This window comes from Carettochelys insculpta, chromosome 6 (genome assembly GCF_033958435.1).
Source record: "Carettochelys insculpta isolate YL-2023 chromosome 6, ASM3395843v1, whole genome shotgun sequence".
In the NCBI taxonomy this organism is placed as follows: domain Eukaryota; kingdom Metazoa; phylum Chordata; order Testudines; family Carettochelyidae; genus Carettochelys; species Carettochelys insculpta.
In genome coordinates this window covers 14100839-14224864 of record NC_134142.1, presented here as the reverse complement: position 1 = coordinate 14224864, position 124026 = coordinate 14100839, and the positions used below count along the sequence as shown (strand labels likewise).

Below are 124026 nucleotides of genomic sequence, written 5' to 3'. Positions count from 1 at the left end.
TTCTACTCCCAACATGGCTTCTTTAAACTGTCTAAAGAAACCCTGAATGTTTGTTTTTGCTGCTTCTTGTTCACTTTAGGAAGATCAAGTCGTCTTCCCTGTAGAACTCCTTGGAGAACTGAAAATGAAGCTTGATCATCACTCGGAACATGTGTTGGTGCTATTTTGAGAATGGGCATAGCTATTCCAAGGAAAAAGCCCAAAGGTAGCAACCAGTCACCAACAGAAGAGGTCATTGGCTTACAACAGTAGCTTGCTCAAAGCCTTCCTCATAAAAGCTTATCTGACTTCACAAGAAAGACTCCTGGCCTATGTTCCAGCCCCTAAGCAGAGCACACACTTTCTTCCAAGAAACCAAATCCTATGTCCAGACACCATAACCAAAAGCGCATTTTGTTTTGGGGATGTTCTTCCAATCGCTCCTCCCTATGGGCTATTGGTGATGAACAAATGGGTAACCCCCCCCAAAATTGTTGGAAAAGATAGATGCTCAGATTTCACTTCCACCATCATATTTCATAAGCAGTCCAGCCACTCAGAAAAGCAAGAGCCAGTGGACAGGGTTCAATGCTTCTGAGCACGTTGCCAGATCAGAGAACTGCAGGGTCCTTTCTTAATTGGAGATAACCTGTTTAATTACTCAGCATTTTTGCAGATCAACAGAAAAATTACTCTAATCCTGGGATGGAATGAGCAATTACTACTTTTGTTTTTATTTAGTGAATAGTATTTTACCAAATATTAAATCCTTCTAGGCCTCAGGGTTTGTTTACCCAACAAAGTTATTTTGAACTAATTTTGCTAGCATCTACCTGGTGCAACGGCTGGTTCAGAATAATTTCCCATTTGGTTTTGGGAAGAAGGGGCTTTGGAAATCAGTGGGTCATTTCGAAAGGCCCTGGTCTACACGGGCGGTGTGCGTTTTGAAAGCTGTGTTTTAGAGGGGCGCACTGCTGCCATTATGTTAATGCTAATATTCATGGCAGCCCTTCATTAGCGTCTGTTGAAGTGCCATATTACCATGCCCCCTTTAGTGTGGCCACAGCCGAGGAATAGCGCCTATTTCGAAGAGCTATTTCCAAACCAGGGCTGAGTAGACAGGGAATAGAGCCTATTTTGAAATAAGCCATAGCGCATCCAATAGCATTGTTTCGAAATAGGCTCTCTTGTGTGTAGCTGCTCTGTTTCGAAACAGATGAGCACTAATTCTAAATGCATTTTGTGTGTAGCAGCATTATTTTGAAATAAGCTGTTCTGGAATATCTCTGGGGGTAGATATAACCCCAATGTATTCTGAACAGTTCCTGGGATTGTTCGCAGGGTGAAAAGTTAAGTATGTGTGTAAATCTTTGCTGGAGAGGGTTTTAGACTGCAGGTTACTTGGGGGCAAGTGCTGTGCTCTTGTGTGTTGTAAAGTGTCTAGTACAATGGGAATGGGGACCTAGCAAGTAGTAGATTAAATATATCCATGTGACACTGACATTAACATCAAGTCCAGACAAGCTCAAGGTTTCTTCCTTAGGAATATTGTGTCCAAGTGACTTTGGTAGGGCCTGCTATTAATTTCTATAATTTTGTTTACATTTATATACAAGCTGTTCAGTTAGACCAGTATAAAGAAAAATGTTAAAAAAAAAACCACAAAAAACTAGAATCAGACAGCGCAGCTCCAGAATATTTGCCAGCAAAAAACTCTTAGGATGTTTAAAGAGGTAGAGAGATGGAGTGAGACATTCCTGCTCAACAGTATCTTTTAAAATTAAAAGCATGGCATTCACCTGTCATTTGTGTGAAGACAGTTCTTCCGTTGACCTTTCAGTGCTGGCTGATATAATGAAATAATCACACTTTGTTATTTCGGTCTCTTTCTGGACACTTGCTAAGACTCTCTCCTCTGCTGTGAGGTCTACAGAAAGCCATGACAACGGTTAGGCTACTGGTGTGCTGAGATCAATACCTACCAGGCTGACCAATATTATCTTATTGTTACCTTGTATTCCCCAGCACTGTCTGCCTCCAGCTTTTGGCTCTTGTCTTATATTGATAGAAGAAGTTTTCTGGAACATGAATCATCTTGTCTGGTGTTCGTACAGCACCTAGCGCAGTGGAGTCCTGGGACCTTACTGGGGCTTCCAGGCACTATGATAATAGGAATCATTGTTGAAAAGTGTACAGGCCACATCCTCAACTGGTGGTGTAAATCACTGTAGCTCCATGGATTTCAACAACCTGATAGGGTAGCAATAGTCATTGAAGTCAGCGGAGCTGCACCTTTTACACCAGATGAAGAGCTGCCCATATATTTCAAAGCAGCTGCTTTTTTATCCTCCTCTAATCCCAGTGCTTGAGAATATGCTCACAGTGTGCAGAGAGACACAAACCATAGCCCTGTGAGAGACCACCTTTATCCTTCCATTACCTCAGAGAGGGGAAACACGCCTCCCTGTATCTCTAACAATGCTCTTTGATGGGTGAGTGCTGACCCACTTTTCATTTAAGACAGGTGTTGACATTTCCGAATGCAGAGGCGTTTCCATGAGGCTAAGGGAAGTTACCTTACAGCCTGGCTATGGGGTCTCTTGGGCTGAGCAGCTGAATTTCAGGGGAAAATACAGTGTGTGGTTACATGAAGAGGCTTTAAAAAGGTAAAGACAAGAAGAGCACTAGGCATTTTTAAATGCCATTGCATCGATCTGGAAGAAGGAAAATGCAGCTGTACTTTCTTAGAAAAAGTCACAAACTCTTTTCAGTTGAAAGCCAATCAGAGTCACCTGCGGCCTGTTCATCAGCTCATATTCTTCTGGTGTTTCAGTGTCATGTCAGAAATCCCATTGTAACAGGCTTTCCCGCTTCTCAGGTGGTGACACAATCTAGAGTCATGGAACAGGACTGGGAGTAAGACGCTGTTCTGGATCATTTCCTCACCAGATATTAATCCAATGAGCATCTTTGGTTGGCCGGATGCCAATCGCAATCACCTTGGAGTTCGAATTCTAAATCTGAGCGTGCCCTGCTTGGTGGATCAGTTTCCCCATTTGCAGAAGAGGGATATTCCTGACTGCACAGGAGGATCTGAGGATTATTGGCACTTTCCCAGGGCTGTACAAATCTCAGTAACATTGACACAACATGGTAACTGCAGAGAGAGCTTCATTTTAGAACCCTTAAATCCCACGGCCAGATCCACTGCTGGTGTGAATCAGCTTAGCTCCATTGACTCTAGTAGAACTATTGACAGTTTCATGGATTCCAGGGCCAGGAGGGCCAACTGTGATCTTCTAGTTTGCCTGCAAATCAAACCCAAGCCGTAGAACTTCCCCCGGCATAATTCCTAGAGCAGGTCTTCTAGCAGAAGAACATCCAATCTGGATTTTAAATTAGCCACTGGTGCAGAATCCACCACAACCCTTTGTCAGTTGTTCCAAAGGTTCATCGCTCACAGTGTCAAATATGTGCCTCTGAACTCCTGTCTGAATTTGTCTGGCTTCAGCTTCCAGCCATTGGATCCTGTCTGACCCATTCCTAGAGGAGGTCATTATCAAATGCTTGCTTCCTATGAAGAATGGGTGATGACTTGTATGGACCTGTCATCCCCAGGCACCAGGAATAGTCCTAGCCAGGGGCCTGGCTCCACCAAAGTTCAAGGTTGGGTCTCTTCCCTGTACTACGTACTGCCTCTGTGAGCTCTCTGGTGCATCTCTCAGTCCACCTGCTGGACCCAGACAAGCCCTCACCACTAGCACAGCAGGGCTTGAGTGGCTACAGGTCACTTGCTCTACATGGCTTCCAGTATGTGCATCCACACAGCCCATAGGAGGGGGTATCTCCATATGCTGCCCCTGCCCTGAGTGTCTGAGGCCAAATGGGCACTTCAGAGGCAGTGCCTGAGGGCAGCAGTGTGTGGAGATTCCCACCCCCTACCTAGGAGCTGCTGCTGGAGTGGGAGTGGGGGACCCCAGGTAAGCTCTACACCCCGCCCCCTCCTGAAATCCTGCCTCCTCCCAGAACATGCACCCCCTCTTTCTCCCTCACCCATCCCCCAAACTCCTTCCTGCATCCTCTCCAGCCCCAAAACTCCCTCCCAGAATCTGCCCCCTCACCCCCTCCCGCACCTAAGCTGTCTGCCAGAGCCTGCATCTCATAGTCCATCCCAATCCCCTGCTTGAACCCAGCCACCACCCAAACTATCTCTCAGAGCCAGTGCCCCTTTCCCCTCCACATTCCCTCTCCCAGCCTTAGCCAGATGGAGCGGGGAGTTTCAGTGAGGGGGTGGAAATGCTGGCTCTGGGCATTCTGGGTACCACCAATATTTCTGCAAAGCAACTGCTGCTGGCATGAAGGTACTTACAGGGTTAGGGGTGTGTAAAGTCAGATTTAGGGGTATGTAAAGTCGGGGGCGGTACAGTACTTGTACAAAACAGACTGAAAAACACTGTTTCTTTTATCATGTTTACACTGCAAAATATTTGTAAAATATTATATAAAGTGAGCAATATGCACTATATGTGCAGTAATTGAAATCAATATATTTGAAAATGTAGAAAAACATCCAAAATATTTAATAAATGTCAACAGGTATTCTGTTGTTTAACAGTGTGATTAAAACTGGGCTCAACTGTGATTCAATTTTCAGTTAATTGTGTAAGATATGTGTGATTAATCAACTGCTCTAATTCATAGTAAAATTGCATATAGGCTTATTTAGTAAAGCACCCACATTCATATAAAATCATACATTTCTGCATTATTATGGATAAATCTACCATGGTCCAATACCTTTGCCAGCAATTTACTTGTATTAGGAACAAAAAGAATCCTCCTTTTTATCCTTAACTCTGCTAGCCATTAATTTTAACTTGTGTTCCTTTGCTTCCCTTATCAATTTTCTACAACTTCTAGCTTCTGATTTATAGTTACTAACCCTGACCAATGACTAGCACCTGAAGCTTCACAGGAAAGTGCTATAAACTAAATAACCTGCTACGACAGGAGGTGTGGGTCCTTTGGAAGCTCCTACAGGGGAGCTTGATGCTGCAGGTGGTTCCAGTAGTTGCCCCTTGGAGAGAGAGATGAGTAAGGCCAGGGCCTAGAGTTTGAGGGGTCAGTTCCTGTCCAGGGTTCAGATGCTACTCAGGGAGATGCTCCCAGCTGGGAGCTAACTGGGGTTAGCTGACATTGTTTAGGGTTAACAATGTTAAAGATCGCTGATTTCAGAAGAAGCAAGCTGTGTTGAACTCTGCCATGAATCCTCTATGAGGTCCATGCCACTCCCAAGCCTGGATGAAGGAGGAGGGCTGGTCAGATGCATGTCAATGCGCTGACCGTCAAACAACAATACAAATTACATCTAATGCCAGTACAACTAAATGATAAAAGATGCCGGCTCGGATGTCGCCCAGATAAACAATGTCTGTAATACCAATTGAGCGATCGGGGTTGGGTCGATAAGCTGGCTACCAAAAGAAAATTACAACTAACACATATGCTATCCATTGGAACTTGGAACGTCTGAACACTGTGGGCAGCTGGAAAATTAGAGCTACTTCGGAAGGAGTTGGAGAGATACCAATGTGATATACCTGGACTATCAGAGATGCGTTGGATGGGATCAGAAGACATATGTGGTTGTGAAGTTATTTGGTCAGGAAACGAAAGAATGCATGAAGCAGCAGTTGGTTCCACCTTAGCAAAACAGCTAGAAGAACATTATTAGGATACAAAATGGTGAGTGCAAGAATGATGGCAGTGAGATTTGAAGCAAAACTGTTCAACATCTCAGTCATGCAGGTGTATGCACCTACGGTGGACAGTACGGTGGAAGAGATTGGGCTATTCTATAAAGACTTGACAAAGACGGTGGAGGAGATACCGAAGAATGATGTGTTGATCATTGGAGGAGATTGGAATGTGAAGGTTGGAACAGATAACGAAGGTTGGGAGAGAGTCATGGGAAGGTTTGGATATGGAGAAAGAAATGAACGAGGTGAGAAACTCCTAGAGTTTGCTACAGAGCATGAGATGGTGGTTTGCAACACGAGATTCCAACAAAAGGACTGTAGAAAGTGGACATGGCAATCAAATGATGGGAAGTCCAAGAACACGATAGATATGATTTTGATAAGAAGAAGATGGATAACATCCATACAGCAGTCCCGAACTTTCCAAGGAGCGGATATAGACTCAGACCACAGTCTAGTGATCGCAAACATCAAGATAAAACTCAAAAGAATATGTAAGACACAGTTTAAGAAAAGAAGAGATGTGGCGAGACTATGTGAGGAAGAAACAGGGAATGCATACAGAGCAGCACTCGAAGAGAAGATTAAGAATATCGCCACAGAGAAAGACCTAGATAAGAGAGTCGCAGGGATAGCCATCGCTATAGAATAGGCAACTGAGCAGACTGTTTCAGAAGAAGAAAAGATCAATAAGAAGTGGATTACCCAGGAGACACTGAAGTTGGTTCAAGAGAAAAGAGCGTTGAAGATCAGAAGAGATGTTTCTGAGATGGCAGAACAGCAATATAGGGTGAAATGCAATGAGGCAAGGAAAGCAGCCAGAAAGGATAAGGAGAAATGGTTAGAGGAGCAATATGAATATATAGAGAGGTATTACAATGAAAGTAATACCAGGGAGGTGTATAAAACAATTAGGAATATTAATAGGAAATGGCAATCGAAGCAGATGGTGATTGAAGATGAGACCGAAGAAGTGCTCATGAACAGGGAGAAGATTGTGCAGCCATGGACAAGATATTGCACCAACCTATACAAAGCATGGTTGGACCCAAGTGTCTCAGAGAGACTGATTGAAGAACTGAAAGAGATATCTCCCCCGAGCAGTGAGATTGAGACTGATATTTCGAAGGAGGAAGTAGAAAAAGCAGTGAAACGACTAAAGAACAACAAGAGCCCTGGAAATGATAAGATCACGGGAGAGATGATCAAATAAGGTGGAGAAAGCATGATTCAGGAACTACACCGAGTACGTAATATAGCATGGAAAGAAGGGAAGGTGGCTAAGGCATGGACAAGATCTGTGCTAGTGACAATACCCAAGAAAGGAAGTACAGTGGAGTGCAAGAACTATAGAACGATTGCCCTAACGAGTCATCTAGGCAAGATGCTGCTGATGATACTGACTGAGAGACTAAGATCGCAGACAGAAGAACATATAGCAGACGAGCAAGCAGGGTTCAGAAAAGACAGGAGTACCATACAGCAGATATTGGCACTAAGACTGATAGCGGAAAAAGCTCGACGAAAGAACAAGAACGTATGTACTTGTTTCGCTGATTTTCAAAAGGCATTTGACAGTATAGATCAGAATGTGACTTGGGCGGTGTTGGACGGAGTGAATAGCAGACTGATACGGCTGTTGAAAGATATCAGTGATAATGTGGAGGCAGGGGTGAGAACATGGGAGTTGGGGAGTTGGTTTAAAAGAAGTAGAGGTCCGAGACAAGGAGATCCAATATTGCCAAGTATCTTCATCGCACATCTGGAGAGAGCAATGGACAATATCAAGGAAGAGGTAGAAGGGATATCTGTGCACGGGAAAAGAATTAACAACTTGAGCTTCGTGGATGATATAGTTACGAGTGAGGAAGATGAGGAGCAGCTAGCAAAAACAGTGTGGGTGTTAAATGAAGAAGGGAAGCGGTACAGACTGATTATGAACATCGATAAAACAAAAACAATGGCATTTGGAGATAAGGAAATAGGAAGGAAGATCAGTGTCGATGGTATTGAACTAGAAAATGTAGAGAAGTTCACATATCTGGGGAGCAACATAATGTATGGTCTAGACTGTAAGAAGGAAATAGCGACTAGAAAAGTGAAAGCGAGAGCGAGTTTGAAGGCGATGGATAAGATCTGGAAAAGCAAAGCAATTAGCTTAAGAACGAAGCTGAGCATCTTGAAAATGTGTGTATTCAGCAGCATGTTGTACTATATGAGACATGGGTGATAATGAAAGATCAAAAAGAAGAATATTGGCATTCGAGAGGAGTTGTTATAGAAAGATCCTGAGAATAGGATAGATGCAGAAGGTCACCAATGAGGAATTATATAGGAAAGATACAGCCGAAAGAGAACTTGCTGCAGAAGGTTATAAAATGGAAGCTACAATTATTTGGGCGTATTTGCAGAATGAACGACGAATGAAGAATCAAGACCCTGGTATGTGGCATAATGGATGGTTTGAATAGGAGAGGCAGACCCCACAGAGAATAGATAGATGATGTAGTAGATTGGTGCCGAGCTAGTCTACAGAAACTAAGCCACTCCACACTGGACAGGGAAAGATGGAAGGAAATTGTGAGAGAGGCATCAGACACCAACGGGCGCTGAGCCCACGGTTATTGATGATGAGGAGGAGGAGGATGATGAGCTGATCAGGTGTCCCTATAGGGTCATGCTCTCTGGTTTTGCTTGTGTAATTTCACAGTGGTTACAAAAGCAGAACCAAAGCCGAGGCACTCCTGGCATCTGGAAGTGAGATTCCCAGTCCGGCTCACATTGCCACCCTAAACATAGCTGTGTAGACCGGGCAGCTTGGCTCTCATGTCAGAGCCAGACCTGCACAGCTGGCATGAGCCCCACAAGCACAAATCTGTGGGCCTCGGCTGGGAGGCTCATTGCCACGCACAGTGAGACACCCTCTGGGGCGAGGGTTGAGCAAATGCCATTTGGCAGGATTCTCTTCAGCAACAGGGCCTGGCCTCACCAGGCTGCTGTCCCTGCCTCCAGAAGCCACGTGCTCATTGGGCTGAAGTGCTGTGTCTGCTAGCACCCCCACCACTGGGGGCAGTCAGGCTCCTGAGGGAAATATGCTGCTTATTGGACTGAAAAGAAATAGCACTGAAACACCTTTACGAAAGGATGAAGAAACAGTGAGCAAGAGAGAGTGTGGCCTTAATGACAAACAACGAGCAGCAACAGTTCCATGACTTGCTCTGGGTCCTGCGATTCCACACTAGCTGGTCCTGAGTTTGTTCAGCTTCTGAACAGCCCAGGATGAACCCTGTTACTAGCCACTGAAGGAGCAAAGGCCTGAGAATCGAACCCCCTGGTAAGAAAGATCAGCTCTGCTACTAACAGGCTCTACCTTCCAGCCCATAACTACCCCCCACTGCCCTACAAGACTGACAACTCCAGGGCAGCCTCAGAAATATGTGTTTAATTCTTCCTGTGGTTACATTAGTTTACACCAGTCAAGCTTCATTCACTTTCCTGGAGCTTCTCCTAATTTATACTAGTGTAACTGACAGGACAATCAGCCCCCTGGTGTTTTGTATCAGGTGGAACACCCTGGTAAGACAGGTAAACATCATCTCTGCAATCAACGTATAGCAATGGCGAATACACTGCATGCTTGTGAATGTAGGCATGTGGTGTCCCTGTGACCACTAACCCAGAGGTATTATACCTATACCAATATCTGTCCTGTTTCTTCCTACAGACCACTTCATAAGAGAGCTCATCTCATTCTCCTGGTTCCCACTTGCTACATACAATCCCAGATCTTTCATTTTGCTGACCATCAGGAATAGCTCCATGCAACACTGCAGCTCCAAAGGTATGAAGCGGAGAACTACTTTCTGGCTATGTACAGCCTGCTTAGGAAGGACAGACAGGGAAAGAAGGGAGGAGGTGTAGCCTTGTATATTAAAAATGTACACACCTGGACAGAGGTGGAGATGGATGTAGGAGATGGACGGGTTGCAAGTCTCTGGGTTAGACTCAGAGGAGTTAAAAACAAGGATGAGGTCCTACTAGGCGTCTACTACAGGCCCCCTAGCCAGGTGGAAGAGGTGGATGAGGCTTTCTTTAAACAGCTAACAAAATCATCCAGGGCCCAGAATTTGGTGGTGATGGGGGACTTCAACTATCCAGATATATGTTGGGAAACTAATACAGCAGGGGACAGGCTGTCCAATAAATTCTTGGATTGCATTGCAGACAACTTTTTATTCCAAAAGGTTGAAAAAGCTACCAGGGGAAGCTGTTCTAGATTTAATTTTAACAAATAGGGAGGAAATTATTGAGAATTTGAAAGTGGAAGGATGCTTGGGTGAAAGTGATCATGAAATCATAGAGTTCACAATTCTAAGGAAGGGTAGAAGGGAAAACAGTACAATAGAGATAATGGATTTCAGGAAGGCAGATTTTGGTAAACTCAGACAGCTGGTAGGTAAGGTCCCATGGGAAGCTAAACTGAGGGGAAAAATGGCTGAGGAGAGTTGGCAGTTTTTCAAAGGGACATTATTAAAGGCCCAAAAGCAATCTTATCCCACTGCGTAGGAAAGATAGAAAACATGGCAAAAGACTGCCTTGGCTTAACCAGGAGATCTTGCATGATCTCAAACTAAAAAAGAAATCGTATAAGAAATGGAAACTAGGACAAATTACAAAGGATGAATATAGGCAAACAACACGAGGATGCAGCAGCAAGATTAGAAAGGCTAAGGCACAAAATGAGCTCAAGCTAGCTACAAGCACAAAGGGAAACAAGATGGCTTCTTACAAATACATTGGTAACAAGAGGAAGACCAAGGAGAGGGTAGGGCCATTGGTCAGTGACAAGGGAGAAACAGTAACAGGAAATTTAGAAATGGCAGAGATGTTTAATGATTTCTTTGTTTTGGTCTTCACTGAGAAATCAGAAGGAACACCTGACACAGAGAATGCTAGTGAAAAAGGGGTAGGTTTAGAAGTTGAAATACAAAAAGAACAAATTAAAATTTACTTAGAAAAATTAGATGTCTGGAAATCACCAGGGGCTGATGAAACGCATCCTAGAATCCTCAAGGAGCTGATAGAAGAGGTATCTGAGCCTTTAGCAATCATTTTTGGAAAATCATGGGAGATGGAAGAGATTCCAGAAGACTGGAAAAGGGCAAATATAGTACCCATTTATAAAAAGGGGAACAAGAATAACCCGGGAAACTACAGGCCAGTCAGCTTAACTTCTGTGCCAGGAAAGATAATGGAGCAGGTCATTAAAGAAATCATCTGCAAGCAATTGGAAGGTGGTAAGGTGATAGGGAACAGCCAGCATGGTTTTGTTAGAAACAGATCATGTCAAACCAATCTAATAGCTTTCTTTGATAGAATAACGAGCCTTGTGGATAAGGGAGAAGCGGTGGATGTGATATACCTAGACTTCAGTAAAGCATTTGACATGGTCTCACGTAATATACTTATCAATAAACTACTCAAATACAACTTAGATGGGGCTACTATAAGGTGGGTGAACAACTGGCTGGATAACCGTACCCAGAGAGTAGTTATTAATGGTTTTCAATCCTGCTGGAAAAGTATAACTAGTGGGGTTCCACAGGGGTCTGTTTTAGGACAGGCTCTGTTCAATATCTTCATTAACGATTTAGATATTGACATAGAAAGTACACTTATTAAGTTTGCAGATATTACCAAGCTGGGAGGGGTTGCAAACGCTTTGGAGGATAGGGTCATAATTCAAAAGGATCTGGATAAACTGGAGAAATGGGCTGAGGTAAACAGGATGAAGTTTAATAAGGACAAATGCAAAGTGCTCCACTTAGGAAGGAACAATCAGTGTCACACATACAGAATGGGAAAGGACTGCCTAGGAATGAGTACAGCAGAAAGGGATCTAGGGGTTATAGTGGACCACAAGCTAAATATGAGTCAACAGTGTGATGCTGTTGCAAAAAAAGCAAACATGATTCTAGGATGCATTAACAGGTGTGATGTGAACAAAACACGAGAAGTCATTCTTCCGCTCTACTCTGCACTGGTTAGACCTCAGCTGGTTAGACCTCAGATCCTTCCACTGCTTGCTGTTGTCACCTTCTGAAGCCCACCTGTTTGGTTTTCTTTCCCCTGAGCTTCCCTACTTTTCCTTCTTTCCTTCTGAAATACAGCTGTTTGCGTTCAACGGGAGAGGAATGAAGGCAGTGCACTCTGGGAAGATGACAGTGGGTGCTCTCAGGACACATTTCGTTAAAGAATCCATCATGTGGACAACTCGAACAATTTCTCTCATTGGGGAAAGAGACTTCTGAAAATGGCTGTTTGTTTTCAATGGGAGGGGAATGAGGACAATGCAGTCTGGGAAGATAACATCACATGCCCGCAACCACTTGCAGGGCATTTTTCCCCATAACACACCAGCAAAAACCCCAGAATGCCACAGGGCTGGGGGAACTCTGGGATAGGTTCCCACAATGCACTGCTGCAACAGTCAAACTTTAGCAATTTAGTGGTGATGCAGTAGGTCGACTTTGTGAGCATGTGCAGAAACTCAACTTGGACTTTATAAAACCCAGTGTTACCAAGTCGACTTTAATAAATTTGACTTTATTTCATAGTGCAGACGTAGTCCAAATTCTCCTGGAAATCCCAATGGCTCAGGTTCTCTGAAACATTTGTTCATATACAAAGAACGGTAAATATCAATGTCTACACATGGTGGAGCTATTGCTCTCTTTCTGTAAGAATCCGAGTTCACCACACGGGATGCATTAGACTGTAAAGCCATTAAAGGGTCTTGAGAGAACCATTCAGTAAAGAGACATCATTGTCTCTTAAATCTTTGGTTTCAGAAGAGTAGAACTTTATTTTTGTTTTCGTCTGGGTGTTAGGAACTGGCAGATTTCTAATCAAACATGCAAATAAAAGAACTTTTGCTACTGTATTTGGTGCGTTGATGCAAAATACAGGCAGCCAGGAGTTCTAGATTCGATTCAAGCTCTGTCATTCTAAAATGGTGTTACTGTTTGCAATCCAGATCCAAATTTCCCAAAGATCAGGGTGGTGAATTTACTTTCTCCACTTAGTCTCATTGCACAGACAAATTAAAGCTGCAAACCTGAGTGCAAACCCATGCCAAAAACTTTGGTTCAGGCTCAGCCACCTCCGGCAGAAAGAGGAGAATACACTTGGTTGCCTTAAACTGCAGGCTGACATTTTTCAAAATGAATTTGGTGCTTCAGTTTTTGGGTACCCACTTGAGACACTCTATAGCAGCCTGATTTACAGAAAGCGTTGAGCACCCATTCTCTGCAAACCAGGCCCCTTTTGCAGTGTCAGGTTGGGGCACCCAAATCACTAGTCACTTTGGATAATCTTGAGCTACTTAGTTATATGAATATTTGGTTCTGCAGCACTGTATAGGCATAGAAACAAAGGACTTGTTGCTAGTGAGCTCCTACACTGATTCTTTGTGTGATCTGGAGGAATGGCTTTTAACTTTGCTGTACTTCAGCTCCTCCATTTGTAAACCGAGAATAATAGTATTTATATAACTAATTAATTCTTGAAAACACCACCAATTATTATTATGTTGTGAGGTGCTGCATTGGTAAGCAAATGCTGCTTAGTGCTCTGAACACACTGAACAGCTATGAGTGATTATACTCTATTTGTTATTGGCACTGCAGAGAGCGAAGTGAAAAATCAGAATTTCAGGCCAGCTGGAAATGTTGCTATTTCAGCATTTGCTTTCACTGTGAAGTGTGACAAAGATTTAGGGACAAACAGTTACACTACAGCGCTCTGTGGACAGAACTCACTGTCGGAAGAGATTTCCCAACAAAACTTCTGTGGACAGAGTGTGGCCGCACGCAAAAGCCAATTGGAAGAGCGCTTGGCTCTGTTGCCAGACTGCCTGGCTGCTCCCTTGCCAAAAATGCACCTGGAAGCACAGCGGTTAGGGCTGCCCACTGTTCTGGATGCCCTGTCTGTCAAGAGAAAGCACCTCAGAGCGCCCATGCAGATTTTTTGGCCACAGTACCTACTGACAGCAGCGTTATGCCTCTTGGCTGAGAGGCAGAACACTGCTGGCAAAAATGCTGAGTTTTGTCGACAAACAGCTTTTTGTGTGTGGACATTCCACCAGTTTTGTTGACCATACCAGGGTTTTGTCAGCACAACTCACTAGGGTAACCGTAGCCATAATGTTTAGGGAATGAAACATTCCGAAACACAGCAAACAATTCAGGTTTCGAACCGCAAGGCTGAAGCTGGGCCCTCGTATCAGCTTTAAGCACCAGCTCAAAAGCCGGCCGAAGTCAGGAGCAAGACGCCTGTTGATTTCAATAAGCTTGGGGCCAGCACCTAAGGGCAGGCTGATACTCCAAGGGCAGGGAGATTTCAGTGGATGGTGGTTCAAAGGCCTGGAGCTCAGTGAGGAGCTGTAGGGGAAAGCGAAATAAAAAAATACATTTAGCAGGAATTCTGGATTGGATTGAAGCTCTGTCATTCTAAAGTGGTGTTACTGTTTGCAATCCAGATCCAAACTTCCCAAAGACCATGGCGGTGAATTTAACTGCTCACCTTTGGCTCATTGCACAGACAGATTAAAGTCGCAAATCTGAGTTTTGGTTCAAACTCATCTACCTCTAGCAGCAAGAGAAAAAGACACCAGGTTGCCTTAAATGTAAGGCTGACATTTTTCAAAGTGAATTCGGTGCTGATATAAAGAGAAAGAAAATTAAGGCCAAAAGAAAAAGAAAAATACACCAGGTTGCCTTAATTTTAAGTCCGGGGGTTGTTTGGTTACGGGCTTGTCTGTGATGCTCATCACTGTTCATATCAGCTCCTCACATATGGGAGAGTCAGGGTGTTTTTCCTCACACACCCCTGTGAATGAGGAAAGCAGCATACTCTCAGTTTTTACAGGTGGGAAACTGAGTCACAGAGAAATCAAGAAGAGGTCTGTACTAAACAGAACACTCATGCATTGCTCACAGTTAAAACAACCAAACCCACCCGCCATAGATGCTGTTATGTTTGTATGGAAGTGCTTGTACTGGCATCATTTTATGCAGCTTGGGAAGCAGAAAAGCTCTAGTGATATAAAACACAATTGCATTGGTATAACTCAGTCTGTGCTAGGGCTTTTGTTGGCATAGCTAGGTCAGCAAAATAAACAAACCAATAAATCAATCCCTCTCCTAATGAACAGAGTTATGCCAACACAGCTTTCAGTGCAGACCAGGCTCCAGAAGTCTCTCCAGGTGTGAGCCTCCTAACCCAGGTAGGCAGACTTGCTGGTGGGGCTCAAGGTAGCTTGAGAAAAATCGCAGCGTATGTTGTAATTCAGGGAGGAGCTTGGGCTCACAAGTCCACCTGACTCCCTGCACTTGAGAGCCCGCGTTCTAGCTCCAGCCTCCACGCTGCTAGTTTTAGTGCACTAGCATGAGTGTGTCTGCCTGATCTGGTAGACTTGCTGGGAGCTGTAGTGCAGACAGACCCTTCAATGTCACACATGAAATCCAGGCAGAGCCGAGAATAGACACCAAGGACCTGGAATCCTTGTTCAGAGCTTTACTCACAATATGATCCTTCTTTAAGCCTCCACCTACTACTGTCGCAGTCTGAAGTCTCCCAGCCTTCACTCCCATCTGCCAAGGGAACCAACATTTCCCACCCCGCCGCTAACCAATCTCATTCCATATCTCTCCTTTCTTTGTGCAACAAGTCACCCTCCCTCTGGCTGTGGACTTGGCAACATGTCTGGCCTCTGTTCTATCCAGTGTTGGATATGCCTCATGCACCCAGCCAAGACAAACCAGGAAATAGGGCATTCTTCCTCTCTCTGGGTTTTTGAAACTGCCTTAGGAATGTCACCCTAAGTTTCCTTAACTTTCCTGCTTTTCATCAGGCCCATTAATATTTCAATCCTTGAAAAATATTCTGCCTGTATGGTGGTTTTTCCTGCACGAGAAAGGTTTAAGTGTTCTACATTCTTTGCCATTGTATCAAACCCTCTCACAAAATACTGCATAAAAATAAATCATTTGGTGCTAACAACGATAGAGCCACAAGGAAGCAGATTTTCAATTTAACGGAAATGCAACAGTTTCAAGTTTTTCTTGTCACTCTGAAATGGACTGAATTTGCCAATTTGACATTTCCTGCTAAATGAAATTCTTAAAATAGTTTTGCTTCATTCCAGGAAAATCGAAACATTTTGTTTTGATTTCAGCTTTCTAAATCATTTTAAAGTGACTGAAAAATACAACCCCCCTCAAAGAATGTTATTACAAGAAGTCATTTCAAAATGAAGTTCCATTTTATATGACTTTATCAAAATGCTTTTGATCAGGTGTTTCCCCCTAAATAAATATTGGCTGAAAGCAACATATTTTCTCTTAATGTTTCATGTGACATTGCACCCCATATTCTTTAGGGAAATATGCTTATAAATATGAATAACTGGAAGATGCTATATGCAAAATATACCTTGTATCACCTCATTAGAAAAAGTTATAATCTGCTAAATGTATATATTCCATTTGTGTGCATGTATTATCCCTGTATTTGAAGTTACAAATATGAAATATAAACCTGTTTACTAATCTAGACATGCCAAGTGAGGGCCATTGGTAGTACTCAAGGGGCTTAATAGCCCACTAGTCATGACAACAATTTCTGAATAGTCTTGGTCTCCTTTAAGCCTGGACGATGGTTGGTCCTGCCAAGACATGTGACCAGAACACCTGATGCCGCAACCCATTTTGTATGTTGCACTTTCTCACTGTAAGTATGAAAAGTTAAAACTGAACACAAAGGATTCCTGGGGTATAAAGATGGGAAACCAAACAACAGAGGTGTCTCCCTGACACTAGGAAACCCCAGCTTGCCAACAAGATGACTACTGGAAACACCTAAGACTAACCGGGGGAAAGATCAGCACACATGGATTTTGTGGATTCTAGAGTAATAGCAAATTGTCCCACAAGCCTTGATTCAGCAAAGCACATATGCACATGCTTAAGTATCATAGGTTTCCCATAACTTACACCTCATCAAAGTCATCAGGGTGTAGGCTTGTGTTTAAATGCTTTCTTTGCTGAACTGGGACCATAAGTGAGATCCTCAATGGAAATTAGGTGCCTGGAAACCTCTGAGGATCTGGGCCATAGTCGTCACTGATCTTGACATCTCTGAAGTAGTAAAGCCAAAACTAGCTGCAACCCACTCCCTGGTGCAGCCAATGAGATAACAAGTGTTTTATTCATCACAAAGAAATGACAATGGACCATCAGACATCAGTTGTGCCATATTAGCCCACACGGTGATTGAACAAATTATTCTGTATCACTAATAATGGACAGCAACTGAGATCGTACGTTAATAGAAAAAGGACCCAACCACTTTAAAACTTTGGACCTGGATATAAATAATGCAGACTATCCAAAAACAGATACCACCTAAAGAATGACCCAAACACTTCAGCTTATAGAGTAAGATTTCAGGTCTCAAAGCTCTGCGTTAGATGGAATGCCTGGAGCCTGAAAGCTTGTGGTTGAACAAACTGATGAACAAGAGCTTTCTTAATATTTTGAACCCAATCAGGCAGCAGTTTCCTAAAAAGTTACATGTGAGAACATCCCACAAAGAGCAGATGTGAAGAGCAGCTCAAAGTAAACCTGTTGCTGGGCACAAGAAGTGGTGTTGGTCCTACAAAACCCAGAAATGACGTAGCAGTCTTGACAATCATCTGCGGCTTAGCTTTCAGCTCTCTGTTTACATGTATACGCAGATCTCTGTTTTCTTCTGGAACTCAGAAACCCACAGGTGAGTTCTCAGCATCAGGAAGGAGAAACCTGTGCTCTGTTTAATGTAAGCCTTTTCAAATGTGTCTGTTTTAAAAGCGTTACGTATTAATAATGCTGAAAGGAACATTTTCTGGCTAAGCTTTTACAAAAATCACCATTCCCACTGAAATGTCTTGAACCAGATCTAATTTCTATTTCTCTTTAAAAGGCCAAGAATTACCTGCAAATAGAGTGATGGAAAAAGGTACATGCTCTAATAAAAGTATAATCTCAAAAGAATCTAAACTCACTGCCTTTGCAGTTGGCTATATCAGATAAAAGTCACATAGCTCAGTCCAACTCCCATTGAAATAAATGGAAAGATGGCCACAATGTTAGTTACCATCCAGAGAAGTTAGTGGTACCAGGCCTGATTCTGATGTAAAATTATACCACTGCAAAGGAATCACTTGGCTGAAATCCAAGGAGTTATGTCAGTATAACACTATCATGAGAGGAGAGACGTGTCCATTATTTTGCCACCATAGGGCACATTGATGATCCTGCTAATGCAAAAGAAATATAATAGGGAGAACTGAACATAAGAGAGAATTATTTACAGTTCAGCATAAATGTGCTCTGTCATTCATATCAAGATCTGCCTGAATGTAAAAAAAACAAAAACAAAAACAAAAACAGAACAAAAAATATGCATTTTTGCATGCCAGCCTTGCTGCCTATTCAAAAACAAAGAGTGATGGTGATTAGCAGTTTGAAAAAATCAATGTGACAATGAGAAACATTATTAGCATTGTGAAGAACAAGGACATTTCCACATTTTGTCTGTCAGTTCTGCCTAACCTGAGCATCTAAAAAAAACTCATTATTGGGGTACAGATGTGTCCTTATCTCAGTCCCAGATTCAGATCTGGGCTTTGATCCAGGTGGGCCAACCTCAGACTTTGGATGTTCCATTTAGTGGGTCTAGTTAAGACCTGTCAAAATGACTGCAGATCACTCTGAAGTCAACCCCCTGCTGTACCACCCAATGGCTACATCTACACGTGAAGCCTACATCGAAGTAGCCTATTTCGATGTGGCAACATCGAAATAGGCTATTTCGATGAATAACGTCTACACGTCCTCCAGGGCTGGCAACGTCAATGTTCAACATCGACGTTGCGCAGCACCACATCGAAATAGGCGCAGCGAGGGAACGTCTACACGCCACAGTAGCACACATCGAAATAAGGGTGCCAGGCACAGCTGCAGACAGGGTCACAGGGCGGACTCAACAGCAAGCCGCTCCCTTAAAGGGCCCCTCCCAGACACACTTGCACTAAACAGCACAAGATCCACAGAGCCGACAACGAATTGCAGACCCTCTGCATGCAGCATGGATCCCCCGCTGCAGCAGCAGCAGCCAGAAGCCCTGGGCTAAAGGCTGCTGCACACGGTGACCATAGAGCCCTGCAGGGGCTGGAGAGACAGCGTCTCTCAACCCCCCAGCTGATGGCTGCCATGGAGGACCCCACAATTTCGACGTTGTGGGACGCGGATCGTCTACACGGTCCCTACTTCGACATTGAACGTCGAAGTAGGGCACTATTCCGATCCCCTCATGAGGTTAGCGACTTCGACGTCTCACCGCCTAAAGTCGAAGTTAACTTCGAAATAGCGCCCGATGCGTGGAGCCGCGACGGGCGCTATTTCGAAGTTAGTGCCGCTACTTCGAAGTAGCGTGCACGTGTAGACACAGCCAATGAGAAGAGTGAGGGAAAATGACAGCAGTTTCTCCCATTGACCTCCCCCACAGTGTAAACCCTGCAGAAACTCCTGCTATATTATTCACACCTTCCTGTGGTAGTGTAGACATAGACTCAGACTTCTTTAGACCCAGCAAACCCTCCCACACTGGGCAACATCTAGGCTCTATTGAAATCAGTGGCAGTCTTGCAATTGACTTCAATGGGCCACGATTTCAATTCCGGGGTCAAACACACCACTTCTGTATCACCAGAGAAGTCTGGGAGTCACTCTTGATTCCCAAACTTGACGCTGTGCCTGTAATTTAAAGGGTTTGGACTCCTAATGTTTAGAGCTGAATTTGGACAAAGAAAAAGGCCTGAAAGTGGACAAGTTTACCTGGCTTGACAGAGTTAATTTGTTGGGGGATGAGAATGGTAACAGGTACGGAGATGGACTATATCGTTTCCCCTGTGCAGTTTGATATCAGCTGTGTCTTATATTTTGTAAGAGTCTAGACTTCTGTGGGACAAACCAGTTACACCCTGGGAGGGGTCAGAATAGGAAGCGTGGAGCAGACCCCATACACAATTGTTCAGTCTTTTCCAGAGGTTTAGGAACTCAGGACTTAAGGGCTGTGACATGACGACGTTGCTCAGGAGAGTGTAAATAATCCATCCCTCCTGAACAATAAAGTTATGCTAACTGAAGTGCTGATGTAGACAGCAGTACGATGGCAGGAGAGCTTCTCTCATTGACATAGCTACTGCTCCATTCAGAGATGGCTTTATTAAGCCCCTGGGATCACACTCCCATTGGCTTAGAGCATCCTCACCAGAAGCACTACAGTGATGCAGCTGCAGTGGTACAGTGAGTTTAGACTGTGGCCCTGCTCTAAGTCAGCAAAGCTCTGAACTCCTCCTATGAGCTACTGAGTGCCCTTTCCTAGCCCTGGCCAGACTGGGAGTTTGGATGCTCATGACTTTGCAAAGGAATCTCTCAAACATAGTTGTTCAGGTCTCCACCAATTCAATGCTCACTGTTTTGCTTGCTGAACAGCAAGAAGTCTTGTGGCACTTTATAGACTAACAGATATTTTGGAGCATAAGCTTTCGTGGGCAAAGACCCGCTTCATCAGATGCATGAGTGGGTGGGTGGTTTCAGAGGGGTATTTAAAGAGTGGGGTCCCAGTAAGAGGGAGGGCCAGAGCTGACAAGGTCTATTCAGCAAGGTGGAAATGGCGCTGTGTCAACAGCACTTATCAAAAGAGTAAAAAACAAGTCAGATCAGACAGGGGGACATGAGCCTTTGTCAGAGTCTCATGGGGAGATATTAGCACCCAGAGCAGAGAAACTGTCCTTGTAAGCGGCGAGCCACTCCCAGTCTCTGTTTAATCCATCGTTAATGGAGTCAAATTTGCAAATAAATTACAGCTCAGAGATTTCTCTCTGCATTTGATTTTTAAAATTTTTTTGTTTCAGAACTGTCACCCTTAAGTCTGCCACTGAGTGTCCAGGGAGACTGAAGTGTCCCCCCACAGGCTTCTGTACATTACCATTCCTGATGTCTGATTTATGTCCATTTATTCTTTTACAGAGAGACTGTCCAGTTTGGCCAAGGTAAATTGCAGTGCTGTCATGTGAAGAAGGAGAAAACTTCACCCGACACAGCACATCAGAGGTGTCACAAGCAATCCCTCTGTTTGCTACTTATCTCACTGTGCATGTTTCTTTACCCTCCTCTCTGTTATTGGGCCTAACTGACCCTTGGTTCCATGGGCGTAGCAGAGGGCAGGCCTTGGATCTCAGTAGTTTGTTATGAAGAATGATTTGTCTGTCTGGCCAGAGACAGAGAGTGAATCATCGAAGGAGCAGTTCTTCTCACCAGAGCTTTCAGTGTTTACAGCTGTTTTCCTGTTGGTATTTCAGGTGCTCCCATTGCTGCCACCACTCAGAGAATATTCACACATGTTTGGAAGTGGGAGTGAAAATAAATTTTCTGTGGCCTTTTCATATGTTTTTGTCTTTTTAAGCAGAACCCTTCAGGAAAACCTTGTCCAACACCAATGCTGTGCAAGGCTATGGGCCAGCTTCTCAGGGCCTCCGTTTCCAGGATTGGCAGGTAAGCAAAGACGGCTTTCAGACACTTCTACCCTCCTTATTCTGGGATTGCTCAGGGACCTGCCCAGTCATCTAGGCAGCTCTTATTCTGTGTTCTAAACCTGCTAACTGAGACCCCAAACTGAGTCACGACCCATTGTAATGGGAACACCAAGACTGGCTTAGATTTGTTGGAGCCAGGGCAAACGCCAAAGCCCAAGCCCCACCACCTGGGATCAAAGTGCTTAGTCCAAAGCCAAAGATCAGCTTACAAGCCTCTCACCTGGGGCAGAACCCTGCGACTTCTGCTGTGGCCCCACCAGGCTTTGGAATTTCCCCTCATCCTTGCAGGGGGCAGAGGGGTTCATTTGGCCTTAGGCATCAGTCCCCGCTGCTAGAATCATAGAATCCCAGGGCTGGAAGGGACCTCAGGAGGTCACAGAGTCCAGCCCCCTGCCCAAAGCAGGATCAACCCCAACTAAGTCATCCCAGTCTGGGCTTTGCAAGCCAGGACTTAAAAACCTCTTGGGGTGGAGATTCCACTACCTCTCTAGGCAACGCATTCCAGTGCTTCACCCTCCTGGTGAAATAATTTTTCCAAATATCCAGCCTACATCTCCCACTTTGTCACTTGAGACCATTGCTCCTGAGTCTGCCATCTGTCCCCACTGAGACCAGTTTCTCTCTATCCTTTTTAGAGCTCCCCTTTGGGAAGTTAAAGGCTGCTATCAAATTGCCCCTCACTCTTCTCTTCTGCAAACTAAATAATCCCAAATTTTTCAGCCTCTCCTCATAGGTCATGTGCTCCAGTCCCCTAATCATTTTCTCTGCCCTCTGATAGAACCTCTCGAATGTGTCCACATCCTTTCTGTATTGGGGGCCCCAGAACTTGATAGAATACTTCAGATGTGGCTCACCAGTGCTGAATAGAGGGGAATAATAACTTCTCTAGATCTGCTGGAAATAACCCCTAATGCACCCCAATGTGATGTTAGCCTTCTTGGCTACAAGAGCACACTCTTGACTTATATCCAACTTCTTATCCACTGTCATCCCCAGGTCTTTTTCTGCTGCACTGCTACTTAGCTCTCGCTCCCCCAACCTGTAACAATGCTTGGAATTCTTCTGTCCCATGTGTAGGACACTGCACTTGTCCAGATTACTTTTGGTCCAGTCCTCCAGTTTATCTAGGTCAATCTACCCTCCAATGTATCTCTGTGACCCCTCTAGCTTAGTGTCATCTGCATATTTGCTGAGGGTGCAATCTATCCCCTCATCCAGGTCACTAATAAAGATGTTGAACAGTACTGGTCCTAGAACCGATCCCTGGGGAATTCCACTTGAAACCGGCTGCCAACCAGACATTGAGCCATTGATCACTGCCCCTTGGGCCCATCTGTCAAGCCCGCTTTCTATCCACCTTACAGTCCATGTATCCAATCCACACTTCCTTAACTTAGGGGAAAGAATATTATGGGGGACTGTATCAAAAGCTTTGCTAAAGTCAAGGTATATCACATCCATTGACTTCCCCATGTCCACAAAGCCAGTTACCTCATGATAGAAGCTAATCAGATTGGTCAGCTGAAACTTGCCCTTGGTGAATCCAATGTTAACTGCTTTTGATCACTTTCCCTTCTTCCAAGTGTTCCCAAGTGGATTCCTTGAGGATCCTCTTCATGATTTTTCTAGGGACCAAGGTAAGGCTCCTGGGCTCACATAACAATTTTTGTTGTCAGCAGGAGCAATGAAAACAGAGAACCACTGCTCCAATTCATCCTGCTTTCGTATGGGTCCTGGGAGAGTATGAATAGTAGCAGTGCAGGGCACTTAGACCACACCCATGCTACCCCCCATGCTCAAGATCACAACCACAGCTCTACACTGGCCAGAGAAACCCACTGCATAGGGGATATTTCCAGGAGGCTGTTTGTATCTGGCTGCTTTCTGCTGCCTGAGTGACACAAGGGAGCCTTAGTGAAACAGAATTGTAGTCTGGTTCTTTGCTCTTTATAAACTATGTTGGCATCTGCTGTACCCTAAGCCCTAGGAGACTCTTCCCCCAGCTCTCCTGCCGCCTGCAGTGGAAGGTGGGAGAAGTCTCTCCCTTTCAGGGGATGGAGAAGGGCTTCCCTCTCCACACCCAGCCTGGTGCCATTGCAGGTCTCGCTACGGGGTTTTACACAGCAGCTCTCCTCTGACTTTGCTGCTATTTGGATGCTAATTCTTTTTGTCTCAGAAGCCACCTTTGGGTCCGGGCAGTAATCTGGAAGCATCCACTCCAAATCATCCTGGATTACAGGAATTAAAGGCCCTAATTAGAGGTCTGGGGTCCTGGAAGAATAAATCTATTTAACAATAATCCACTGGGGGAAAGGGGTTCTTTTACCTTTCCAAAGGGCACAGGGGTCATCTCATAGATCATAGAACACTAGGACTTGAAGGAACCTTGAGTTTCCCCACACTGTTGCCTTCTGCTCCAGCACTATTTCCTCTTCTCTCTTCCAATGATTCACACACTCCACAGGCTGGGTAATACAACTGAAATACACAAGCTATTGGGGTTTTGTGGCTGGGACTCATACCAGCTCTCTGGACATGGGTGGTCTGAGTCTACCTTAAGCCCTATGAAATGGCTGTCAATAGAAACAGAATGAGGAAAGGGAGGGCCAGTGAAACTATCACAGGCCTAAACTCCACAAAGGAAAAGACACAGGATGACTAAAGGAGAAGGGGACAGGACTAAAACGATTGACACTTCATTAACGCCCTCATTAACCAGAGAGTTACAACATGATTTAAGACCTGGAACAGCCTGGGTGTCTAAACCTACACTGAAGAAGCCCTATAAACAGGTATTGGACTGAGGCCCATCATGACATGGGATGGGTTGCAGTGGGGCGGTCAGGCTGGGAGGAATGACATGGAGGTCAGAGGAGAGGTTACATGACCCCGCACGTACCAGATACATGAGAGTGTCTTTACTTCCCTTTGATCTGGCCATCATCCCAATTTCCCTCTCATAGCACTCTGGCTAAACCAAATACTCGTAAATCGCCACTCCTGCTGGGTATCAACCTTCAACACAGTGGTCCTCCAAACTAGACTGGTCAGAGTACTCCCAGCTCTGCCTTCCTGGAGACTTTTGGGAGGCCCCTCCCTGCCACCTCTGGGAAGAATCTGAAGCTGAACGTTACCACCCAAGTCTGCCCTGGTGCGCCCAGCTCCCTGCTAGAGGACAGTGTCACAGTCCCTGTCCTAAGGTGCATCATTCACCACTTGTCTGGCATCTCCTCCTGTTCCAGCTGGAGATTAGCTCTCATGGCTGATACCCCTCCCTGTAGTCTCCTGACATCACACCCACTCTCTCTCTCATGTCTGCAACTCCTTGTTCAGCCCAGGACTTGCAGCGTTCTTTTTGTGACTCAGCCCTTCCAACCAGATCGCTTGGCGTCCCTCCTTCCATGGTACAGTCCTTCAATTCTTTGTTGCTCCTGGAGCGACCCAGGGAGCCTTCCTGTTCAAAGGGCTGCAGGTTTATGTCATACCCCATGTGGCTGTTAGGGAATCAAGGCCCATCCACTACTTTGGGTTTAGTGCTTTGTGAATTTTGTGCTGTAGGGAGCGTGCGACAATAGGTTGGCAGAGTTCCTCAGGTAGGGTTACCATATATGAGCTTTCAAGGGAGGACACCCCTGAGAGGGAGTGTATCGGTATCGGTATTTGCCAACTCACAATATGTTATAGTGTATATATAGTATATTACTACAACAACACGAGTTGGCAGAAACCGATACTGATACACTCCCTCTCAAGAGTGTCCTAGTTTTTGAAAGTTCAGATGGGGTAACCATAGCTCAGCACGTTGTTATTGTTTATTATTTGCATTACAATAGTGCATAGGGACTGAAGAAGAACAGGCCCTGTTTTGCTAGGCCACAAACACAGTGTAAGAGACAATCCCTGTTCCAAATGGGAACAGGGGTCACACACAAGCCGGGGGTCATGGGCAAACAGCTTGTTAGTTCAGTGATTTTGGGGAGTGAGGGGCTTGCTGCCAGAGGCCTCGCTAAACAGAACATCAAAGGAAGGGCCAGGGCACAGTGAGGAGAGTGGAATGAGAGGATGGGGCTGGGGGCAGTGGGAGGTGAGGAAGGAGGGGAACAAGAAGGGAAGCTGTGGAGCAGGGCTGAAGTCAAGCGACTATGAGGGAGGAGGTTGGAGGAAAACGCCAGTCCGCACAGGGAGAAAACGTGCAGTGTCAGACGAGCAGGAATCTTGTCAATTCTCTTGTCAGTGTCCATTGCTGGCTACTGGGGCTGCTTCTGTGCCTCCTCCTGGTGGGCTTTCATTTCTTTGGCTGTGGGACTTGATTCTCCAGGGAATTTTCTTCCCCGGCCCACATGGTTTGGGGGTCAGGGACACCGCTTGGATCCTAGTGCCTCGGGAGGGGAAGGGGCAACATCTCATGTTTAGGAGTCCACAGGAATACAGGCTGGGAGAGATGGTACTATATACATCTAGCTCATCTGAGCAGTCCAGTCTTGTTGGTCGACAGGCCATAGGATTTGTAAGGGCTCTCTCACAGTGCAAATATATTGGATAAAGTCACAGCAGGGAAATATAGCATCTCTGTGACTTTATACTGTTTCCTGGTTCTTATCTTACCCCTGCTGCCTGCATCAGGGAATGTCGCCTCTGAGAACACTGGTGATTGGAAGCACTACCTACTATCCAGCCATTTTCGGGTCTTAAAATTCTGGTCCTGGATGTACCTGCAGCTTCAAGGACTAAATATGTAGCTTCATTCTCAGCTCTGAAAAAACGCTTTACTTTTCCCATAAACCCAACAAAATATGCGAATGGGTCCATAATACCTCCAAGCAGCTCTTCGGTTTCTTCTCTACTGAAGGAACTTCTCTTAAAACACACCCAGCATTGAGATGACCCAATCTCTCCATGTGGGCTAGGAGCCAGGCAGTCTCTTTCTGCTTGTCTAGCCTGTAAGGCAGAAGTGCTGTCCCAGGAGACAACATCTCAACTAGCTTTCATGTGTGGAGTTTAAACTTTTGTTCAGAGTCTTTTTAATAACCTTTAATTAGACTCTTTAAACTGTCCCTTAGTGTTAATATTCCACGGCACTAACAAGTGTCTGCAGCCCCATTATAGCCAAGTCTAATGTTTCACACAGCCACAGATAGCCCTGGCAGAAGAGTTTCCAGAAGGTAGGGTGATGTTTCCATTTCTCCTGACATCACAGGAGGTGTAGTTAAGGTTTTGTGCTTCTCTTGTGCGGGAAGTGCTTGCAGCTTTCTGGGTTTTTCAGTTTGGTTATGTAAACGCTCACATCCAGGAAGGGCACAAGGCACAGCTGGCTTCAGGAACATGACTATAATGTATTGAAAGGCGCCGCAGAAAAGTTTAAACTACGTACATGAAACTTGAAAGACGAGCCTGTTTGGTACCTTAGTCCGAGAGCTAGTTTGCATGTCTACTCCTGGAAAAGGAGTTCTGCCTTAGGGACAAGACAAGCAGAGGAACTGCAAGGCTCCTTCCTGAGATGGAGAGACATCTCGGTGCCAGGGGTTTTATAGGTGTTTGTTCAAAAGAGGACATGAGGAGATGCTCAGAGGTATTATGAGCTGCAGAACGATATCTGTTAGATATTGACCTCCAGATTCCCAGATTTTCAATATGTCGTTTCTGCCCCAGTGAGAAGGTACTGTGCTTTCTGAATTTACTCTAGATCTGGGGATTCTCTAAGCTTTGCAAAGCTGCAACCAACCTGGCTGCAGTTCCAGTCTAGTTTCTATGCAGTTTGTGTGGTGCTTGAAAAAAGATGATATGTGAATACCAGATGAGAGAGTAGATCCAATGCAGCAATTGTTACTCCACAAATGATCCCTACTTAGGAGAGTAAACACATTGGTGTCAATGGATGAATTAGGACTATGCCTATCCATGGTGCTCTTCCATTACAGCCACAACTGTGCGCTTATTAAATAATGATCTTGCTCCTGAAGACAAGCAGCCCTGTAGCACCTTAAAGAGGAACAATTTTTGTTCGTCTATAAGGTGCTACAGGACTGTTTGTTTGTTTGTTTGTGAAACTACAGACTAACACGGCTACCCCTCTGAGAATATTTGCTCCTGAAGCTGTGTATAGTTCATACCCCTCCAGACAGGTCATCTATTTCACTGGCATGTATACATATTCCATTTGGATAAAAAAATTTTTTGCCAATTAATATCCCTTTACCTCATTGTATCTGGAAGTCTGTTGATTTCTGTATACTTTTTTTTATCAAGATTCTATATAAAAATCATGGCACACTTCACTGAAGTTCATTACAGTGGGATACACTCTATATTTGCTTGAGACATTCCAGCATAAGTTCTTGTGAAATTATGATAACATTGTGATCATGAGCTAAATTTGGGTCTCAGTAGATTCCCCCGTCCCCTATGCTGTTGGTGATCTTGTCCTGCAAAGTAAAAACAGATAATTAAAAATTTATAGCTGAAGTTTCATCACTACATAATACAATAAGGCCCTGACCCAAATGCCATTGACATCAATAGGAATCTTTCTACTGACTTCAATAGGCTTTGGATCAGAGTCTCGCTGAGGTTTAACAGTGAATTACACACACAAAAGCAGTGCATAGTAAAGTCTGGACAAAGTAAGGCTGATTTACTGAACAACTCATACTTGCCTTCCCCTATCAGTTCTGCAGTGTTTCCAAGAAGTTGCTGCTTGTACCTTCTGCTTTGCAGAGATCCCACATTGAATCACATCTTTTCTGAGCCATGCCTCTGCAAATCTACATGCTTCATTGATACAAAAGAAACACAATCATTAGTAACTGGGCTGCAGTGGCTGCAATCTTTACAATGACTGCTGTGGGCTTTGGAGCAGGCCCTTCATGCATTGAAACCTCATTTTACATTGAAAACTTAAAACAAAAATCATGTATGTGAGCTTTCTAACTGAAAAGATCTTTATCTGCTTAGGAATTTATACTGTACCTATCACTCTAACAGCTGAGTGTGTCTAATAATTACTCAACAGCAAACTTGAGAAGGGTTATGTAGTGTGGGTGCAAAAGAACTGGACAGTATTTGGGTGCCAAATAATCAGCTAGATTCTAACTCCTGAAAGGAATTCAACAGCAGGAAACAACGTCAGAATCTAAATTTGCTTTGTCCTGCTTGACTTTCTACAAAAGACTGCCAAGTATTATAGCAAGTAAAATTCTATTGATAAGTGTCATGTCGGTGTGTGAACTTTGGAACATGCATTTTTTTCCTGCACTACCTTGTCACTCAACATAAGGCCTGTTCCTACACACCTTTATCTGTGCTTGTAATCCCCACTGCCCTGAATAGTCCCATCGACTTCAGTGGGAATAAGGACTACCCACAGGAGTAAGGCATTGCAGATCAGTGACCTGGTGGATGTGTGCAATTAAAAAAACAAAACAACCAAAACCACACTTTGTGTCAGTGTCATGTCTGCCCTTCAGAAGGCTAGAAAAAAACCCAGTGATTTTTACTGGCTTTTATAGAAGAAGCTGAAAGAACAGAGTCCTCTTCAGTCGATGTTCTATGACAGCTTTATACTGTATCTCTAGGAAACAGGCTGCTCCATTTGCTGTTGTTAGCAACTGAGATACTGTCCAAGTTGCTCCATTTATCAGTGTGTGAACTCTGACAGCACTTCATCAGGGCCAGCTCCATGCTTTGCAGCTCCAAGAGCCAGGGCAGGTAACGTAATGATGACGAATCTAAATGATGTGAAAATCTCGCTGTTGAAAAATGTAAAGTGCAATGCAACTATTTTAGTGGCCTTGCCAGCTGAGATAATGTAGCAAGCTAATTAAAAGCTGACATCCATCTTAGGTGAATTGATTCTTACCATTTGCCAACCAAGGTGAATGCAGAAGGTTAATGTTTTTGCTCAAAGACGTGAGATTTCTGGTACAGAAATGGAGGTATGCTATACATACAAAGAAACAGCTCATCAAATATCTAATGTGTATGCATAGGTTTTCTTCAAACATGTTTGGTTTTGTAATAGCCATTTATTTCACTAACCTGCTGTGTGTGTGTAAGTGAGGGCTCTGAACCAAGAAGCTGAGTACTTTCAAACAACCAAGCAATACCAGGCGCTTCACCGTTTGAGGTAGTGTTGAATGGAGGTATCAAAGCATTTTGTGTGCCTGCTTTTAAAGTATGAACACAAAGATTGTTTTTGAAAAGTTAGGCCTCTTCCCCCAGTGAGTACATGGGCCAAACTTCAGACCTAGATACCCAACCTGGGTACTGAAATCCATGTTTGGACAGCTTAGTAAGAAAGCTGAGCACCTGCAGCGTCCATGGCCTACACCAGAAACGGGAGCAGATACAGGACAGAGAGAGAGTGTGCGCATGTGGGTGTTTGTGAGAGTGTCCCTGCACAATAAGACTCTGGTACGTTTATATTGTTTCTCTTAGGTCAAGCTGCTTATACTTTTTTAAACAAGGGGAATATTATAGAAACAAATGTAACACACCAAATAAACTGAGTTTTTCAAAGCAGGCACTTTGACACAACTCTTCCATTCACCCGAATAAAAAGGAGTGGATCTAACCTAATCCCTTGGACATTTTTGACAATTTCAGTTGATTATTCCACCACGGCATTGTAAGGATCCTGGTCTTTGACTGGGGCTCTGCGGCACTATGGTAATGGACATATAATTAAATAAATTGTAAGGGGCTGTAGTGAGGAGGGTACTCACTGAGCAAGAGGGTAAGAACCCTCCCCTGAGCCCCGGGGGAAGAACCTAGCCCCGCCCACTTACCTCACCGGAAGTCAGGGGGCGGGATGATCTATATAAAAGCCCTGGCCAGAAATCCAGTTATGGCCCAGCCGTTGGAGAAGGCAGCTGCCAGCCCTGAGTTCCCAGGTTGGGAGGCCTGCAGAAGGCCAAAGACTGTCCTGGATTGCTGGGCCTCACCAAAGAGAAGCTACAAGCTGGGACAGAGTCCCCACCCTACCCAGGCACAGAAGAAACTAACCCATGACTCTGTGAGGTATGAGCCGGAGGGGGAGACTGGAAGGGGCCCAGGGACAGCTGGCTCAGTGGCTTGCAGCTACTGACCCTAGTGGCAGACACCCAGGGCTGGGATGCAGTGGAGTGGGCAGGCCTGCGTCCTCCCTGCCCCCCTAACCTGTGGGTGGCAGTCTCCCCCTCTCATTGTTCTAGGCACACACTCGGGTTTGTCAGCCCTGTGCCTGGTGAGGAGGTCTGACCTGTTTCAACTGGTGTTGTTTGTTGCCCCACGCTGAACCTGAATCTGGGCCTAGTGAGACCCAAGCACAGTCGCAAGCCCTGGGATACGGGTCAGGAATCAAAAGAGCAAGTAGAGCCTTTTTTATTTTTCAATTTGGTAAAAATGAACTCAATAATTCCAGAGCCACAATACATGTGAATACGAGACAGTCCTTAATGAATAACATCAGACCGTACTTTTGTGACCCCTATTTTAAGAACAGCGTGGGCACATATCCCACAATGCACTGCACATACTAAAGGAGTAGTTATCCAAAGTTTTGAGGTCACATGTCATTTGCTGGTTAGATTGGAGTTGTTCATCGCTGGGCTTTTAGACGTTCACTGAAAGATTGAAAATAATCAGGAGGGCTTTTTTATTTTTTTTTTTACTTTGCAATTATATTATCAAGAGCCACAAAGAAATCCTCAAAGAGCCACATGTGCCTCCAGAGCTGCAGTATGCAAACCCCAGGCCTAGAACTAAGTCTTCTTGGCTACTACATGGTGAAAAACGCGAGCAAGACCCAAACCCTGAAGTAAGGTATTTAAGGACTGCCCTGGGATTTAAAAGGGGAAAAAGGGAGAGAGAGAAAAAGAGATACAGGGATGGACCTAGACAAATTCTTTAAGTTCCTGTCCAAGAGCCTACAGCAGCAACATCAACAAGTGGTGCTGCTGTTGGGGGTGCATCACCAGCACCAGCAGCAGTGAAGGCAGCAGCTGGGGGAGCAGAGCAAACCCTCCAGCAGCAGCTGGCAAACTAGCAACTTCAGTTCCAGCAGCAATGCTTCCACCAATGGGCAGCCCTCAGCACCCCCAGCACCAGCCTGCTTCTCCAAAATGGGGCTGGATGACGACCCTGAGGCCTTTTTAGAGACCTTCCAGCAAGTGGTTGTGGTGACGGGGTGGGTCCAAGAACACTGGGTGTGTAGCAGCCAGGCCCCTGTCATGCAGGGCAGGTGGGAGGGGGGAAGGGGGTAGGGAAGCAGGGGCCCCAGTGCACACAAGCAAGGCTGCCAGCACCAGGGATACTGGGGGAGAGGGGCAAGGCTGGGCTGGCTGGAAAGCGGGTTGGGGGAACAGGGCCAGCTGGAGAGCGGGGGATGGGGAGAAGGGCAGGGCCCGCTGCGGCAGAGATGATCCACATTTATGAAGAAAGTACCTCCTCCTAGAAACTCCTCCGTATGGGCCTGAAATCTTGCACTGACCCACAGTTATTTCTCTTACACAGTATGTAAGTGTTTGCAGCACAAAGAACATGTTTGCTGCCTTCTGCACAGGGAAGTATGTGTGCGTGAGGGAGAGAGAGACCGAGAATTTTGGAATCTGGGGAGGGGGCAGATTCTGATCACTGTACATCCAGATTAGCACCCAGGGCAATCAAATGGCATTTTAAATTGGATGAGTGGTTTATGATAGAGCCTTCTGCCACAACTCCAGCCCCAGGAAAGCCACCAGTGTACTCTAAAGCATTCACTCCTTAACCCAGCCCCAGTTCCATGGGGGTCTCTTGCATTCTGAAGGATCTCCCATTTCTTTCCTTTACTCCAGCCCTAGCGAGGGCCAGGCTTCAGAAGCCTGCTTCCCGATTGCTGAAACACATAGGAGCTTGTACGCAGCAGATGTTGCCGGAGCCCAGGCTCACAGCCTGCGGTGGGGAGGGGAACAGGACAAAGGAGCAAAAGATACCCAGACACCTGGCCTGTTTCATGATGGCAGAGAGTCAGAGGTTCCTGGCTGACGGTTGGGGCGGGGAAATGCTGGGGGTCTGTGTCCTTGTGATCCCTCATGCACCCCACATGTTGCATTTGATTACAGAGCACAGCAGGAGGGGTGTGCAGGAGCCAACCCCCTCTTACCTGCTGTCCCAGTGCTGTCCCAGATTTTGGGGTGTCCTTTGCAGCCGAGGGTGCGTACAGATGACCCTGGCCCTTACCCCAACAGTAGGGCGACCATATCCCCCTGTCCCAAATACAGGAAAGGGAGAAATGGGGGGAGGGGTGGCTCCTCCAAGCCCTGGGGAGCCGGGAAGGAGGCGGCAGTCCCCAGCGCTCCCTGGGAGCCTGGGGAAGCAGCAGCTGGCCATGCACTCCCAGCTTCCCGGAGGCTGGGCCGGGGTAAATATGGGACAATGAGTCCCTTTAAAAAAAAATTCGGGACACCTTTTTGGCATCCCAAATACAGGACTGTCCTGCCCAATAAGGGGCGGATGGTCACTTATCCTAACAGCTCCATGTCACAGCCAGCCCTCCTCCAGCCAGGCAAGCGGAGAAACCCAGTCCTTTAAACGGGCCTGCGGGTAGCTAACACCACACCCCGATCCACCCCGACCACCATTGCGGGCTGTTAACGCAGGAAGGGGCGGATGCTGCAGCGATCGCACTATAGGAGCAGCAGCTACCTGGCTCTCTGGAGGACCTGGGACTTCACAACACTCCTCCCGCCCGAGCTGCAACGCCACCCGCCGGCAGAGCCAGGCAATACCGCCCCCTTGCGCTGAAGCCGCGCGCTGCAGCCGTGGGCGAGAACCGGGCTCGGCAGCCTGCGCTCCCCGGCCAATGGCCTCTCGGGCTTTCCTTCCTCGCGCCGCGTGACAGCCTCCCACGGGGGCCATTGAGGATCCAGGGGATTTGTCATTTTCAGTGGCCCGTCTACGGTAATGCGCTCTCCAAGCCGATCTGCCTAAGCACCCATCCTCCCTTCCCAGGAGGCAGTGGCAGCAATCTGACTTGAATTATATTTAATTATATTTTGTAAATTAAATTAAATATATTTAATTCTAGCAGGCTAACGGAGTCGGGCTTTCTATGGGTTTTTTCTACCCCCAGCCCTATTAAAAGCCGAGGACAGCACACTCTACATAGTCCATTAGGTCTTTTAGCAGCAAAAAGAATACTAAACAAACGGGGACTATACCAACGCCCAGCAAATCCGTTTTGACGCAGGGTATGTAAGAAACTTACCGAGTGTTATTTCCTCTTATTCAAGAGCGTAGCGCTGAACAGAGAACAAGTTCCCCCCCTTTTCCTCCTTCCCCATTCACCTTGCTTTTGTTACCTCATCAGCATCAGCTGAGTAATTATAACTGGCTTTTACTTACGAAAAATAGTAGGAAACAAAAAACAAAATTGGATCTATTGGCTCCAGCGGCGATCTTACCTGTGTAATAGGATCTCACCCTAACTTGTTATAAGTAACAGAGATGTGGCCGTGTTAGTCCGCACGCCAACAAAACAAAGCTGCAGAAATGGAGCACTTTAGAGACTAACCAAATGATTTATTCGGAGATGAGCTTTCGTGGGACAGACCCACTTCTTCAGATCAATTTCATTTCCAAGACAGACGATCTGAAAAGGTGAGTCTGTCCCAGGAAAGCTCATCTCCAAAGAAATCATTTGATTAGTCTTGAAAGTGCTTCATTCCTGCTGCTTTGTTTTGTCTAACTCGTAAGAAGTAATGCAGCCAAATCAAGTGATGGTGGGTATTATTCTAATATGAATACTGCACTGGCATCCACTCAGTGTAACACACATTGTATTGTTAGTAATTACCAGTAAAAACTGAACTAAACCGTTTTAATCTCTAGTAATCCCTAGGGTTTGACATAAGAGGATAATATAATATAATATAATATAATTATAATATAATATAATATAATATATTTTTCTCCACACCCACACGAAAAGAATTTTAAGGGGGAGCAGGAGGAGAGAATGGAAACCCTGAGACCGGGCTGGACGTCAGGCTGTGACCCGATGTGACCTAAAACAGTTTAGTTACAGCCGGGTAAAGGCGTTTTTGCTTCGACAGGAGTGACACCAGCCGAGGCTGCGGCGCACGGCTGATAACTCGCCGGTGTCTCACGTTAATTCCCCAAAACAACAAAGGGCGCCGAAGAACTGCGAGTTCGAAAACACAGCCCAGTGCAGTACAATACAGTGCAATACAATACAATGCAACACAGTGCAATACAATACCTATTCTCTGGCCCCGGGACTCGCACAGTCTCAGCCCATCCCTGGGTTTGCAATTCAAACCCGCCGCTCCTCCAGGCCCCCGGGTTCCGAGCGAAGCGCGCCGAGGGGGCCCAGGGCTGCAGAGAGAGGCCCTGGGAAAGCCCACGCACGCGCGGCAAGGGCCAGACTCACCTTTACTGGAACTTGCCAGCCTCGCGGTGCCGGGTGGAGCCACGACTCGCCCCCTCCCCACTGACAGCCGGAAGCTGACCATTTCCGTTGGTCAGAGGGGCTGAGTTTCCCCCCTCTGCATGCGAAGGGAGGGCTCCCCTCTCCCCCCGGCCCGCCCAGTGCGCCCCTGACGCGGATTTCGCCCAAAGAGCTCGGGCAGTGGCAGGAGGCTGCAGCTCTCCGGCACCTTCAGGCTCGCTTCAAACATCGCCTGTGGGCAGGTGCTGGGCCCAGCCCCCTCCTCCTGGGTGCAGGCTCTGGAGCTGCGGCCAATCAGGCCTGTGCCTTGGGGCGGCGGTAGGGACAGGGGGCGGCTTAGCTCAGCGCTTGGGGCTCCTCCCGCACCCAGCCACAGACGGCGGCAGCTGCAGAAGTCCCCGGGAAGTTACAGGTTTGTTAGCCCACGTGACCGCCGTCCCTCGTGCCAGCCACTGTCTGGGGAGCCCGGCCCGGAACGCTGAGTGTCCAAACGTTCCATGGGCATTGTCTTCTCCTTCCCATCGGGCCAAGCTGGCACCCAGGGAGCCAGCCCCGTAGGGATGTCCCGCTGCTGCACGCATGGGCGGGTTGCGTCCCGGAGCTTTTGAAACAACCATTTGGTTTAAAGCCTCAGGGAGGGAGCCCTGCTGGTCTGCGTCTTGACAAGACAAAGAAGCACCATAAAGACTAACAACTTTGTTAGGTGATGAGTTTTCCTGGGACAGACCCACTTCTTCAGAGCTGGAGGGTAATAAGTGACAACGGAGAGAAGAGGAATTTTAAAAAGGTAGAAAAAAATGAGAGGAAAAACCTGAGGATGGGGAGAAGGGAGGGATGGGGAGAAGAGTTGGAAAAAAGGCCTTTGCAGGTGGCTAGTATCAGAGGGTTAGTCCTGTTAGTCTGTATCTGCTAAAACAACGGGAAGTCCTGTGGCACCTTGTAGATTAAGGCCATGTCTACAATACAGTACAGAGTGTTGTCAACAAAACTGGGCTTTTGCCAATAAAACTCAGGGAGCATCTACGCACAGAAGACGTTTTGCTGACTGAGTCACGACAAAACACTTCTGCCGACAGTGTTATCCCTCTCCGGGTTCAGGAATGATGCTTCTATTGACAGTTCTGATGACAAAAATGCAGTGTAGATGCACTGGGCCCTTTTGTCGACAGACGGGGCTTCCAGTTCACCGGGTACACCTGTTTGCAGATCTTCTGGTCAGGTATTCCACCGAGAGGGGGCCAGGAAGTCTGGCTGCTCTCTGTTCACAGAGCTGACGGCTCTTTCCATCTGTTTTTACCTGTAGATGCAATCTGTAGACAGAAATTTTGCCAGTAGGTATCTTCCCACGGTGACTTCTGTGGACAGATTGCTATAGCCTAACAGATTTATTGGAGCATAAGCTTTGGTGAGCAGAGATCCATTTCCTCAGATGCATCTGAGGAAGTGGGTGTTTGCCCAGAAAGCTTATAAGCCGAAAGAGCTGTTAGGCTACATCTACACTAGAGACATTTGTAGAAAAACCTGGGGTTTTGTTGACAAAACTCAGGCAAGCAGCTACCTACAAAATACATTTTGTTGATAGAAACTGTGGACAAAAAAGCTGTGTAGATGCTGGGGGGGGGGTTTGTCGACAGAACAAATCAAAAGATCCATCCGCTTTTATGTGTAGTTGCGATCTGTCAGTAGAAGTTTTGTGAGAACCTCTCTTGCAGCAATGACTTCTGTAGACAGATGCTGCTAGTATAGATGTAGCCTTAGGTACCACAGGACTTGCCCTTGTTTTTGCTCTGTCTGTTAAGTTCCGTAGGATGCCTGCGGTCCCTGACACTGTCAAGGGTGGGGAAAGGGGCAGGTAACAGCAGCAGCGGAAGGGCCAGCATGAGCACACCCCCCCATGCTGCAGTTACACTGTGTAGCCAGTGCCCGGGGTTGCTGGACCACGGACAGTCTGGCCGTCATCGTCTGCGGGGAAGTTTCCCCGTGCAAAGCTGGCTCCTTGCTAGCCCCAAGGCAGCAATGTTCTCTGTAGTGGGGAGTGGCGCGTCCATCCCACACCAGGCCATGCTAACGGGCCGGCTCTGATTGCCAACCTCTGGCTCCACGGAGGGCCCTGACATTCTCCTTACTGCGGCTGTCTCAGCCGGGGTGGCGCTGCCAGCTAGTTCCCAAGCCCCTCCTGCCCGCAGGCAGAGCCCTCTAGCGGACTGCCAGCAAAAGCCTGGTCCGGAACCGGCAGGAAAACAACCGCGCGCTCAGCGGGCGGGCCAGCACCGCAGCAACCTCCCACTGCCCTGGGGGTGTGCAAACTGCACGCGCTTGTGCCCGGCGCGCACGCAGCCGCGCTGGTTGCTGGCGTCCCCGCGGCGCATGCGGCCCTCAATGACGGGCTGGGCCGTGGTCGCCCGCTCGCAGCAGCAGCAGCAGCCTCAGCTCAGCTGCGCCCGTGACAAAGCAGGCCCGGGGACGCGGGCCTTCCTGCCCAGCTGCAGCGGGACAACGCCCGCCCAACCTGCGCGCCGCGCTTTTCTTTGCACTCGCCAACTCCATTGGTCGACAGCTAACTCCCCTCCCCACCCCGCCACGCATTACCCATGTAGGGTCCTTTGTCCTCGCCAGGGCTCGGGACCCATCATTAGCACTGATTACGCCGAGCAGTTTGACAGCCTCACAGGCCGCGTCCAAGCCTTGGCCATTCATCCCCGCCCGGGGCTGCCCCGCTGCTCAAAGAAACGCAAATATCCCCCTCCCCCCCCGGCAGCTGCATAGAGAAAAAGCTGCCCCCCCCCCCGGCCTTACTTTCGATGCGCTGTTTTCTCCTTCGTGGCGCGCCGGGGACAGAGGTCAAGGCAGACTTTTCGCCCGCTTTTCTCTCGCGTTTTGTTTAGTGTAAATACGGTTTTCGGAGTTTTCGAGCGAAGTGGGAGGGAAAGGCCGTGAAGTGCCCGGTGCTGATTTTCCAGACGCCCATGTCAGGGCAGCTCGTGTGCGGCGGCAGAACGAGAGGTTTGCCTGGATGGTTCCTGCAGGAAGGACAACCGCAGCGGGCGGGGAGGCTGAGCCTGGAGGGGGACGGGAGGGCTTGGCAGCAACATAGAAGACGATGGGGGTAATGGAGCTTTCCACGCAGCTCGCTCGCCCTGACGCGCACACAATGTCCTCCTGCCGAGCAGACAGCTCTGCGGTGCCTGTGTGCGCCAGGCTGGGCCACGCGGCTGTGGGACGTAGCACAGTGTACGGTGATCTGCGTGAATCTGTTCCACAGACCGGTGCAATAGGGCCACGAACGGGTTTATATTGTACCCTCGTGCATAGATCGCCCAAAGCTCAGGATCTCTCATCCCTCGGAATTCTCCGGCCACTGAGAGAAGCTTTTCAGCTCCCGAATGGATCGTCTGTCCTGCTGTATTCTCCTAGTGTCCCTATGACCGCCAAGACACACTGTCAGCGGCAGGAGAGGCGAGCATATTTACATCAGTATAATTCCAAGGCAATTGTCAGAGCTAACCTATATACAATATGTTATAGACACATAAAAGAGGCATTACCTTATATATATTATATATTGCCATATATATTATTATCATCATAAGAGGCATATATATTTACATAATTATAAGGCAATTATAAGAGATAAAAATATGTATAATATGTATGTTATATACACACATAAGAGGTATGTATATTTGCATAATTATAATTCTAAGGCAATTATAAGAGCTTACATATATATAATATATGTTATATACACACATAAGAGGCTTATGAGGCATTGCCGTATATATTATATATTGCCTTATATATTCTTATAAATATAAGAGGAATATATATTTGCCTAATTATAATTATAAGGCAACTGTAAGAGATTACATATATGTACTTATATGATATACACACATATGCCTCTCATGTGTGTATATAATATATATAAATATATGATATATGTAATCTCTTACATATGTGCCTCACGTATGCACATAATATATATTATTTAATATATATTATATTTATGTAATCTCTTTTACATATGCGTTTGTGTATATAATATATATGTAATCGCTTATAATTATAATTATGTAAATATATATGCCTCATGATTATAATATGTATAAGGCAATAATAATAATAATAATAATAATAATAATATAAGGCAATTATAAGCAATTACAGATAATTTTCTAGTTATATATGCCACAAGGACATAGAACCAAGAAAATCCTCGTTAGAAAAAATCCTATAAACGGACAGTACATCTGTATCTGTGTAGTATTTCGATAGTTGTCTAAGTAGATATTAAAACCTCCTGTCTGTTGATCGACATTTGGAATCTCTAACAACAGATCTCCGCGTAGACGTTTCTGTCTGGTGAAGCAGGCGAGCGACAGCAACAGAACAGCTCCAAGGTCCGGTATTGCTCCTGCCGCGCACACGCACCCGGAAAGCTCTCCGAGGCTAGAATGGGTGGAAATTAACATTTCTCGCGGGCTGAGCAGGTTCCCTTCCCCGCTGGGCGGACGCTCTCTGCCTGGGGAAGCGCTGCCTGTTAAGAAAACGAGGCGCCTCGGGCTTTTAAAAGCGGGTGCGGGGGTGTTTCAGTCCGACGCCGAACGGCTCCCGGTACAGGCACGTGCAAACCGCCTTACCCCCGCGCCCGGGAAGCCCGGGCTTGTTCGAGAGACGCGTTGTGGGGTGAAACTCACGGCTACAAACACTGCGGGTGCATTTCCCAGTGCAAAAGGCGCCCGGCCCCCAGCTTCTAACGCCGACTGAGGTGACTGTGCCGGGCACTGCGGGGTGTTAATTAGGAACCGTTACTGCGCAGGGTAGCAGGACCGCTAACGCAGCAACGCCCAGCTATTAATCCGGGTGACTTTCTATTTGGAGCTCTCATCTCGGCTCAGGCTCCAGGCACCCGCGCCGCGAACCTGCCCGTGCGATCGCCACTCTGGGAAGGGGCTTCGGCTCCCAGGCTTAGAGGACGGCGGGGAGGCTGGACCGTAAAGCGACTGCGGCCGGGCACGTGTTGAAATAGGTTTGTTTCCACCGCAGATTTCTCCGCCGCAGACCCGCTGCGTCTCCCGCGAGCCAGGCGGGAAATAGATCCTACTAGGCAACAGTATAAATGGACTTGGCCTTGAGGCGGGAACAACCAGTGTCTGCGTGCTGAGCCCAGCGCTACGGCTGCCGGGGAGAAACGCTCCGGGATTCCTGCGGTCACCGGGGCGGCGTTCTATCGAGAGAACCCCGCTTTTCCGGAGCGCCGCGTGGGAATCCGCCTTCTGCGGGGGGAGAGGGGGCGAGAGATAAATGACCCTATAAATATACCGCCCCGATGAGGGCTCCCCCCCGCCCCCACTTCTCCCCAGCCGCGCCCGGGAGATCGGGGCGCTGGGCTGAAGGTTTCTTTCGACCCCTGCGGCTGAGCGGGCTCTGGCTGCGTTAGGGGGGTGGAGGTGCCGGCGTTCCTTCGGTCTCGGAAGCCCCGGCCCATCTCCCCTTCGTGCCACGCCTCGCCTGCTCGGCCCAGCGAAGTGACCTGCTTCTTCCGGAGGGCCCGACGCCGATGCCAGGCGAGGCCCGAGCGGCCCCCGAAAGGCCCAGCTCAAGCGGGTTAGAGACCAGCGTCAGACGGCATCAGAGAACGCCCCTCGCCGGGAGAAAGCTTAGCCCGCTCTCTGCACGGCGCTGGGTGGGAAAGCAGGGCAGGCGATGCACGTAGCCAAGGATCCGACTGTTCCTTGGGCGTGCTCTTGCCCAGGGATAGCGGTGCTGTGGCGGGCGGTTTGATTTATGAACCGGTAGTTATTTCCCAGGGGCAGCGGGGAGCCGAGCCTGGTGCTGCGGGAAGGGGTGTGTGTCTGTGTCTGTGTCTCCTCCCGCAGGCCTCCTCCCCCTTCCCGGCCCGCTGCGGACGCCTCGCCGAATCTGGTCCAGCGGCGGCCAGCTACGCCCAAACCGCAGGGCCTTTGCTCCCCGCCTCGCCCGCAGCGTTGCCAGCAGCCGTCCTTCACGCCGGGACTAGCGAGAGCCTCCAGCCTGGCCCGGCCGCGTCCCTGCCTCTCCGCCGGCGCGGAGGGACCGCGCTCCCCCCGGCGCAATGAAGCGCTCCCCAAGCCCCCCGCTCGGATTCCTTGGAGGCCCGTGAAATTGACCTGACATTGACCCATTGCGGACGCGCCCCGCGCCTGGAAGTCGCGCGCGTTCCACGGCGCCTCCTGAGCCGTCGCTCTCCAGGGTTGCCAGTGTGGACGGGCCAATGAATTGGAGATCGGTCGAGCGCCCGGTGAGCGCTCACCGGGGAGCCCCTGCTCAGCCCCGCGGGCTCGGGGCAGGCGCTCCGAGAGCAAGAACCGGAATAACAGGCCCCGGCAGTGGGGAAGGTTGGTCACCAGAGATTTTATTATGGTTTCAGGCTGCTTCACACAGTATGAATCCTGCACCACATGCTTCTACAAGTCACCTGTGCACACAGACAAGGCAAAACGATAATCAGAATGGAAAACCCTACCGCAGCGATCCCTTAAATACGGAGATAACCATGACGGAGATATAAAACCCCTTCAAAGTAAAGCAAAATAATAATAATTATTATAATAATAACCATAATAATAATAATAATAATTAATAATAACAGCGTCTTTTCAACATGAAATACCCGCGCGGGACACAGGGCAGGCGCGCAAACGTTTCGCAACTTGGCGTTTTTGTCTCCGAGGCAGTTTCCAGCAGCCCCTGGAAGGGGAAGGCTGCGGGCATTTCTGTTGAGAGTCTCCTACAGGGCGGAGACGGAGCGGGCTCCCTCGCGGCTGGAACGGGAAGGGCGTGCTCAGAGATCCGGGCTGCCCCGGCAGTGGGGCAGCCCGAGGAAGGCTCCGGGCTGGTAGGCGAGCCAGGGTGCGCTGGAGGCAGGCAGGCAGGCACTGTGTTTAGCTCGATCCCGCTCCCCCCTGCTTTGTCCTGGCTCTTGGGTCAGATGTCACATTCACTGTCGCTGGATGTGATGGAAATGGCAGAAGTGGCCGCTTTGCTGGACAGGCTGGCTGCGGGGCTGGAGGCGGCCCCCAGCGGCTCCCCCGCGCTCTCTTCCTCGGCCTGCAGCGAGCGCACCGAGCCTTGGGATAAGACCTGCTGCTGTAGCCTGCAAGGAACCGGGAGACACACACCATCATACGGCGGCAACAGCCGTACACCTTACAGCAGGCACCTGTTCCAGCCAACTACCAACAGCTCCTCCACCCCAGTCACCTCTCACAGCCAACAGCTCCTCCACCCCAGTCACCTCTCACAGCCAACCACGCCCATCACCTCTACCACCCAACAGCCAACAGCCCCTCCACCTCGGTTATTTCAGCCAACAGCCAGATAGCCTCCCACCACCTATCCCAGCCAACAGCTCTTCATCTTCAGTCATCAGCGTGGTCCAACACCCCCACTAGGCACTTATCCTATCTCACCAGACTCTCCTTCTTAGCCACCTACCCTTTCCAACCATCACCCACCTTCCACCAGGCCCCAGTCGTATATCCCATTCAACTGCCACCCATCCCAGGCCAGCCATCTATTCCAGTCAACTAGTCCTCCCCAATGCAGTCACTTATCCCATCCACCATCGCCCATCAAGCAACCAAGGGCCCCAACCTATCCCATCCAACAGCAAGGAGCCATTGGCTTTAGTCACCCATCCCTCCAACAGCCACCCACCCAAATCATCTATCCCATCCAACAGCTGACCATTCACCCCACCTATCACCTAGCCCATCCAACAGCTGACCAGCCACTCTGCCTCAGTCACCTCAGTTACCTACCCCATCCAACAGCCAATCAACCACCTCACCTGTCACCTACCCCATCCAACAGCCAACCAACCACCTCACCTGTCATTTGACCCATCCAACAGCCAATCAACCACCTCACCTGTCACCTATCCCATCCAACAGCTACCCAGCCAAGCCTCCAGCCCCACCTCCTATCCAACCCAACAGCCACCCCAGGTCAATCACCTATCCCATCCCACAGTAACATAGCCACTCCATCCATCCGCAATCCCCCTCCTATGCCACAGCCACCCCCGCAGCCCCAATCAGCTATCGCTTCCATCAAACACCCCCCCACCCCCAACCACCTACCACATCATAGGGAGTGGGGCAGCTCAGGGGTCTGAGCACTGGCCAGCTAAACCCAGGGTTGTGAGCTCACTCCTTGAGGGGGCCATTTAGGGATCTTGGGAGGGGAAGGGACGGTGCTCGGCCCTGCCAAGAGGGCACAGGACTGGACTCCATGACCTCCTGAGGTCCCTTCCAGCTCTATGAGATGTACATCTCCATGCACGTTATATACTAAGAGCTGGGCAGCCCCCTCCCCACTGAGCTCCTTCTCTTCCTCACCGCCTCCCCCAACGCCTAGTCACTTGTCCTACCCAACAGCTAACCAGCCACCGACCCCACCACTGACCAGCCACTCCCTATCGCCACGACTCTCCCAGCGCCGAGCGGCCCTCCCCTGCCACCGCCCCCCTCGGTCCTTTAGCCCAGGGGAACAGAGAACCAGCCGCTCCGAACTCCGGCCCAGCCGGCGCTTCTTCCCCAGCCGGTCAAGGCTCCGAGTCAGCAGCCGCCTGAATGCCTGGCCCTGGGCTCATGGGGTTACCCCCGCGCCCTTCCCGAAGTCTTCCCAGCAGCTTTAATTCCCCGGATCTCCGCACCGCGCCGAGGAAGGGTCAAAGCTTTTCTCTGCCATAATCCAGCCACAGGGCTTGACCTGTTTCCAGCTCCCCCGCAGCTCTCAGCGGCGCTTATCTTCCCTTGTTCCGTCCCCCGCTTTTTTTAGACCTCTTTTTAAGCCAGTCCAGGGTGAAAGCCAGGCACGTGCCATTGCTGTCTTCCGGCTGCCTCCTGGAAAAATCCATCTCCCGGCCCTCATCTGGAGATTTTTCCTCAGCTTTCCAGAACATTGGCTTGTGTCGCCCATTTCAGCTCAATGACACCAAACAACACCGCAAAGAAAATACCAAAACAAACCCGCAAGCCCACCATTTGCTACTGAACCGAACCAAACCGAACATCCCTCAGCTAGTCCTTCAAAGCGCCCGAAACCGACACGCAAAGATCCAGGCTTGTAAATGACAAGGGCATGTTAGTTAAAAGCAGATCTCGCACCACCTAACACGCCGCAGTTTCCTCTTAGAGCAACCGAGGATATTTTCGGAAACGATCTTACAAAATTATTCTTCTGGCGAAAGAGGGGGATCTGTTTCATGGGGCTTTCTAAATGCCCCGGCGCTGTCTTAAGCGGCATCTTTGTCCGCATCTGCATCTCCAGCCTTTCGCTCTTCGAATATTAAAGATATAAAGAATTGAGCTTCGCTTCCTTATATATTTGGTATTTAAAAAGGCTAATGGCTGGAAAACGAGCGTTTGAGGCAACGTTCCCGGTCTGTGTATCGTATCCATTATATGCATCACTAGAAGCCGCCCAGAATATCCTTTCCTGACGCCCAACTAACGCGCTACTTCTTCGAGGAAAATACAAAGAGATCCTCGAGGCTTATTTGCTAATTTCGGCTTCCCCCCGCGCCCAGAATCTCTCCAGCGTGGCGCTGCCTCTGTTGCAAGCCGCAGGACAATGCAAGGTCAGAAAGACCCCCGCGAACAGCGGGTATCCCCCGGGGAACAGAACCCACCAGGACCCAATTCTCTCGTGACACTGGGACCGGGGGAGAGCGCCGGCTCCCTAAGGTCCTGATTTCCTCCTGTGCTCATGAAGCGCCCCCGGCTCGCCCCGCACGGATGACAAAGCCGGGCGGGGGCTCAGCAGGGCTGCGCGGCGGAGAAGCCCCGGGCCGGGGCCCAGAACCCACGCGCGACGCGGGGAGACAGCGAAATACCGACCTGTTCTTGGCGGCCGCCGCCCTGTCCCTTTGCCGGCGGTTTTTGAACCAGTTGCCCACTTGCGTGGGGGTCAGTCCGGTAGCCTGGGCCAGCTCCCGCTTTTTGCTGGGGTTGGGGTAGGGGTCCTGCAGGTACCACTCCCGCAGCAAGTGCCGCGTCCGCTCCTTGAAGCAGTGCGTCTTCTGCTCGCCGTCCCAGATGGTGCGGGGCAGGGGGAACTTCTTCCGCACGCGGTACTTGTCCACCGGCCCCAGCGGGCGGCCCCGCAGCTTCTCGGCCTCCTGGTAGTGCGCCTCCAGCCAGAGCGCCTGCAGCTTGGCGTGCGACTCCTTGGTGAACTTGTGCGTCTCCAGCAGGTGGTAGAGCTCGCGGTAGTTCCCCGCGTGGAAGGCCACGACGGCCCGGGCGCGCAGCACCGACTCGGCCTTGTTCAGGGCCTCGCAGGCCGCGGGGGCCACCGGCAGCGACCAGAGGAAGCGCCCCAGGCGCTCGATGTCGCCGCTTTCCTCCAGGGTCTCGCAGACCCCGGCCACTTGCTGGGGGCTGAAGTTGAGGATGGGCAGCTGGAACATGGGGGCGGCCGCGGCAGCCACGGCAGGGGAAGGGCCGGCGGCTCCCCCCGCCGCTTCCTCCGCCGGGGAGCGGGTGACTCGGGGGCTCGGCCCGGCCCGGCCCGGCCCGGCCCTCTCCGCGGGGCGCGCGGGGCTCTGCGCTGGGGCGGCGGCGGCGCTGGAAGTGGTGGGCGGCGGGCTGGGGAGCGCGAGGCGGCTGGCTCCGGGGGGGCGGGGCGGGGCGGGGGAGGGGGAGGCCCAGCTCCCGCCGCCGCCGCAGCAGGCTCGCCTCGCGATTGGACTCGGCAGCGCGGCCGCCCGGTTTCCATGGCGGGGCCCTGCCACTCACCGCCCGGCCCCGCCAATCCGGGCGCAGGGCAGCGCGCGGCGAGGTTTCAGCACCTCCCCGCGCTCGACGGCGCCCGGCGCCCTTTTGTCCCGAGTGTGACTTTCCAAGGGAGGGGCGGAGGCGGGGGGCCGGCGGCCGGACACACGGAGGTGCGCTCAGAGCACCCCCCAAGGCACACTCGAGCGCACACACGGGCAGCGCGGACACAGGAGCACACGAGCACGCACACCCCCGATGCACACTCAGGAGCACACTCAGGAGCACACACACGAGCACACAGCCAGGAGCGCACACATACACGGGTGCACACTCAGGAGCACACGGAAATGCACACTCAGGAGAACACGCACTGACGAGCTCACACACACAGCACAAGCACACACACAGGAGCACACACACATACCCACGATTTCTCACACACACACAACACAAGCACACACACACACACACACACACACGGCGCAGGACTCACGCTGGCACTGACCACGAAGGGCTGATATCGTTTTCCGCAGCATCCCATTGCTCGTCAGCCCCGTGTGCCGAGACCTGCGGGGTCTTTCCCAAGTAGCAGCTGAAACAAACCCACCCCCGGCGCTTCCCTGCCCACGGGCGCTCGCGGGGAGGCGCCTGCAGGCAGCGGGCACCTGAGCAAGGCCGCGAAAAGGAGAACAAACAGGGCACCTTAAGGAGCGGACAACAGAGACTTGGGGGGAAGCACGTCCACACCCCCCGGACACACACACAGCCTCTCTCTACACACACCCCGTCTCTGCAAACACACACAACCTCTTTCTGCACACACACGCACACCCCTCCTTGCACACCCACACACCCCCTCTGTACACACACAACCTCTCTACACACCCCTTCTCTCTGCAAACATACACAACCTCTCTCTGCACACACACATGCACACCCCTCTTTGCACACCCACACCCCCTCTGCATGCACGAACACCCCCTCTGCATGCACGCGCGCGCACGCACACACACACTCCGTAGGCCGCCGCCGCTGTTTTCCCACGAACCCGGGGACTGGCCTGGCTCCTTTGGGAGCCCGGTTCCTCCCACCCTTGTCTTCTGCAGAGTGCTGGAGCCCCGGCGGGAGCCCTGAGCCGCATCCCAGCAGCTCTGCGCAGCCCTGCCCGGGAGAAGGCGCGCCCGGGCCGGCCGAGGAACCAGTAGCCCCTAAGCAAAGCCGGCCGGCGCGGGGCTCTGCGATCCGGGGCAGCGGCGCCGAATTCCCCGCCTGCCGGGCGCTGGACTCCCCCCTCTGCGCCCCAGTCCAGCGGGCGAGGTTCGCGTTTAAACCCCCCTGGGTCTCGCTCGCGCGGCCCCGAACGCGCCCAGAGAGTGAGAAGCCACCGGCAGGTCAGCGCGGCTCCGAGGAGCCTTCGCAAGCCTCTAGCGCCGCCGGCGCGCAGCGCCCCCCCGCCTGCCCCTGCCCGGAGCCCGGTGCTGGGAGCCAGACGGGGGCACGAACCCCGCCAGGAGCACACTGGGGCGAGCAGCCGGGCGGCCAGGCCAGCGCTGGGCGCTCCCGGGGACGGAAAAGCCGCGGAGCTGCGCGCTGGGGAAGGCAGAGGCTCTGGGGAGTGAAACCCGCGCGGGTCTCTCCCCCGGGCCCCGCTGTCCCCCAAGGCCCCCCTCCGCCGGTCTCCTCGCGGGGCTGGGTCCTACGAGCCCAAGCGGGGGCTCCGCGGCCGGTCGCCTCCAGGCTGAAATGAACCCGATTCACCCCCTCCCCGGGCCGGCCCCGCCTTCCCTCCGGATCCGGCGCAGTTGGGCTCCCGCTAGCGCCGCGGCCGTCATCGCTGGGGGCTCCCGGCTAGCGGGGCAGAGAGGCTCGGGGGGGGGGAGAGGAGGAGGAGGGTGAGGAGGAAGGCCCTGTACACAAACTCCTGGGCTCCCAACCCCCCCCCCCCCGCCGCGGGAAACTTTTTTGAGCGGAAGATTTGCGGGCGCCGTCTGCTCCCGCGGGGGGACACGCCACGGGCAAGATCGGCCGTGGGAAACCACCCTGCAGGGGGGAGAGTCGCCGCCCCCCCGGGGCTGCGCCGGACGAGGCAAATGCTTGGAGCAGTTAAGACAATAGGAGCCGGTAAATAGACCCCCCAGTGCCCGAGGGAGCCCCCCAGCCCGACCCACCGCCCTGAAGAGCTTGGAAAGACGCGAGCAGGTCGCCCAGCCGGCGCGGGGCGCGGGGCCCGAGCGGGCAGAGCTGCCAGGTCTCCGGGCGGTGCTTTCAGCTGCCCCAGCGCGCCGCTAACTCGCCCCAACGATTTCTCTGTCCCGGCTCGTCCTCAGACCTTGAGATCGCTCCAGCCCCTACGTGCAGCGGCAGGGCAACGAGGCAGGTGTAAGGGACCTTCTACCCTCGGCGACCGGCTGCTGAGCCCTCCCGGCTGCGGCGCGGCCGCGGAGTCCGTCTGGTTCCCAGGGCTAACGCGCTGGTTCCTTACACCGGTCAGCCCCGCACAAGCTCGAACACGAGAGTTACTTTCCTGGACGGCGGGGTAAGGGGCCGGAGCGGAGCGGAGGCAGGTTAAATATTACCAACCAGGACGGCAGGCGAGGGAAATGCTGCCTAAGACACCCCAAGCAAGCGGGGCACCAGCCCCAAGCCGGCTCCAGTTTTGGTTCCCAACGCCCGGGCTGGTGAGAAAATGCAAGAAACGTTCAGCATCTCCCCCAGGGGAACACACAGGCCCCAGTCAAGGGCTTAAACGTGGCACTAGCTTTCCATCGGCGGGGGGAACAGGTCGGATCTGCAGGGGAACTTCTGGGCAGTTCGCTGCCCGGCCGCCACGACCAGCGGTTCTTAAATTCTGGAAATGAGACGCACACCTCGGCGTGTCAGAATTGCTGCACTAAGAGACAGCCGCTGTTGTCTGAACTCTCTTGTGGTTTTTATCGAAGGGTTAAAGGGGAGCAGCGAGGGGCTGCTCTGGGGCTTTTTCGGGCACGGGGGGCTCGGGTCAAAAATAAAAAAAACTCCTTTAGAAGCGGGTTCGTTTCTTTTCTGACTAGCCAGGACTTCCCTCTGTTCGGGGATTTTTCGGGCAACTCTCAGAAAACAAAAAATAAGGATTGAATGCTAAAAAATCTTCATTCTCACGCGGGGAATTCCCACAATGTTTGCTCGACACGTGTGGGCCGAAATGTTGCTCTTTGGAAAGAAAAGGCTGCATTAGAATAGAAGAACTTTCTGGGGGAGGTGTCCGTGAGCCAGGTATTGTCATCCAGCGTATCCCTCTGCCTTTGGGGTTCTGAAGCCTACTTCTAAGTACCGTATAGCTGGATGAAGTCTAAACATCACCTGGGTATTATAGGCAAGACTAGGAAATAGCACCTCTTTGTTGCTTGTGAATATGTAGGCATAGATATGCATAGAGGGATAAGGAGTGAGGTAAATTATTGCTACATTTATTCATAGATTTTATATTATTCAAATAGTCTAATTTTTATTATTACTTTACAACAGCGATAACAATCTGAACTCAGACATACAGGGATGGTGTGTGGAACCATTCCTATGAAGCTGAAGTGAGAATTGAGCCCTACATGAAGGGTATTATTGCATATTAGAACTGAAGAATATTATCCCTATTATACACAGATGAACATAATCCAATCAGTGGCCTATGTGGGCCAGACAAGCAAGAGAAAGTGCTACAAAGCCAAATTATGTTAATAAGTGTTAGATTTTGATTTTGTATCTTTAAACACATTCACACACACAAGCTATTCAACCCCAGGAGTGTCAACTACAGCCACTAGAGAGGTATAGGTCTTTCTAAAAATGCAGCTGACAAACAAACATATTTTGCTTTTGCAATAGGCCAGATGGCAGCAAATGACAGGTATTCTGATTTAAAAAATCCCGAGGAAGGAAAACTCCACTTTCCACTTCAGATTCCGCAGTATGGCTGATGGGGCATGGACATGGTACAGATTCAGAGGTGGAAATTCTTCCAGAGACGCTGAACAATTTTATGATGTTTATTGTTCTAGGGAAAGGTAATAACATTCCATAGAGTATTACAGAAGTTACCATTTTACTGTATGATTTTAGTTAACGATATTTTTAGGAGAAAAACTTTAGCTGTAATTTTAAAAAAACCAACACCTATATACACCACTCCTGCACAGCATATGGCAATCACACAACTGCAGCAAACAATCAAAGGGCTAGCTGTGTTAGTCTGCATCTGCAAAAACAATGAGGAGTCCTAAGCACCTTAAAGACAAACAAATTTATTTTGGCATAAGGCTTTTGTGGGTAAAAATCACTTCATCAGATGCATGGAGTGGAAATCACAGTGGTAGGGATCTCTCTCTCTCCGTATATATATGTGTTGGGCTTAAATTTTTACCAGTATGAAAATGTAAGCCCATATATATATAATTTATGTATATATAAGAGAGAGAGAGAGAGAGAGAGAGAGAGAGAGAGAGAGAGAGAGATTTGGTTGCATAAGTAACACAATGAAATTAGGTCTGAATAAGGACTTAGAATGGTTATCTCAGTACAAAGGCAATTTTTCTTCTTTTGGTATTCACACCTCCCCTTCAGATGCTGGGAGTGAGCCACATCCAATCTGACTGAACACTAGTCCTACACGTGAAAATTAACTCCCTTCTTTTGATATGCTAATCTATCTATCTATCTATCTATCTATGGGTGGGTATGTCTGTGCTAGAGAGCTTTGTCGACAAAACTTGGAACTTCTGCCAACAGCATTTTGTCTCTTCTCTGTTGACAAAACAACTGTGTAGACACTTCGGGGGGCTCCCAGGTAACCGGGCAGCCCTTTCTGCTGACCTTCTGGTTGGCCCATCTGTTGAGAGAGTGACCAGGCAGTCTGGCACTGTCTGTCAACAGAGAAGATTGCTCTTTCGATCTGCTTTGTTGTGTGAATGTGATCTGTCAACAAGTTTTGCCAGAAGATCTCTTCCAACAGTAGCTTCTGTCGACAGATTGCTGTAGTGTAGAGTTAACTTATCTATCTATCTATCTATCTATCTATGTGACTTCAACTCCATGCACCTGACAAAGTGGTTTTTACCTATGAAAATTTAAGCCCAAATAAATTTGTGAATCTTTAATGTGCCGCAGGACTCCTCATTGCTTTTGAAGCAGAGTAGTTACTTAAAATAACACAAAAGTGGCAGAATAAGTCAGATTTCTGTCACACAAAAAAAGAAAGTTATCAGGTAACACATTTTCCATTTTCTTTCACAAGATCACAGTTCTTTCATGATGAACAAGACATAGAAAGCAGTGAAAAAGGAAAAGGAAGGGGAATGAGAAAAGTTCAAAGAGAAGTCCTAATGTCATGAGCACTTTGTGTTATCTAGGTACCGCTAACTGAAGCTACAGAGGCCCACAGGCATATCTTATAATATCTCCTGAATTTAGCGTGGAGGACCACATTCCTCTTTTCCATATCTGCTCTGTGGATGCTGAAGTAACTTCTGTCCCAGAGACAGTCATGGACCTGATGAAATGCCCTCAGAAACTGTTTTGTCTCTCTTTGTATAGCACCTAATCCCTACTTATATGGTTGGGTTTGAAATTTTGATCCCTTTACACTTTGGCTGGAAGGAAAAGAGAAGTACCCTAATAATAATAATAATAATAATAATAATAATAAAGTACTCTTAGGACACTTATTATTTACTTGCATGCATCAGGTAAATCTTTACTGATTCTCAAATTTGTAAGCTTATGCCAAAGCTCCCTTTGAGAATAATAAAAACATAAGACTTACTGGGTTAGACAAGTTGTCCCTCTAGCCTATGATCCTGTCTTACAGTTGCCAGTCCAACATATTTCAAGGGGATTGGAGAAAATATGACAACTGTGAGCGATCCATCCCTTGTCTTCCAGTCCCTGCTTCTGGCAGTTCAAGGTTTAGGAACATATGAAACATCGGCTTGAGTACCATCTTGGCTAACAGCTATCAGTACACCTATCCCTCACTAACTTATCTCATTCTTTTTTGAACCCAGCTATAATTCTGGCCTTCACAACTTCCCCTGGCAGCGACTTCCAGTGGTTCACTGTGCATCCTGTGAAGCAATGCTTCTTTTTATTTTAAATCTGCTGCCAATTAATTTCATTGTGTAACTCCTGGTTCTTGCATTATGTGGAGGAGTAAATAACTTTCTCTACACCATTAATAATTTTATAGACCACTGTCATATGTCCCATCAGTTCTCTCTTTCCAAACTTGAACAGTCCCAGTCTTTTTAATCTCTTCTAACGTGGAAGTTGTTCCATACCCTCAATCATTTTTGTTGTCCTTCTCTGTACCTTTTACAATTCTAATATATCTCTTTTGAGATGGGGCAACCAGAGCTGCATGCAGTATTAAAGGTGTGGGAATACCATGGATATATATAGTGGCATTATGGTACCATGCATACCTGTGCTACACTACAGAGTTCTGTCGACAGAAGTAAATATCGCCAGATATTTCCCGACAGACACTCTGTCTACAGAACATGTCCACACCTAATACAGGCTCCACCTGTCAATGCCCTCTGTTGACCGACCAGCCCACTGGAAACTCTGCAAGTGAGGCAGCCCAGTGAACCAGAAGCCTTCTCTATCAACAGAGGTGCTATGCCTCGTACGGTGAAGACAGAATTCTGCTGGGAAACTTCTGCATTCTGTCTACAGACTCTCGACAGAACGCATTTGTAGCGTGGATGCTCCCTAATTTTGAAGGGTTCTTATGTCGACATAACTCTATAGTGTAGACTCATCTTATCTTACTATATATCCCATTCCTAGTGGTTCCTAACATTCTGGTAGCTTTTTTGCCCACCACTGCACATTGAGCAGATGTTTTCAGAGAACTACCCATGATATTCCTAGACTTCCTTCTTGAATGATATAAGATAGATCCTCATTTTGCATGGATAGTTGGGATTATTTTTTCCTCAGTATGTATTACTTGGCATTTATTAGCATTAATTTTCACCTGCCATATTTTTCTTTGAATTTGGACAAGAGGACAACAATGTTGGGGAATTGTGGAATATAGTTGCCCTTATGAAAAATACAATATTGCTTTTCCATGGATAATACCGAAGTTACTGATATTATGTTGATGAGTTGTGGGCTATAATTAGAAAAACATTTCTTAATAGAATATAGATAGCTGTAGCATTCATAGATTCAAAGGGGTAAGGGTACTTGACCTAGATTTAAATCCCATGCTTAGAAAAATGTGGCATCTATGGGGTATTACCTAGCTGGATTGCTTTCTGCATTCTAAAGTATTTGAGACTGTGAATTTGGGGGAATAAAAGCCCATTTCCTCCCATTGTTAGAATGCTTCTGAGTTATGGTTACTCTTCTGGAAATCAGTAGGATTACATACATCAGATAATGTGCATATCCTGTTTCACATAGAATCCCCTTTCTGTTTCCATACAGTTAGATCCAGGGAGGATGGGACAGAATGGAGCTCTGGGATAGGAGGCTTGGTCTGTGAGCTAGAAGAATGTGCCAACTGGGGCATCTTATTAGGTATTCTTGGCCAGGCTGGAGTGATTAATATGACTATTGCTCATTCTGTCTGTTGTTGTTTGCAAGTTGGGGAATTAAATGTATGAAAAAGAATGCACACATGGGATTTTGTCTACTAATGAACTAGGACATCTACCAATGCAGACTTCTGGGATTATTCTTTTTGTTACTATAAAGGGCTACTTTATTATAAAGGAGGATGTATAATAACGGAAATCTCCTTCTGAAGGAATCACCATTTCCTCAGACAATGTGACGGCTGTGTCTGTTTTTGGGATAAAAACTGTGGAGCTAAGGGGTGCCTTAAGTTTTTAGAGTTTTAATGCCTGGTAGCTTAGCTTCTTTCTATTATCTGGGCAGTCTCATTCTGATTTAATTATAGGCTCAAAGGGGGAGAACAGAAGCATGCAGGATTCTGATTTGGATTTAGAAGAAATGTATTTTTCTGGCACATTTTTACTGACATCTTGTTTTCTTAGCTGGATGCCTATGGTTTTAATCAATTGTCTACATATAATTTCTAAACACTCTGTGGGGAATCAAATTTCAGTTTGTCACGGTATGATTGTTCATCCTGAGAGGTTAATAATTCTTCCTCTTCCTGAAGAGAAATAGGGAAGAACTAAGCCCAGAGGAAAAATGATGCTTCCTTGCTTTTTTATTGGTTTTAGATTTAATTTTTTTGGCTCTTTAAAGTTATTTTTTATCTCTTTAGACTTTTGAAAGTACCACTGATCTTCAGGCCTCCTCAGGACCTCATTTCTCATTACAGTGGAATTGCATATAATGTTTAATGGCTTTGGCATAAGAAGGTGCTATGCTTTTCTGGCTTGGATTTGGGTTTGTGTTTCATGCTTATCTCCACCATCTCAAGTGGATGGGAAATGAAGATCAGAAGGCAGCTTTCCTGAGGACAGCTTGCTGAATACAGAAATATGTTTGCACTCCAAAATGAGAGAAGAAGGGTCTGAGTATGGAAGAAAATAAAGTTATAAGAGCAGGTGTATTAGAACAATCTGACTCTCTGTTATCAGAGGTAGAACTTGAAGTTATTTGCTAGATGTGTGGGATGAGATCAGGTCTTGAGAATCTTTTCAAGGCAATAAACTGCCTTCATCTTTCTTCAGAGGAAGTCAACCTACTCCTCACTGATTAGTGAAGATCTTATGAAAGAGAATGAACTCTTGCTTTCCCACTATAACTTTTTTAATTTTTCATTGCTAAATAAAATTTGCATTTAAAAATATCATGTGCACACAAGATATTGCAGTTTTAGCAAAATATCTCTTAGGTTTGCAATGATGACATGTGGGTCAAGAATTACCAAGCAATCAATGAATCCAAGGTTAAAGGAATTTTTGGGCAATTCCAATAGGAAGTAGGTTCAGAAAGTCCTTACTTAGGCAAAATTCTGACTTCAGTAGAAGTCTTTGGAACCTGAGCCAAAGCTTATTGAAATCAACGGTAGTCCAATGACTTCAGGACCTGGACCATTAACTTTAGAGAAATGACTTTTCCAGTGGCCACTTTTGCATACAGACAAAGCTAAAAATCACAGAGATGTGCAAATTAACACTGGAATAATTAAATGTTCACTACATTATTTGTATTACAAATGTCTATTTCCAGAAGTTTATAAGATTTTGGTTAACATTCAAACCAACACTGAATAAGCCTGAAACAAGTTTTATTGCATTTCAAATTCTAAGGAATTTTAGATCAATGATGTAAAATTGGAATGAATTGTGCACTAAGATCACCTAAGGACTAAAGAGCTCAGAGATGAACAGGTGTTAGTGGCTGCTTAAGCTTCTGTGAGTATAACAAAGTCCTAGCAGGCTGCTGTAGGCAGTAGTGATCTTGCGGGTGACTCCAGCTTAAACTGATGGACAGAGAAAGGAAGCGAGAAACTCTTAGGTAAGAAGGTTCTAAATTCAAGAGAAGGTTTTTTGAATCGGAGCATCTCTAAACATTTTATTTCCAGAAGAAATTCATTCTACTTTGTCTCTCTTTACTCCCTTCATTTATGATTGCAGGCAAAGTAAGTCAGCCCTTCACCTTTGTGCTTACGTTTCCTGTCTTTCCCTGAGTCAGCATATCCTGTTTGTAGTTGACAAGAGGGGCTATTTATGGAAGAATGAATACCCAAACAGCTTTGATTTAATTTAAAATGACTGTTTAGGCACTAGTCCATGATGTAATATGTTTTAAAAAACATGTTAAACTCTTCACATCCCTGGGTCATGCCAAGCTGTGCTGTTGTGTAGAATCTAAGGTTGGGGTGAAGGTAGTTCAGCGACACCTTTCTGCTTCTCTCCTGAGGCTGGCACAAAGACATTTAGGACCATTGTGCAATTACAGCAGCCTAAGTCTTGCTTTAATTTAGGGGGACAAGGGACACAAGGCACTCCAGCCATGCTTCCTATGCTGGGTAGCAGGCTGGGGGCAAGAGAGCTAGGATCAGGTAGCATAGGCCAAATGCACCAAGTTTTTGCCATCCTATCATTCTCATCTATATACAGGATACAAGGGCCTGAAGATACCTACATAAGAATAAGAATGGCCATACTGGGTCAGACCAAAGGTCCGTCCAGCCCAGCATCCCATCTGCCGACGGTGGCCAATGCCAGGTGCCCCAGAGAAGGAGAACAGAAGACAATGATCAAGTGATTTATCTCCTGCCATCCATCTCCTGCCCTTGTTCTGAAGGCTAGGGCACCATACTTTATCCCTGGCTAATAGCCATTTATGGACCTAACCTGCAAAAATTTATCAAGCTCTTTTTTAAACCCTAATAGAGTCCTGGCCTTCATAGCCTCCTCGGGCAAGGAGTTCCACAGGTTGACTGTGCGCTGTGTGAAGAAAAATTTCCTTTTATTAGTTTTGAACCTACTACCCATCAATTTCATTTGGTGTCCCCTAGTTCTTGTATTATGGGAAAAGGTAAATCATTTTTCTATATTCACTTTCTCCACACCATTCATGATTTTATATACCTCTATCATATCGCCCCTCAATCGCCTCTTTTCCAAACTGAAAAGTCCCAGTCTCTCTAGCCTCTCCCCATATAGGACCCATTCCAAGCCCCTAATCATCTTAGTCGCCCTTTTCTGAACCTTTTCTAATGCCAATATATCTTTTTTGAGGTGAGGAGACCACATCTGCATGCAGTACTCAAGATGTGGGTGTACCATAGTTTTATATAGGGGAAGTATGATATCTTTTGTCTTATTATCGATCCCTTTTTTAATAATTCCTAACATCCTATTTGCCTTACTAACTGCCGCTGCACACTGCGTGGATGTCTTCAGAGAACTATCCACTATAACTCCAAGATCCCTTTCCTGATCTGTCGTAGCTAAATTTGACCCCATCACGTAGTACGTGTAATTTGGGTTATTTTTTCCTACATGCATTACCTTACACTTACCCACATTAAATTTCATTTGCCATTTTGCTGCCCAATCACTCAGTTTGCTGAGATCTTTTTGTAGTTCTTCACAATCTGTTTTGGTTTTGACTGTCCTGAACAACTTGGTGTCATCTGCAAACTTTGCCACCTCACTACTTACCTCATTTTCTAGATCATTGATGAACAAGTTGAACAGGATCGGTCCCAGGACTGACCCCTGGGGAACACCACTAGTTACCCTCCTCCATTGTGAAAATTTACCATTTATTCCCACCCTTTGTTTTCTGTCTTTTAACCAATTCCCGATCCATGAAAGGATCTTTCCTCCTATCCCATGACCACCTAATTTACATAAAAGCCTTTGGTGTGGGACCGTGTCAAAGGCTTTCTGGAAATCTAGGTATATTATGTCCACTGGGTGCCCCTTGTCCGCATGTTTATTAACCCCTTCAAAGAATTCTAATAGATTAGTTAGACACGACTTCCCTCTGCAGAAACCATGCTGACTTTTGCCCAACAATTCGTGCTCTTCTATGTGCCTTGCAATTTTATTCTTTACTAGTGTTTCTACTAATTTGCCTGGTACTGATGTTAAACTTATCGGTCTATAATTGCCAGGGTCTCCTCCAGAGCCTCTTTTAAATATTGGTGTTATATTGGCCGTCTTCCAGTCATTTGGTACCAAAGTGGATTTAAAGGATAGGTTACAAACCACTGTTAATAACTCCGCAATTTCACATTTGAGTTCTTTCAGAACCCTTGGGTGAATACCGTCTGGTCCTGGAGACTTGTTACTATTCAGCTTATCAATTAACTCCAAAACCTCCTCTAATGTCACTTCAATCTGAGTGAGTTCCTCAGATTTGTCACCTAAAAAGGCTGGCTCAGATTTAGGAACCTCTGTAACATCCTCAGCCGTGAAGACTGAAGCAAAGAAATCATTTAATCGCTCCACAATGGCACTGTCTTCCTTGATCGCTCCTTTTATATCTTTATCGTCCAAGGGCCCCACTGCTTTTTTAGCGGGCTTCCTGCTTCTAATGTATTTAAAAAACATTTTACTATCGTTTTTTGAATTTTTGGCTAGCTGTTCCTCAAAATCTTTTTTGGCTTTTCTTACTACATTATGACACTTAATTTGGGAGTGTTTATGTTCCTTTCTATTTTCCTCACTAGGATTTGACTTCCACTTTTTACCTGGCTATTCACTTTATATATGACAAATATAATGGCCTTATTTCTCCTGTAATATATACTCTGTTGACTTCTCTGGAGTTACTTCTGATTTTACGATGATGGAAGTGACAAGAGAATGAGGGTATGTCTTCACTATTAGGAAGATCAACCCTACTGTGATTTATCTTCCAGAGTTTGATTTAGTGTGCCTAGTAGGGACACACTAAATCAAATTTACAGGGTGCCTGCGTCGGTACTCCTGCTCCCTGTTAGGAGCAAGAGAAGTCGATGGGAGTGCACGCTCCAGTTAATCTCCGTTAATTGAGACAGCATGGAAGCCTGAATTAAGGTATGGCGACTCTGGCTATGTAATTAACGTAGCCAGAATTGTGTACCTTAATTCGACCTTCTGCTGTGTGCAGACCGGACCTGGGTCTCTCTGTAGTAAAATGCCAAAGTATTTCTCACAATATATTACTTTAGGTAATAGCTTTTACATTTGTTTGATCAAAAAGGAGACCAATTCTAAAACTGTTATCATATGTGGTACCATTGCAATTATTCTATGAGCAAGGGCTCCAGGATTGTGCAGTCCTGTATTTTTATGTAATACAGTATTTAGAAAACAGATTAGAGTTCAAGAAAAGATTTGTTGCTGTAAATTATGTTTATACCTGAATTTTACAACTTGTCATGCCATGTTTTGTACAGGTACTAGAGATTTCTAAATAGCTGCCAAGCCTTATTATTATATATTTTTTCAGAAAAAATAATTTCCTTTTAATTGACTTTTTATTTTTGCCTTGGTCTAGAATAAATTCTCTAAAACACCTGGAATAACATGACAACAGCAAATTTAAGGAGCACCATGCAGACATCTTTTGTTCAGTTTTTGTTTTGAGAAATGTTGCACAAACTCTCCAGTAGATGGAGCATCTTCATTGCTTTCCTTAAAGTGCCTGGAATAGAAAACTTCAGTCAAGCCAAAATTTATTCTCGCCCCCCTGCCCAAACTTTTAATCTTTTCCTTGTTAATTCAGATTCAACAGATAGCAAGCAGAATTTCTATTTTGGCAACTCACAAAAGCTTTCAAGGTTTCCACAGGCTTGGACCAAGGTTCTGTGTTGTAGGAGGATTTTCTTGGTTCTGGAATTCCCCTTTAAAAGGGACTACTGCATTTTCTTAGCGCCTGTTACAACAGGCAAATTGTGACTTCAGTGGGAGCTGGTCAGCTTAAGTAATATAAGGTAGATACATTGGTAGATGTGTTAGAGGATCCAGAGTGACCTGGATAAATTGGAGGATTGGGCCAAAATAAATCTGATGTGGTTCAACGAGAAGAAGTGTAGAGTCCTGCACTTGGGATGGAAGAATCCCAAGCATCGTTATAGGCTGGTGACCAACTGGCTAAGCAGCAGTACAGCGGAAAGGGATCTAGGGATTATGGTGGATGAAAGGCTGGATATGAGTAAACAGTGTGCCCTTGTAGCCAAGAAGGCTAACGGCATATTGGGGTGAATAAGGAGGAGCATTTTGAGCAGATCTACAGAAGTTGTTGTTCCCCTCTATTCAACACTGCTGAGGCCACATCTGAAGTACTGCGTCCAGTTTTGGGCCTCCCAGTATAGAAAGGATTTGGAGCAGGTTCAGCAGAGGGCAACAAAAATGATTAAGGGGCTGGAGCACATGGCCTATGAGGAGAGGCAGAGGGATTTGGGCTTGTTTGGTTTACAGAAGAGAAGACTGAGAGGTGATCTAATAGCAGCCTTCAACTTCCTGAAGGGGAGCTCTAAATAGGTTGGAGAAAAACTGTTTGCTCTGGTGACAGATGGCAGAACAAGGAGCAATGGTCTGAAGTCACAGGAGAGGTGTAGGTTGGATATTAGGAAAAACTACTTCACCAGGAGGGTGATGAAGCACTGGAATGCGTTGCCTAGAGACATGGTGGATTCTCCATCCCTAGAGGTTTTTAAGTCCCGACTTGACAAAGTCCTGGCTGGGATGACTTAGTTGGGGTTTTTCCTGCTGGAAGCAGGGGGCTGGACTCAATGACCTCCTGAGGTCCCTTCCAGCCCTACAATTCTACGATGGCTATGTCTACATAGCAGCGTTATTTCAAACTACCCATTTCAAAACAGGCGCTATTCTTCAGAGAATGAGGTTTGTCAAATTCGAAATAAGCCGATGGCCATTGCGAACTATTGTGTAACTGCTGCCAAAGTTATTTCGGACTAGCGGCCGTTCAGGCCTTCTCTCTGTGCAGCCAGATGCGGGGATCTGTACTCTTTTGACCTGCTCATATGAAAAAACCTCCTGCCTTTTTCAAAATTTACAGCTCAAAGCACAACCCAGCCTGGCTGCAACCTTCCCTCTCCCAAGGAGCCGGGGAGCATCTTCTTCCAGAGGCGGTTAACCCTGCAGTGAGGGGTCCCAGGAGGACTGGGTTTTGCTTTGGGCCCTTCCTGGGAGCAATGCCCCAGCCCAGGGACCCTGGGGAGATACAGTCCCAGGCGATCCAACCCAGCAGGCAGCGCCCCCAGAGCAACGCGGCCGGCTTCCCTTGCTCGCAGCACCGTGCACGTTCCTCGGACGTACTGCAGAGGACCGTTGGCGGAGGTCCCCTTCGGGCACATTTGCCGCTCCAGCCTCCCCTGCAGGTCCGGACTCCCCTCAGCCCTCGCCGCCGGGTGAGAAGGGAGCGAACAAGCAGCGGGCACAGGCAACCGGGGGGCCGATCCTCCCGCCTGGGCCGCGCTGGGGAGCGGTTCGGGCTCGCCTGAAGGCCGGGGCGGGGTTGGAGGGTCCCCGGGAGGGGAAGGGGGTTCCCGTCCACCTCGCAGGGGTCCTGGTGCTCTGCCCCCGCCTTGGCCTCGCCCTCTCTCCAGGGCCCCCGCCCGGCTCCCTTCAGCCCCAGGCCGCCGGCCGCGCTCCCGCCCGCTTGAAGTTCCCGCGCGCGCCAGCGGCCTTGGAGGCGGTGTCGGCGGGAGCGGCTTGGAGCTGGGCTTGGTGGGCGCTTACCTGTCCCAGCGCCGTGCGCAGTGTCCTGAGCCGCCCTCAGGGTAGTGCCCGGGCTGGGGCCTGCGTGTGTACCCCGGTGCTCCCCCCAGCTCCCCACCGTGCCCTGAGGAGTAAAGGGCTGAGGCAGGCCTGGGTGTGTACCGCCATGGCCCCCATCTCCTGCCTGCCCCAAGGCGGGAAGGGCTGAGGTACCGATCCCCGTGATCCCAGCTCCCTCATTCCCACATTGCCCTGAGTGGAGAAGAGCTGGAGCAGGCCCCTGATCTGGCTCACTCCCCACTGTGCCTGGGAGGGAGAGGGGCTGGGGCAGGCCCGCGTATTTACCCGCTGCGCCCCCACATCGGCTCCCCACCGTGCTCTGAGGTGGAGGGGCTGGGGAAGACCTGGGTGTTCACCATGTTTGAGGGTGGGGGGTTTTCACTGTGTTTTATTCTTATTCTCCTGGAAGTTGGGCTTTTCTAGAGCCGCTGTGTCCAATAGGAATTCAAAGATCGCCACAGGGGGGGTTTCGTCTTTCCACATTTGCCACATTATTTGCACCCACAGCCCCCTCCCCCGGCTCTAAATAAATGCCCTCACCCTTCCCCAGAGCTGGGGACCCCCAGTTCCACCGCTGCTATAACTGAATGCTGTCCCCCAGAGCCAGGCACCCCACCCCACCCCCAGTTCTAAGTCAACGCTGGTAGCTCATCGGAGCTGACAGGGCCACCACTGCCACCACACACTTCTCCCACCAAGAGGTGGACGGCAGTCCCCGCGTGCGGTTCTAGCAGGAGCTGCATTTGAAGTCGTCAAAGACACATTCACCAAAATGCAGTATTGTATTCGCCACTCGTGGCGAGTAGCGAACATACTGGACCCCACAGTTCTATAGCATCCACCATAGTATCACCACTCCTAGTTCTCTTGTCAGTGCGTCTTGGATGAGGGAGCTCCTTATAGGTTTATTTTTAAGGCCATTACTCACTTTTATTATCACTCTTCATTAAGGCCCAAACTGGACTCAATTCATGAGCTTCTGAGAAAAAGTAGTGTGTGATGTCATCAGGTAAAAGTGAGGCTTCAAGTTGCCAGAGGTGGACAATTGTATATATACATTGTCTTTCTTCCTAGCCTTGCTGATGTGAAGATTGGGGAAACGTTGAAGAATCTCCTACAGGCTCCTAGCATTTATGTTGCTTCTGCTTAAATGTAAATCCCCCAGGCTTAAGAGCAACTTATTTTTCCGTCATCATCTGTTCTTGTTTCATCTGTGAAATTCTTTCAGAGCCTATATAGTTTAATTTTTCAGCACAGGGCCTAATAAGTGCACCCCAAATGCATATGCGCTGCCTTAGCAGTTGCACCTGCAAAATTCACGTGTAAAATTTTGTGGCTGTAACTGACATCTGGGCACACATTTTTTGGCGTGCATTTGTATATCCTTCTTCGAGAATTTAGCATACAGTTATTAGTATTTTAGTGCTTTACCACAACCAAATATTGCATGCAAAATTTTCTTTCTAATGCTTTGCAGACAGCAGACTCAGTTTTCAGGCCCAGGAAACTTCATCAAAATCCTTCTGTTTGGCACTTTTCAGCAGAAATAGAACATGTCAATTAAATGACTGCTTTGGTTATGTGAGGATTTGACGGATATGTTGTCCTGGCAGATATTGATGAAGACATTCTGTGGGAATGCAAAGAAGATTTTTGTAAATAAAATGCTTTAATTTGAAAATACAAACATTAAATTTTGGGAAGTTCATAAATGAAGGTATCGGATAGTAATGGTTGCTCTGCGATATTAATTGTAATTAATTGTAACTTGTCAGTAAAAGGACATGTATGTCACCACAAACAGCTCAGTGAATATCTTTGCTTAAGGCATAGAGGTGATAACCTTCACCCTCCCTGCAAGAGAAGGAGGAGACAGAGAATAAGAAGACGATATAAGAAGGAGATAGAGAATAATACTAAGGGAGGAGGAGATAGTGAATTATACTAAAAGCATGATGTAGTTACATAAATAGATGGCATGGCTCTTATCTTGAATATTGTGTTCAGTCTTACCTCAGAAAGTATATGGAAGAAATAGAAAGGGCTGGAGAATGGCAATAAAGTTATTAGAAACATAGGAGGAGATATTGAAAAAAAGATTAGAACTACTAAATATAGAGGGATATGCAAGAGAAGACATGAGACAATAATTATCTTCATACAGTAGATGATTCTACCCTCTTCTATAACGTATAAGAGGAGCTCTAACGAAATTTAAAACCAAGATAAATGCTTTTCGTAGCATGTAAAGATCTGTGGAATTCACTAACACAGATATTACGAAGGCAAATGTAGTAGGATTTTAAAGAGTGAAGTCATATGAACACTATGAAGACTATCCATAGTAACTTTAGCTAAAGTAAATATTTCCAGCAGATGTTACTCCTCATGCTTCAGATCATAAAACAAACATTAAATGCTAGAGATTAAGAAACTTTTCCCATAGCCATGTTATCAACTATGGGTATTTTTCACCTTTATGTAAAACATCTAGCATTGTATGGTGCGAGTAGTTAGACATTTAAATAGCCACTCTATTAATATTTATTATTAGTATTATTGTTGTTTCTAGAGACCCCAGGCAGGCTTGGTGCTATATAAACTTATTGTTGATCTGATCAATTATGCCATTTCCTACATGCATGTTGCAAGTACATGGTGTTTTTTAGTGCCTTTTTTGTAAAAAAGAGAGGAGGCTGTACTCAGTGCCAGCACAAAAAATACAAAAAAAAAACAAAACCCAAACAAACAAAAAAACCCAATAAGAAACAGTAGTGTTTTTATTGCTGCTTGTTCCGCTAACTGGGGTGTTAACTGTGCTGCAGCAGCTCCAGGATGTATGTACAGAGCAGGATGTAGCTCTTACACATTGGGATGGTCTTTAACATGGAGCAGCATACCCTGAACCCAGGGCCACCCGAGTGGGAGGGTGGGGCCCAGGGCACCCACCCACCTGCAGTGTCCCAGAAATGGGGCCCCAGGTAACCTGTCTGTGCTGCAGCTCCCACCCCTTTCCTTCTCTGTCCCCACCCTGGCCCTCTCCCTGACTAGCCTGGTCTGGGATTGCCTGGGGCAGGGGATAGGCAGTGGACAGTATCAGCAGCCACAAAAGATTGCCTCCCCACTGCCCCCCCCCGTACCTTGCACTCACCATGTAGTGCTCCACTGCATCTTTTTGGCCCACTGAGCCTCGCTTCTCTATGGGGAAGCGTAGGTCAGCAGGCTGGAAGGCCACAGTGGAGCAGAGCAGGTTGCCGCTCACGCTGTGTGGTGAGTGTTTGGCTCATGGGAGGGAGACTGAGAGGAGGCGACCCACGGCAGCTGCCACTGCTGCCACCTGCCCCCTCCATCCACCTCCTGTCCAGGGTAATCCTCTCCCCTCCTGTCCATAGGACAGTTGGTGCGGCCACTGTGGGACCCGCCAAAAGCACGGACCTAGGGCAGCCACCTCACCTCATCCAATGGACAGGACATCTTTGCCTGCAGTGCCCCAGACATCTGAAAGAAAACATGCATTTTAGAGGTATAATTCCTTCAGACAGCTTTGCTCAGATGGTGCACTAATTTTTTCAGCATGGCTCAGAATCATAACAGAGTTCATAACCCTTTGAATGAAACATATGTTAGAGTTCTATCAAAACAGTTCAGACTATTTAGTTTTTAAAATGTGTTTTCTTCTGCTTAAAATATCTGATTGTAATTTTGTTTTGTTTATTCTATTAATATGAACTTTTGAATTTCTTTCTGTAATTCCATGCATTCCTTTTTTCTTTTGCTGTAGTCCACACAATGAATGACTCTCTCTTAAGCAACTTAGACAAACTTCTGCTAGAAATTGGTAAGTCATTATGCATTATTTCAAGAATTCTGGAATTAAATAATGTTTTATGGAAGGAATGATTTATAATGAAGACTTCAACTTTAAACAGTCATTTTTCATTTAAGTAATCTTTTTTTTTTATCTTTGTTTTATTCTGTGTATGGGGCTTCATTGGAGGTTGGTACTAGGAGTTAGTAACTGCAGTATTTGTATTGGGAAATGAAGTTAAGACATAATATGAAACAGATTAAGTTGTGTATTGAAATGTTAATTTTTAACCATTCAGTTTCTGTTTAGAAAATGATAGTAAATCAAAACCAAATATTTTGATTGCAGTTTTCCAGCTTGAGCAAACCTCTTATGCTAAGGAACATGTGAAACAGCAAATAAATTGTGAGTAATCTTGCATTATAAGATTTTTTGAGACATATGAACACATTGCATTTAACCCATTAGTCCTTGTACATGAAGGCTGCTCTGAGCTCAACGGGTGGACAAATTAATAATGAAACCTGCCCACAGCTACTCTTATTCTTACTCCTCCAGCAGCCTTTGCTTTCTTCTTTTGCTGCTGTCTGGAACCCAGTTTCTTCTGTACAGCCAGTGGTATGCTGCTCAAGTACCTGCTTTGTTTCTGGCACACAGTTGTAGCTCCTCACATGTGGCTGGCATGCCTTCCACTCAAGATTCCCCTAGTCAGCTTTTAACATCTCCCCTTCCTGCCTCTCCTGTTGTCTGTCAGCCTTTTCTGAGAGCTGGTGAGGTATTTTTGATACTTCTTTTGGTTGTTTGGAAAAAGTTATTTTTGTCAAAATTAAAACTTTATAATGTATCAGTTTACTTTAAACATACATATCTGTACAAGTTTCAGGGTAGGTCTTTCTTGCATGTGAAAAAAGTTCATCTCGATGTGGAATGGCAAAGTTTTTGAAATTTCAGAATTTATTTTAGAACAGGAAAAATGTCTCCCCCAGCTCCTGTTTCTCCCATGTTTGTACCTCAGTCTTCCACATTTTCTATGTCAGATGTTTCTTTGGTATGAGTTCAACTAGAAGCAAGTTTGGAGATGTAACAAACACTCTAAAATACAGAACCAAACTGTGTGTGATCTGAATTATTAGAGTAGTTGTTCTTAAACATCAATACTACACCCTCTCCATGATTGCTTTCCCATTTTGCCAACACTTTCTTGCCTTCCTTTAGCAATTTGTCAAGGGCAGAGGGTTGTAACTGCCTGACACTTGTTTGTTAGGCAGTGCATTAGGTCAGCAGGGACTTCAGGTAACAAGACACAATTTGCTATAACTCAGTGTAAAATTCCACATGACACCATAGGAAATGACGAATGACATACAAAGTGTACAAGAAGCTATGCATATCACGTTAAAATAAGGGATTATGTGATAGATTTCACAGCCCTTATTTCTAAAAAAAGAAATATTGTACATGTCCCATCTTGATCTGATTTGGATCCTCCACTACCCATTTTTTGCAGAATTATTTGTTCTTACATTAAGATGTTTATTATGGAAACATGGCAAAGTCAGGTCTTTTTGTAGCTTCAAATACTCTCCTCTTTACAGACTCTTTATAAAAAAAAAGTTCGAATAATCTGAATTTGTTAATTCCTATATTTTAATCAGTATCCGAGCTTCCCACTTCGTACGCAACTTATTCTTCAAGTAAATCCTCTTTTTGTTTGGATTGACTCTGTTGCTGGCTTCTCACTCAGAATTTCTTACGTAGCTTTAGCAAATCGTGGATTTCCCCCTTCCTATATTCAGCTTCCCTAATCAACACAGTCGTGCAGCTGGTAGTAAGTAAAAGAAAGTCAGTGGTCACCTGGAGCCTCACAGCCCAGGAAAGTTCTGTAGTTCAAAATCCAACCAAATCTACCAATTTTCAGATACCAGCCAAGGAGATAGCAAGCGACAAGTGATTTTCCTCTGCCCCATTTCTAGTAGCACAAAGCTCTGTGCTTGCAAATGATTCTACAGAATCATAGTTTAGCTGACAAGCAGTCAAATCATTTTGGTCCACTCCCCAAAACAATCACTCTAGTTTAATAGGCCTGAGGTTCTGGTGGATTTAGGAACAGCTTAAGTTAGTATTTTTATAGTTTCTGTTTCAAACTATTTGTTCTGACATTGCATGAAACATAAAGTCTTTACCACTCAGCTCAAACTTCTTAACTGCTGGGATTCTGTTGCTGCTTTGAAGGCTCCCTGCTTAGCTGGTGTTACTGAGCTCAAGTGTAGTGGAAGAAATTTTGAATCCTCCAGAAGCTAGGCCTTTCTACTTTATATAGACATTTTGATAATGCTTGTGTGCACAGATCACTGGCTCTAAGGCTTAAGGAGCTTTGAGTGCATGGCCTATTATGAAGAATGGAAAGATCTTGTTCCAGGATACTGTATTTGTCCAGCATTTCTCAGAAAAGAAGAGACTATAAAAGAGTGTTATTCTTTCAAAGAAAAGTCTAAGATTCTTGATATGATACCCTGTGGCATTTTAATTCATGATGGCTCTCTTCATTTATTTTCTTCTTCTCTTTTGGGGGATCAGGATTTTTAGATTCCTGCCAACACTCAGCCTCAGTTTCAGGAAATAACTTATTTGCAGCAATATATAAGCATTTATCCAGCCTGCCTACAAATACATTGTTATTTCTCTGCAGTTTATATTTTATTGATTACCCCTCCCCCACAATAAGTGAGGAATTGAAAAATTGGAAAGTGGGGAAAGGTAAGGAGAGAAGGGGAGAAGAAGATATGTTCATTTCAGTGCACTGGGAACTAATCAAAGGTTTCTAAAATTTTAGAGTAAATCTTTTCAGATTTATGATGTTCCTCTTCTGCAAGACTTTGCCCAGTCTTCAGGTCTCGGTACCATGCGTCTGTCCCTGAAGGCAGTCTTCTCTTCCATCTCAGCAAAATGAGTCATTTGACTGGGAGCACTGCTCTGGAGAACCAAGTCAGAGAGTTTCCAAGGTGATGGAATATATTCCAAAATACAATTTTGGGACATAATTTTTAAGGAGCTATCCATTATCGTATTAACTCTCTTGCCTACTTCTAGCCAAAAGGATTGTATCCTGGGACATTCCCAAAGCACGTAAACCAGTATAAAACTGGGAGAGTCACATCTTTCGGAGCTGTCTTTGGTCCATGCATCATAACCTGAGTTGGGGATGGGCAGGTGAATGAAATCTAATTTTCTGCTCGACAGTCTAACCATAAACACTGCATTGTAATTGTTGGTAATGTCAGTTGGTTTAACGTAGTTTCTTCTTTGACTAATGTCCCTGTGGGACCTCCACTTCAGGTATGCATGCATCCCTGTGCCTTTCATAAGAGATTTTTGGTAGCAATGTCCCTTCAGTCTGTGCATAAGTCTTACAAGTCCTTGTGTGCTGTATCTAGGATATAGAGGGCTGCACAGGTGAATTGCCCTCTGTTGCTTCTCAACCACTTTCAGCCTGAGATAGAAAATCTGTTGTACCTGCTTCAGTTATAGCAAAGCATAGTTTGGATAGATGGTTAGGTTTAGTTTAGCTTAGTTTTATGTACTGTAGGTAGTATTGCTATTTTTTTCAGTTTGTTCTTTCTTCATGTGAGATGTTGTTCTGTACTCTTCATTATCTGAGGTGTCTGGGGTTATCTAGGCTTTAAACACTGTCTTTCCTGCTCGAAGGTTCTACCAGAGAGTGATGGATGTTCCTGCTGTCTCTAGTGTTTGGGAGACATACATACAAGCTATGTCTACATGGGCTGCCTCTGTCGACAGATCGCATCTACAGATAAAAGCGGCTTGAAAGAGCAAGCTGCTCTGTTGACAGAGAGCAGCCGGACTTCTGTGCCCTCTCTGGACAGAACGGCTGACTGGAACGTCTGCAAACAGGGCTGCCCAGGGAACTGGAATCCCTCTCTGTCAACAGAAGTGTCTACGCAGGCACTCTGTTTACAAAACACTGTTGAGGGGGTGTTATATCTGATCAGGGAGAGGTATAACACTACTGGCTGATCTGCTTAGTTTTGTCAACAAACTCTCGACAGAGCGCTTTAACCGTGTAGATGCTCAGCGTGTTTTGTCGACAAAAGCCCAGTTTTGTTGACAGAGGCTGCCCATATAGATGTAGCCATACTGGCTGTATATATTCAAGAGAACATCTTATAAAAACAGGAAGACAAAGTTGAAGCTCTTGATTATGGTGTCTCCCTATGACTGGTTTCTCATCTGGGCTCTGAGAACCCCATTGTATGCTAGTTTCCAAGCACATTTAGTGTTCTTTCTGCCTCTGAATTCTGGTCACTGAGCTCATCAATGAAACAATGGCTAGTACCCCATGTACTTCTGGGTCTCACTCACCAAAAGCCTTGAAGGATACAGCATGATCTGTGCCACAGTATCAAGAGCCCCTAATAGATATATGGATTCTGATAAGAGGAGCATGAGTGCTCAGTTCCTTTCTAAGAAGTCTTGATCACTGATTCTGAAAAAGGTTCCAGAAATCTCAGGTCCCAGAAGGAGAAATATTGAATTTTCAGATTATTCTTCTACTGGGAATATGTCTAAGGCTACTGCTAAGGGCCATGCTTCTACCAAACAAGATTCAGTACTTAATCTTCTACTTCAGTTGCTCATCCCCATATGAATGTAAACTCTGCTTCAAAGTGGTCTGCACTATCAGACACTTCAGTACCTATACTGGTGCCCTGGATTTCTGCATCAGCACTGCCAGAATTTGTCTGGATGGAACCAGTTTTTGTCCACAGTACTGATGCACTCCAGACACACATCTACCTCAATACTGAAGTCAGCCTCCATAGAATCATATTGATCTTTTTTGTTATGTACCATTGGTACCATGAGAGTTTAGGTATTCAAAGGATCTTGTGGTGTTGAATGAGCAGGAGTCACCATTACTTACTGGTACCAGACAGCTTTCGTCATTGAGGTCTTCTGGGGCAACAGCTCTGCACTGAGATATAATTCCATCCTGACCTCAACCATTCAGGCTGAACAGTTATCACCTCCCATGAAATATGCTGACGACAAATCTTCTGACTTGCAGATTTTAGTTCAGTATTCTTTCTGTTCTGCAGGACACCATTCTCTTACCTATTCTGAGAGAATAGAGGACAGAGAACCTCTTGGTCATAAGACCTATAGTGGGTGCCTCCTTCTTTGCAGCATTCTGGCAGCATACCGCAAAAGCATAAAATGCCAGTTGTGGACAATGCCTCAATAGTCTGTAGACCGAAGTGAGGATAAACATGTAGGCTACGTCTACACGTGCACCCAACTTCGAAATAGCTTATTTCGATGTTGCGACATCGAAATAGGCTATTTCGATGAATAACGTCTACACGTCCTCCACGGCTGGCAACGTCGATGTTCAACTTCGACGTTGCTCAGCCCAACATCGAAATAGGCACAGCGAGGGAACGTCTACACGCCAAAGTAGCACACATCGAAATAAGGGAGCCAGGCACAGCTGCAGACAGGGTCACGGGGCGGACTCAACAGCAAGTCGCTCCCTTAAAGGGCCCCTCCCAGACACACTTTCATTAAACAGTGCAAGATACACAGAGCCAACAACTAGTTGCAGACCCTGTATATGCAGCACGGACCCCCAGCTGCAGCAGCAGCAGCCAGAAGCCCTGGGCTAAGGGCTGCTGCCCACGGTGACCACAGAGCCCCGCAAGGGCTGGAGAGAGAGTATCTCTCAACCCCCCAGCTGATGGCCGCCATGGAGGACCCCGCTATTTCGATGTTGCGGGACGCGGATCGTCTACACGTCCCTACTTCGATGTTGAACGTCGAAGTAGGGCGCTATTCCCATCCCCTCATGGGGTTAGCGACTTCGACGTCTCGCCGCCTAACGTCGATTTCAACTTCGAAATAGCGCCCGACGCGTGTAGACGTGACGGGCGCTATTTCGAAGTTAGTGCCGCTACTTCGAAGTAGCGTGCACGTGTAGACGCAGCTCTTGTGTTACAAATGACTCAAATGATTGGATAAATCCAGAAGCTGATGAAGCACATCACTGATCTGATTCAGACCCCTCTGAAAGAGATCTAGGACTCATATCATAAGCTCCTGAACATTTTACATCATCTCCTGCATGTGTGGCTCTCCCTGGAAGTGAGGCTTTACTAGAACCGGCAAAAATAGCTGCTGACAAAAATATTACGTTCCACCCAAAGACTTGGAGTTTCAAAGACTTTCACACCCCAAACCAATTTCCTAATAACAGAAGCAGTAAGCGGGCATGGCATCAGAAATGACTCAGTCTCTTTGAATATAATAGTTACTGCTCCGCAACATGCCTCTAGCGTGGGGATTTGCAAAAGTGGACCTCTTTGCTTCCTCTGTCAACACAAAGTTCAAACAGTTTTTCTCGAGAGGGGAACTAGAGCCTCATTTACTAGAGATTGCCATAATCATTTCATGGGAAATATACATCTACTCAGCAGCATCTTGAAAGTATTGAACAAGTAGGGCAGGGTGAGGGTTATTTTTGCTGAGATAATTTTTGTATCCTTATCTCATTTGACTTACTGGTTATTGCCCAATGTAACTTCCACACAGTTGTCATCTGCTGTCTGAATGTGCCTGTCAGACACTTCATTCCAGTCCAAAAGTTGTGCAGCTCAAAGTGTGGTTCCTAGATGATTCTCGGGGATAGACTTCCTAGTCAACAAAGGTGTAACAGGTGTTGTTAAAGCATATATATGACATGGTTATCTTCAGAAGTGATGATGTGTACCCATTGACAAGTTTTTCATATTATCCAGGCCATTCATAACTCATTTTGTCCCCTGAAACTACATCAGTCTGGGTAGGAGATTGCCTTCAATATCTTGGATGTCACAGAGCCAAAATATGCACAGTCTTTACCCAGAGACTCTCAAGCTGGATTTCTGGGTGTATTATCTTGTGTCAGGAGCCTGTCAACATTCAGCTTCCTTCAAGAGCCCATTCTACAAGGTCTGTTTATTTCTATGGCATTATTCAAGCATGTTCCAGTCTCTGAAAGTTGAAGAGCTGTGACAGGAACCTCCATATATACTTCTTCTAAACACTATGCTGTGGATCATGCCTCTAAATCAAATCCTGCATCTCTGTCTTCAAAATTAGATTCTGCTCCAAAGTTTCTTCCTCCCTGTGAGGCTATTTTTTCGGTGTTACTTGCAATGCAACACCCATGAGGACGCTACTTGAAGAAGGAGCATTTACTGTTTTGTATAGTAACTGGAGTTCTTTGAGATGTGTCCCCCCATGGGTGCTCTTCTAGCTGTCCTTCTCTGTTTCAGCTTTCTTTAAGGGTCATTATGGTACAGAAGCAACTAAAGGCAGTTAACCTGTGCAGCCCTATGTACCCTTGGCAGGGAGTGCAAAGACATGTAGGTTGCATGCGTGGCCTAAAAGGACTGTCTTTGCTGTCCATATTTTTTGATGAAAGATGCAGGAGCATATGCATACTTTAAATGACGCTTCCATAGAGACACAAATCTCAAAAAACTCTACATACTGCACAAGGATAGCTCCTAATACTATATCTCTTATTTGTGTCTGTTTTGGATGATATATAGTAAATAAAATAATCATATTCTTTATTTCAGTGTATACAGCAAGTATTGTGGAAAGAAAGAAGGAAATCCATAGATTACATGAAAATATAAACAGCAGTAATGATGCGATTGTTTATTTGCACAAACATAACAAGAATATTAAGGACAATTGCAAAGTGTAAGTATCATGTAAGCCAAAGTTTTTAAGTACAGATAGTTGTAAGTATAGAATCATAGGCTTAGAAGGGAGCACAAGAGTCTTTGGGTACATCTACACTAGAGAGTTCTGTAGACAAAATTTGCAGAGTGTCTATACACAAAATGCATTTTGTCAACAGAAACTGTGGACAAAAAGTCTGTGTAGATGCTCCAGGGGGCCCTTCTGTCAACAGAGCGGTTCAAAAGATCAATCCACTTTTATGCGTAGGTGTGAGCTGTCAACAGAAGTTTTGTCAGAACATCTCTTCTGACAGTAACTTCTGTAGCCAGATGCTTCTAGTGTAGATGTAGCCATTGAGTCTTTTGCAGCAAGAAGCTTTACCAAACAGTTTAAAAGTGTGTGTGTGAGAGCACAGGGAGAGTAGGGCATTAAAGGAATGAATTATGGGTGGATGATCAGTTTCTTTCATATAGAGTGCATAATAGAAAGTTAAATAGCTTTTTGTCTGTAGTTTCTTCCTGAGCCTGTTATTAAGATATAAAATATAATTGTCCCATCACGTAGCCGTGGTAAAATAAAACATAGGAACACAAAAGGGCATGGGATGTTTTCTGTCAGATATATAGTTTAGGGATTTGTTCACAGATACCATCTTTGCAGCATGCCCTTTTATTTATTCAGTTGGTTAGATAACCTGGGAACATCATTATCTTAATTTTACACATCTGAACGCTTCTGGGTATCTGGGCCCCAAGATCTGCTCCCTCCCCGCCACTGCCCCACACATGCACCCAGCCTTTACTCCCCCACCAGTGATGAGGGACACGGGAGGTTTGTCAAACACAGTCTTCTGTATGAAATTGCTCACTTGTTTCTAACAGAAAATAAACACCTTTAATCTGGACAGTGTGGGAACTTTGACAACGGTTATCTATATACACATAGGGGGTGGGGTGGGCTCCTTAGCCCTAAGTGGGGATAGGTGGCCCATGAGCTCTTCCCAGCACTGCTCCCTACACTCCTGCTCCCACACATTCGTCTCCTGCTTATAGGCCTGCCAAGCCTCCTCATCCTGGACCCACCACTCCATCAGCTCATTTTGCCAGTGCGAGGCTACCGTATATGCCCGCAAGGCACCATCCTCCCCCCTCTGGCGGGCCCTGTGGGCATGTGGCTGCCCTTGGGCTGATGGTGTGGCAGCAGAGAGGAAGGGGAGCACAGTGAGTCCCTCCCACTGTGGGCCCCGAGGGACATGCCCCAACACCCCTCATGATCAGTTGCCCCTGTACCTAGGATGTGTCTGCCCTGCATGGTGTGCCTTGCCATGGGGGAATACAGCAACCCTCCCTGTCACCCCCACCCACTGGGCCAGTGGGCTGGCGGGCGTCCAACCTCTGTGGGTCCCAGCATAAGCGGCAAGATGGCAGGGCACACGGCGGCCCTCCCCTCCATACATGGGACCTGGCGCACTGTCCACTGGGGAGGGTGCTGCCCCTGTTGCCAGCAGGCCCCCACACGTGGCTTGACCTCCTTCCTGCCTGCCCCTCCAGCCCAGGTATGTGCCCATGCAGTACTCATCTGATCCCCCACAGAGGTTGTGGGACACCCTGAAGGTTGCCCTGCTGGAGAGGCCGGAGGCCAGGACGATGACCAGTGGTCCCTCGGTTGAGGTGCCTGAATCCCCCGGATGATGGGTGCCTGCTGGGAGTCTGGGTCCAGCTCTAGCTTACTAGGGGATGTGGGGTCTGTGTCACTGGTGTTGATCATTCCCTCACAGGGTGAGCAATTGTCACCCCCCAGGAGGTCGCATCCTGGTTTTCATACAGCCTTGGCAGAGCTCTTTCACCTTTGCCCACACTTGTTCCAAAGTGTGGGCAGGATGGCCATGCTCCATCAGGGCTTTGGCAATGCAGATGTAGCTTGGGTCATTGTGCCACCCAGCTGCGGTATCTAGCAGCACAGCCTTGTTGCCCCATAGGGCTAGCAGGTCTTTTATTTCTGTCTCAGACCAGGAGGGCACCTGCTTCTTCTTGGCCGGGAGTGGGCGCTGTGACCCCTTGCGGGATACCTGGAAGGTCCAGAGGGGTGTTTGGGTGCCTGGGCCATCGCTTCAGCTGCTGCTCTGTGGTGCTGGGGTGTGGCTGCAGACAGCATGGAGGCTGGGCTGCTTGCATGCTGTCTACTTCCTGGAATGGGGCTTCTTAGGTCTTCTGTGCCATTAAGGGCAGCTGTAGAGCCCTGATTCTAGTGGACAGAGCACCTCCTGGCTCCCAGCTGGCCAGTGCCATGGAGGACACTCTGTGTTCACAGAAGTGTTTTGAGGGATAAAAATGTTGAGGCAAACACAGAGTTCTGTTGAGACTCTGTCAACAGAACACTTCATGTGTGTAGATGCTTGCTGAATTATGTTGACAGAAGGCCCCTGTGCTTCTGTGCCAGTGATTTTTTTTTTTGTGCACCATCAATCTTTGTTTTCTAAAACATGGCCCTTTTAAAATGTGGCTTTTTTGCCCAATTTGTATTTACGTTTTTAGTCAGATGTAGTATCAGACAGTTATGTCTGTAATGCTAAGTTGGATGTTGCATTCACTTTTGATTTTCAATTTTAATTCTGAAGTAAATTTTGATTGTATCTTCTTGTGGCTTTTCAGCACCTGGAATATATTATTTCACATTCAAGGTTTTTGCAGTCCTGTTCAGCAAATTAAATCTTCGGTCTTTGTTCTTTAAATATTTGTGTTCTTGTTAGCAACTACAGTAAAAGAGCCATTACTGAAGTCACTAGTTTGGTAACGATCATGAAATCAACTATTCTTTCTGGTTTTGGTTTTCATCTTTTATTTGAAATGTGATTTATATAGTGCTATATGTTATCACAATGTACAGAAAGTATCTGAGAAATAATAAGATCTTACCCCAAACATCTTACAACAGAAGCTGGAACATTACCATACAATACAAATTGTGAAGATTCTTGGAATAGGTGGATATTATTGTTTTTTGAGAGAGAGACTGGGATCTTGATATATGTATGTTATTCAGATTAAAAAAAATCGATTTACTGATTATTTTCCTTAATCTAATATTTTTACAGCTATTAAACAATTAGTGCAGGAAAAATGAAAACGTCCAAAATATTTTAAAATAAGTAATTTAGTGATTTTATAAACTATCAAGAATGGCAAATTCACTCTGCTATTCTGGAGCCACAGAATTTGCTGCAGACGTGTGTTGCAGATTATCCACTTTCATTTTAAAAATAAGATTCTTACTTTCTGGTTGTGAAGAATATTTTCTTTACAGAAATGCAACCTGAATCGATGCTATTTTCCTTTGTTCGCAAACAGAGTGTGACTCAATACCGATTTTTTGTTGTGACCTGCCCTGTTTATGTCACTAAGGGGTTACATTTGAAAATTAAATGTAATGGTGTAATTGTCCACAGTGTTAACTTAATGATTGACTGTTTTAGTTGAACCATCAAACTTATATTCTTATCTCACAATTCCAAATAAACCCATGTCTTTCTAAGCACAAAAAAACACAAAAGCTTCCTTCTAAATTTCTAAAGCATCATTTCCACCTTTTGAACTTTCTCAACGAAGGTGTGCATTTTCAATACAAAATTCTGCATCACATTTAAACTGAAGATTTAGGGGCAGTGTAAAAACAATTTAATATTGAAATAAATAGCAATAAATAATTTAATGATCAGGTAATAAGGTACACAAATAGTCCTAACCAAAGTGTCAGAGGGGTAGCAAAGTTAGTCTGTGTCTTCAAAAACAAGAAATCCTGTGGCACCTTATAGACTAACAGATATTTTGGAGCATAAGTTTTTGTGGGCAAAGACCTGCCTATATATTATTTGGTAGTCTTAATCCCATTAAAAAATAACTGTGCCTGCATCTCAAAAATCAGCTTTACAGTTGGTGCCTTTGTCTATAGCTTTAAAAGAAACCAGAGGTTCAGCAAGCGTTTGAATGGAGTTTTCTGCTTAATTGTAAAATTTGTCCTTTCAAGTAATGTTTTAAGACTTAGCAAGATTTGAGACTTTTTTTTTATCTCTGGCATCATCCATATTGTTTCTTTCTATGGGTAGATTTTATTTGTGTTTGTTTATAAAGGTGCGTTTAGCCTATGCTCTTGAGTACTTTATTGCCTAGTCCTGTCAGTCATGTTTCTTTTGTAAGACATTGGCGATCAATGCCTCATTTTAGATGGTGCAGAGGAGCAGTCTGGGCTGATATTTCTTTGGAAAAAGAAAAAAAGAAACTGGGACCTAGACTGTGTTGGAGGGAATGAAAAGCATCACCTAAGTCTTGATGCTACTGAGCTGCGGGGTAGCCTAGCTCACACTTGATTTTGGGCAAGAATTCTTGAATTAAGCATTTCTCAGCCTGTGTCTCCTGATTCGGTAGTCATGGTCTGAGCAAGCCAACCTGAACAGAAGACAGGTGGTGTGTGGGTGTGCATGCATTATAATGTGTGTGAGACATTCTGCTTGATTTAGTATAGGAACTTGAACCTCTACATCCTGGGTGATTGCCCTAACCACGTGTGCTTGACTATTCTGGGGTAGAGCTTTCTCAGTCTCTTCTGGTGAAGTTATTCAACTTTGTGTACATAATTAATCATAAGAGCACAGACTTGAACCTAATTTATCCCCAATCATGGGACTGTGCTCTAACAGTGAGTATGCTCTGCCATGGCATAGTTTATCTTTTCCTTCTCCCCCACCTTCCACTTAAGCCAGGTCAGCTCTAACTTGAGGAGAGTATTCATGGCTGAGAATCTCGACCAGTTATTGGTGCCTCCCTTTGGCCTGCCAGTCCTGTTATGCCTAGTTCAATGGGCATTAGGCACCTAATACTGTAGAGCTGGGCCCTAACCCATGACTTTTTTTCTCTGCATTTCACTCGTTACAAGAGTAACTTCATATTGAGCTTTATGGCTTCTGCAAATCCCTTTCTTAGGTGTTTGAATCTCCGCATTCATTAAATGGCAAGCCTGGATGCCTAACTTGGAACTGAGCTGTACGTTTGACTGGATAGCAGTCTCTTTGTCTCCTTTGTGACTGTAGCCCTATGCTTTCTTTAAAAAGTGAGGTTTATCAAACAGTAATCATTAGCAGGTTTTCTAAACCAGATATTCCTTTGGACTCTTGTGTATAAAAGCTTTGGTAAAATAAATTTCTTACATAAAACCCTTTACAGAAAAAATCTGTACTTGATTTTCAAACAATAAGTTGAAAAGCCCATATTTGATATCCCATTTAAACCTGTAGATTTTATTGATATTATTGATGTGTTAAATGCTGAAATAGATTTTAGTTAATTAAAATCATTAATACGTTTTTACTTGGATCATAGCTGGAAACCAACATATGCAGTTCTGAGCAAGCATGAAGAATATTTGAATAATCAACTCAAAAGCTGCCAAGAAACTACAGAAAATGACAAGTAAGTATGAGAAGTAGAAGTCTGCAAACTGCCTTGCAGGGAGCTATCCTTTTTAACTGACACTATTAATCAACTATTAATTTTTAGGACAATAACAAATGTCTTCATAACTGAAAGAATATGTATTTGAGATGTGAGTCCATGCACATTTAGAACGTTCAAACATATTTATTTTGGGACATATTTTATCCTTATGCTTGTGCGGCACTACAGTTCATGTAAATATACAAAAAATAATATAGATATGGACCTTCATTAAAAATGACTCCAAATACTCACTTCTTCCCAAGTACATACTGGATTTTTTGAACTCTTGCTGTACTGTATTTAATATAAGTAAACAAATTGTCCTTGAAACAGAGACTAATAACATTTCAGTTTGGCAGGAATATGTGTTAAAAACCAGGAAGTACTAATGAGAAGCCATTTAAGTGGTGTTAGCTTGATGTCTTCCATGACTTATCTGTCATCATTATGACATATTTCAATGTCAGCAGATTTAGGAGTTACAAACATCTCAGGAACCACACCAGGAGGGTGGTGAAACATTGGAATGCGTTGCCTAGAGAAGTGGTGGATTCTCCATCCCTCAAGGTTTTTAAGTCCCATCTGGACAAGGTCCTGGCTGGGATGACTTAGTGGGGGTTGATCCTGCTTGAAGCAGGGGGCTGGACTAGATGACCTCCTGAGGTCCCTTCCAGCCCTATCATTCTGTGATTCTGTGAATGGAGGTTGTTTTTTAACTCTGAAATATTGGTAACTTTGAACAAACCATGGTCTTTTAGAAGTTCACAACTGAATATAGACAATGCAGATTTGAAATTTACCATGCAGAAGAAAAATGTTGCTTTTAACGATTTTAATTTAAATGAAACAAGCATAGAAACAGTTTCCTTACCTGTTCAAATCTTTTAAAAAGTTTTTCCCCTTTGTTTTTAAATAGTTTACATTTAACAGTACAGGTTGAATCTGTCTAGGCCGGCATCCTCCGGACCTCACTGGTGCCAAAAGAGAGAATTTGCCCAACCACGGGACGTCAATATTGTCTAGCGCATTACCAACGCTTCCACTGCTTAGTGAGCTTTCAGAAGACATTTAGGGGTAAATTACAGCTAAATAACAGCTCAGAGCACTGAGAGCCAGAACTGGTGGCTGTAAACAAACTTTATGGGATTGTGGGAAACTTGGCTACACCTATGATAAGTGGAGATCTGGCTAACTGAAATTATGCTGGACTGCGGATATTGCTGGATGAGAGTGTGCCAGATTAGAGAGGTTCAACCTGTACTGTAATGGACACGATTAGGGATTTATTGGTCTCTACCTGACTGCATACTCTCTTTTCCAAATGAGGTATAATATGTAGTTGACCAGTCAGTCCATAGCCTTGGTGTTCGTAACTCTGAGATTCTACTGTAGTGAATTAGTTCAACTCATCTTTTTAAAAAGCAACCCATTTTTCATATTTGAATGAGATACATCACAATACTGAAGCCAAGGAAGAGGAACACTTCCTTTAGCCGCAGTGGGAAGGGTGGCGGCAGCAGGAGGGACTGTTGATGGAGTGGGTGGCTGGGCCAGGTGGGTGGCAAAGGCCTGGGTGAGGGTGTCCAGGTAGCTGGAGACTCAGTCCCAGGCCACCCGCTCCATTGACAGCCAGTCCCGCAGCAGGCAGTTTTGCTCCTGACACATGGCTGTGTGAACTGCCACTAGGTCACCTGCTTGGCTGCAGCAGTGGATCCCCCGGCGTGGTGCTCAGTCCTGGAGACATTGCACCTTCTCCCTCACTGGCTGCTGCAGGGCTCTCCAGCATGTTGAGGGGTGTGGGGTGGCTCGTAGACGTCGAGGCTGTGAAAACATAAGGGGAGAAGGCGGTGCACCGTCTGTCACGCGACCACGTACTGTGGGCCGGTGGCCACGTCCCTGTCAGCCATCCCTCCCTGCCTGTGGGGGCGGCCTCAGGGCATCCTGGCCGCTGTAGGGTCCAGCATCATGGGCCATTTGTTGGGCTTGGGTGGCCCCCTCCCCTGCTGTCCTGTGCCATGTGCCCTGCGTGGCTGTCCATGGCCCCGTGTGGGGATCCCCATGAGCGGGCCCCTCCCTGACAGTGACTGTGGACTTCCCTGTGGCCACTGGCTGTGTGCCTGGCCCTGTGGCGGTGGCAACAGGGACCGGTCTCCCCCAAAGGCCTGGGGTGCCCAACACCCAGTCCTACCTGAGGGTGGCTCGGGAGTCTCAGGGGAGGTCTGGGTGGAGGTGGCCTGGCTCGTGTCCCGTGCGGGCACAACAGTGTAGAGCATGGCCTCGCTCCCACGGTCTCCTTCACTGTCCCTGTCGTTGCCCTCTGACTGAACTACTGAACTCTTCCAGTAATAATTTAAAGACATCAAGTTACAGAGAATTCACCTTTTTCCCTTTCTTAAAAATAGGAAATGTGTTAGCAACTCCCCAGTCATAGGCTACGTCTGCACTACAAGATAAATATGAATTTAGGGCAGTTAGCTTGACATTGCTATGTGACTGTTTTCACTGTAAATACCATTAGCTCAATTTAGGGAGCACTAATATTGCCATCATTATCATTGGAACCTACTGGGTGTAGTGTCAAGTTCAAATAAAGGCCAGTGCGGAAGCGCCACGTCTTAAAATCAAATTTATTATCCTCTGGAGGTGTCCCATATGTACCCCCGCAATGCCCCACAGTGCTCTGCTCTGACCACTACTCTCCAGGCACACAGGAATTAAGTAACAGGAAGACTGTGAATTTCAAATGCGGCCAGGAAGCCCGTTTCTGTGGGGTCATGTTTGTATGAGAGGCTGATGAGAAACATCTTTCTTTCTTGGCTACTAGCCCTGTGAGCGCATCTCCTCATTACAAATAGCCCCTGCACAGAATTCTTTCTCTACACTTGGTATTTTTTTCTGCACTGCCGCATCAGCCGCTGCCCTACCACAGCACATGGCAGCTGGGCTGTTGTGGAGTTTTGCTTGCCTAAGAAGTCGAGGAACTTCTTCTCAGTGGTTACATTTGTGCTCTTCCCCTCTTCTTCCCCCACAGATGCCACGCAATTGGATCTTTCCCGTGCTGAACCACATAACGTGGCTAACCCCTGACCCAATAAAAGGATGTCCCTGCCATTTGGTGCTTACCATGCTGCCACACAGCACCATGTCCTGGCTTGCACGTGGTTAGGGCTTCAAGGATGGGAAAGAATTTTGGGGCTTGCAGATGCCCAGAGAAAGTCTCCCCTTGTGGCTAAGATTTTTGGGGCCTTTCTGCCACACGGGGGGGACTACTTTAACTGGCACTCCACCAAAAATATTTTCAGGGCCTTTCTGCCACCCAGGGGGACTACTTCAACTGGCCTCACACTGAAACCCCCTGCTGCTCCCCACCCCAACAAATGCCTGGGGGGTAGCTGCCACCAGGAGGACCTCTTCCCTGGTGGCTAAGATTTTTGTGGTGTTGCTGCCATCCCCCATGTTGGCAACTTCTGTGTAGTGAGGAGGGGGAAAAAAACCCCTTTTTTTCCTAACTTCTTTTATCCTCTTTCTTTTAACTCTGCATCCCTTCAATCAGGGGATGAGTGGGTGGAGGGCCAGTTGAGAACACAGACTATGCACAGAGGCAAACATCTGGAAGAAAATAAAGTAATAGGTAACAGCCAGCATGGATTTGTGAAGAGCAAATTATGCCAGACCAATCTGATAGCTTTCTTTGATAGGATTTCAAGTCTTGTGGATAAGAGAGAGGCGGTGAGTGTAGTATACCTAGAGTTCAGTAAAGCATTTGATAGAGTCTTGCATGATCTTCTTATCAATAAACTAGGCAAATTAAACTTAAATGGGGCTACTAGAAGGTGGGTGCATAACTGTCTGTTCTCAGAGAGTAGTTATTAATGGTTTGCAGTCAGGCAGGAAGGGCATAACAACCGGGGTTCCGCAGGAGTCTGTTTTGGGGCTGGTTCTGTTCAAAATCTTCATCAGTGATTTAGATATTGGCATACAGAGTATGCTTTTTAAGTCTGAAGATGATACCAAGCTGGGAACGGTTGCAACTGCTTTGGAGGATAAGGTCAGATTTCAAAGTGATCTGGACAAACTGGAGAAATGGTCTGAGGTAAACATGATGAAGTTTAATAAGGACAAATGCAAAGTGCTCCACTTAGGAAGGAACAATCGTCTTCATACATACAAAATAGGAAGCAACTGTCTAGGAAGGAGTACTGCGGAAAGGGATGTAGGGGTCATAGTGGACCACAAGCTAAATATGAGTCAACAGTGGGATGCTGCAAAAAAAGCAAACATGATTTTGAAATGCATTAACAGGAGTGTTGAAAGCAAGACATGAGAAGTCTTTCTTCCACTCTACTCAGCGCTCATTAGGCCTCAATTGGAGTACTGTGTCCAGCTGTGGGCACCATATTTCAAGAAAGATTTGGAGAAGGTCCAGAGGAGAGCAACAAGAATGATTAAAGGGCTAGAGAACATGAGCTGTGAGGGAAGACTGAAAGAACTGGGCTTGTTTAGTTTAGAAAAGAGAAGACTTAGAGGGTACATGATAGCGGTTTTCAAGTACCTAACAGAGGGTTACAAGGAGGAGGGAGAAAAAATGTTTTCCTTGGCCTCTGAAGATAGGACAAGGAGCAATGGGCTTAAACTGCAACAAAGGAGGTTTAGGCTAGACATTAGGAAAAAGTTCCCAACCGTCAGGGTGATCAAACACTGGAATAAATTGTCTCGGGAGATTGTAGAATCTCCATCACTGGAGATGTTTAAGATCAGGTTAAATAGACATCTAATGGGCATGGTCTTCTCTAGATAGTGCATGGTTCTGTCGCGAGGGCAGGGTACTGGACTCGATGACCTCTCAAGGTCCCTTCCAGTCTAGTGTTCTATAATTCTATCATTCTACTATCAAATTGTGGGCAAATACTATATGCTTCAGGAGTGGAAATTGTAAAAGTATTCCACATGTCCTCAAGGATAAGAGATAGTGGATATTAGTTTGAATATAGCTGCACTTCTTTGCATTCAGTCACTGTTTTGCTTCTCCATAATTAAAGTGAAGGTTTTGTCACATATATTTTTAGTAAAAGTCATGGATAGGTCATGGGCAGTGAAGACAAATTAAGATAATCCTGTGCCCTGTCTCTGACTTCTGCTAAAAATATCCGTGACAAAATGGGAAGCCACAGAGCCAGCTCCGAACTCCATGGTGCCAATCTACCTGCGGTAGGGAGCTTCAGGGGTCCACCTGCTGTCTGTGGAGTTTGGAGTTGCACAGATCCCTCTGCTGCACATGGGATCTGGCAGCTACTGGACTCTGACTTCTGACTGTGGCAGTGAGGAGCTGCAGAGGGTCCTCTGCTACCTGCAGAAGGGCTAACAAACACCACAGGCCCTGGGGCAAGGTGGGAGGGGGGCCTGGCTCTGCACACCAGAGCCAGTCAGCCCATGTGGAGTGGTGGATCAGCAGTTCTGTGGCACTTCAAAGGGGCCCAGAGCTCTGGCCACTGCCAGTACCAAATTGGCAATGGCAGTGGCTGCAGCTCCAGGCCCCTTTGAAACACCGAGCCCTGGAGCAACTTCCCCCTTTGCCCCGCTCTGTTAGCAGGCCTGGCTGTGGGGAACCCCTGCTGCCGCTGGTGGCTCAGAGTCAAGAGCCTGCTGCCACTGGCCTCAGGGGTATCCTACAGCTCCTTGCCACCACAGGGTGAAGACTGCTGCCAGCTAAAGTTACGAACATCTTTGGAAGTCATGGGATCCACAACTTCCACTACCATTGTGACAAAATCATAGTCTCATTCATAATTTTGAAATATAGGAAGAAACGTGGAAGCATTATTAACTCTGCATGTGTATGTGTAATGCTTTTTATTACAGTAATTTTTGAAGGTTACACTAGTAAAAATCTTGTCTTTGTAACAGTATAAACTTGCTGGAGACCCCACTGTATTGTCTATGTGTGGTACTAAGAAAATACATCTAGTTCCTAGGTTGGAAAATTTGCAATGGAAATCGTAATGCTTGAGATTTGTTCAGTCAAATTATTGGCATACATAAAAGTTTCATGTCAACGAGACAGTTTGAGATATGATCTGTCATTAGCAATCTATTCTATAAATAACTTGTAAGGATGAAGAAACAGACCAAAGTGAGTCATTTGCTACATAGTTTAGGTTTATTGATTTAACACAGGATGATTATCTTTGCTCCTTTTCTTTCCTGTGTTTTCCAAAGATAATATTGATCACTTTAGTCTTTTTGGGGCTGAATTGCTTCCAGTGACATGTTTTCCATATATTGTGTTTATTTTCTGTTTGTAGTAATGCCTACAAAAGCATCACCAAACATTGCTGGTTTAAATTTAGCAAGTTGAATGATCATTTTGATGAGGCCTTTTTTACTGTTTCTACATATTTTTTTTTTAATTTTGGGGATGTGAAACCAGATGATTTCACTGAAGCTTTACCAGCATAACACTGATTTTGAGGTCAGTCCTTCAAGCTGAGCATTCTAGTGTTATCCAAGAAAGTTTTTAAGCAATATGAATAGTTCCATTGAAAGGGACTAATTTGTGTGCTTACAGAGTGTGGAGCACCACCTAAGAGAAAGCCCTTAAATCAATGATGAATTAGGCTCCTGTTTGTTAACACAGAAAACTGAAAAGCACTTAACGAAGTTGTGCCAAATTATCTTTTGGTATAAATTGGGTCAGCTACATTGAAGTCAGTAGAACTTGTACCATTTTATATCAGCAGAGAATTTGGCCAGCTGTGTTTTATGTTAATCCATATAAAAATTAAAACTATCTTTATGCTGAAAAGCTGTCTTTGAACTAGTATATTCTATATCACTTGTAGAATGAGAACAGATTGTTTTCATTTCACATTTGTGTATCCTGTTTTGTACTGCTGAGTATTCCATAATAGGAAGTAGTTTACAGCAAAATAAGGTTGTACTAATCATAATTTGACCTTTTTTCAACAGAGTAACAGATCTAATTGTGTTAATTTTTTTACATAATTAACTTATTTCTTAAGTTAAATGACATACAATACATTGATCAAGAAATATTCTGAATCAAAATGTTATTCCACTTTGTAATTTTAACAGGAAAATGTATCAAGATTACATGAATCAGTATAAAGAGATTTTGAAACAACACCAAGCAAAATATTCAGAAAATGCTCTTGCACAGGAATATTATATGAAAAAGAAAGAGATTGAAGATATCCGGAATAGAGTTCTGAAGCATTCTGAACAATTTAAAATGAAGGAAGCTACCCTTTTGGATATTTTAGGTACCATACTTATACCAATAGAGTCCAAATAATAATATAGAGTGCATTGCAAATTCAAAGCATTGTACCCATATTGCTAATTAATCTTCCTCATAGGTGAGAATTATTTTCTCCATTATACAATAGGCATCAGTAGAAAAATCTTGATTTCAGTCAGTGTTCCTTCTAGTTTTTCCCATCGCTGTGCAGAATGAATTTTTATGTGCATCAGCATGGAGGTAATGTGTAACACATCACCTTCACATTGGTGCACATAACAAAATCTATGCAGTAGGGATGGAGCCCAGGGGTTCTGAGTGTGGAAGGAGGCTCAGGCCTGGGACAGAAGATTGGGGTGCAAGGGTGTGAGGACTCTGCAATAGGTCTGGGCTGTCCAGGACATGGCTAAATTCATGCTGAGGTAGATGCAGCGTGGCTGTAGCAGATCCTGTTACCCTGGCTGTGGCTGAATTTGGGCTGGGAGAGGAGCATCCTGGACATGGCAGATCCTGGTGCACCATCTGCAGCTGACTTTGAATTGGGGTAGGGGTGTCCTGGCCAAGGCAGGTCTTGGCACTTCTGTCACAGCTGGGTTTGGGCTGCCCCAGTCATGGCTGAGTTTGGCCTGGGGTAAGTGTTCCCCAAAAGTGGCAGGACCAGCTCACAGCAGAGTGGCAGCTGGGGAGGAGAGTGCCAGCTGAAGCAGGTCTGGGCTGACACTGGGCTGACAATTTACCCTTCCCTAGGACATGGCAAGTTGGAGACCAGGCTAGGTTGGGGTTACAGTGGGGGGTGGGGATCCCTTCTGCATCTGTGGCAGGTCCCCAGGTGGGTTCCTTGGGTGCTGCCCAGTACTCAATAGGTAGCCACACAGCTTACAGAGAATTACAGCACTTTGAGCGCTCCTTTCTCTGGGCCCCATGTCTTCTGGCTTGTGGTAATAGAGCATTCCATTGCACCAGAGGCTTTTTTTACTCTTTCAAAGTTAATTTTCAAACTTTTATGTTTATGCTGTTCCTAGTATTGCTGTTATTCCATGTGTATTATATTATTCTTTATATGCAGCTCTTTGGCACAAAAGCAAAGTACTTCCCCAACCAAGTAATATTACATATTATCTTTGCAAAGTATATGACAATGAATGAATGTCCTAAAATGCAACTTTGTTTTCTCAGAGCCTGCTCCTTTTAGATCACTTTCTGACTGGGCATTACAGATGTATCCATGACACATTCTCTGTATTTACTGGCTTGTGGGTAGGAAAGTTTATATTTGAGTTTTTCTACTATATTTGTAGCCTTGAATGTGATTAATAGCTGCAAGAAATTACTGTAATGAATTTATAACTTTACACTTAGATATTATTTCTGCAGGAGTTTTGCCTGAGGTAAAATTGAAAGCCAAATAATCCCCTGCATGGGAGGGGCCTCTGGAGGAAGAACCTGATTCCTTTCATAACATTTCTATCAAAATGTTCCATCAGAGAAAGGTGTGACTTTGCTGTGCCATGAAAGAATAAGGAGGCATGGTAGGACACCTCTGGGAGGCCAAGAACATCAACTTTTAGAGTGCGCAATCTGCACTACTCTAAAGTCGACCATGCCAGGTCGAAGTTGGCATTACTCATCGTGAAAAGCAGAAGTACCAAAATTGACCTTAGGAGCCCTTAAAGTCAGCAGAACAGACCTTGTAGTATGGACTGATTGTTTAGAAAATCTGCCTGTCACCTAAGTTCTACCTGATCTGTTAGTGTAAACCAGACCAAAGTCTCTAAATCATGACTCAACTGTATATTGGGGCTATCTAAACATATATCATGTGCTTCGGCACTGGTTCCAGAGCCCCTTGAAGGAACCTCATGTCCCAGCTTAGAGCTTCATTGGAGCTGCGCTACAAGGTAGCATCCATTGCAGCTTTGGCGAAGAAATGCCTTTCTTCAATCCATCACGTTTCTGCTAAACCTCACTGTTTCTCCAGTGTGGCTCAGGAACCTGCAGGGCTCCAGAACATAGGTACGTGTGTAACACATGCTGGAAACAGTGATGTGTAGCTGTCTGTCTCCCACTTAACTACTTACTGGCCAACTACTGCAATTTTATACCCACTTGCACCTCCCTTTTAGTTACAATGGAAGTTACATGCTCACAATTAAGGAAACATCTGTCCCTCCTGACTTAGTCATACAAATCTCCCCTAGGCTTTAAAGTGAGTTTGCTTAACGACTGAGTAGAATCTCTGGCGGGCCAGATCCTTACCTCAGAGGTAATGCTTTTGAATGAATTTCCTGATTTCTGCACATTATGGGAGCTCAGCCAGCTCTCCAGCGCCCACTACCACCTGGGCATGGCAGAACTCTTGGACTATATCTACATGAGAAGCCTCTGCTGACAGAAGTCACTGTCAGAAGGGATTTCCTGGCAAAACTTCTGTCGACAGATTGCATCTACACATAAAGGCAGGTCAAAAGAGCAATCCGCTCTGTTGACAGAGAGCACCCAGGCTGCCTGGCCCTCTCTTGTCAGAACAGCTGACCGGAAGCTCTACAAACAGGGCTGCCCAGTGAACCGAAAGCCCCATCTGTTGACAAAAGGTCCCAGAGCCTCTACACGGCTGTTTTGTTGACAGAACACTGTTGAGCGAGGCATTATACCTGAACAGGGAGAGGTATAACACTGCCTACAGATGTGCCTGGTTTTTCAACAGACTGTTGATAAAGCACATTTTGTGTGTCGGCGCTCCGCAGTTTTTCCTGACAAGAGCCCAGTTTTGCTGGGAAAAGTCTTTAGTGTAGGCGTAGCCCTTCTGTATAGCCAGGATCTGCACTGAGGGTATCAGACGGGGAGTGGGTGGGCGGAATTTATTCGGGAAAGGGAATAAAATCCTAGAATATTTCTAGTACATAGCCCCCTACTCTAACCAGCTGGGAGTCCCTGTTAGTGAAGCTCTGGTGGCTTCAACGCTAATGTGGAAGTCTATGGCCTGTATATAGATGATTCCTGGCCTGGATGTGGCAGGCTTGTGGGTGACACTTTACATCCTTTTCTGTGAGGGGGCATTCTCCGTCCCCTGATGGCCCATATGGTAAAATCCCCCAAAACAGATCTTCACTAAGATTTCCTTCCCCGCTCCTCCCCGCCTCTCCGATTTCTCTGTCGCTGGCTTTAACAGTGCAGGGAAAGGACAATAAGACCCTCAGTACAGGACTTCAGCATAAGACCCAAAGGGAATTTTTATCTTTCTAGGTATCATATAGATGTAATCCACAGACCACAGAGAGAGACAATTTTTTAGTATAATATACATACAGATTTAATAGTTTAGTGTCTGTATTCTTTGACATGACTGTTTGTCGTCATACTGTACTGATTCTTTAACATAAAAGTGCTTATCTGAGTCAAAAAACACAAGAAGTCCTCAAGCATGCTGCAGTTTTTACCAAGAAATCTTCTGAACTGGAGAAAGAAACAGATGAAGTAGAAGTGAAAATTAATTATTTCAAACAGGTGACAGTATGTTCACATATAATTTAATTATATACAATTATATTTTACATTTATGTATGCATGAGTATACACTAATACATCTCTGGGTCTTTCTATAGTGATAAGAGTATATTGTGTTTCCTAGCAGCAGATCCAGTGATCTGGGGAGCAAGAGGGCCATTTGCACAGGGGCATTTGAAATGGGCCCAGAGCTCAGATTGCTGCTGTAGCTGAAGTAGCAGCGATGGTGGCCTGAGTTCTGGGCAGCACAGCTCCGCTGTTCCACACAGCTGTGAGTGAGGGGAGACCCAGGGCCGCGAGCTGGGTGGCATTAACTGACTGCCCTAGGCCATGCCACGTCTGCCCTTGGCCCTGCCCCTTTCAGGGTGCGGAGCCAAATTCCTACCTCCACCTTGCCCAAAGTAGCTGTTGATCCCACTGCCTAGCAAACAGACATACAAATAGTAATTGTATTGTTTCCTTCGCATTGTAAGTGTTCTATTTAGGACATTATTTGTTTCTTCTTAGAGGAAGATGTGACTTCATGAATATATGGAAACGCCTGTTTAAAGTCCCATTGGCTGTGCACCCTGACTAAGGCTGGGTCACAAACTTTATTTTGAAAACCATTGGTTTAGTCCTACCCGTTCTGATACTGCGCTGTGCCCTGAAAGTGTCCAGCAACAGGTCTGGCACCTAGGCAGGATAGCTACTGGGCTTTGCTTGGTGCCCCTGTCCTAAGCTCCAGTTCCACACTCCAATTGGCTGTATAGTGGCCAGTGGGGAGGGAGGGGTAGCACCCATGTGCAGCAGCCGCATGGAGCAGCTTGCACATCCCTGCCTAGGAACCAGACCAGCTGTTGGCCTCTTGTTGGACACAGTGTGGTCTGTGGTACCAAGCCAGGCAGGGAGCCTGCCTTAGCAGCCCTGCTGTGCCACTGACTGGGAATACCTGAGGTAAGCCTGTGTCCCAGTTCGCTGCTCCATCCCTGAGCCCCCAAATCTGGAGCCCTCTCCTGCAACCCAAACCTCTTATTCCTTGCCCAGCTGCAGAACCCATAATGCTAACTCAGACTCCTGAACCCTTATACACTCAAACTTCTGCCCCTTCCCATGCCCTGAATCCCTCATCCTCAACTCATTTGGGTTGTAGACATGAACAATTTTCTTCAACCAGGTCACCAAATGAAAAGTTTGAAAAAGGTCCTTTCTATGAATGGATTTAGTAGTGTCAGCAGACCTCTGTGGCAGACAGTAAATATTTTTCAACTTTTGACATTTTTTGTTAATTTTTAAGCAGTGTGAAAGAAGTACAGAAGATCAAAATCATTCTAAAATTATTGAGGGAGAAAGTAAAAATCTAGAGAAACGGAAGTTTAAAGAAAGGTAAACTTTTAAACTCAGTTCTGTGGTCTAGTTAAGTGTGATGGGGAAAAACATGGAACCCGACATAAAATCTGGATTTCTGTGGCACTAGAATTTTCCTTTAGTCCCGTGCAGAGAATGAGCTCAGCTTCTCCACAATGGCTACAGCAGCCCACTGGTATAGTTTGGCTTGTGTAGCTTGACTTCTCCTGTCAGGCAAACAGGACCATACGTATATGGTGGCAAATTTTGCACCTGCCCAAGACTTGCATTTTGATGTGGGACAACATCCTTGCCCCTAAATTACACCAGTAGTGTGGCTATGACTGCTGCCTCTCTCATCTCAACACGAAGATCTTTAATTATTTAATAAAATTTCACATATCTTGGGTTTTTAGTAAAAGCTGGGGAAAACTTGATTTTAAAAAGCTGAATCTGTCTGACAACATCTTATTCAAAGCTGTGAATTGTTGGTCCTTGATTCACACTACCACTGCTTACATTTATATATACATGTGACAACTAACTTCAGTTATTGTGCAATCAGAAGAAACCACCACTAATTTTTACTCTACAAAAGAGTTGTAAATATTGGGTGCATAACTAACAACCCAGGTTTTATGTCATCTGTGATCAGTTTATTTTTGAGCCACTTAAAAAATCTAAACCCTAATTTAATTCATAAAGATGTGCATGATTGAAATTTGGTTGCATAGACAGGATTTAATTAAAACAAAAAGCAGTCAAGCAGCACTTTAAAGACTAGCAAAATGGTTCATTAGGTGAGCTTTCGTGGGACAGACCCACTTCTTCAGACCATATCCAGACCAGAACAGACTCAATATTTAAGGCACAGAGAACCAAAAACAGTAAGCAAGGAGGACAAATCAGAAAAAGATAATCAAGGTGAGCAAATCAGAGAGTGGAGGGGTGGGGGGGAAGGTCAAGAATTAGACTGAGCCAAGTATGCAGACGAGCCCCTATAGTGGCTCAGAAAGTTCCCATCACGATTTAAACCATGTGTTAATGTGCCGAATTTGAATATAAAAGCCAGCTCGGCTGCTTCTCTTTCCAGAACGGTGCGATAATTCCTCTTCAGTAGCGCACATACGTTTAGGTCATTGACAGAATGCCCCATTCCATTAAAATGTTGACTAACTGGCTGACTAATGTAAAAATATTTTATTTCCAGAAGGCAGGATTTCTAAGGGTAGTTAGTATCAGAGAGGTAGCCGTGTTAGTCTGTATCTTCGGGAACAGCAAGAAATCCTGTGGCACCCTATAGACTAACAGATATTTTGGAGTATAAGCTTTTGGGGGCAAAGACCCGCTTCATCAGATGCATGAATCAGTGTGGGGTTTCAGAGGAGTATTTAAAGAGTGGGGTCCCAGTAAAAGGAAGGGCAGGAGCTGACAAGGTCTGTTCAGTCAGGGTGGAAATGGCCCATTATCAGTAGTATACATCAAGAAAGGAGAAAAAAACAAGTCAGATCAGTCAGTGGGGATGTGGCCCATTGTCAGATTCTAAAGTTTTCAAGGCATCTTAATGCCTAGCTGCTATTGCCCTGTGTCTACACGTGCCCCTTCCTTTCGAAAGGGGCATGTTAATGAGCAGGTTTGAAAGATGCTAATGAGACACTGCAATGAATATGCAGCACCTCATTAGCATAATGGCAGCTGCGGTGATTCGAAAGTGTGGCTTTTCGAATCGCGCGCCGCCCGTGTGGACGGGACGTTCCCAAAGGACCCAACAGTTTTCAAAAGCCCTTCTTCCAATCACCAGATAGGAGGAAGGGCTTTTGAAAACTGGGGGGGTCCTTGTGGAAGGTCCCGTATCCATGGGCAGTACGCGATTCAAAAAGCCGCACTTTCAAATCACCGTGGCTGCCATTATGCTAATGAGCCACTGCATATTCAGTGCAGCGCCTCATTAGCATCTTTCAAACCCACTCATTAACATGCCCCTTTCAAAAGGAAGGGGCACGTGTAGACACAGCCTTGGTGTTTGAAGATCTTACTTGACACCCAGTTGCACCTTTAGCTATCTAAATAGCTTTAAAAATCTGGTCTCTACTATCAGGTGGTTTTTACACATTGCGACCATTATATCACAGTTTTGTCCAATTCACTGCAGAATGAAAGTCTCAAGAAGGTGTCACCAAACAGCCTAGTCATGAAAAACATGCAACTAAATAAGCTTAACAGAACTTATCCACAACTTTATCCCTGGTTGCTTTTGAGCACTTACCATGCATTGATTTCCATGTTATTTTAAATTGACACAATCAATTTAAATAGCACACTTCTTTTGGACATATTAGTATCCACTATTGCTACAAGTAATACCTATAATTACTAATACCTTTAGATTTTTCTCTCTTTCTCCAGTTTATTTATTTTGTGCATTATACAGCACTGATAAACTTTCAAGATGACAGTATCCCTTTAGTTATGATCAACCAATTCCATCTTCAAGACCGCTTTATGCTTGGTTTGGAAGCTTTAATGAAAGTTTAAAATTTGATGGATTTCTGTGCTGAAAGGGTTCAAAGCTTTCTTGAAGTATAGATCTTTTGAAAACTGCACTAAGAATGGTCATGTTTTACTAAATGTCATTTTAAATGTTAACTCCATTTTTAATTTAGGATGTTTGAAGAGATTGGAAATCTACAATTTTTAAATGGGAAACATCAGCAGTATAAACCATTACATTTCCCTTGCATTCCTCAGAAATTACGGACTTTTAGACTGTCTTTGCAAAGGACAGAAACAGGTACAGTATGTGTTTCTAATAATATCCTGTCTTTTTTCTTTTCTTTCTGTGGGGTGTTGAGTGTATGTGCAATCTGTTAGAAGTATTGAAAATATAGAAACACTAGTACAGTAAACTCTTTTTTATACGGTATCTGAGTAACCAGAATGCTTAAATAACCGGCATCACTCGTAGCTGAGGAGCTCTGAGCAGCAGACACTAGGCGGGAGCACGGAGAAGCAGCATCATGGCTGGAGATTGTGGATTACTGAGCATGTGAGCAATGTCCCACTCTGCCCCTTGGGGCTGGCCCGCTCAGCACATGTCCTGTGTACCTACATGCTGCATGTGTGCAGCTGGCTGGCTCCTCCACTTTCCTGCCTGGTGTCTGCCACCCAGAGTGGCTCCCTGTGTGGTGCAGCAAGGCGAGCCCCTGCATAGTCCCCACCCACAAGGTAGGGGCAGCAGAGTTCTATTGGTTTTGTGCTGCAACCAAACCTTTCCCTATCCCACCCTTACACATACACACATAGAAAGTCTATCACATGGAGTTTCCTACTATGCACCAATTAAAAACTGTGTTAGAACTTTAGGATTCAGACCATCATATCTAAAGTGTAAGTTATTTGGAACAATAGCTGGGGGAAGCCTGTTCTGGGGTGGGGTGGGGTGGGGCTGAACTTTGTTAGAGGGGGACCTCCAGCTGCTCTCTGTTAACCAGAATATTTGAATATCCAGCAACCTCCTGGTCCCAGGGCTGCCAGCTAGGAAAGAGTTTACTGTAAGTTATCAATTTAACGGTTTCTACTGTGGCTGCTTAATTCTGACTTTCAAGGGGAGATGGTCACTTTACCACCCTTTGTGCTTTGAAAATCTCCTTCTGTCTGTGATTCCCATCTCATCTCTGCCATAAGGGACATAAATGTGTTTTACTCATTTCAAGTCAATCTAGTACACAATATTGAAATACTTAAATTTTTGTATTGGTAAAATTTGTCAAATACAAATAAAACACAATAGCTGCATAAATTAATGTATATTAAATTGCCCAGTACTTCATTCTGCATGATATATTTCTCTCAGATCCATATTAAGTACCAAGTTGTTTAGTTTTATTCACAAGTTCAGTTTAATTATGGCACTCTGTATAACTATGAAACTGCTAATAAAGTTAAGTAATGTTTAGTAGATGGAGAAGGAAGAGAGAATTCCATGGACCATTCGGGCATCGTTAGTATTTCCTCAAGCCAAATGGACAACGAAACCCAGGTATGCTGTTCTCCACATGAGAAGGGCGTGATGCCATAGAGAGTCTTTCATTTGTCTAAATTAAGAGTACTTAAAGTATTTCCATTGCAACTGTATCTTAAAATTAGATAATATACGGTTATAGGTGGCCCAGGATTTGGTAAAAGGAGATAGAATTTTTCCCCCTTAGATTGCCATTTCAAGTCTAGCTCAAGTCACTAGTGAAAGAATTGTTTTACTCTCTGATGGCCAGTAGGAAATGAGATTAGTAATCATACCAGGCATTCTACCATTTCTCTCTTTTCAAAGTCCCAGTCTATGACTATGCCTTAGCCACTTGTACAAGGTATCCAGGTCTTTTAAATGACACCTGGGCTACGTCTACACGTGAAGCCTACATCGAAGTAGCCTATTTCGATGTGGCGACATCGAAATAGGCTATTTCGATGAATAACGTCTACACGTCCTCCAGGGCTGGCAACGTCAATGTTCAACATCGACGTTGCGCAGCACCACATCGAAATAGGCGCTGCGAGGGAACGTCTACACGCCACAGTAGCACACATCGAAATAAGGGTGCCAGGCACAGCTGCAGACAGGGTTACCGGGCGGACTCAACAGCCAGCCGCTCCCTTAAAGGGCCCCTCCCAGACACACTTGCACTAAACAGCACAAGATCCACAGAGCCGACAACGAGTTGCAGACCCTGTGCATGCAGCATGAATCCCCCGCTGCAGCAGCAGCAGCCAGAAGCCCTGGGCTAAAGGCTGCTGCCCACGGTGACCATAGAGCCCTGCAGGGGCTGGAGAGACAGCGTCTCTCAACCCCCCAGCTGATGGCTGCCATGGAGGACCCCACAATTTCGACGTTGCGGGACGCGGATTGTCTACACGGTCCCTACTTCGACGTTGAACGTCGAAGTAGGGCACTATTCCGATCCCCTCATGAGGTTAGCGACTTCGACGTCTCGCCGCCTAACGTCGAAGTTAACTTCGAAATAGCGCCCGACGCGTGTAGCCGCGACGGGTGCTATTTCGAAGTTAGTGCCGCTACTTCGAAGTAGCGTGCACATGTAGACACAGCCCAGGAGTCTTACTTGGGCGTATTTAACAACTCGTGGCATCCTAAAACAGGAGCATGTCATTGACTCACTTGAACAACCATCAGTTAGCTATCCCAATAAACAATTTAATTAAAAACTGATACCTAGATACGTTAGACTCTCCATGGCTCCCACTAAGTTTTGAAGATCAGATAGGGAAAATAAACCCTGGGCCCTATACTTGAAAGGCACATACAGAGCTTCTCCATACACTGGAACAATCTAGACTTATATTTTGGCTGCTTCTATGCTCACCCTTTCCCATCAGAGGGGGCATGTTAATGAGGCAATTCGAAGCAGGCTAATGAGGCACTAACACACATATTCAGAGCCTTATTAGCATAATGGCAGCCATGCATATTTGAAGTGCAGATTTCGAATTGCAGATTGACAGTGTAGATGCAGGTAGCTTTGAAATAAGCACCTCACTTTGACATTCCCTTACTCCAGTCTAGTTTTGCCCTGGTCAGTTTCCTGGCTGTGCAAGGGAAAGGGAGCCAAGAGACAGGCTGCTGGATTCCCAGCTCCCTGCCAGGTGCAGGACCTGGGAAACTGACCAGCCATGGTGGGCTAGTCAGTTTCCTGGCTTCTGCAAGCCCAGGGGAGCCAGGAACCAGGCTGCAACTTGGTTCCCCTCTCTGTCCCTCCTCCCCACACCCGACGTGCGAAAATTTGAGTTGTGAAGGTTGTAGGAACACAACACCCACATGACTCAAGGGTTTACTGTACTAGATTCTAACCTAACAGTGAGTCCAAGGTACATCCTGTGTTAGGTACCAGTTGCTGCCCTGGTCAGTTTCCTGGCTCTGCAACTGGAGTGTATGCTCACTGTACATCACCTTAGGAGTCGGCACTCATCAGCTGTTACAGGGAGAGGCATGCTTTGGCCTGACTCTCTCCATTGTTCTGAAGCAGTAAGTAGCAAGAATGATTTGGGTTTACTAACAGACAAAGCAAATATGGGCATGGAACATGGTTCTGCACAAAGGTGCCAATGGAGTTTTAAGAGGTAAATTTTAGTATTACTTGAAGGAAGAGAAAATACTGTCCTCTGTATAACACTGGGGAAATCATATTGGCAAAAGGACACCATTTGGGGATCCATACTACAGAAAGTTCCAGTTCTGTAAGATATGTGTATTAAAAATGTTTATCTGGAGGTAATCCAAAGAAAAACAGCAAAAAAACAAGAGTACGCTGTTATGGCCAATAAATAGAGGTGAAGAGATTGAATTTGCACAGACTGAGGAAAAATCAAAATGTCACTGCTGAAGTAACAATTTTGTAAATTGCTTCATTTGAAATATTTCCTGTGTTTTAGAAATTTAATGAGACTGCAGGGACTAACAATTCCAAAATGGCTGAAGTTCCATCCATAGCAAACTTGCCAAACCAAATGCAGTTCAGGTAACTTTTTTTAGTAAACCAGTTTTCATTGCCAAAATTAGAGATGAAGATGGATGGCGTGAAATAATCCACATTCAGAAAAACAGCAGCATTATTTCTGTTTTCTTAGATTATTAGTTCCTCAGAAGCAACCAACTTGCAAGCAGTGGTTTGAAAATGAAGATACAGTAATAGGTAATGGGCTATTTGAGATTTTTTGATGGAAAGTTCTACCAAAATGCAAGCTCTTCTATACCCAGATGACATAGAAAAAAGATGAGAGGCTAAATTTTCATCCTCTCAAAAACTGAGCCTCCATTTTTGCACTTGCAATTTGGTTATTTAGGCAATTTAAGTTTCTAGATAAAATGAGGGACTGAGACTTCCAAATGACCTAGAAATTGTAGACACAAATTAGATGTATAAAAATGGAAATCCATGCCTGAAACAAAGGTCAGAAAGATGCAAGAAATTGGGAAGTAAAGGTCTGTAAGACATCAAGTAATTTAGGAGGCAAGAATGGTCAAAGTAAGATCAGTTAAATAACTTGTGGAAAGAAGGGAAAATACTAAATAAGATAATAGATGTGGAAGGGTAAAGAGGAATGGGAAGACTAGGCACAGTAACCAGTTTTCTTGGTAAATTGTGAGAGAATAAAAAATTATTTGTGGAATACATGCAGAATAGGTATAAAATTAGAACAGAAATAAGAGAAACATGAGAAGTCACAAGTCTTTGAATTTTGATTGCAGTTGGATTTCCATGGTATTGTCATGTTACATCATCATCATAAATTATAGTGAAGTCTGAATATGTGAAGATCCTACCTAGACCTTCCAGTATTGCATTGTGGGATCAGGACCCACAATATATGGGACACAGAAAGTTTCACATTGTAGGTTCTGAAATTTATAACAAAAACTCTGATAACATTTCTTATTTCCATCTGTCTCTGTTATCTTTCCCATCTTGTTTTTTTCCTATCCCTAGATATTCAGTTGTCACTCCTTATATAGATGTGTTCGTACTGCTTCTGCACCAACAGGTCTGCTCCTGTTCCTGCGTCTGTTACTAACACACTTAGGGCAGGTCTACACGACAGGGCAATGCCAATCGAAGGTACTCAACTCCAAATGTCTGAATAGTGTAGTTGGGGTTGATATACCTTAGTCTGAGTTGTCATGGGGTCTCCACTGCTGGGGGTTGATGGGAAAAACTCCCCCGTTGACTTCTGTTACACTTCTCCTTCCAGTGGAGTACCAGGATCAACTCGAGTCTTCACTAGACCCAAAAATCAACCCCTGGGAGATTGATCACTCCAGCACCAATCTCCCATTAAGTATGGACATGCCCTTAGAGAGCAGTCATCTCAGCCAGGAGGAACAGAGAAGGTCAGGCCTTATGATATCAGCCTAGGCAGTGCTTCCACAATATTGGAATAAGTGACAGAATAATGGGGAAGTAATTGGAAAATAGACACAAAGTGGGATTCCATTAAGATTACAGGACACTTGAAAAGTGTTGTCATGGAATTTTTAATGGTTTGAGCATCCTTATCAAATGGTTTTCAGAATCATAAAATCATAGAACACTAGAGCTGCGTCTACACGTGCACGCTACTTCGAAGTAGCGGCACCAACTTCGAAATAGCGCCCGTCGCGTCTACATGCGTCGGGCGCTATTTCGAAGTTAACTTCGACGTTAGGCGGCGAGACGTCGAAGTCGCTAACCTCATGAGGAGATAGGAATAGCGCCCTACTTCGACGTTCAACGTCGAAGTAGGGACCGTGTAGACGATCCGTGTCCCGCAACGTCGAAATTGCTGGGTCCTCCATGGCGGCCATCAGCTGGGGGGTTGAGAGAGGCTCTCTCTCCAGCCCCTGCGGGGCTCTATGGTCACCGTGGGCAGCAGCCCTTAGCCCAGGGCTTCTGGCTGCTTCTGCGGCAGCTGGGGATCTATGCTGCAGGCACAGGGTCTGCAACCAGTTGTCAGCTCTGTGTATCTTGTGTTGTTTAGTGCAAGTGTGTCTGGGAGGGGCCCTTTAAGGGAGCGGCTGGCTGTTGAGTCCGCCCGGTGACCCTGTCTGCAACTGTGCCTGGCATCCCTATTTCGATGTGTGCTACTTTGACGTGTAGACGTTCCCTCGCTGCGCCTATTTTGATGTTGGGCTGAGCAACGTCGAAGTTGAACATCGACGTTGCCGGCCCTGGAGGACGTGTAGACGTTATTCATCGAAATAGACTATTTCGATGTTGGCTGCACATGTAGACGTAGCCTAGGACTGGAAGGGATCTCGAGAGGCCATCGAGTCCAGCCCCGTGCCCCGATGGCAGGACCAAGTAGTGTCGAAACCATCCCTGATAGACATCTATCTAACCTGTTCTTAAATATCTCCAGCAATGGAGATTCCACAGTCTCCCTTGGCAATTTATTCCGCTGTTTGACCACCCTGACAGTTAGGAACTTTTTCCTAATATCCAACCTAAACCTCCCTTACTGCAGTTTAAGTCCATTGCCTCTTGTTCTATTCTCAGAGGCCAAGAAGAACAAGTTTTCTCCATCCTCCTTATGACACCCTTTTAGATACCTGAAAACCACAATCATGTCTCCCCTCAATCTTCTCTTTTCCAAATTAAACAAGCCCAATCTTTCAGCCTTTCTTCATAGGTCACATTCTCTAGACCTTTAATCATTCTTGTTGCTCTTTTCTGGACCCTCTCTAATATCTCAACATCTTTCTTGAACTGCAGTGCCCAGAACTGGACACAATAATCCAGCTGAGGCCTAACTAGCGCAGAGTAGAGCGGAAGAATGACTTCTCGTGTCTTGTTCACAACACACCTGTTAATACATCCCAGAATCATGTTTCCTTTTTTTGCAACAGCATCACACTGTTGACTCATATTTAACTTGCGGTCCACTATAATCCCTAAATCCTTTTCTGCTGTAGTCATTCCTAGACAGTCTCTCCCCATTCTGTATGTGTGAAACTGATTGTTCCTTCCCAAGTGGAGCACTTTGCATTTGTCCTTGTCAAACTTCATCCTGTTTACCTCAGACCATTTCTCCGATTTATCCAGATCATTTTGAATTATGACCCTATCCTCCAAAGCATTTGCAACCCCTCCCAGCTTGGTATCATCTGCAAACTTAATAAGCGTACTTTCTATGCCAACATCTAAATCATTGATGAAAATATTGAACAGAACCGGTCTTAACACAGACCCCTGCGGAACCCCACTTGTTATACTTTTCCAGCAGGATTGAGAACCATTAAGAACTACTCTCTGGGTACGGTTATCCAGCCAGTTATGCATCCACCTTATAGTAGCCTCATCTAAATTGTATTTGCCTAGTTTTTTTATAATAATATCATGCGAGACCGTATCAAATGCTTTACTAAAGTCTAGGTATACCACATCTACTGCTTCTCCCCTATCCACAAGGCTCGTTATCCTATGAAAGAAAGCTATCAGATTAGTTTGACATGATTTGTTCTTTGCAAATGCCTGCTTGCTCTTGCCTATCATCTTACCACCTTCCAAGTGCTTGCAGATGATTTTTTTAATTACCTGCTCCATTATCTTTCCTGGCACTGAAGTTAAGATGACTGGCCTGTAGTTTCCTGGGTTATTCTTATTTCCCTTTTATAGATGGGCACTATATTGCCCTTTTCCAGTCTTCTGGAATCTCTCCTGTCTCCCATGATTTTCCAAAGATGATAGATAAAGGCTCAGATACCTCCTCTGTCAGCTCCTTGAGTATTCTAGGATGCATTTCATCAGGCCCTGGTGACTTGCAGACATCTAATTTTCCTAAGTGATTTTTAACTTGTTCTTTTTTTATTTCAGCTTCTAACATAGCCCTTTCCCACTAGCATTCACTATGTTAGGCATTCCTTCATCAGACTTCTCAGTGAAGACCGAAACAAAGAAGTCATTAAGCATCTCTGCCATTTCCAAGTTCCCTGTTACTGTTTCTCCCTCCTCACTGAGCAATGGGCATACCCTGTCCCTGGTCTTCCTCTTGTTTCTAATTCATAATAATTTCTAATCAGAAGCATGAACTTACAAATTCAGCAGCTTCAATATAAATGTTACCCAAACTAGAGTAAATGTAGTGTCTCTATAACTTGAAGTCTTTGGCTATGTCTACGCTATAAACCTTACAGAGACACAGCTGTACGTCTTCAGTTGTTCCTCTGTAAGATCTCCCATAGCCCAGATATGTCCTTCAGGCCATATTCACCCTGCCTCCACTCCTGTGTAGGAGATCATGGTGGTTCCTTCTGGCCTTAAAAGTCTACGTCTATGACTAGCAGTGTAAAGTCATTAAGCTTTTGCAAGTGCCCTTTTTCCCCATCAGATTTCTCATTTAGCTACAAGAATTGTCTTCTTAAAATAAATGCTATTTTTATGTGTGGTACAAACAACACCAACTTCTTGATATAGGAAGCAAAGAAGCTGAATGTGCAGAAAATGGAGCAGCAAGTAAATCAAAGGATTCTGCATATATATCTCAGGTAAGTTAAGCATTTTTTGCTTAGTTATTTTATTTAGCTCAGTGAGAATACTCTGACTGAAATGAAACTACCAGCAAGAACAAGGAGATCAGAATTTGGTCCTTGGTTTTTATCCTTCATCACAATCAGTATCTGCTTAACTGTTTTTTTTTTTTCAATTTAAAGTATGTTCCTCCAATAGCTTAAGTTCACTGCACATACTCCAAGATGTGACAGTTTTTTATTAATATGTTAATGATACTTGTAAAAAGTAGAGCCCTCTGTCAGGGCAAGGAAGCTTTTGGATAGTGGTCAGATCCCTATGAAATACCGTGCATTCTTTTGGCACAATCAGCTTGTTCATGAATCTAGGATTTCAATAAAATTATTTAGTTTTATCAGGGAGAAAATGGGGTTACTGTAAAATGTGAGTGTCTTTGAGATTCTGTTTTGTGTCTGGTCAGAGGAATTGTTGCAGTGATAAGCAAACTAAGTGTCTTCTTTTGTTTTACATTATTAAAGATTAGCAAATGTTTGTGGTATTAATCGGGTCCTTAGCTCAATAATGATAATTTGGGGTGTTTTTAGAAAATAAAAGGACAATGTTCATGCTTTATATAAATGACTGTATTTTTCAAAACCTACACTCCCCAATTCTGAGCTCTCTGCCCTGAGCCTCTCCTCACCCCTCAACCCTGATTCCTGCACACACACCCCACACCAATACTCTGCAGTGAGCCCCCTCCTCACCCTGATCCTGACTCCTGCACCTCCCCACACACCAACCCTGTGTCCAGAGCCTCCCCCACACCCAGTCCCCTGCCTTGACTCCTGCTTTCCTCTGTGTATACCCCAATCCGCTATCCTGAGCTTTCCACAACCTAGTCTCCTGCCCTAGGCCTGCTAGTGAGGATTGGTAAAGGGGGCAGTTGCCCTGGGGCCCAGCTAGTGGCAACCACCAGAGCTCTGTGCCCCTTTCAGGTGCTGTGCAGTGCTACTCTGTGTGGTTGTGAGGGAGCAGGAGGCCCAGTGCCACAGTCCCAGCAGTACTAAAGGCTGATTGCTTTTGGCCCCACCCCTTCCACCCTTGGCCATGCCCCTTTCAGGGGTGCAGAGCATGTCCTCCCACATAGCCCCGGTGCCTGTGGTGGCTGTTGGCCCCAGCACCCTGAGCCTCTCCTTGCTTCCAACCACTTGCTGTTCCCTTTCCTGTCCCTCTGAGGTAATGAGACCAAAGTGCACGGCTCACCTGTCCCCTCCCTTCCACATGAGCAAAGCAACAAATTGTACATTTTCCCTCACTCCCTGACAGTGAGGAAGGGGAACAGCAAACAATGAATTTTTGAGTGTGGGGGGAGGGTGGTTCCTCCTTTCCCCTTCCCAGCACAAACATGCCCTGAGCATGTGTTAAGTTATGGTAAGAGGAAGCTGTATACCAAATGTGGTGGTTGTAGCTCTTAACATTTATGAGTTCTTGAACCAACTGACAGATGCTCAGATAGACAGACTCACAGACAAACTCTCTCAAATATGTAGTAGATTAGTCCTTCTGGAAGCATTTTTAATTGAAAACCATATCAGGTGGTAGTAAAAATTGTGCATTTGATATCTGTAAGAGCAGTGAACTTTTCTCTTATCAAATCTTTCTTCAGGAGGCACGTGACCTTTATGGACTTTTTGTTGCACAATAAATTCCAGAGGGCTGAATAAAGAACTTTCATTAAGATAGCAGGGACTTTTTTTTAAAGTATGTTTGGATAAATATGAACTTGTGAAATTTTCTGGTACACGTTCATTGATTTTGATAATAATTAGAGTCTTAACATGAATATATTTTCATTGATCATTACTATTTGTTTTATGGTAGAGATTTGCTACATTCATACCGTTATTGAGCTAATAGTTTGGGAATTAATTGTGTACAGAGCCTGGTTTAAATAAGGTGGTGGAATGATGTATGAATTATGTTTCCATACAGCAGTTGTTTTCCATGTGCAGGACAGGAAATATAAGTAGTGTAAGCACAGATGGTGATGCTTTTACCTATTCTTCCTAGTCCCTTTTGCTGACTTAAGACCATTACATTTCTACAGAAGGCTTCACTGGAGGATGTTGAGAGGGTGCACTGATTCATCACACACCTGAATCATCCTGCCTTCATGCTCCTTCCTCAGCCAGCACTGACCAATTTTTGGGGTACACCTGACTTCTCTAGTCCCCCAGATGACCATTTCTTTTGACAGTTTTCTGCCATCACAATCTCTTCCCAGAGACTTTCCATCTTGGGCCCCTGTTTCTACACTGGCAGAAGCTTATGTTGAAACTATCCTATAAAATAAAATATTAAATATTGTTGTCATTTCTGCTTCATTATGTACAGACCTATGTAATGTGATAAATAATAGCACAGTGGCACCTACAGGCCAGTACTTCGTTTATGCCAGAGCTTGCTAGCGCTGAGTCACAACACCTCTAGACTTGGCAGATCATAGCCCAGCAGCTCTGGGTGTCCCACATCAGTTATAAGAGAATAATATTTGGTTGAGCTCAGGCACCTCTTACCAATTAAGTACTGCTAGAAATCCCAGCTGAGATCAAGTCCCATTTTCTAGCCATGCCAGAAAACAGGAGGCAATGTATGTGGTTTAATTAGGATGAAGCTTTATTTATTTAAAAACTCCACCATGAAGCCGCTGAGAGCTCCATGCCAGTCCCAAGCCTGGATGAAGGAGGAGAGTTGGTCAGATGTGTGTCGATGCGCTGACCGTCAAGCAACAATACAAATGAAATCTGATGCCAGTACAACTAAATGTTAAAAGATGCCAGCTCAGATGTCGCCCAGATAAACAAGGTCTGCGATACCAATTGAGCGATCGGGGTGGGGTCGATAAGTTGGCTACTGAAAGAAAAATACACCTAACATATATGCTATCCATTGGAACATGGAATGTCTGAACACTATGGGCAACTGCAAAATTAGAGCTGCTTCAGAAGGTGATGGAGAGATACCGATGTGATATACTTGGACTGGCAGAGATGCATTGGACAGGATCAGGAGAGATATGCGGTTGCGAAGTCATTTGGTCAGGAAACGAAGCTAAGCATAAATCAGGAGTTGGATTCCTTCCTAGCAAAACAGCTAGAAGAGCATTATTAGGATACAAACCAGTAAGCGCAAGAATGATGGTCACGCAATTCGAAGCAAAACTGTTCAACATCTCAGTCATTCAGGTGTACGCACCCATGTCGGACAATATGGAGGAAGAGATTGAGCTATTCTATAAAGACTTGACAGAGACGGTGGAGGAGATACCAAAGAATGATGTGTTGATCATCAGAGGAGATTGGAATGCGAAGGTTGGAACAGATAAGGAAGGTTGGGAGAGAGTCATGGGAAGGTTTGGATATGGAGAAAGAAACGAACGAGTTGAGAAACTGTTAGAGTTTGCTACAGAGCATGAGATGGTGGTTTGCAACACGAGATTCCAACAAAAGGACTGTAGAAAGTGGACATGGCAATCAAATGATGGGAAGTCCAAGAACATGATAGATATGATTTTGATAAGAAGATGGATAACATCTGTACAGCAGTGCCAAACTTTCCAAGGAGCAGATATAGACTCAGACCACAGTCTAGTGATCGCAAACATCAAGATAAAACTCGAAAGAAAATGTAAGACACAGTTTTAGAAAAGAAGAGATGTGGTGAGGCTATGTGAGGAAGAAACAGGGAATGCATACAGAGCAGCGCTTGAAGAGAAGATTAAGAATATCGCCACAGAGAAAGACCTAGATAAGAGAGTCGCAGGGATAGCCATCGCTATAGAAGAGGCAATTGAGCAGACTGTTCCAGGAGAAGAAAAGATCAATAAGAAGTGGATTACTCAGAAGACACTGAAGTTGGCTCAAGAGAAAAGAGCTTTGGAGATCAGAAGAGATGTTTCTGAGATGGCAGAACAGCAATGTAGGATGAAATGCAATGAGGTAAGGAAAGCAGCCAGAAAGGATAAGGAGAAATGGTTAGAGGAGCAATATGAAGATATCGAGAGCTATTATGGCAAATGTAAGACCAAGGAGGTGTATAAGACAATTAGGAATTGTGGCAGACCCCTACCTGGAAGCTTCAGGAACCTTCTGGAGGGAAGGTATGGTTCCTCCTTTCAGGAACCTTCTGGAGGGAAGGAACCTTCTGGAGGGAGGGTGGTGGGCTAATGCCTTTTTTTTCCCTGACTAGGCCCAATTAGGACAGGCAGCTGGGGCCTTATTAGGAATCAGCCCTCATGGGTCAGCTGAGGCCTTGCACTCCCTATAAAAGGTTCCCCCTAGCTCGTTGCAGGGGGGAAGGTTTTGGAAGGCGCAGTGGAGGAGTGGAGCAGAATGGAGCAGGGCGGGGCGGGGCGGGGCAGGGCTGAATGAGTGAGTGAGTGAGAAGGTACCACAGGGAAGTGGTGGGCGAAGTGGCCCAGGGTGAGGTTGCTATTTTGGGGCAGGGGTGAAGGCCCTTCCAGTTGCCTCTTCTCCTTGTAGGGACCCTGGGCTGGAGTCCAGGGTAGAGGGCGGGTCTGGACTCCTCCCACCCTTCCCCAGAGGGATTACTCCACTGGAGCAGGCGCAGGCCTGCAAGGGGACTGGCTTTATCCTCCCCATTCTGGACCTGCCTATGATGAGGATGGCTCGCTAAGCGGAGACTCCTGCCTCTGGAAAGGCCTGGGCAGGTAAGAGGTCTCCGTGAGTCTCTGAGGCACAGCAGAGAAATTGCCAGGAAGCGCAGGGACCCACAGGGGCTAACAAGGAACTTTGTCACAGAATATTAACAGGAAATGGCACCCAAGGCAGATGGCGATTAAAGATGAGAACGAAGAAGTGCTCATGAACAGGGAGAAGATTGTGCAGCGAGGGATGAGATATTGCACTAATCTGTACAAAGCACAGTTGGAACCGAGTGTCTCAGAGAGACTGATTGAAGAATTGAAAGAGATATCTCTCCTGAGCAGCGAGATCGAGACCAATATTTCGAAGGAGGAAGTAGAAAAAGCAGTGAGACGATTAAAGAACAAGAGCCCTGGAAGTGATAAGATCATTGGAGAGATGATCAAATAAGGCGGAGAAAGCATGATTCAGGAGCTACACCGACTATGTAATATAGCGTGGAAAGAAGGGAAGGTGGCTAAGGCATGGACAAGATCTGTGCTAGTGACAATACCCAAGAAAGGAAGTACAGTGGAGTGCAAGAACTATAGAACAATTGCCCTAATGAGTCATCTAGGTAAGGAGCTGATGATGATACTGACAGAGAGATTAAGATCGCAGATAGAAGAACATATAGCAGACGAGCAAGCAGGGTTCAGAAAAGATAGAAGTACCATACAGCAGATATTGGTACTAAGACTGATAGTGGAGAAAGCTCAATGAAAGAACAAAAATGTATACACTTGCTTTGTCGATTTTCAAAAGGCATTTGACAGTATAGATCAGAAAGTGACTTGGGTGGTGTTGGAGTCAGACAGAGTGGATAGCAGACTGATACGGCTGTTGAAAGATATCAGTGATAATGCGGAGGCAGCAGTGAGAACATGCGGGGAATTGGGAAGTTGGTTTAAAACAAGTAGAGGTCTGAGACAAGGAGATCCAACGTCACCAAGTGTCTTCATCACACATCTGGAGAGAGCGATGGACGAGATCAAGGAAGAGGTAGAAGGGATATCTGTGCACGGGAAAAGAATTAACAACTTGAGTTCGCAGATGATATAGTTATCATTGAGGAAGATAAGGAGCAGCTAGCAAAAACGATGTGGGTGTTAAACGAAGAAGGGAAGTGGTACAGACTGATTATGAACATTGATAAAACAAAAACAATGGCATTTGGAGATTAGGAAGATCAGTGTTGATGGTATTGAACTAGAAAATGTAGAGAAGTTCACGTGTCTGGGGAGCAACATAACATATGATCTAGACTGTAAGAATGATATAGCGACTAGAATAGCGAAAGCGAGAGCGAGTTTGAAGGCGATGGATAAGATCTGGAAAAGCAAAGCAATTAGCTTAAGAATGAAGCTGGGTGTCTTGAAAACGTGTGTATTCAGCAGCATGTTGTACAGATGTGAGACATGGTTGATAACGAAAGATTCGAAAAGAAGAATATTGGCATTCGAAAGGAGTTGTTATTGAAAGATTCTGAGAATAGGATGGATGCAGAAGGTCACCAACAAAGAATTATATAGGAAGATGCAGCCAAAAGAGAACCTGCTGCAGAAGGTTATAAAATGAAAGCTACAACTATTTGGACATATGTGCAGAATGAATGACTAACAAAAAATCAAGACCCTGGTATTTGGCATAATGAGTGGTTCGAGTAGGAGAGGCAGATCCCACAGAGAATGGATAGATGATGTAGTAGATTGATGTGGAGCTAGTCTACAGAAATTAGACTCTGCACTGGTTAGGGAAAGATGGAAGGAAACAGTGAGAGAGGCATCAGACACCAACGGGTGCTGAGCCCATGGTTATTGATGTTGATGATTTATTTATTTAAAACATCTGGGCATAGATGGCAATAAATTAGGTCATCATTATTTTCTTAATCATTGGAACAAAATATCTTCCATCATTTCTGTTACAAGGAGGAAGAAAAAATTGTCTCTTTAACCTCTGATAATAGGACAACAAGTAATGTGCTTAAATTGCAGCAAGGGAAGTTTAGTTTGGACATTAGGAAAAATCTTCCTAACTGTCAGGTGGGTAAACACTCGAATAAATTTTCTGGGGAGGTTGTGGAATCTCTTTCATTGAAGAGTTTTAAGAGCAGTTTAGATGAGCATCTGTCAGGGCTGGTCTAGATGGTGCTTGGTCCTACCATGAGTGCAGGGGACTGGACTTGATGACCTGTTGAGGTCCCTTCCAGTCCTATGATTCTTTTGGAAAAGAGTTACATGGTAGAGATTACCTATGATTAGATAAGCCAAATCCTGGAATCCTTAATCAGGTTACTGAAACTTGGAATGTATGGAAATTTTTCCATTTTTCCGTTTCATTTCATTTTGCATTTCATTTCATAACCAACAGTTATAACACTGGAATTTTTGTAATTGTTCTAGTTGGCTCTGTCTTCCAAATACAGGATTCTTTTTATTGGGATTAATAGATTCCAAGGATAAAAGGGAACAAGTCTGACCTCCAGCATAGCTCAGGACCCAAAATAATACCTTTTGACTAGACACTCCATATTTTTGTAAAAAAATCAAGGCTTGATTTAATATTTGCCAGTGATGTAGACTCCATCAAGACCCTTGATAAATAGGTCCAATGCTTTATTACCCTCACTGTTAAAAGTTTATATCTTATTTTCAGTCTGAATTGGTCTTCCTTGAACTTTTACCCTTTCTGTTAAAAGCTCTCCTTTAAAGTGCCACTTGTGAACAAGGATCTCCTTTACAAAAATATCACCTGTGTCCTGGTGGAGATTTCTTGCAGAGTTCAAGCATTCATTCTCACCTAACCTTTTCTTTGGAAAGAGAGTCTGTCAGTGAACTGAAGTATGTTCTCATTGTGATCTCCCCTAATTCCACTAGAGAATATGGAAACGTTATCTCTTTCCACTGCTATTAAAAGCATTAGATCTAAATCATGGGTGTCCAACCTTTTGGCTTGCCTGGGCCGCATTGAGTGAAGAGGAATTATCTTGGGCCACATATAAAATATATAATATAGTTAATGTATATAAATCACATAATAATGTTAAAAGTGTACGATCTTGTGAGGCCGCATTACTAGCTGTCCAGGGCCGCATGCGGCCCGCGGGCTGCGGGTTGGACACGCCTGATCTAAATAGTTCTACTGTAAGAAATGTAGTGTAGGATACAGAAATGTAGAAAGGTTGAGGTGACTTTCCCATTCTAAATCCCTATTTTTAGTCTCTTTATAAGCTTCCCAAACTTCTTTTTGTACTGAAATTTTTTATATATGGTCTTAATCTAAGATGGAATTTTTTTTGGTAAAACACAAAGTTTAAAGGCAAAGGTAATTAAAATGTGCATATGTAGTTGTGTTGGATCCAGGATGTTAGAGATACAAGATGGGTGAAATAACAATATGTTTGCTTGGATCAGATGGTGTTGGCAAGAGTGACAAGCTTTTGAGGGAGGTTTAAAATTGAAAGCTTGTTTCTCACATCATCAAAGGGTTGTGCAATAAAAATAAAATATTATTTTAGCATTTATTGATGCCTTCCTTTATTTTTGATGAATATTTCACTTTTTACCCAAAGGAAACAAAAATACACTTAATATGTTTATTGATAAAAGTACTACTGACATTTTATAGAACTTGTAAATACCATAAGCATTCTTTTTATGATATGACATTTCTTTTTAACAGAATGTACATACAGTGTGTTCTACTAAATCCGATGAGGATAATCCTGAAGCTACAGAAGGAAGTATTGAACATTTTCCAAAAACCCCTGAGATGCCTTTATTTTTAAAAACACCAGAATCTAGTGTGGAGAAAGCCCAGTTCCCTAAAACTCCTCCATTTGAATTGTAGGATTTTAATTTTATTGAACTTTTATGAGCCATGTCATACTGATGTGCATTTCATAAACATTAATTAATTTTGCTATGTGAAAACAGACCTTTTTTCCTGCAAGACAGTGCTGAACAATATTCAGGTTTTATTTAAATTATAATTTTAGTAAATGGACTTTTGTTTCAGAGGGACATTCATACTGAAGCAGACTTGAAAGAGAACATTTAGCATTCAAAATTGTAATGGGAACTTATTCTTTGTTTTTTGTTTGCAATAATTTAAGACATTAATGGCTCAGTATGGTCTTCCCCCAGAATCTAGCTTTTTATTTTCTTTGTAGCTGGAATGAAATCATAATCTTGCATTTAAGATGTCACACTGTATTTCCTTGGAAAAGATTAGGAAGACACAAATCTGATATTTCTCAATTACCAAATCTGCAGGAGAAGAAGATCTGCCTGTTTATGTAGCCCAAAATTGCACTGTCTTCTTTTGCTGCCATATTAGATTATAAATACAAGTCTAACTAAGTCTCCATCATACTAAATCTTTTTCAGTATTACTGCTTTTCAGATAGCTCTCTTGTTGAGAATTTGTGTATGAGATTGTATTTTCCAAGCTGATTGTTTTATTGTTTTTATTTTTCACCTCCAGTTTCTTGTCACACATTTGTAACAAGTTTGAAAGTTTTCCCTGGTATGAAAATCTTTCTGTTAAGGGATATTTTTACAAGATATTATTGATTTTCGCGTTACAGCATTTGTAGTAGAACAAGACACCTGGTTCAGATTGCACATAGATGTAAATGAAGAGTACCTGTTAAAATCAGTGTAAAATCATTATAAGATCACAGTCAAACCCAGTGTACCAAAGGCTCTTTTATTAACTCACAGAGAGAACTCTTTTTATAACTCTCAATCAAAATGCTATCTTAAAATGTTTCATCCTTTCTTTCATTACAGGGGTCATAATTTAGTTTGTGAAGGACCAGCATCAAAATCACCTGCTTTTTCTTTTCTCATGGCTTGTACCCAGAAATCACCTGGCTTTAATTTATTTGACTCTTCTGTATTTGGAGCAGAAAATTCATCAGACCAGGTAACACTGAATCTTAAGGATAAGATCAGTTTATTTTCACAAAGTGAAATATTCTCAGAAAATGTTGTTGATTTTACAGAACGTTTCCAGTAGCCTTTGTTCGCTTACATTGCCACTTATTCACTAGCTCATTTTCTTTTACAAAATATACCCTTCAGCAATATTTTTCTACTGCTAATCCCAGTAAGAGAATTTCTGATCAGGTTTTTTTCTCTCTCTCTTTCTCTCGGATTGGCCCTTGTTCATTTGGTACTGTGGAAGGCGGCAGGGTTCAGATTCTCAAAGATATTTAGGTGTCTCATTCTGATGGGAATGAGGCATCTAAATACCTTTGAGGATCTGGGCCAAGGAGTCATCTGCCACCTCTAGCTCCTGAAGAGGAGAAAGACTGGTTTGCTCCTCTATTCTTCCCTTTCACTAGCCTTCAGTGTTGGGTCCTTCTCCATAAGGTTTAGTTCCAGTGCCAGTCTCTGCTAATGTTTAGAGATTCTGCTTGAGTTATTGCTTATGTCAAATTTAGGTAGGTGTGTGTCCGCCACACGCACAGTTGTCATAAGGTTTTTCCATTATTGCTAGCTGGTGGGTTGGCTGTGGAGCCTCCAGGAGTGACACCATTACGGAGGGCTTGCCAACCTGCCTGCTCAGTTCCTTCTTACTGCCAGTGATAGATCACTGAAGCTCTTCTCTTGTCTTAGGCAAGCTATTCTTGAGCATTTTCTTACCAATTCTTTATAAATAGTTCTCATTAGCATAAGTGTTAGTTAAGGTAAGTGTTTAGTGAAAATAAGATAAGTGGGTATTTTTAGTTTAGTGGGGTTATTAGCCAGAAACCTCTGCCCACAGGAGTGCCTCACAAATTTTGCCTTAAGTGCTTGGGGAAATCACATCAAACTAAGATCTGCTGGGGTTTCTGGACTCACACAAGGAAGGAGAAAGACTTTAGACTTAGATGCCCCCTTATAGCATCAGCTCTTAACCTTCAACTGATACAGCTGGGCCCAGCTCCAAAATCGGCCTTTTTGGTGCTCTGTGCACCATTTTTGGTGTGAGACTGTATGAAATGCCTGAAGGACTCAGTGCCCAACACTTCCTGGCACTCTCCTTTTCTCTTGTCTAAGTAAGGGCTGTGAGTATTACTTATCTACTACCTGGCACATTGTTCAGGGATGTGGCAAATGCTAAGGAGAGAAGGGATCAGCAGGGTTCCACCCCTAAATCAAAGGATGCCATGGTAAGGTCTACTTTACAGTGGGACTCCAGCTTAGGTTCTCAAATCACCAAGCAGTACTTATTCACTACAGCTCTAATTCCTGGGCCTCCTTGGACAAACTGAACTCCTTCCAGTGGACTCTCACTCTGAGTCAACAGATTCTACAGCTCATGTGATGTTCACAGGCATTATGATGTATAGGAGCTAATGGCTACGGGTCCCTGATCTCCCATAAGAAGTATGACAGACAGTCCAAAACTTGCCCTATGATGGCTCCAAGCTCTTTGTCTAACAAACTCATTCCAGGCTGCATAGCATTAAGGACACCACGGCAACCTTAAAATCTCTGGACTTGCAGCTATAGGCCTGCAAAGGAAACCCTTTAAGCCACTGCCATTGCCTCATTATTATCCATACAAACAAAGGCAGGGTTATAAGAGGAGAGGGAGCCATAGAAACAAGCAAAGGGCTCCATGTTCCTTCAATAATCAAGGACAGGGCTCTGCTAGGCAGTCCCCACCTCCCAAAAAGAACTTTTCAAGGTGCACCTAGAAGTGGTGCACCAGCTCAGAATCCCAGGTCCTCGTCCTATGTTTGTAAGCCATTTATCACATTTCCACTGTGATAGGGTCCAGAATTCCTCAGATCCCTGACTCTTAGGCAAGGTGGAATTGGGATATTCACTCCAATTCTTCGTCCTTCTGTCCTGTGCATCCCTCATCAGGAACCTTTCTCATGACCAGCTCTTTATACAGCAGGTGCAGTTGCTCCTGCAATTCAGAACTCTGGAGGAGGTCCTTCTGGAGTTCAGGGTTCTGCTCCTTTTATTTTGTAATCCCCATGGCCAAGGTGGGCTCTGGCCTGTTCTAGAGCTGCGCAACCTCAAGAGGCTCACGAAGAAGTTGGGGTTTCATATGGTGTCCCTAGCCTATATCAGCCCTTCAGTGGATCTGGTACTCCACCCTCAATTTGAAAGACATGTATTTCATGTTTCCATCATCCTGTTCCACACGAAATTTCTCCTGTTCATGATAGGCAAGATGCACTTTTAGTTCACAGGTCTCTCCTTTGGCCTGTCAGTGGCCCCTTGTGAGTTCACAAAATGCATGGCCATTGTGGCAGACTTCCTGTGAAGGATATATGTTTGGCTATTGAAGGGCCAGTTGCAGGCCCAAGTGGACAACCATATGAGTCTGGTGCACGACTCATTCCTCAGACACAGTCTGGTCTTAAATATGGCAAAATCAACTCTCATTCCTCTCGGAGGAGAGAGTTAGAAGATAGAGCACAGCACGAGATCCACAGAGCCAACAACCGGTTGCAGACCCCGTGCACGCAGCATGGACCCCCAGCTGCAGCAGCAGCAGCAGCAGCAGCCAGAAGCCCCGGCCTAAGGGCTGCTGCACGCGGTGATCATAGAGCCCCGCAGGGGCTGGACAGAGCCTCTCTCAACCCCTCAGCTGATGGCCGCCATGGAGGACCCCACTATTTCAACGTGGCGGGACGTGGATCATCTACACATGCCCTACTTCGACGTTGAATGTCGAAGTAGGGCGCTGTTCTCATCTTTGGATAGGAATATTGATTTCGACGTCTCGCCGCCTAACATCAGTTTCAACATTGAAATAGCTCATGGTGCGTGTAGATGCAACGTGTACTATTTTGACGTTGTACCAGCTACTTTGAAGTAGCCGGCTAGTGTAGACGCACACCATGAGTGCTATTATAAGAGATCTTATAGCCTTCCTTAGCATAATAACCCAAAACTGTCTAAAGATACTCGTCCACCTATTGGCCTGCACATATGTAGTACAGAATGCCAAGGTTTGACTTCACCCTCTTCAGGCTATCTCAGGTCTACACACTGAGTCGAGAAAGACTGGTGACTCTCACACCTCAGGTCCTTCCATCTCTCCAGTGGTGGCTCAACCCTCAGGCAGTTCACATGGGAGACTACTGCTGACGCTCGCCCTGGTTACAGACACTTTGGCAATGGCCTGGGACATTCATGTAGGCAACCTCAGAACACAGGACCTCTGGTGTCAGGCAGAGAACCCACTGTGTATCAATGTCAAGGAGCTGTGTACAGTACGTCCCACTTGAATGATCTTCCGTGTCCACTTGCAGGGCAAGTGTATCTCACTTCTAACAGACAGCACCACAGCAATGTTCTATATAAACAATCAGTGTGGTACTTAGTCCTCACAAGATACACCTGGATGCCTCGTTTCAACCACAACTGCAGAACAGGTTAGGTGATTGACTCCTCAGAGCCTTCCACTGCCATGAGTCCTCCCTTCACCCAGATGTCATCAGCTTCAGTGATCTCCAAACCCTTCAGTGGATAACTGATTGGGAGTCGTCTTCTTGGATTCAACGTGGACAGTCAATCTAAGAAGAAAAAAAATTACACCACCTTGATTTATGTTTTGTTTGAGTTTCCCTGTTGTGTAGGCCTTCTCCCATGTGTAAGCCTGGCAGATCTGGCCAGGGTAGAAGGACATGGCCAGAACTCCACTGAATACTTAGGCTGTTTAAATTGCAGTAGGAGCTGAAAAAGCCCTCCCTATTTTCCATCTTCACATCTCACCTGCACAGAGCACATGAGAATTGATCCCCATATGTTGTCTGGTTCAGAGAACTTTTCAGGAAAGATTAGTAATTAATCAGAACATAGTATAAGATGGCTTACAAGAGTAGTGAGTACCTGTGCTTGAATTTCATTCAACAGAAGAATCAAAGAACTTTAGGACTAGAAGGGACCTTGAGAACATCTAGTCCTGTCCCCTGTACTCCTGGCATGGAGATTATATCACAACAATATTTTACTGTAGTAGCTCTTTGCAATATACTATTTAGCTTCATGCACCAAAGAGTAAACATATAAGCTGTGTCTACACGTAACCGCCCTTTCGAAAGGGCAAAAATCGAAGTTTGGCTTTTGAAAAAGCAGCCATCGAAAGAGAGCACCCGCCGCCATTTTTCAGATCGGCATTCCGATCTGCTCTTTTGAGCTGCCGTAGAGGTCTTTCGGAAGAGAGCATCCACACGGCTGCAAGCCCTCCTTTGAAAGAAGGGAGGCAGGAAATGCTGCGGACGGGGTCCCATGGCTGACAAGCCCTTCCGGGGCTGCAGCCAGCTGCCTCCTTTAAAGGGCCCCTCCCTCCCCTCCACATGAGCCAAGTGCTGCCCAGCCTGTCCCAGCCCGGCAGAGCCCACTCATGCCCACCATGGAGGCCCAGCGACAGCTCCTGCAGGAGGATGCCCTCATCATGGACGCCCTGCTGGCAGTGCTGTGCACCCTCGCTGCAGCTGCACCCGAGCTCATCGGGTGGCTGCGCAGTCCCCCTGGGGCCATGGGGCTCCCCTCACCAGGGCACCACTTGGCGCCCTCCCGGGTGCCCCGATGCCTCTGGACCTACCCCAGCAGCACTGACTGGTGGGAGTGTGTGGTGCTAGGGGAGTGGGGCGAGGAAAGGTGGCTGCAGAACTTCCACATGTCAAGGCAGAGCTGTGAGGAGATCTGCCACTGGCTCGCCCCTGCACTCCAACACCAGGACACCTGCATGCGGCCAGCCCTCACCCTGGAGAAACAGGTCACAATTACCATCTGGAAGCTGGCCACCCTGGACTCCTATCACTCCATGGGACAGCAGTTCGGGGTGGGCAAGGCCACCGTCGGGGCTGTGTTTATGGAGGTAAGGTGGGGCCGGGAGGGTGGGGGGGCTGGGGCAAGGGGAACCCTCCCCTGCAAGGGGCTGGATGGAGCAGGGGCTGGATGGGAGGCGGCAGGGTCTGCATGGGCCAGAGGCCGGATGGGAGAGGGGCAGAATGCACCCAAGGCAGGGGGCAACGGCCGCCACACCCACACTAGAGCACGTGTCCTCCTTCCCCCTCTGCAGGTCATCAGGGCCATCAACCCGATGCTGCTCCATAGGGTCGTCTGCCTGGGGGATGTGGACAACACCATCACTGGCTTCCAGGACCTGGGCTTCCCAAACTGCATTGGCACTTTGGATGACACACACATCCCCATCCGTGCTCCACCACACAGTGCTGGCCAGTTCGTGAACAGGAAGGGCTACCATTCGGTGGTGCTGCAGGCCCTGGTGGACGTGAGGGGCTGGTTCACCAATCTGTACATGGGCTGGGCTGGCCGCAGCCATGATGCTTAGGTCTTCTGGAACTCCAGCCTCTGCCACCTCATGGGGGCCGGCACCTTCATCCCCGAGAGGGAGATTCCTGTGGCGGAGGACGTCACCATGCCACTCTGCATGGTGGCAGATGCGGCGTACCCCCTGCAGCCGTGGCTCATGAGGCCCTACACGGGACACCTCGACCCCACCTGGGAGGCGTTCAGTGAGCGCCTCAACCATGCCCACAATGTGGTGGAGCGGGCCTTCGGGCATCTAAAGGGGTGGTGGAGATGTCTCCTCACACAGCTGGAGGTCGGGGTCCCCAGTGTGCCCCATGTGGTGGGTGCCTGTTGCGTCCTCCACAACATTGTGGAGGGAAAGGGGGATGCCTATGCCCCGGGGGTGGGGAGGGTGGGCCCTCTGGCTGGTGCTGTCTATGAGCAGCCAGGCGCCGCCCCCATCCGCCAGGCCCACTGGGATGGCCACTGCATTCAGGAGGCCCTCAGGCAGGCCTTTGCCGATGGCCACCTCTGACCCGCACGCACACCCACATCTCACACACATCTGTCACCCACCATCTCTGCCACCCACACCCCCAGCAGCACCGCTCCCTCACATCCACCACCCACCAGCCACCAAGGAGCACAGCTCAGAGTGGTGAATAATATAGCAACGTTTATATAACTTGGGTGTTCATAAATAATATGTTCGGGGGAAACCTAACTTGGAGCGGGGAACCTAACTTGGAGGGGGGTGGGGGGAACCTAACTTGGAGGGGGGTTGAGGTGCTCACTCCGGGGGAGGGGTGGTGGGCTGCGAACCCCATCAGTCCCTGGAGCCCCTGCCCCCTCCTGGGTACGGGGTCCCCGGTGCGGGGGGAGGGTGCCGGTAGCACCGGCAAATATTGCTGGCGGGTGGGCCTGGTGGGGGCGGAGGGTGCAGAATCGGTGAGGGCAGAGGGAACAGGCTCGGTGTGGGAGGAGGGGGTAGGGCCAGCAGGGGGAGACGCCGGGAGGGCCAGGAGGCGGGCTACAGTGTCCGTGTGCTCCTGCCCAGTGCCCTCAAGGGTGTCCAGCAGTCTATCCCAGGCCGCTCTCTGCCATTCCATGTTGTCCCAGGTGAGCTGGAGGTGCTCCTCGGCCACCTTGGCCTGGCGCTGGCTGTCTGGGTCCTCCTCAGCCCTCTGGGGGGGCCCTCCAGCCACAGTCCCAACAGCGTGCTGCCTGGGGTGGAACCCGGACACCTCCGATGGCTGCGGGCGGGCTCTCCGGGACAAGGGATGGTGCGGGGCTCTCCTGGCCCACGGATGGTGCGGCTGTGTGGAGAGGAGGAGAGCATGTCAGTAATGTGCCCTTGACAGAGGGGACCCGGCTGTGGCCTACCCGCCTGAGCCCACCCCATGGGGCCCCCGCCCCCCCCCAAAGGGACACTGACCCCTCCAGGGAGCATCAACTGGCCCCCCCAGGACCTGGCCTCCCAGCCTGCGTGTGATTCCAGGGGTCTCTCCCGCAGGTGTCCCTTCCCGGCCTGCAGTGCGCAGGCCCCGGGCACTGTCCGGCACTGACCAGTTACCGCCCCTGTGTGGCTTACAGCACTGTCCACTGGGGGTGGGTGCTGGGTGTCACTGGTGTGGCACCGCGTGGTGCCGTATCCCATGTGGGGGCTGGCCTGTGTGCGGTCCAGGACCACCGGTTCTGTGTGTGGGCACCTAGCTGTTGCGTTGCCTCCACCCTGTGGAGTAGGTGTGCACCCCTCCCTGGATGTACCTGCAGTCCCTCGGCGACATCCGGAGATCTCCGGCCCTCGGTCGCCCGGCTGGAGGAGTGGGAGGGGATCACTATGGTCAGCTCCCCCTCCTCGCTCGACCAGTCTGTGGTCCCCTCGCCCTCCTGTGTCCCCGATCCGGGCTCTTCCTCCTCCTCCTCCGGCTGCAGCTCCTCCCCGGAGGTGTCCAGGAAAGCCATGGGGGGTGGACCCTCCTGGGGCCCCAGGATGCTCCATAGCTCCCTGTAGAAGGGGCACGTTGCTGGTCCTGCCCCAGAGTGTCCGGCCTGGTTCCTGGCCCGGGCATATCCCTGGCGCAGCTCTTTTACTCTGGAGTGCACCTGCTCCACGGTACGCTCCGGATGGCCCCTGGTGTGGAGGCCCATTGCCAGGTGGCCAAAGGCTGTGGCATTGCACCACTTCACACCCATGTGGCGCAGGACCTCCTCGTCCTGCCAGAGGCCGAGGAGGTCCCACAGCTCCCTCTCCATCCAGGAGGGAGCCCTTTTTTTTTTCTCCCCCTAGGAGCCCTGGGAGCCTTGCGGGGGCTCGGGGGGGGGACGTGGGGGGGGCTGGCTGCTTGCCATGTGGCCGCTGGAGCGTCAGGTTGGAGTGCGTGTGCAGGCTGCTCCTAGCACACTCTCAGCTTCCTGCCACAGGTTTCCTGCGTGCATGCGTCTTTAAGGCAGCCAAACAGGGACCATAGAGCCTTGCTGCTGCTGGCTGGAGCAGCCCCACGCTCCAGCTGATTGGTGCCATGGCGGACCTGTATTTCAAAAGAGCGGACTGTGGAGCGTCTACACATGTACTCTTTCGATTTATTATTTCGAAAGGGAGCAATCTTCCTGATGTGGGATCAGGGTTCGGATTTCAAAGTCTGTGCCCCATTCTTTCGATTTTCTTGCAAAAAACAGGTTTACACGTGTGGACGCTCCTCCCGCTCTTTCGAAAAAGGGCCATTTATTTCGAAGTTTTTTGCACGTGTAGACACAGCTCTAAAGTTTACCCAATAGGGTGACTGTGGATGCAATCTTTCTGTGAATTATTGATTACTTTATTGAATTAAAGATTGAATGATAAAGAAAAAGTAGCCCTTTACACTGAAATTTTCTGCCACAATTAGAAACTAGTCAAAATTTGTTTTTTTGTTTTTTTTTAACTGTGGCTTTACAGGTCACCACTTCAGTGGTTGATCCAATTGTATGTTTTAAATATTGACTAATGAGACATGCCATACTATTTTAATATTTTTAAATGTAACAATTTAGATGAATTAAAACTGTAATCATTTGACATGATGTAAAATTAATCAATACTTACGGTAGTATTATAGTTAAATATAATGGCTACTGTGTTTCAGATTGATGAAAATTACTCTGAAGGAAATGTAAATCCTACATCCCCACACAAAGATATTGGTAAGTTTTGAAAGTGAAAGGTGCTTTTGTATGCCATTTTATTCTATTCATATTCCAGTAATTGATAATTTAAATGTCTGTGGTTCTGTTCAAGAAGAGATGCCTGATTAACAGAAATGTTCAATGATGGCAGAGTGGTAAAACTGTGACCCCGTGATTAATGGCCCATTATTTGGGACAGCACAAAATATGTCCCTGAATATTACGTAAGAGTACCACAAAGAGAGGACAAAGCTGACATGAAAGAGGAGGCAAGAAGACATGAGAGGAAAGATGGCGAAGGTGGAGGAGCAGGGGGAAGTCTGGCATTAGATATACTTGGAACAAGGTATGAGATAGACCACCAAGGTGAAAAGAGCAATTCTGAGAGCTGTCTTGAATTAAAACGCCCTTCTTTCTGTCCGTTAAACAAGGCTGTCCTTGCCCATTCTGGTGCCTTGTACAGCTCAAGGACAGTATGCACACCCTACTGGGCGGCCACTCCATGAGAAAGCTGGCTGCACTGTAGAAGGCGGAGGCTGTTCTCAAGGGTCTTGGGGCTGCAGGGACAGGAGTTGTGGGGTGCAGGAGCAGGACAAGGAGGCTGACCAGAAGGGGGAGTAAGATAGGAGACAAGGGCAGTGATGAGCAGTGCAGGCTGGAGGACGAGCAAAGGGCAGCCACACAGCTGGCTAGAGACAAGTGGCAGGTTCCTCTTCCATCAGAAAGGTAAACAGCTGATGACAGCTCAGCACAGCCTACAGGTGTGGGGAGGAGGAGCTGGCCCCCGGAGCTAGCGCTGCTACATATGCAACGTGTAGCTGCCTAGGGCACCATGAAATTGGGGCAATTTTGTGCCTCCATTTTGTGGTGTCTTATGCAGCTCAATATTTTGTGTATTGGTAGGGATGGCTCTGAAATGCAAAAGAGCCATAGCACAGCTAAATGCCTATGGTATATCCGAGGCTTCCAGTTCACTGTAACTGCACGTTGAGTCTGTTAATAATATTTTGAGCTATCAGTGCAAGGAGGAGAAGTTGTGTATCTTTGTGTATCGCTTTCTCAAGTGCAAGTAATGTTTCCATTTTGTTAGTTAAATCCTTGGACCTGAATTTCCTCTTACTTCCTCCTATCTAAATCAAAATAAAATTGTTGTGAATGAGAGAAGAAATAGCTTACCTGGGCCAGGTGCTCAACTGGTGTAAAATTAGCATTGCTCCAGTGAAATCAAGGGAACTGGCCTGATTCATATTCTCTTGCTGACAGGCTAAAGTCACTGAAGTTAATGGGAGCTTTGTGCCAGCATTTCACCCTCTCTCTCTCTTTCTCTGACCTCATAGTAGGAATTATCATTTCATCTCATTTGGAGCACGAGAGGATCAAAGGCCAGGCATTGTCTGTTAATAGTATAGCAAAGCATATATATATATATATATATATATAATTGTATACTGTGTTGGATTCAAGACTCATCTTTATCAAATTTCTGGGGGATTTAGTTCTGTTTTGTTTTGTTTTTGTAGAGGCAAGTGTATAATTCTGTTTTGAAATTCACAACTCTGATAGTTAAATAGTTCCTTTGTCTGTAGCAGTGGATCTTGAAGCACTTCATTTTATGACTACTTTGTAAGAGAAGAGATCATTTGACAGACCCAATCCTTATATTGCTCATTTCAAAATATTTCATTCTGTGAACTATCAGGAAGGGCTCTGTGGAATGCCATGAAAGGCTGTAATCAGTTAGATGCAACTGACTTGGTAGCCTTCATTGAATGCAGTATCTTGCTAATGGGCGCTCCATTTCTGATATATGAATAAATATAGCATATGTTGATGTTCAGCAGAATGTTAAAGTAATCTATGTTATTTCAGAAATATAGCCTGTTAATTGCAATTATCTTAAAATAAGATTGTATCTAATTTACCAGATTAATTAAAATATGTATTCCTTGCAGGAAGCTTATTTGGGAAATTGGAAAATGAGGATGCATTTACATTTTCCTTTCCATCTGAGTCTTCTTCTCATACATATGGAGATCGAAAAGATGACTTCAGCTTTCCATTTGCATTTGGACAGGATCAGAGATCATCACATTCTTCCTCTCTGAAAGGTTTTCGCTCTTCATCACAAAATACAAAGCCATTTACACTCTTTTGAATACATTTCTTGACTTCCTTTTGAATACTTTTGCTGCTTAGCCTTGATCCTTGTTTTCAGCAACTTAAGAAAAATTCAAAACATTTCATTTCTCTGTCATTTAATGTAAGATGTCATTACTGCACTTGCGTCAAGAGCATCTAAATATTCTCCACTAATCATACATGCTCCGAGATGTTTTTATTTTTATCACTTTTAAAGATTTAATGTATTGTTTACATGAAGCCTTTTGATAAGCTTTCCCTTAATTTGCACACATTAACATAAATAGCAAAAATGACAATGGGCAATAGTATATTCAGTTAATTCAGTACCTTTTACTGAGTATGAAACCTCCACATTGAATATGTTAAATCTATGATCTGAAAAGTGTAGTGGTTGGTGTTGGTTTCAGCTATAACAACAGAACACTTGTTAGTGGTATAAATAGCATTTTGTATGGGTTTAGTCAACTCACTTATTTTAACAAAATTTACTGCAGCATTAAATACTGTTTGAGTTTGTTTACTGGGTTAAATACAGCATTCAGAAATTAGCTGATTGTCTCATTTAAAGTGAAAATATACTTTTTTTAAATAAACTTGTTTGTCAGTTATTGTATATGGTTTTGTAAATGAGTGTTAGTCCACTTTGTAAACTGAAATAACTCAGTAAGTAGAGTATTTGGTATTTTGGTCTTGACTGAACAAAAGGAGATGGGTATTTAAATTCCAGTTTTGGAACCATGGTGATGTACAAAACACTCACCTCCAGAGCAATTTACAAACTCAGGGAGTACAGGCATTCAGCCACCTAAATCATGTGGGAGGGCTGATGATTATTTAAGTATTTATACATAGTAGAGCAATCACTGGGACAGAAGGAAGAAGAATGATTCTGTATACCAGTGGCTGGGGCACTCACCTGGGAGGGGGACACCCAAGATGCAGTTACCCTCCTACAAAGTCTTTATTTTACCACAGTGGAATAGCTTCTGCAGGAGAGACTGAGGCAGCCCGTGATCATAGTATTCCATAACTCAGTAGTCTGAGCACTCTCCTAAGAATTGGGAGACTCCTCTTCAAATCCTTGCTACCATTCTGGTGGGGGGGTGTAGAGAACTGAACCCGGTTTTCCTACATCCCCATGAAGTGTGCAGACTGTTGGGCAACAGCATCGCTTCCTCTCATGATGAGATTTTGAAAGAGACCTGATAGGAAGCCTCTGAATCCACATGTGGGAAGTGGACCCAGGCCAGTTGGCACACAAGAAAGGCATTCATCTGTCCTCCCCGATTTGTGGATCACGCTGCAGCTTAGGTGGGAGACAAGCATCTGGACACCTTGAGTGAAGCAGCCATGTCCATTCCCACAGTCAGGTAGGTGCTATGCAATTTTTACCCTGAAAATATGGATGCCAAGTGAGTTTGGTGCATACAGAGTTCAGTGGAAGTTTTGTGGATTGCAGTGAACTTGGTGCAGTGGACTTAGGACAGAAGTTGGTCAGGGGACATCACTTTAAAGTTGGGAATTCAAAGGCTTTATTTATATGGTGGTAGTGTCAAGATGGTCTGATAAGGAGCAAGGCATGCGGAAAATAAAGAACAGCAGTTCTTGTCCCATGGATCTTACAAACTGTATAAAAAAGCATAACACATACATAAATCAAATAAACGACAGATGGACAAGTTGGATTGCAAAGATGAGTTTCAAAGATAAGTGAAGAGAACTGGGAACTCTCTATGCTGTAGTCAAGCAGTCTCTGTCTTGTGTACAGCTTTTCCTTCACTGTATTAAGGTGCACTGCATGGCTGATACAAAACTGGACACTCACAAATTATTTTCTTTCAAAATACAGGTTCCCAGATGGTGGCTATGGTTCATCTTCTGTCATTTCCTGATTGACGTTCATGCTACAAAAATGTGTTACATTAATATGCTTCACTATAAAGTTTTTGTGATGATAAAAAATGTATGAAAATAAATGTAGGTGCTCCTGGATATTACATCAGAGAAAAATTTAGTACTGACACATGAGCCCATATTTTGCTTACTTTCAAATAATAGTGTTAGAATTCACAACTGGTTCATTGCCACATTTATTTATAATGACAATGACAAGTCAATATTTTGAGAAAAAAATCTTCCTGTGGATACATGCTGTGGTTCTCCGTCACATAATTATTCACTCTTTTCATGTGTGAAATGCCCATCAACAGGAGATCTGTGTTTGGAACAAGTTCAGCGAGTACAACAACTACAGCAGTGTATTTAAATCCACAATGGTGATTGGAGAAAGTGTTAATTGTCAGTAGTGGGTCTTAGTGCCACTATCTGTTGAGCATATTTCAAATGCAAAAAATACGATCTGACACTTAATGATAGTAATCAGCTAATTAAAAGACTGTTTTAAGTTTTAGTGATTAATGGCCTGATCCTGAGCTCCACTCTGCCTCCAGCTCTGTTCCAGTGCCACCCCGTACCTCAGACTCCAGACACAACTGCAGCCCCAGCACCACTTCTGGATCTCAGCCCCGACTCCTGATCCAGCAATCAATGAAAATTCTGCATGTGCGTTGCTAGCAAGATCACGTCCCTAATATGAGTGTTAGTCTGCTTTCAACAAAAGCTTCAAGGGGTCCAGTTGCACTTTCAAGATGAAACTGCTGAGCTGTAATTCATGTGCAAATTTGATCCCATCAGAATAGGTCTGAATAGGAGCTGGGAATGACTTTCTCATTACAATATTTAATTTTTCACTTTTCTGGATAACTTTAGAGATAATGG

The 124026-nt window shown here is 45.9% G+C and overlaps 2 protein-coding genes across 2 annotated transcripts; one reads left to right on the top strand and one right to left on the bottom strand.

Moving 5' to 3' along the window:
* Positions 1 to 41352: 41352 nt before the first annotated feature.
* Positions 41353 to 45317, bottom strand: SIX6 (SIX homeobox 6). Its single transcript, XM_074998673.1, has 2 exons — positions 44746 to 45317; positions 41353 to 41996 (listed from the first exon to the last, which is right to left on the bottom strand). The coding sequence occupies exons 1-2, from the start codon at positions 45315 to 45317 to the stop codon at positions 41828 to 41830; spliced, it is 741 nt and encodes a 246-aa protein (XP_074854774.1). The 3' UTR covers positions 41353 to 41827.
* A 19305-nt stretch (positions 45318 to 64622) lies between these two features.
* C6H14orf39 (chromosome 6 C14orf39 homolog) lies at positions 64623 to 121261 on the top strand. The gene is made up of 17 exons (XM_074998690.1): positions 64623 to 64671; positions 64990 to 65046; positions 72282 to 72408; positions 77763 to 77852; positions 84972 to 85159; positions 86314 to 86356; positions 88521 to 88641; positions 89918 to 90006; positions 92631 to 92758; positions 93927 to 94006; positions 96409 to 96494; positions 96604 to 96668; positions 100926 to 100996; positions 109349 to 109512; positions 110461 to 110596; positions 119067 to 119124; positions 121059 to 121261. Exons 1-17 carry the CDS (start codon positions 64623 to 64625, stop codon positions 121259 to 121261), a joined length of 1755 nt encoding a protein of 584 aa, XP_074854791.1.
* Positions 121262 to 124026: the final 2765 nt, after the last annotated feature.

What these genes read in the sequence shown, in the direction of transcription:
- C6H14orf39 (XM_074998690.1), top strand. Translation starts at nt 64,623, where the DNA reads ATGAATGACTCTCTCTTAAGCAACTTAGACAAACTTCTGCTAGAAATT. An exon ending in TACCCTTTTGGATATTTTAG is followed by an intron (nt 85,160 to 86,313) that starts GTACCATACTTA and finishes TTGTTTTCTCAG; the next exon opens with AGCCTGCTCCTTTTAGATCA. An exon ending in ATTCTGCATATATATCTCAG is followed by an intron (nt 100,997 to 109,348) that starts GTAAGTTAAGCA and finishes TCTTTTTAACAG; the next exon opens with AATGTACATACAGTGTGTTC.
- SIX6 (XM_074998673.1), bottom strand. Translation starts at nt 45,317, where the DNA reads ATGTTCCAGCTGCCCATCCTCAACTTCAGCCCCCAGCAAGTGGCCGGG. An exon ending in GCGGCGGCCGCCAAGAACAG is followed by an intron (nt 41,997 to 44,745) that starts GTCGGTATTTCG and finishes GGTTCCTTGCAG; the next exon opens with GCTACAGCAGCAGGTCTTAT.